This window comes from Micromys minutus, assembly GCF_963924665.1.
Source record: "Micromys minutus genome assembly, chromosome: X".
Lineage (NCBI taxonomy): Eukaryota > Metazoa > Chordata > Mammalia > Rodentia > Muridae > Micromys > Micromys minutus.
The window spans coordinates 100,546,007-100,674,128 of NC_137970.1; the positions used below are offsets into that span (position 1 = coordinate 100,546,007).

The 128,122-nt window shown below is 37.2% G+C and overlaps 1 protein-coding gene and 2 pseudogenes across 4 annotated transcripts; 1 reads left to right on the plus strand and 2 right to left on the minus strand.

Moving 5' to 3' along the window:
• Nucleotides 1-32,407: 32,407 nt before the first annotated feature.
• On the minus strand, nt 32,408-35,993 carry LOC308415156 (large ribosomal subunit protein eL39-like; annotated as a pseudogene). Its single transcript has 2 exons — nt 35,989-35,993; nt 32,408-32,582 (listed from the first exon to the last, which is right to left on the minus strand). The product of its transcript is annotated as a large ribosomal subunit protein eL39-like (transcript).
• An 865-nt stretch (nt 35,994-36,858) lies between these two features.
• Nucleotides 36,859-111,572, minus strand: SMARCA1 (SNF2 related chromatin remodeling ATPase 1; the record flags this gene model as incomplete). Of its 2 annotated transcripts, none has more annotated exons than XM_080909673.1 (24): nt 36,859-36,930; nt 37,971-38,081; nt 50,261-50,473; nt 50,586-50,704; nt 53,335-53,467; nt 55,755-55,877; nt 65,323-65,436; nt 65,694-65,804; nt 75,809-75,928; nt 78,011-78,159; nt 80,008-80,140; nt 81,876-82,028; nt 85,853-85,974; nt 88,860-89,086; nt 89,709-89,818; nt 93,374-93,442; nt 94,402-94,533; nt 95,665-95,820; nt 99,647-99,826; nt 102,979-103,079; nt 103,189-103,289; nt 103,628-103,794; nt 106,480-106,566; nt 111,402-111,572. In XM_080909673.1, 24 exons carry the CDS (start codon nt 111,570-111,572, stop codon nt 36,859-36,861), a joined length of 3,174 nt encoding a protein of 1,057 aa, XP_080765799.1. The 2 variants fall into 2 exon arrangements, with proteins under 2 accessions (XP_080765799.1, XP_080765798.1); XM_080909672.1 differs by having other exon boundaries at nt 106,465-106,566.
• On the plus strand, nt 96,414-99,424 carry LOC308415806 (uncharacterized protein C3orf38 homolog; annotated as a pseudogene). The gene is made up of 2 exons: nt 96,414-96,467; nt 98,294-99,424. The product of its transcript is annotated as an uncharacterized protein C3orf38 homolog (transcript).
• Nucleotides 111,573-128,122: the final 16,550 nt, after the last annotated feature.

A 128,122-nucleotide genomic window follows, 5' to 3' on the forward strand; every position in this document is an offset into this window, starting at 1 on the left:
AATTTGCTCTATTCCAACCTGACCTTGAACTCAGGAATCTGCCTATCTTTGTATTTGCTTGCCTTTGTACCTTTCTGACAAGCTGGCTCATAGTGTAGTTGCCTCTGTTCTTTTAGATCTGTGAAGCCCCTCATATAATTCATATTGCATCCTTATATTTTATATAGTTGAGAAATTATATATTTTTGAACTCATGTTTTCAGAGTCCTTTCACACAGTTTTAAGGGCTGTCCTGAAAGTCACAGTGTGTACAGTTTTTTTGCTAAGAACATAGACACATCTGATTATCATGGGGTTGTCTCTGATTATCATGGAGTCATTAACATTGGCAGAAAGGACATTCCCTGATAATCTTCGAAGGGAGAATATTTCCTAATAACCTTGGCAGGGAGACTATTTGCTGAAGGAGAAACATGGAGTTTTATATATATTATATAAACAGGCCTCATGCCCAGCGACTATCAACACTTATGGAGGCGTACACCCTGATGGTTCTGCTGTGGGACAGAAAACAATGTCACACTGGCACTTCCATGACTATGCAGGACTTGGAACTGTGGTTCTGAGATAGGTTATAAATGAATACAAGAAACATAAAGTAAACTACAATGTGAACATAATGTAATATAAAGCAAAGTTACAACAAGACCACCTAAAACCTGCTGGGATCAACATGGCTAGCAAGATGACTGATAGCTGCCCTTTCCTTCCTTGTAATGTCATTTTCATATCCCTATTCTTACATATCACATTGTATATATGATCTCATAATACATCTGAAATCATATCACATCTAAAAACACATATGAAGAAAGAAAAGTGGTTCCTATTCTGGAAAAACTACATCATCCTTAAGATGAACTCTCTCCCTTTTCTCATCTTAACTGATGAGTAACTTTCCATTCAATTTTGATATGAGAGCTGTCAAAACTACCTCAGTGTGACACTATCTTGCAAAGCATAACCTCATTCTGTAAGTATATACCTTTGACCTATAATAAACTTGTTCCCATTTCTTTACTTAGGCTCATCCCTGAATGCTTTCTTAAATTGGGACAAGATCCTTAAAACAATAGGTAGATGAATAGTGCACTGTACTGATCCTTGAGACTTCCCAAACCTTCACCTATGGGTAGCCAATTCTACCCATTTGTAACACACCCTATATTAATTTTAGTTTCACAATATCCTTTCCAAACAATTTCTTATATGTATATTCAAACATGTTGTCAACTTCTTACTACTTTACTTTCTGTGGGAAAAAGTAGGTGTGTAGAGGTATGTGTTCATATGTTTACATGTTTCTTTAGGTTCACATATGTGTGTATATATTTACAGGTGTACATACATATCTGTGGAGAAAGAGAGGTCAACCATAAGTGTCATTCCTCAGGAACTAGATATCTTGATTTTTGAGACAGGGTCGATCATTGGCCTGAATCTTGATGAGTAGGTCAAGTTGTGTGGCTAGTGAACCCTAGAGCTGCATTTGTCTCTGCCTCCCTAGGATGAGTTTATAAACCTGTGCCACCACACCTATCTTTTAAAATAATGTCATTAATTCTTTGGGAGTTTCTTGCAATGTATTTTCATTATATTCATGTCCCACTCACCCCTTAACTCTTCCCAGATCAACCTCCACCTTCCTACAGAGTCCAATTTGTATTTCCCCCATGGGTTCAGGTACTTACACTATAGTATCGTCATTCTATCATTGACCATAACTTTAAAGAAAATTGACTTTTCATACCCCCCCCAAAAAATCAGTTGTCAACATTTTTTATTTATGGTTAGAGGTTTTTCTTCTCCTTGCTAGAATGTTGACTGGCTTGACGTTGTGCATGCCTTGTGTGGACAACCAAAGCTATTGTGGTTTTATGAGTGCCGGAGTATTATGATCATGTCTGACTTTTTAAACTGAGTGTTCTGAAGATGAAATCTGTGTTTTGGTACATGTATGGACAAACACTTAAATGGCTAAGCTGTACTCCCCACTCCTAATCTCCTGTTACTTTCTGAATATCCCTTACACTGCTCTTTCCATTAAAATATTTCCAAGTCAACTGTGAGATATCATCTTCTTTCAAAACTCATTCTGACCCTGTGTTTCTATGGCTCATTTTAGCAAATATCCATCAGCTATAATTTAATACTACCTATGAGGTACATTGCTTTTAGTGCCCTGCTAAAACTACAAAGTCCCCTAAAGCAGTAATCATGTATTGACTTACCTATCTCCCTGTTCCTGGAACAGGCTTTCTGCTCAGCAAAAAGCATAATAAAGTCTACTTAGAATACAGAATGCCTCTTGAGCTGTTAAGGCAGAAAAAACCAAGACCTATAGTCTGTTATCTGCAGCATGTGCTTTGCAAAGGATTTACCTTATGTGACATTTGCTATGGTTAGTGGAGTAGAGCAGGAAGATTCCATATTTTAGTTGCAGGACAGCACCAAAAACAAGCAAATGCCACAGAAAGCAAAGCAACATTAGGCACTGTGCTCAATAATCTGGGACTTTTGTTACAAACCCTCAAAACCACAGCATGGTCCTGGCCTTGAAAATGACCATTTCACACTGAGAGGCACTCATTTTTAAAGAAGGTCAGGTTGAGGTTATATCTACTGAACTACATTGCTTTAATGGGGACAATATAAAAATCATACATTTTCTAAACAAGGGTTATGGGAATGACTTTGCCTTGACTTGTGGTACATTTAGCCAGGAAGGAAAGCAGGTAAACATGGCTGAGAGTTTCATTAAGCTGTAAAAATTGATGGAGCCAATTATCTCCCTCCTGAAACTCAGCCAATACATGAAGAAAAAGAGGAATAATTGGGGGGATTGCAAAGAGATGGGGCCTGATTGAGAACTATTATGGGATCCAGGTAGTCCCTGATGTTCACAGAAGTTCACAGAGAAGAGAAGATCTTTCTAGAAGAAGAAATTCAGATAAAGTCAGTTGTATATCATTAAGTAATTTTGCTTCTGTACAGCTTTATACGTTGAGCTCTGTGGGAGATTAATTCGAATATGATCTTCCTAGTTCTTCCTCCAAAGAAACTTAGCCTGTAGTTATTGGAACCAAGACAAATACAAATGAAATAACAAAAAATATTTAGGAGCTGAAATGACCTAGTACAAGCCAAGGTAAAATGTTAATTTTAAGTATGCATGGAATAAGTAGGTAAAAAATAACTTTCTGTTGAGTATGTGTATCCAGAAATGTAGATGTCCACTGTGTATGCTGAGAAGGTAATGATGCAGTCATCTAGGAAATAGAGTTTTACCCTAAGGAAGTATGTAAGCTAAATTTCCTGTGGAAAGTGGCCATTCACCTAGGTTTAAAATCAGTGAGTACAGACACAACAGGACATGTGGTAAGAAGGGAAAGTCAGGTCAGTCAGGCCACTGAACTTCTGTAAGCAAATCTGGGTGAAGTTGGGCAACGAGCACACAGAGGTTATCTGTAGGAAGGGAGATGGAGAAAACCATTCAAAGTAAATAAAAGAGAGCTTCAAAGTTCGCAGTTAACATCATCCTTCCAGGAACAGACAGAAAACTTTCCCTCTCCAGAAAAGAAGAGACAAGGATGATTCAACACTGCAGCTCTACCTGAGACAACTAAGCAAGGAAAAGAAGGCATCTGGGTTAGAAAGAGGAGAACAATTTTTATTTCCAAAGGATTCTTAGACAAAAGTGCAGAAAAAGATAAATAAATAATTTGGACTTTTAAAATCAATTTTTTTCCTTACAACATTATTTTTTTAAAAACAGAGATACATGTACAGATTATTAAAAGCATTTTAACATAAAAATATATGAATATATTTTTGTCAGTACTTGACTTTTTTAAAGGTTTGAAAGTATGCATTGAAATCCTACTATTTACAATGATCATAAAGTATATGTAAATCAAAATGTAACATGGAACTAGTCAAAGTTTTCTTGGTGTGCAAAGATTAAACATAATGATTTTAAAATACCAAAAATTGCCACAAGGCTATCTTCTTAGCTCTTGAGATATTAATGAAAATCAAAATTTTAAAATGTTGTAATTTAAAAGGCATACAAAGGTAAAAAAATGGATAATCTCAAATATTAAAAGCACTGAAGAATATACCTAACACATGTTAGAACTAATCAAGAAAATCACTAAATTTGCAGAATAAAATATTCATATGTAAAACTATCCTGATTTTCATATAATTGCAACAAAGAGCCCAAACACATTGTATCAGCAATAGCATCAGAAAAAAAACACAAAGTACTTATGAGTAAATTTCATAAGAAAGGCAAAATTTTACTCTAAAACCTCAACCATTATTGACATAACCTAAAATTCTAAGTGAGTGGGGAGAAAAAACATCATGTTTAGGGCTTAGAACGCCTGGAGTTTTTAAGATGAATTGCACATTGATGCATTAGGGATTATCATCATCCCTGTCAGAATCTAACTTCTTTGTAGAAACTGACAAAAAATGATTTTAAAATTCAAAAGGAATTACAAGGTTCCACAAATAGAAAAAAAGAGTATAGTAGGTTGACTTGTGATTCCTTATTTCAAGTTATACTGAAAGGTGATGACAGCTGGCATAGTTGATTGCTATCAAAGAAAGGGCAGACATACTGCTCAATAAAGCTGAGTCCTGAGCCCAAAGATAAAGCTATGTGCCTATAAGCAACTGATTTTCAAGAAGAGTGGTAGTGTTATTTAATGGAGAGACAAAGCAGTTGAACCTTTACCTTTACCTGATGCCCAACACACTAACACTAACTCAATATAGATCCAATTCCCAAATTTAAAACAATGATACTATGACATTCTTCAAAGAAAGCAAAAAGATAAAGCATGCACTGAGTGAGAAGTTTGAAGTTTTTTTAAAGCACAGAAATATTATAAGAATATGTTTTTATTTAAATCCTAGGTGTGGGATATGGGGCTGCTTCAGATTGTCCAAAGCAACTCCATGATTTTCCTCATGTTCTAGAAAGGGCATGATTTTGCTTGCTGCAGTAGTTTCTGCAATTGTGTGCTCTTTGGAACCCTGGAGGCTTTTCAGAAGGTATGTAAATACTAGGGCCTAGAAAAGCAGGGTTAGTTGTTTTGGGAATTGGTTGGCTATTGATTAGTTGTTGGTTGAGGTTTGTTAAATAGTCAAATGCAAAAAGGAAACAAGAAGAAAGTAGGTATCCTGACAGTGAAGATGAAACTTGCCCCAAAAGGCTCAAGGTCCCTAATCCATTTCCCCTCTATCCTTCTTTCTCTCCTATCTGGTGTTATGGAATTGAAAGGGTGTGAGAAAAGTGGTGGGAAAGTATAGAAGATAAAAGAACCTAAAAAGTAGCAAGAGAAAGGCTACAGTTTGCAAACTTAGATTGGGGGAGGGGTTGCAGAAGAATATGAGGAAAAACATCCAGAAAATTTGATCTTCATCAAAATTTAAAACTATTGCTATTCAAAAGACAAGTAAGGTCAGGAATAGTGTCAAACGCCTATGCCTATAGCACTCAGGATCAGAGGTGGATCTCTGTAAGTTTGAGGCCACCTTCATTTATATAAGTTCCATATCATTCAGAGATTTGCAATAAAAACTTGACCTTTTTAAAAAATACTTTGGTGTGACTCTAACTAAGCAAGTGAAGGACCTGTATGACAAGAACTTCAAACCCCTAAAGAAGGAAATCGAAGAAGATTTCAGAAAATGGAAAGATCTCCCATGCTTATGGATTGGAAGGACCAACATTTTTAAAATGGCCATCTTACCAAAAACAATCTACAGATTCAATGCAATCCCCATCAAAATTCCAACCCAGTTCTTCATTGAGTTGTAAAAAGCAATGTGCAATTTCATCTAGAATAACAAAAGACCTAGAGTAGCGAAATCCATACTCAACAACAAGTAAACATCTGCAGGAATCACTATCCCTGACCTCAAGCTATATTACAAGGCAATCGTGCTGAAAACTGCATGGTACTGGTACAGAAATAGGCACATGGATCAAGGGAATAGAATAGAAGATCCAGAAATGAGCCCTCACGTATATAGTCACCTGATTTTGACAAAGGAGCCGTAAACATTCAGTGGAAAAAAGACAGCCTATTCAACAAATGGTGCTGGTCCAACTGGCACTCAGCATGCAAAAGAATGAAAATAGACCCTTTCTTATCTCTTTGTACAAAGCTCAAGTGTAAGTGGATCAAAGATCTCCACATTAAACCAGGTACACTGAAACTATTAGATGAGAAAGTAGGGAAAACCTTAGAACTCATAGGCACAGGAGAAAATTTCCTGAACAGAACACCAATGGCTCGAGCTCTAAGGTCAAAGATTGACAAATGGGACTTAATGAGATTGCAAAGTTTCTGTAAGACTAAAGACACTGTCAAGAAAACGAAACGGCAGCCAACAGAATGGGAAAAGATATTTACCAACCCCACATCAGATAGAGGCCTAATATCCAAGGTATACAAAGAACTCAAAAAGCTAGACACCAGAGAATTAAACAACCCTATTACCAAATGGGGTATAGACTTAAACAAAAAGTTCTCAATCAAGGAATATCGAATGGCTGAAAAACATCTAAGGAAGTGCTCAACATCCTTAGCCATCAGGGAAATGCAAATCAAAACAACCCTGAGATTCCACCTCACACCAGTCAGATTGGCCAAGATCCAAAACTCAGATGACAACAGATGCTGGTGAGGATGTGGAGAAAGGGGAACACTTCTCCACTGTTGGTGGGGTTGTAAACTGATACAACCACTCTGGAAATCAGTCTGACAGTTCCTTAGAAAAATGGACATAGTACTACCTGAAGATTCAGCTATTCCACTCTGGGCATTTACCCCAGAGACACTCAAACATACAACAAAGATACATGCACCACAATGTTCATAGCAGCTCTATTTATAATAGCCAGAAGCTGGAAAGAACCCAGATGTCCTTCAGTAGATGAATGGATACAAAAATTGTAGTACATTTGAGTACTCAGCTATCAGAAACAATGGCTTAACGAAATTCTAAGAAAATGGATGCATCTAGAGAATATCATCCTGAGTGAGATAACCCAGTCACAAAAGAACAGAAATTATATGCAGTCACTGATAGTGGGATACTAACCCCAGAAAACTCTGAACACCCCAGAAACAACTCACAGACTGTGTGAAGTTCAAGAAAAAAAAGCATATAATATTTTAATTAAAATAGAACTGTATCACATCCCCCTTTCCTTCCTACAACCCCTCCCAGTTTCACTCCTATCCCCACAAATTAATACCCTCTTTTCCTATATTATTGTTACATATGTACATATGTGATTGTATATGTACCCACAAATACTTAATTACAACCTTAAAAATGTATTCATATACTTCTATGCAAAAATGTACATTTGTCTTTGTTTTTTAAAATAGTTTTTCAATAAAAAAATTATGAAAATAGAATCAATAGAATAGGAGAAAATATTTGCAAAGCATGAATCTGATCAAAGATGTACCCAGATTTTGTTTATAAAAATCAAGCATCTCAATTAAAAGTATGTTTGAATGACCTGAAAAGACATTTCCCCAAATATTTGATAATGACCAAAAGCACATAAAAATAAGCTCTCCACCACTAGTTATTAGTGAAATGCAAATCAAAATCGGGATGTAATAATACTTCATGCTAACTATGAGGACTATAATAAAGATAAAGAATAACAGATATCCAAATGATGTATAGAAATTTAAACTCCCCACTCATACCCAATAGTAATGTAATCAGTAGTCACTATGAAGAATTATATGGAAGTTCTTTAAAAGCTTAAATACATACATATCACAACACCTAGAAATTTCATTCCTAGTTATGCACAAAAGAGAAATGAAATTATATGTTCATGTGAAAGTTTTCAGAAAAATAATCTTAGTAGCAGTATTCATAATCAACGCCTCAAATGTCCATTAACAAATGAGTGTATGAACAAAATACAATACCGTTCTTATACTTAAATATTATTTAGCTCTGCAAATAAAATTTATTTTATATGCTATAATATTTATTAAACACAAAACAATTTTCTAAGTGAAAAAATTATTGAAATGGATTATATACTGCATGATTATATTTTATTGCATATTTTATTTATTTGCATTTCAAATAATATCTCCCTTCCCATTTTCCCCTCCTCAAACCCCCTATCCCATCCCCTCTCCCCCTATTTTTATGAGGGTGCTCCCCTACACAACCACTCCCACCTCACCACCCTGGCATTCCTCTACTCTCCGGTTTCACAGGACTAAGGGCCTCTCCTTCCATTGATGTCAGATAAGGCCATCCTCTGCTACATATGCAGCTGAGGCCATGGGTCTCTCCATGTGTACTCATTGGTTGGTGGTTTAGTCCCTGGGAACTGTAGGGGGGTCTGGTTGGTTGATATTGTTGTTCTTCCTATAAGATTGCAATCCCCTTCAGCTCTTTCAATTCTTTCCCTAACACCTCCATTGGAGTCCCTGTACTCAGATTATAAGCATCCACATCTGTATTGGTCAGGCTCTGGTAGAGTCTCTCAGAAAACAGCTGTATCAGGTTCCTGCCAGTAAGTACTTCTTGGTATCTGTAATAGTGTCTGGGTTTGGTGTTTGTATATGGGATGGATCCTCAGGTGGGACAGTATCTGGATGGCCTTTCCTGCAGTCTCTGCTCCACACTTTGTCCTCATATTTCCTTAAGACAAAAGTAATGTTGGGTTAAAAATTTGAAGATGAGTGGGTGGCCCCATCCCTTAACAAGAGGCCTTGACTAACCTCTGGATATGCTGGATATGGTCTCTACAGGCTCTCCCTCCCCTATGTGGGGAATTTCAGTTAATTTCATCCCCTTTGAGTCCTGGTAGGCTCTTGCTTTCCTGGTATCTGGGACTTTCTGGTGGCTACTCACAGTTCTCCGTCCCCCATTGCTACACACCTCTACTTAATTTTCTGACCCTCTGTATATCATCCCTGTCTCCTCCATTACCTGATCCTGGCCCCCTTTTGCTCTACCCCTCCTCTCTTCCTCCCAAGTCCCTCCCACCCTTTACTTCCTGTAAGTATTTTGTTCTAAGAAGGACTGAAGCATCCATATTTTGGTCTTACTTCTTGAGTGTTATGTGGTCTGTGAATTGTTTCTTGGGTATTCAGAGCCTAATAGGATATTTTGCCTAATATCCACTTATCAGTGAGTACATCCTTGCTTTGTGACTGGGTTTCCTTGCTCGGGATGATGTTTTCTAGTTCGATCCATTTGCCTAAGAATTTCATAAAGTCATTGTTGTTAATAACTGAGTAGGACTCCATTGTGTAAATGTACCACAATTTTTGTATCCATTGCTATGCTGAAGGACATCTGGGTTCTTTCCAGCTTCTGGCTATTATAAATAAGGCTGCTATGAACATTGTGGTGCATGTGTCTTTATTGTATGTTAAGCATCTTTTGGGTATATGCCCAGGAGTGGTATAGCTAGGTCCTCAAATAGTACTATGTCCAATTTTCTGAGAAACTGCCAGACTGATTTCCAGAGTGGTTGTACCAAATTACAGTCCCGCAACAGAGAAGTGTTCCTCTTTCTCCACATCCTCGCCAGTATCTGCTGTCATCTGAGGTTTTGATCTTAGTCATTCTGACTGGTGTGAGGTGGAATCTCAGGGTTGTTTTGATTTGCATTTTCCTGATGGCTAAGGATGGTGAACATTTATTTAGGTGCTTCTCAGCCATTAGATACTCCTCAGTTGAGAATTTTTTGTATGCCTCTGTACCCCCTTTTTAATAGGGTTATTAAATAGGGTTATTGCTTCTCTGGAGTCAAACTTTTTGAGTTCTTTTTATATATTGGCTATTAGTCCTCTAATAGGATTGGTAAAGATTTGTTAGTTGCCATTTTGTTCTAATGACAGTCTCTTTTGCCTTACAGAAGCTTTGCAATTTGATATATAGTGTCCATGCCAAGCATATTTGTAGAGCATAAGCTAGATTCATAGTTGCTTAGGGTTGTTTTGGGAAGAAGGAAAATTGGGAAGAAGTACTAATTGTATGGGGGTTCTATCAAGAATGAAAATTCTGAAACTATATTTTTTATATAATACTGTGACTATACTAAAACCCATAGACAGATCTGTCATTTTAATATGTGAATTATTATAAGTGTTAGTTACATTTCAACAAAGCCATTGCTATGGATTGAACTATATCTCTCCCCAAAAAGTATGTTAATTTGTAAATAAGTTATTTAAAGTCATACTCATGTTATGAGAAACCATTGGCATGTTTTCTATTCAAATATGTCTGGGTCCCTATAGAAAGAAAGCAATTTGAACAATGACATTCAAGAAAAGTGTCATTTGACAAGAGAAGATGGAGTGCTGCAGTGCCAACTAGGGACTATTAGGGTCTAGAAAGACTGAAGAAAGGGTTGTCCCCATAGTGAAAAGTGTAGCTATGCTAACACCTTGATTTTAGACTTATAACTTCCAAAATCAGAGGCAATCTATTATTTTAAGACACACAGTTCATGGTATTATGATAAAGTACCCCCTAAGAGACAGCTACATTTTCTTTTTACATGTGGTGCTAGGATCAGAATCAAGAAGTTGTATATACTAGCTTGAGGCAGGAAACACAGACAGACACTCCTTGCTGGCTCACCTACTCACAGGCTTCTGCTCATCCAGCTTTTTTGTTAAACCATCTCCACCTGCTGACGATTGTGCTCCCCACAATATACTAGGCCAGTATCCCACCATCAAATTATACCCTCAGCCCTAAAATTACCACCTTAGAACAATAAAGTCAAACAACACAGTAAGTTTTAATTTGAATGAACTGTCAGAAATGACATTGATCTAAAAGTTAAGATTCTGTCCCAACTCTGTTCTGACAAAACACAAGACTTCAGTTCTCTGACCCTAAATTTTCCCTTTCATGTAATACATGGATGACTTTGAATGATCTCTAACTCCCTTAAATATGATATTCTCCCCCAAAACTAGGCTCATTTAAAATTCTGAAAATGTAGTATGAGACCCCAAAAGTGAAATAGCTCATCAATGAGCTCCTTCATTCTGGATATTCTTTTTCTTTTGGTTCATCTTGAATTTTCACTGGAATTAAAGATAGCTTCTTTCTTCTTAGCCCTGTGATAACATGATGTCACAATTTAAGGGAATATAACACTTGCTCAGATACTTGACAATTGTGAGTTAAGTGTCATTGTCCTTCCATTTCTACTTTACAATGTATTTTTATGGATATGAAACCTATAGGAAGGTAACAACTATGCTTAATCCAAGGGAGGAAAACAACATTGTCACAGTTCTTGCTTTTACCTTCAAAGAAGCTTTGTGCAGTTTGTAAACTACTGGGTTTGATTTCAATAAAAGAAATCCCATGCTGATATCTTTTGTTATTAAAAATGTACTGAATGTTACTGCATGATACAGCAAGTGTTCCTAAAGTCATCCCTTCCCTGCTTTGTAAGATCTGGTACATAATACTACACTTTTTTCCCTTTGTGTTTCATTTCTTTTTAATCTTCCTTTTATTCTCCTGCAGTCTTGTGTTTGCAAGAAAAGTCACTTGACCCTATTGACACTGCATTGTAGCTGAAGAAATGGAGTATATACATCAGTTCTGCAGATGCTATAAAAATGTCTTTTCTTTAACACAGTGCCATGTGAAGTTTAAATTAACTTCCCAAATCACCACAAACCAGCTGAGTGTTTTTTGCACTGACTGAATATTCAGGAAGCAGTTTTATATTTAGCTTCAAAGTAATGAACTCTTCTATCCTAAGTGCCAATCATTGGCTTTTTGGCAACTCATTATGCAGAATGCCAAAGATAAAACAACAAAGCACAATAGTCCTACAAAGAAATGACTATTAGATTGACAATGGAAACTCAAATGAAATGAAATGATCACTTCAAAGAGATGAGGAAAAAATACTGCTACTCCTGAAGCTTGTTCCTGGCTAAACAATCATTAAGAAATGAGAACAAACAAAAGGCAGTTTCTGATAAACAAGACTGAAGAGCATTTTCTATTCACAGACCTTTGCTGAAAGATACTGAAAATATATATCTTTGTTTCTTATATACCTTTGTAAGAAACAAATCATGATTCCAGAAGGAACACTCAGAGCAAGAGAAACACTGGTAAACAGAGAAATTGAGGGAGATTGTTTCAAATAGAAAAGGCACAGAGTTTTAAAATAAGTACAGTTAGGAAAAGCTTGATGGTAAAATTAGTATACTAGGAAGTAACATGGTAAAGGTAATAGGATTTTTTTTTTTTTGCATTATTCAGAGAAAACAGATTTTATGCGGGGCATGATGGCACTTTCAGCATTTTGAAGACTTAAACAGGAGAAGCTAGTTGATCATGAGTTTGAGGCCAGTCTTATCTCCTTAACAAGACACTGTCTCAAAATTATCTACCGGATTTCTTTAAGTTGTTATTTCTATAGTTTACAAGTAAGAAGAAACTACTTGAAGAGAAGACATGAAATATCTGACTTCCAGACAAGTAGACCATGGAAACAAAAACAAAGAAATCCTGAACAATAACAGGAACCATCACTGATAATTGCTCAAAAAGCCTATGAGTTACTATGTGACCCAGCAATTGCAGGCCCAGACACATACCCAGGAGAACTGAAAGTACAGGCTTACAAAAATGTACATGCTAATGTTCATAGCGGCATTAGCCACAGCAACTGAAGGGGACAAACAACTGAAAATCAATCAATTGGTGAACAGGTAATCAAACCATGGCTTAACCATGGTACAATTTATCCACAAGACATATGAATATCTCCCATGCCATGTGAGTGAGTCATGAAAACCTGATGATAGCAAAAGTAAACCAGACAGAAAAAGGCACATATGTGGGATTGCATTTTTAAAGAAAAAAAATCTGTTTCTTATAACCCCCCCAAACAAAGCTCAGAACACAGTGGACAGTATTGGTGGCAGATTAACATCTCTCTCTCTCTCTCTCTCTCTCTCTCTCTCTCTCTCTCTCTCTCTCTCTCTCTCTCTCTCTCTCTCTCTCTCTCCCTCTCCCTCTCTCTCTCTCATTCTCTCTCTCTCTCTCTCTCTCTCTCTCTCTCTCTCTCTCTCTCTCTCCCTCTCCCTCTCTCTCTCTCATTCTCTCTCTCTCTCTCTCTCTCTCTCTCTCTCTCTCTCTCTCTCTCTCATTCTCTCTCTCTCTCTCTCTCTCTCCCTCCCTCCCTCCCTCCCTCCCTCCCTCCTTCCCTCTCTCCCTCCCCTTCTTTTTTCCCATTTTTTCTCTCCTTCCCTCATCTCTTCCTTTCTCCCCCTCCTCCTCTTCCTTCCTTTCTCCCTGTCTCCCCAATGTCTGTCTCCAACTCTCTCCTGCTGTGAGCTGAACAGTTTTTCTCCACCGTGCCCCCCTTGCTATGATGTTCCATCCAACTGCAGGCCCAAAACCAATAGAGAATAGTAACCAGGGTCTGGAGCATCTAAGACTGGAAGCCAAAAGCAATCTTTCCTCCTGCAGTTTTACTCTCTCAGATCAGCAAAAATCTACTTAACTAACATACCATTTGTGCAGCAAATGACACAAGTAACCATTTTTAGCAATGTGTCTGGATAGTAAATCAACACACACAGACAGTTTCATCGATTATCTTTAAAGCAATATAACTTTGAAACAATATAAGTTAACAGATATTTTTTTCCTACAGAGCATTAGATAGTAAAACCTTTAGGTTATATGTTTCAAGGAGCAAAACTGAGAACTAATGGTATGGTGTGAAACTTCCATAAGAAGCTCCTGTCCTTCCCCACCCTTTGTTCCTGGAGTGCATGGTCTCAGGCTCTGCATCCTTTGTTAGAGACATTCTCCAGATAAAACAATAGTGTCTAAAGGGTAAAATTACAATGACCAACTGTTCTGGTTCACCTGGTGCTGCCTTATGTTTCATTTCTAGGAATTATCTATTTCCAGAAAATGGTCATGTTGGTCGAGAACAGTTTGGTTTTGAGTTTAGTCATGACCTGACCTTATCACTAAGATAGTACATAGCTCACTGACATCTTGTAAAATGGATCAAGGCTTCAGAAGAGAGCCTAGAAGCAAAGCTGCATATATATGGAAACTGGTTATGTAACAAATGGGCTTTTTTGTTGTTGTTCTATTTGCAATAGTAAGGAAAGGGAATCAACCCAGATGTCTATCTACTAATGAAACATGCTCCATATACACGGTGGAGTTTTATTTAGCCATAACAGTAAAATTATGAAATCTGCATAAAAGGAGATGGAACTGGAAAATACAGTATCAAAGTTGCTGAGACACAAAAGGATTTTCTTATATGCAGATCATATCCTGCCCTCTAATCTGAGTGCATGTGAGTGTGTGTGTGAGTGTGTGTGTGGGGGGGAACCATAACATTCACACAAGAATATGGGACTATAAGAGAAGGCTTTGGCAGAGTGGAAGCAGGAAAAATGGTGGAATAATAGTTATATTGAAGTGAAAAGAGACATAATACTGGTGGGGGACAGGTTTAGTGGGATAGGGATAATGACTAGATAGAAATGGGAAGGAAGAAGGAATAGGGGAGGGTCGATCCAAACCAAGGCTTAAGGAATAGGTCATAAGCAAACCTCATGCTTTGTAAACTAATTTTAACAAATTAAAAGAATTTGAACAGAGTACCGTGTAAGTAAATAAAGCTACCTCCAGAAGCCATAGATTATTAAATAAAAAGCCCAGTGCTGGGTGTGGGATATCTTTTTGAGCTGTTGTTTCAGGGATTTAGAGACTCTTAAAACAATGCAGGCCATTGCCATTTCTGTTGGTTGCCCACTAGAACAAGACATATCAATCTTGTTGCTGAATACAGTACATGCTTTGCTCACAAGACATACAGAAATCAAGTTGAAACTGAACTACAAACTTCCTCCCCTCATGAATTAGCCCCCATATTACCAGAAAGTAGTATGTAGGCTGCCGGAAGAGAACTGTCATGAATAGTCTTACTCAGTTATGACCCTGTGCTACTTCAACTGGCCCGACAAGATGTACCCACTCATGCAATAATGGTTAAGTCCAACTGCATTCTGATTGGACATGAGTCCTGCTCCACAGAAGGGAATTTATAACTCATCATGTCAACCTAATCAAAGTCTGTGGCTGGGGAAGCCATAGGCACTAGTGGGTAAGCTACTGATGTTCCTATCAAGTAAATTTCTTAATATTTGGATTAAGACCATAAATCAGTACAGCTGTTATCTTTGGTCAGGCCTGTTTTTGCAGTACATGGTAGTTATCCCAGAAATGCATAGCTGGTTAAAGTTCTAAGAATAACTGGTGTCTTAAAACTAAGCCCTAAATAGGGCATTTATATCTCTTCCTGTCAAGCAGAGACAATTGTATAAGAGTATGCGGACTGAATGTAGCAGACAAAGGAAAGAGTAGAGTTGTTGTCGGATGTTTTTTCTAGGCATGGCATGGTCATTCCCCACCTTTACTCTCAGTGCATGTGGTTATCAACATACGACCAGCATAGAATTGCAGACTCTGTCATGGAGGGGAGAGGCACCACGAGGTCCCATGTCTTTGTAAGTATGTAAATGTAGTTAATTAATGGTTCCTCAAGGAAAGAAAGAGTATTTGCATTATATAAAGGCTTTTAAAAAGAATCACAAGCTTCAGAATGGAGGTGTTTACAATTCCTATAACTAAAAATGGGTTGATATTATTTATTACCTTACTTATCCAAATAAAAACAAACTACTAAATGAAGTAGAAAATAAACATTGCTTGCATAAGATTTCAGTAAAAATGTCCAAAGAACTAACACAGAAAATACAATAAATTTATAAGGATGCTACATGAATCAGAGTAAGTTGGACTTCCAATGACTTAATACACGAAAGTTCCACATTCATAAAATTTGACATCAACTAGATTTCCATGCAGTTCCCCATTATGTGACCAGAATAAAAGCTGGAATGATCATAGGGCTCCATTATCTCTATAATCAGTCTCCATGTCCATGAACTAAACTAATTGAGAAAAGCAAGAAAGACAGATATAGAATCAAAGAGGGTAACAGAAGGAGAGAAAGAATTAATAAATGAATGAATTACTGTGATTGACAGAGAATTTTTCTCCCACAGCCAAGAAGTGGCTTATATCATCTATGTTCAAAATTTAATCTGCAAAAAAACAGTGACATAGTGCTGGGAAGTGGGAATACAGTTACCTGATGTTTAAAACAAGAATAGGGGTTATCCATAGAATTAACAATACAGGAATTAGTAGTTGAAAAATGAACAATACATTTCATATCCAATTTCTTATGCACAGAAATATTAGTAAGTAGATTTCTATTCCAGATGGGCAATGTTTTTTTTTCCCTCTGGAAAAATTAAACTGTCCTAGAACAAAGTCTCCAACCTTCTGACTTCTGCTCTCTGCCAAATTACCCTAAAAATGAAATAGAGTTGAAATGCTTTATATAAGCACAGGTCTCCCAGGTAGCTGCATATTCTTATATAAGATGACATTCAAGTATGATCTGACATTTGAAAAAAAAAAGAAGTAATAGAAAACTATTGTTTCTTGATAATAAGCATGAAAATAGCTCCAAGAAGCTGAAGGGGTTTGCAACCTCATAGGAAGAAATACAATATCAACCAACCAGACCCCCTAGAGATCCCAGGGACTAAATCACCAACCACAGAGTACTCATGGAGGGACCCATGGCTCCAGCTGGACATATAGAAGATGATGGCCTTGTTAGCCATCATTGGAAGGGGAGCCCTCTGGTCGTGTGGAGGCTCCATGACCCAGCATAGGGGAATAATAGGGTGCTGAGGCAGAAGTAGGTGGGCAGGTGGGGGAGCATCTTCATAGGGGAAGGGAATGGTAGGTTTGTGGACAGACAACTGGAAAAAAAGATAACATTTGACATGCAAATAAAAATAAACAATAGAAAAGAAAATAGCTCCAAGAGAAGCAGTAATAACACCAGAAATAAAGAGAACATCACTACTATTAAGAACAAAATAGGCATTGTAGAACCAGACACAAACAATACATATTGTACCTAAATCCCAAAGGCTCAGGGACCCACAGCAGAATCAAGGACAGAAAATTTGTAAGAGCAAATACTTGAAGTGAAACATGATTTTCTGAACATGATAGGACCAACAGCTAGCTGCACTTATGAGTTCAGAGCAGCTGGGGTTGCCTGCAAAAGCCATGCACAAGATGAAGACTGCTAACATCCTAGCACAGAGTGGGAAGGGCTTCAGGAGTCACTGTCACTAACAGAGAAGCTAAGGACAGCTGATGATCCCTGAGGGGGTTTACCTCAAGAGCCCCATACCCAGAAACAGCACACACTGGATGAGATGGATTATATTTAAAAGTCAGGGACACAAAGTTGGGAAGGTAGGGAGGTGGAGTGGATCTGAAAGGAGTTAAAGGAAATGAATGGGGTAAGTATGACTTTTAGGAAATCATTGTATGAAGATTTCTTTTTTTTTTTAGTTTTCTGCAGTTTATTCATCTTCTCAAACCTCATCATACATTCTTTTATCCTTATATAAGTATCACAAGAATTAAATAAGCACTGGTTCTCACTAAATCAGAGAAGTATACTTTCTGAAATTTAAACACAATAACCTAAGTTTTCAAAAATTACCCATTTTGAATGATACCAAATTTCATAAAATGTATAATTAAATGCTTATGCACATATATGTAAAAATGAAATTATAGGAAAAATGTACCAAACTGTTTGGTCTTATATGAATCAATAATTTCTGTGTATATGCATACATATTGTTGGCATTCTCTACTATCTGTAACAAATAACATATTCATTAAAGGTATACATCACAATATTGTAAATTATCTAATCGTGAAATACAAAATGTTGTAAAAGATAATTTAAATTATCTCTGAATAGAAAAATGAATCAATTTCAATGTTCAAATTTTTTAACTTTATTTTAAAAAACAAAGATAAAAGAACAAATTGTAAGCATTTTTGCATAAATGTATATGAATACATTTTTGTTTTTTTTTTTTTTTTAAGGTTTGATACTCTGCATTAAGATCTTACTAGTTACAATGAGCAAAAAGTACATGTAAAACAGGATGTAACCCGGAATTAGTCAAAGTTTTCTTGGTGTGTAAGGATTGAGCATAATGTTTTTTTGGGGTTTTTTTTCTTGAACTTCACACAGTCTGTGAGTTGTTTCTGGGGCAGTCCGAGCCCTCTGGGGTTAGCACCCCACTATGTATGAAGATTTCAAATTAACAAAAATATTTTAATAAAAGGTACTGCAGCTCCAAACTATGAACACAATGTGATATCTATAAGCCAATCAGAAGACAAGAAAGAGCTTGTGCAAATTTAAAAGTTTGTTTCCAAAAGGTTACAATGTTAACCATAAAATTAAGAAATTCCAAAGAAAATAGGACAAAATAGCAAATAAATTGACAATCCATTTTAAAACATTAAAAATATAAAGAACAAACAGTAAGCGCCGACATTATAGGCAAAGAGAAGAAATTAGCAAAACAAATAAAATCAGAGAATTTCATGGAACTTTGTGAATAATAGTTTCTGTATCAGATGAGATCCTTTAGTACCCAGTACAAAATTACCCCACAGCAAGCTGCAGCACCCTGGATTTTAGAACATAAAAAAAACAAAGGGAAGTGCTGAAAGCTTTTGAAAAAAAAAGAAAAGAAAACTGATGGCCTATAGCAACACAAGCATTGTACCAACAATACTACGCCTCATCAGTTACACTGGATCCTAAGAGACAACTGAGCCCTGCCTTCAAGTTCTGAACAAAACTGACTTCTGGCTGAGAATTCTACAGTACAAACCAATCAATCAAAAAGTGACAAGAGAATCAAAACATCTTCCCTCCGAAAGTTTCTATCTCACACATTATTTATTAGGAAGTTACTGGAGTCATGGCTCCAGCTAAATAGAGCAAAATAGAGCCGTAAGCCAAGGAAAAGAAGTCACTGAGATCTAATAACCAGTGGATCCAGCTAAGACTGCAGTGAAAAGAACCCACAGGATGACTGAAGTACATTAGTACCACAAAGCAATCATGTCAGACTGAAAAAAGAGGAAAAAGGACTCTAGGAGGGAGCTATCAGTTAAAAACAACAGGAATTAAGAAACTGTACGCCATACTTGAGATGACACATAAAACAGCCTAAACCCTACAATTAAGAGACATCATGCAATCAGAAACTTAGGTATATCGTTCCAATAAAATCTTTTTGGCAATAATTCCTTTAATAATGACATTTACTCAAAAAAGAGGTCATAAAAATTAAAATTTTAAAGAGATCCTTTAGTGAAATCCATTCATTTTCCAAAGTCTTAAATCAATGTAAATATAAATCTAAAAACAAGAATTGTGGAAATGGGAAAATGCAATTTTCAATCTCCCTCAAATAAACCTAAGCAGTACAACAGAGAAGGCATTTGGAACTGCTGAAATTGCTTTGTTTTTACCATCTTCATCTTTGCTTCTTCTTTGTACCACAGACATAAGTGGAACTTCAACAGTAATAGTAACCTTCACAATGGAAGTCACATTCTAGTGATGGTCAAACAGGAAACAATGAGTATCTGGATGTCTAATGAGTCACAGAGCCTTGTCTATGAACTCTGAACTTGCTTCACATGAAAAATAATACCTTTTGTTTGTCTTTGATTTGTATGACATGGTCTTCTGTGTAGCTCATTGGAGATCTGACTAGCCTCAGACACAAAATCATTGTGCCACTATTCCACAAGTGCTGGCAACTGAAGAAGTCAATCACTAAGGCTTGACCAAAACTAAATCTGTAAATGTTTAGTTTCTATAATTTTGCCTTTACTAACTGGCAAACACAATCTATAAGTGATCCCTTTAACATAAAGCAAATGTTACAGTCCTGACAACATAATACATCATTTTAAAAATGAAATAACATTAAAAAGGGGAAATACATGGAATTTTTTCATTTGCCAAAATAGGGAATCAATCAATAATATTTAAAATTGAAAAAAGTTTTGAAAAAAATAAGGACACCAACTTTTGAGTGTTTTCATCACTTTTTCCTCAACTTTAAAGGGATCTGTTAGAAACTGATATATCTAGCAGGAAATGAATGCTTGTCTCTGCTTTATATTATTTTATATATTCCACTAAATCCTAGCAAAATTACATTTTTATTAAAATATGTATAGTATGATCCAAATTTCATAAAAAGAGTTCCTTTTACTTATTACTTGTCTTTAGGTACACAATGATATATAAGTAATCTGGCTACCCTTGTGTTACTAGCAGTCACTGCAGGATGGCAAGATTTAGGGGAGTTTTAGATCTCAACGTTTTATTTTGAATGGCTAGAATTTTTATAATGAACATGTACCATTTTTAGAAGAACAATAAAATCATTTTCGAAATGAGATTAGAGCCAATGGTCTCCAAAGATCTCAAAGCTCTGAAAGTTTGATTTAATGTTCTACAGAGGAAACACAGATCCATAATTCAGTGGCAAGATGTTCAATAATCTTTTTTAATAAGCGCAATTTCACTGAATCATTTATTCTCTGTTGATCACTGGCCTTTGTCTGAGCCCGAGGCATGTAAAAAATACACTAGATGACCTCAAATAACCTTAAAGAACAGTGTATTCTCATCAACTGAAAGCAAAACTTTTAATACAGATGAAAATTTTAAAAATCACATAGCTCATAGTATTTTGCATTTTTCTAGAAAGATGAAGAAATATCAAATTACAAATAGTATAAACATAGTATTTAATGGAATTGTCATCTCCTTGTTGAAAACAAGAGTCCAAATATATTATCTGACGATTAAAACATCTCTAAGTCCCCTGATCTCACAGCTCTTTCTTACTTCTCCTTTTGCACAAATTCTTATATCCTTTCCTGCATCTATCTTTGGCCAAATGCCAGTTTCTGCAAAACTCAAGAATTTTCCTACTACAAGCATATGGGAAATAACTCTGTCATAACAGTTCTCAGAACCAGTACATATAACCATCAAGAAGTTGAAACCCAGCCTGCTGTCAGCTTTCAAGCCAAGCCAGGTTTTACCTACCTAAATAAGGTCTTTCTTTATATTACATTTGTATAGGAGTATCTTATAATTTTATGTCGATTCTTCCAGCTGTTTTGATTAAAATCAGAGACAGACCATGTAGATACCTCAATAGGGAAGATCACTTGCTAGATAAGCATGAGAATCTGATTTCAAATACTCAAGTCCTTAACACCAACAGAAAAGAAGCCAAGTATGGTTGTATGTACCTATAAATACAGCAACATTGGACTGGATACAGAGGATAAGAGGACTGCTGAGCCATCATTCTTGTTCAGGTCCAGAGACAGCCCATTTTAAAGAAATACCTTGCAGAATGACAGAAGTGCACACCCAACATCCTTCTCTGACTTCTGTACAAATGACTAAACACACACACACACACACACACACACACACACACACACACTTACAATAACCATACCCATGCAGAGAGAGAGAGAGAGAGAGAGAGAGAGAGAGAGAGAGAGAGAGAGAGAGAGAGAGAGAGAGAGAGAGAGAGAGAGAGAGAATGCATTTCTCTGGAGTCTGTGATCTCAAAACTATGCAGTGTTCATAGTTTTAGTCCTAGCATGCTTTCAGTTCCTGGAATTTAGTAAGAACTTCATGTTTGTTTAATGGGTGCTGAGTAAATATAATGTGTAACAAAGGTTGCCCAACCCACACCCTCAGAGCCACACCAATGACAGCTATGAATTCAGCACAACTTGTTTGCAAATCATGAAGTCACAAGGTCAAATGGTTAGACAATCCCAACCATTTCCTTAACCTATTAAAAACAGTTGCTAATGCCAAAAAGTACTTGCTGACATGAGCTTGACATGGATATCTCCTGAGAAGCTCTACTAGAGCCTTACTCATATATGTGAGGATGCTTGCAGCTAACCATTGGACTGGGCAGGGAAATCCAATTGAGGAGTTAGAGAAAGGACTGAAGGAGCTGAAAAGGTTTGCAACCCCATAGGAAAAACAACAATATCAACCAACCAGACCCCCCAGAGCTCCCAGGGACTAAACCACCAACCAAGGAGTACACAAGGAGGGACCCATGGCTCCAGCTGCATATGTAGCAGAGGATATCATCATCTGGTATCAATAAGAGAAGCCCTTGATCCCGTGAAAGCTTGTTTCCCCAGTGTAAGGAAATGCCAGGAGGGTGAGGTGGGAGTGGGTGTGAGAGGGAGCATCCTCATAGAAGCAGAGGTGGGGTGGTGAAGGGAGTGGGAGTGGTGAACAGGAAAAGAGGATAACATTTGAAATGTAAATACACAAAATATCCAATAAAAATCCAAAAAGAATAAGAGTTGGTAGAAATTTTTCTCTCTCTTTATTGAAGTTGAAAAAGATGTTTTCAGTTCTTTGAGGGGAGAATAAAAAGGAATATTTATTGAGTAGTAGCTATGTATCAGGAATCTCACTTATGCACTCATTTCATGTTCTTAATAACCTTACTTATCAAGTCTTCTTAATTGCAACAGTCAAACTATTTAATTAATAGTATATGATGGACACCCATCAATCAGAGTAGACACTGTTCCAGGAAGAACTGAGCTCAGCTGTGAACAAGTGTTCTATCTATGCTGAAAATATGAACTGAAAGTCAATCCTAAGCATATCACAGATTGGCATATGAATGTTCACCAGTAAGCATCATGCCCACATGGCAACAAAGTGAAAAAGTACATTTAAGCCTCATAGTCACTGTTCCAAAAAGCTGTGTTGTAATGATCCTTACGTCACACATCACATACAAGTACACATGCTGCTTTATAACATTGCTTTGTTATTTTAATAAATAGAAGCTGTATGTTTTTATTACTTTCAACACAAAATGGTTCAGCAAAAGATACAATTATTAAATAATGCTCTTTGCTCCATTTGTATTTCCTAAAGTCTGTGTTTTTAAATGAGATCTGCAAAATATAGCGCTTTTTGACAGACATATTTCAACTGCTGGAAAGTATACCCACCATGATGATATTCTGTGGAAATTCTGAGCAATAGTTTATATCCTATATACTTCACTGTTGGCTGATGAATTCTACAATTTTTCAAAAATTGTTTGTCCAAGGAACCATTATATATCCATCTGGGGACATGGTTATTTACTGAATCCTTCAATCAGCCATTGCACACCACTGTGGCCAGACATTGAACATCATGCTGAATCCCTAGTAGGAATAAAAACATTCAACAATGTTTGGTTTGCTCTGATGTTGTTTTCTATTACAGCCCTGTAGAACATTCTAATAGATTTGCTTCTGCTACAAAATCTGCTCTTCTCTGCAAAGAACAGAGGGATGTTTACTTTCACTCAGTTTTGCTGGTGTGTCATATTGATCTACAGGCAATCTAATCAGTCCTATTTAAGACTAAATTTATTTTTCAGGCAAAAGACAGTGATTATCACAAAACAATTTTAACACATGATCTCTCTCTCTCTCTCTCGATCTCTCTCTCTCTCTCTCTCTCTCTCTCTCTTCTCTCTCTCTCTCTCTCTCTCTCTCTCTCTCTCTCTCTCTCTCTCTCTCTCTGTGTTTGTGTGTGTGTGTGTGTGTGTGTGTGTGTGAGAGAGAGAGAGAGTGTATGTATGTATGTGTGTAACAATACTATTGGTAAGTATTTAATTCAGAGTAGGAAATGCTAAAACTTACTTTATCTAAAAATCAACTAAACCACTAAATACATAGTTTGCAACAAATATACACATAGAACATATTATACAAGTATGAGTATTTTTCTCTGTAATATAACTTTTAGATCTTCTGTCTATGAGAGTGGCATCCAAAACAGTAATTGGTATGACATAGACATCAGCAAACCAAAATGCAAGCTAACATTAGTCCCAAAGCCAAAGTCTAGAGCACAAACAAATCTATAGTTGATGGCCAGTCAGAAGTTACTGTGAGTTGCAAGAATAGATCAGGTCACTTTAGTTATTTATTAAATAATTGTTAGTATTATATTTTAATTTGAGTTATATTCAATAATACATAATATATTAATATTACTAAAACCATCAGTATGTTGGTAAGAAGTTAACCCTCTCAGTCAATTCACCATACTCAAAATGGCCATTACTACTTTCCAAACACCAAGCCCTCAGTCCAAACACCTACTGCCTAGTGAGCTATGATATTTATCCTGTGACTCTGGTCTCCACTAGCTATAGCCATTACAACTCAGGATGAATTCACAATAAGAATCAGTCATTAAGTGTGTGGTACATAAAGATAACATGGTCAGCTGACCATATTCCCAGTCTTCGGAATTTTGATGTACATGAAGGTTAATTTTTTCCTGGCAGGAAATGAATTTGGAAGACGGACTGACAATAGTATCACTGAAGACACAGTGGATGACAAGAGCTGGAGATTCATTCACCCAAGTGGCAACAGTTCATCATGAAAATAGCTACAAGGATGGCAATCAGCAGCACACAGGGAAGAGTGTCAAACCTGCTACCTGGAGGGACAGAACCCAAGGAGACATGTTTGTGGTTTACAAAATGAAAGGCTCAGAAAAATGCAACTGACAGCCTTGAGAATTTTTTTCTCTGAGTGGAACTTACCAACAATAAAGCAAAACCCACTCCTACTGAGCCACCAAAAGTCTGACTCAAGCAAACATCCAAGAATGATGGGTCTCAAAATGTAGCTCCCCAGCAACATGAACACCTCTTGAAAACCTAGAAGGAATACAAATCCCCACTGACTTGGAAACGCAGGGGGTACACTATAGCAGTCACCAGCTATCCAAGTGATTCTGATCAAAAATCAAAATTGAGACCCAGATCTGTAAGCTGGTTTTACCCAGCCTACAGCATCCCCTAGAAGATTGCTTCTGCCCTTCAGGCATCTCAAAGATAAACATCTCCTTGATGCAGATTCTCCAGTTTTTCAGAAATGCTGGTGAAAGAACTCACTTCTCTACGATACATTTGTGCTTATTGCATCCAGTTAATAATTAACCATCTCCAAGTAGCTACACAGTGCAATGTGTACTTTAGGAAATGGCAAGCCAAGGAAATTGAAGTATGAAGATGTCCCCGAAAAGATTACAGACACTATATCTGACAGGCAGTTTAATGTTCCTTTGGATTTGCTTCCAAATGAAATTGGCTTGTCTTCCTCCTGGAAAAGTTTTGTGGTTAAGGTGTAAGAGTTGAAAGAGGCTAGGCAAAAAAAAAAAAAAAAAAAAAAAAAAAAAAAAAAAAAAAAAAAAAAAAAAAACTTTGTCATTGCTTTGGGGTGAATATTAGTGCACTAATTGGCAAGAAACAGACTTTAGGGAGGTGTCATTTGTGGCCTGATAATACACTATTTTCCTACATGCTGTTGCTTATAATGACCAATTTCGTATTATATAGCTTCACCCTTCAGCTATAGAACATGACCCATGTCCCACCTATAGCCAAGTCAGCAAAGACATTTATCAGTAAGTGACCTTACATAGGAGACAATCTACTACCTATATGAACCTCCCACTAAGAATTTGAAAACACTTAACAGTGAGAAATAAGGGCAAAGGTTTACAAAAATGTGTCCTGAGGTCAGAAGAAACATGGTAAATCATAATAAGATGAAAGCAAATATATTACACAACATAGAATTCCAAGAAACAAAATTATTAGGTCATCCCTTAAGGCAAGGAAAAAGATGGGTAATGCTTTGTCAAAAGCCAAACTCGGAAAATGGACTAGGGAAGGAAGACAGACATTTTAAATGCCCACTCCACTAAAAACTGAGTCACAATCTTTTGCCTGGCATGTTTCTGTGTAAAGCGTACTCTCCTCAATCCATTACTACCACCCTTATTAGGATTGCCACACTACTAACCTGATATTTAACTCAGACATTACTACTTCCACAAAGCATTCCCTTGATCTTCCTAAGGTAGATTCAGTACACGTGTAGCTAGAATGAGAATTTATCCATAGACCCATAGTTTGAATGTTTGGTTCTCAATTAGTGAGAGGTTTCCCCTGTTTGAGATGGATTTGGAGGTCTGGCTTTTTTTGAGGAGGTGTGTCATTGGAGGTGGACTCTGAGGTTATAAAAGCCTACCACATTATCCTCCCATCTCTGTCTGGATGTGCCTCTGCCTCTCTCTATCCCTCTGTCTCTCCTTCCTTCCCCCCTCTCTGTTGGTATGGATTTTTTGAGGAAGTGTTTTATTAGGGGTGGGTTCTGAGGTTATAAAAGCCTACTATATTCCAAATTACCCGCCCCCTCTGTCTGGTTATCTCAACATGTAAGCTTTCTCGGGTACTGCTTCAGCATCATGCCTGCCTGCTTGTCACCATGCTTTCTACCATGATGGTCATAAACTTACCCGATAGACCCATGAACCCTCAAATTAAATAAAGAAGGTTGAATATCAGATATCCTGCATATTTTTATTCATAAAAGTAGAAAATTATGAAGTAGCAACAAAATAAATTTATGGCAGGGGTCAGCACAATATGAGGAACTGGATTAAAGGTCCCAGTGTTTTGGGGGTTGAGAATGACTGCCTTATGCTAATGGATACATATAGATAGAAGCAGAACCACAAGGAGACAAAGACAGTGACAGAGACAAGATATGTATCCTGCTACCTGGAAAGTAACAGAAAGCATAAGTGTCAACATTCCTAATGCCTGAGGACCTTCCAACAGCCCTTCTATTGTGTTTTATGAAATCCAAGTGAGTTACTAGAATATCTGGAGAGGGTACCATTTACTTTAACCATCTGCTTTAAGGATGTGGTAACAGAGACATGTGATAAGAGACAGGGACCAATGGGAAAACAAAACTGAGCCAAACAGTTCATCCCTGTGGCTTCAAAGCTTGAAAGGCATTCAGTGGGGAAAGTGATCATAGACAAAACCCTTTCTCTCAAAGGGTTTGATCTAAGGTCTAGTTGGAAATTAATGCATGAAAGAATAAATGGATGCACGAATGACAGATGGGTAAGTACATTTGAATGAGTAACTAAAGTAGCAACAGTCATTGGGGTATAGAGAGGCATCTCTGGACAGAGCATACAGCACAGAAAAGCTTTTGCTTATCAAATGTCAGTAAGAATAAAGGAATAGAAGCACTGAGCCAGTCTTTGCCCCAGCCCCTGCAGTCCGACAGACACAGGACTAGATCTACGAGGTGGGAGAATTAACGAGAACAGTGTTTCTTTTTTACACACACACACACACACACACACACACACACACACGCACATACACATGCACACACACACACACATTTTTCATCTTTATTTTTAAAAACAAAGATAAATGTACAGATTTTTAAACATTTTTGCATAAAAGTATACAAATACATTTTATAAGGTTGTAATTATCTGTGGGTACATATACATACACATATGTATATATGTAACAATAATATAGGAAAAGAGGTTATTAATTTGAAGGGATAGGATAGAAACTGGGAGGGGCTGTGGGAAGGAAAGGGGGATGTGATACAGTTCTATTTTAATTAAAATATATTCTTTTTTTTCTTTTTTTTCTTTTTTTTTCTTGATCTTCACACAGTCTGTGGGTTATTTCTGGGGTGTTCAGAGGTTCCTGGGGTTAGTATCCCATTGTCAGTGACTGCATATTATGTCTGTTCTTTTGTGACTAGGTTATTTCACTCAGGATGATATTCTCTAGATGCATTCATTTTCTTGAGAATTTTGTTAGGCCATTGTTTGTGATAGCTGAGAAGTACTCCATTGTGTAAATGTACCACAATTTTTGTATCCATTCATCTCCTGAAGGACATCTGGGTTCTTTCCAGCTTCTGGCTATTATAAATAGAGCTGCAATGAACATTGTGTTGCATGTATCTTTGTTGTATATTGGAGTGTCTCTGGGGTATATGCCCAGAAGCGGAATAGCTGGATCGTCAGGTAGTACTATGTTCATTTTTCTGAGGAACCGCCAGACTGATTTCCAGAGTGGTTGTATCAGTTTACAACCCCACCAGCAGTGAAGAAGTGTTCCTCTTTCTCCACATCCTCGCCAGCATCTATTGTCATCTGAGTTTTGGATCTTGGCCAATCTGACTGGTGTGAGGTGGAATCTCAGGGTTGTTTTGATTTGCATTTCCCTGATGGCTAAGGATGTTGAGCACTTCCTTAGATGTTTCTCATTCTAAAGAGCGGAAGCGTTTAACTTCTAGAATAGGTTTTACCACAGCACCTGTACTTAATGGTGGCCTCAGTAAGGATCTCACTTGGGGGCCGGTGAGATGAGAGGGATGTTTTGCCCCTGGACTCATCGATTTAGTCATAACAGGTGACACTAAAGCCACAGCAGTAACAACAATGAAATGGCAATCAAGGGATCACAGACCTTGAAGGCTTGGATAGCAGACAGAGGGAGGTAGGAAAGCTTATTCTGAAGCAGACACCTTGGATACCAGTTGAAGCTGCATGCATCAGAACGGATTACCAGAAGGCTAGCCTGAACCCTGGGGCCTTCTCAGACAAAATAAGATAAATTAGTTTGACCCTGCCATTAGGCTACAGAAGCATTTTGGTTTTACATTTTACACTTTCTTCCACTCAGAATACACTTGCGTTATAACAATTCAACTTTCCTCAGAGTTGCATTTAATACCCCCTTTCAACCCATAAGTATTTCTTTGGATGTATTATTAAAAAGTTAGGTAACTGAATGCAGGACATACTGTGTTTAACCCAACCTGCCAGCTTAACAAAATTACAAGTTAAATATTGTTTTGAGGCACTACATTTTAGGATGATCTGCTATGCAACAAAATCTGATACTCTAACTAAAGTAAAGCCAAAGCAAACACAGTTATCAAAGGCTCAGGTTAACAATTCCGAATACGGCTCACGATGTTTGCCTTCAGTATAGTGAATCCAAATCTCCTGCAACAACCCCAGGTGACAGCTCCATGAGGCATACACAGTCCGGCTTGTCATGTCACAGAACTTACCTAGCACTGTGGAAGATGACCACAGGGGAAATTAGGTCATGCAAATTACATGTATATAATTTAGATTGATTTTTGGAAAATAAAAACAACAGAAGAATCTATTTCAAAGCCCAGGCATATTCTGATTGCAGCAGGTGTGTGTTTGTTGTAGCTTATAAAATAAATGAGTTTTCTGCTGCTATAGTGAGTAGCAGCAGTTACCATCTCTCAAAATGCTCAAAATACTGGAATTGGTATTCAGTAAAACATTATTTTCAAGGACTTGGGCTCAATGAAAGGCTCATCAATACATAACACACATACACACACACACACACACACACACATGTAGTAAGAAATCTCATGTAGAGAATAAGGTTCTCATCACAAATTGAGGGTTTTGAGGCTGGAGGTGTAATTCAGCGGTAGAGCCCTTACTGAACATGTGCAAAGCCCTGGCTCCTTATGTATGAACATGCTTCCTGTGATACTTTCTATTTTACTCAATGCTCCAGCCACACAAGAGTGTATAATCAACCATGAGCTGTAGAAACTGACCCCGCTACAGAATCTGAGCAGTCTAAGCTTGCTGACCAGATTGATTTGCAAAGGAAGAAGATCATCTCTGGTCCACTCTCCAGCTACCTTCTAAGGAGCATAAGAGTACTGAAATGACTGGCAATATCCTTGGCCACTAAAAAACAATTTCTAGTGTGTGGAGCACTGAAAATATATAAGCAATACCACATAGATACAAAGTCTCCATTCTGGTCTGGTAGCTATGATTATTTTTCTTGCTGTAACAGCAAATTTAGAGAGCTGCTTTTTGTCTTAAGGGAATACTCACCTTTTTATCAGTTTTGAGTTTCAAGCTATCATCCTAAGCCCCTTAATGATCAAAACTAGATCAGTAGAGTGCTGAACTAAAGTTTGGGGCTAAGATACTACTTAATAAAATATATGTGCTTCATATGTCACCCTTTGGGCACATGTATCCTTTGTGGAATAAAAATGAATGTTAGGGATAATGCAGGACTCAAATATTCTCTGGGCTGGTTATCACCATGATTTATCCCTTAATAGCATCTGGAGCTCATCTCCATTTCTAACACATACTTGGTCTAAGAATGCAAGAGCAACAATTTGCCCTTGGCGTTGATTTTGGAAAATAAGGTTACAAAGACTAGACAGCCCTCATACTTAAATCACTGTTGGTGGAAAACTGGGATGTAATCCTGTGTGTACCTGACAGGTGTCGGTTTTTGTGAAAACATGACAGTTGAGAAGCTAAGATTGGCTTGACCATGATTTGAACCTGCAAGAGCAACAAGGTTCCACATGAGCTAAGCCTCTTTCATATAAATAAAATAACAGCATCTCATACATGTGATCCACACATGGACTCTGGTAGTCAACCACATGGCCAAATCAGATTGCTCTTTGAAATTACACTCATAGATATGAAAAAACTGACAGTGCAATAAAATCATATGGAGTCACAGTTAGTCTCCTAAGTCCTTTCCCCAGAAAATATTATCATATTGGTTTTAAGTTGGATGTTGTTTAAACCTTAACCTACATATATCTTAAGAGCAGATAAAGAAAGAACTACTAAAGAACGGCAAGGGCTAACCATTGACAACAGACTCCTTATAACTGCTTTTTAGCCAAGAATCTCAGCCAAGTGTCCAGTTATGCTTGTAAATTTCAGAGTCTAAGTGCAACCACTGAATACAGCAACAGAGAGTTCACTAACAAAATAGACTGAGCACTTTTCATGGATTGAGATGGAGAATGAAACTTAATGAAAGAATAAACAAGAGCAAAAGCAAGAAAGATAGTAAATGATGGCTAGCAACCAGAATGCCTATTCTCTAAGAACTGGGTTGTCTAGACACACTTAAAGACCCTTGATTACCAAGTATTAGCTACAAGATATATTAAATGAACAAATATGCTTGTCTAGAGGATGTTTTAGCTTTATAAGTTATAAGAGACAAAAAAGGAAAGAATTAGGAAATGGAGAAAAAGAAGAAAGGTTGGGATCTTAGAAACCACAAATGACTTGATATACCCACAATGACATATTCAAATCTCAAACTTAATTGGAATTAATGGAAGCCATCTACTTAATTATAAACAATGCAGATAATGCATGCTGGGAAGCAGTGGGTAGAATACTGTGGAAATCTTAGTAAAAGAAAGACCAGTGGTTATATTCTGGCAAGTCTGATTGCCAACACAAAACTAAACAGTCAGCACGTTAAAACAGCACTTGGGAAATTTCAGTTTATTTTGTAAGAGGGCAAACCAGGGTACCAGTGTCATTGATGGTGATTAATAAGATACCAAATAATCTAGTCAAGCTGGGCCTTATAGAAAGGCATTGTTCTGTTTTGGATATGTCAAACAGGCTTTGTCTCCTGAAGAAACATTAACTCAAAACTGTATTTATGATGTGAGTTAAAGAGCTAGATATGATTAGTGCTTACTATTAACATAGTAGAGCTGTGCAGAGACCCTTAAAAGTAGCCCACACTATTCACTAGTCTAGCATATTATTAAATTCTAACATTTATATAACAGTGGAAATATCAAAGGTGCATAAGGCCGCCAGTCTTACAGGAAATATGGAAAGCAAGGTTTAAGGCTAATTTAAAAGTTTAGGTTGGATCTGACTAAAGTAGCCTAGATAATTTTCCCAACAAAAAGGCAAATGATTGATTCACTAGACCAATGACTGAAAATAAATCAAGTGTCCCAATTATTCTATAGAGCTTATACACCATGCCACAATAAAATAAATAAATAAATACACTTTTAAAAAGGCAAGCGCCAACACAAGTACACTGGACTCCAACATAAACCCCATATGGACAGAGACATTAAAATACAAATCATAGTTCGTAACAAATTATAAATAAACTAGCAAAAATACAGACCATGCAAAGAATATTGGAAATAATAAAAAAGATGCTAATTTAGGCAAATCCTTCAGAATAACATTGATTTCTAGGCATAAAATTTAAAGTTCAGGAGAGCATGGAAATAAAAAAAAAAAAAAAGAAGGCCAAGTCCAACCAATAACCAGCCCAATTTGAGACCCACCCCATGGGCAAGCACCAATCTCTGACACTATTACTGATACGCTGTTATTCTTTTGGGGTTTGGGGGAGGGTTGGTTTGTTTTTTGTTTGTTTGTTTGTTTTTTGAAATCTTCTAAATCATATTACTATACAAACAAATCTCCACGTTAAAAATGTTGAAATCCATCTGGTAGGACTAACCGATGGCCACAATTCAGTATAAACCCTCAGTCTTGTCATTATGTGAATCCTCACAGACCCAGCTTCGTTTTTCTCCAGTGTCTTCTCTTAGAGTTGTACCTGATTGTGTTACCAGTTTTCATCTGAATCCACTGAAGAATAGGGCGAATTTGCTTTTGTTTCTTGGCCAGGAATCACTTGGTTCTGAAAGTCTTGTGAGACGACAGGGCGAGAAGCCGAATCAGGCTTAGTGTGCGTGAGGGCGGAGCAAAGGAGAAGAACAATACTCTGTTATGTTTGCAGACAGGGGCCTAGTGTAAGTGTCCTCTGAGATACTCCACCCAGCAGCTGACTTGGACAGATGCAGATACCCACAGCTGGATGTCAGACGGAGCTTGGGATCTCTTATGGAAGAGTTGGGGGAAAGATTGAAGGCCCTGACGGGGATGGGAACTGCACAGGGAGACCAACAGAGTCAACTAACCTGGAGCCTTTGGGCTTTCAGAGACTGAGCCACCACCAACAAAAGGGCATTCATAGGCTACACAGAGGACCCCGGCACATATGTAGCAGACGTGTAGCTCAGTCTCCATGTAGTCCCCAAACAACTGGAATGGGGCTATCCATAAAGTTTATCTGTGGAATTAATTCCCCAACAGGGCTGATACACCTAACCCTGCAGAGACTTGATGCATCAGAGTAGTGGGATACTCAGGGTGCCCCCCCTCTCAGAGAAGGGGAGGGGCAATGGAAGAAGAAACTCTGTGAGGGAGGGACAGGGGTCCAGCAACTGGGGTGTAAAATATTAAAATAAATGGGGTGTAAAATATTAAAATACATAAATAAATAAAATAAACATAATATCAATGATTATTAATAATTAGACCAGACATGTTGTTCATAAGAACTAGATGTGAACCATTCGCAATTGATCGTCTCACCAAATTTCTGTTCTGTGGACTACAAGGACACAAGCGGAGTTCAAGATAGGAAATTATCTACTGTTTCTTCTATAAAAATTGTCAAAAAATTAATAATAAATAAAGTGTTTTTGCTCAAAATTACCTCAAAAATAGTCTAAGTCCTGGTCCAACAAGCCACTGGTATTGGAAGTGGGTGCCAGCTAGCCAGCACAAAGAACACTTTGGGACAGTAGCCTGGACACCAGCTTTGGCCTTACCAAACCCTTTGGGTATCTTGTAATCTGTACTGAATAATTTCCAATATTACAGCCATTGATGATATGAGCTATGAGAAAGTACCTGTCCCAATGCTGCACTGTCTATGAACTCTTCTCGGAGTGCAGTGATTATAAGGACAGATCTGTGATTCATTATCTGGTCATTACTTTACTTATCCTTACACATCTTCCAGCTTTTCATGAATTCACTAAAGAGCAAGGAAGTGCTCTCTTTGCAAGATATCTTATTATGACTTTCCTCAGAAGCAGAACCTAAGAACAATTCAGATCCCAGTGCATGTATTAAGAACTGAGCCCAGATCCAACTCTCCAGAATAAGTAGAGCCATACGTTGCAGGCAAGCCTGAGCTACGTAAGTAACCCCAGTAAAAATCGAGGGGAATCGAATGAGCAAAACAGAAGGCTGACCTGAGGAAACACTGTGAAGAATAGCAAAGTGATAAATGATACAAGAAAACAGTAATCTGGTAGCAGATTTGAGGTTCTCAGGAGCTGGTAAAAAACACCTGGAGAGAAAGTAATGTAGACTTCGGTATTAATCATAGGCCTGGAAGCCAGGCAGAGAAGCCTAAGTACTGCTAATAGGAGTAACAAGCCACAAGGACAAACCTTTGACAAAACTTGGGGAAATGCCATTTTATTTCAGCAATAGTGGGTAAATCTACCAGTTAAGTGGAGCGTTTTGTTAATTTTTTTTTCAAACCAAAAGATCATAGCAAGCAATGTAGCAGCCAATATTTTATCCAATAAACTGTCAAACACAAAGGGCCTCAAAGTGTAAACATTGTGAACATGTTTTTCATAGGGAAAAAAAAAAAAAACTATAGAGTCAGACTGTGCACCAAGGAGATCCAAAGAGTGATGATGAGAAATCAAGGTCTGAGCACCATCGTGTGTGTGTGTGTGTGTGTGTGTGTGTGTGTGTGTGTGTGTGTGTGTGTGTGTAAGGCAATTAGAGGCAGAGTTTAAGATGACTACTTTACAAGGGACCCTACAGGAACCTTGCTAGGGACCTCATCAGCCCTTGTCTTCGGGATAGATTCTTTGAGTAGAGGATACTCCTAGGGGCCCATGTTTCTCAACCCCCCTTACCCCCTGCACACTTTCCAAACAAAGAATTGTGCTGGCAATCAATCAGAGTCTGTTGCTAGAGAACCGAGTGCAGGGGCATTGTGCTCTTAGAAAATTCCATGCCTATATGTGGCTTTCTGTTCTGCTTCTCATGCCCTTCAAGCAGCTGATATGCAAACTGTCTCTGCATCTCTCGCTGGAACATGGAAGCCACCTCTAGGAATATGTTTTCATAAGTCTAGACCTCTAGTTTGAAATGTTTTTTTTTTTTCCTGCTGGAATTTTAAAATCTTCGATGCCAGTTTAATTTCTCTGTAAATTTAACAACTAAAAGGGGTCTCAGTGCCCTCAGCGTGACATTATTTAGATTGTGCTAACATCTGATGATCCTGTATAGGTGGTCTTCTTAAAAGGTTTGGTTCAGTGACGCAGTAGCCTATCTTTAAATACAAAGGGCATGCTTTCTTGTGTACGGTGTGTGGTTTGTGACTCTTGCATAAAACCATTTCGAAAGTTTCTAAGGGTGACGTCTCAAGAATTCATTGACAATCTTTGAGAGCTGGATGGCACAACTCATGCTCTGTACCAAGAAAATAGCCTCGTGATAAAGCTTGAAGAACTTACCTGCTCACGCTCTTCCTTACGGAAGACACACACAGCTTATACACTAACCACTTTGGGTTAAGAGAGAAAGAATAAGAGAGAAAGACATTTCCAACGGCCCATGTTCCCACCCTTCATCTTCACCCTCCAAGAAAACAAACAAACAAACAAAGGTTTCTCTAATACAAAGAACTTGGAGGCATCACTTCCAGATATCATTTTTCCCAGCTCCGATGACTGAGGGGAGTTCCTCAACTCATTTGAGTGAAAAAATCCCAAAATGTGATGTGAAGCTTAATTGCTCTGGATTGCAGTTTGTGGGTCATAGCACAAGTTAGTGAAAGAGTAATGTGGCCGTTTCCATTTGTTCCTCTACATTTGCTTTTTCTCATGGAAATACACAGGGTCACGTGGCTAGCTGAGGACAATGTAATCTAAGCAGGTGTGACCATGTGTCACTTCTGGGCTGAAGCAGTAAAGAGCCCATATGAAACTCTCCAGTCTCTTATCCTTCTCCTACAGGGACAGATGAAAAGGCTTTGTGCCCAGGCAGATAAACTATAAGACAGCAGAACTTCAGTTCAGCGTAGACACTTGAGTGACTGTGTGGCGCACATTCCTTCCCATCCGATTCTTCTGATCTGAGTGAGATTTTTAGTGTGAGCAAGAAACAAATTTTCGCTGTTCAAAACCACTGATGCTCTGAGCTTGCTACATGAACATGAATGTATCCCTAATGAAAACAGCTCCCCATCTTCTGCAGTGCACAGCACTTACGTCATCACCTTATAATTTAGTTGTAACTAGATCTGTATGTTGCACCTAGAATCCTCTGTATTGGCTCTATGGGACAAACAATCATGCACCAATCAGCAAGCAAAGTTTTACCTCTAACCCAAAATACACAACAGTGGGCAATACAATTCAATAAACACAATTGCTTTGTACTGTACAAAAAAACAGGAAATAATTACATTTCTTATAGACAGTTCTTTATTATATTTTCCCACTTGAATAGTTAGAGAATAATTTAAATGTAACTCATACTGACAGCAAGCACAGTATCAAATATTAAGGTATTTTTTTAATATTTTTCTTTCCTCACCCTTTATTTCTTTAGGAAAAAGTATTCAGGTGACCTCAAAGAAATAATTATTATGCTAATCACAGTAGGCAGTAACACACACAAGCCCAGACACAATAGGAAAGAAAGCAACAAAGAAGTGAAAAAGTCTTTCTCCTCAAATCATTTTAATTCATTTTTCCACAGCCATATAAATTTAAAGTCTGAAACAACAATAATACAGCTATAGAATCTAGGTTCTCTTTCAAAGCAGCGGCATATAAAACATAGAAAAGCTAAAACCTCAGCACAAGCTTCAAAAAAACAAGGACTGAGAGGAATTTGATGAAGACATGAAATGCACAAAATACAGTACACAAAATACTAGAATGCATAAAATAGAAAGCTACACATTTCAAGTAGAAAGCATTGTAAAATATATAAAATATGCAAGAAATCAAAACCAAAGAGTATTTCTTTTTTTTTTCCTTAGAGTACCATCAATACACTGGAACTGGTAATTAGCATTTGAAGATGGGAACAAGAAAATAGCAGTTTCCCATTTAAAACTTTATTTCTAGGCTTTAGGATTTCACCTTCTTGACATCCTTCTTTCCAGAGCTCTCAGTAGCTGACTCTGCTTTTCTTTTCTGTGACTAAAATGGAAACAGATTTAATGTTCTGCTCCAATATGCACACTTTTAAATGGCCCAACAATGTTAAATCTAGGATGTAAATGCATTAAAAAATTTAACATGAATATTCACTTCAATGTGAGACTCACAGTTAATGCTCTATATACCCGACAAACTATATAACCCAATGTAAAATAACTTTTAAAGGTGTTTCTTTTATGAAAAGACATAAAATATCCATCAAAAATAGTCATCAAGTATCTACTTACACATGGCTTATAAATGTACTTTTATCTTAAAGAACTACTTAATATTTAAAGTTTCTGGGATTTTTTTTATTTATGAGTGTTATTTGATAACGTTAAGATAAATGTTAACACACCATATTTCATATCTTCTATGATGCATATTTCTTTTCCCCATTAGCATCTCTGACATCAGGATGTATCTTACAACTGATAACAGATGATACTTGGCACCATATCTCTTAGTGGCACAAAAAATATTGTGTCTTACAGCACAAAGCATCTTAGATTTGATGAAATATGGTGGACAACAACACACTCAAAACAGAATATTTTGAATCATAGATATACACAGCAACCCAACAGAATTAAAATCACATGTTCATCCAGCAGTTAACTTATTGCCAAAACAGGCTATCTTGTCTGCTCAGGGTTCCCATTTGTATACACAGTACCACAAAGATCAAACAACTTATTTGATCAACTCAGAACTCTAGGTTTCAGTCTTCACACCATTCCATCCCTACTCTAACCTTCTGCTGCCCCCGCGGCGACCTAGTCTCAATTCAGAGGATCTCATTATGCCTCTGTTCAAATTTGTAAGGAATTTATTAAATACTGAGTATTGTAACAGGGAAATTTCTAAACACATGTTCTTCAAACAAAAAAGAAGTACACTTATGTTGTGATTATTCTTCTTCCTAAAACAAATTAGCACTTCATAAAACCCAGCATTAAACATAGTATAAACATTTGTAATTATGTAAAAAAAAAATGAGATCTACCTAAAAGTTAGGAAAATGCTGAAAATTTTACCATTGGAGTTTTAGTTGCCCGTTTCTTCTTTTCTGCTCTCTCTCTTTCCTCAATTTCCATATTTTCTTTTTCAATCAGTGAAATCAAAGTATTACAACGTCTCTGAAATTCCTAAAGGAAATAATAAAGAACTTAATTTCTAAAGCATATCCTTTTAAGATAAGATACTTCTTTAACTGTATCATTTCTTTAGAAGAGACTCTCCAAAGTTTGTATTTTTTCTCCAGCCCCCCCCCCCATCAAACCACTATTCTTTAGAAACCATTCATATAGGGTAATAATAGGTTCCAGTATTGCAGAGGTGGGCTAAAGGTCATTTGATGGATAACAAGTTAAACAAGCTGGTATGTTTTGCCATGGGACACTACCCAACAATAAAATGAAAGGGACAAATCCAGTCACAAAGATTATGTCTGGTATGCTTTCATTTATATAAAATGATTTGAGGCATGGTGTCATTCTCTAGTCCATGCTAAACTAGAACTCACTATGTGGTCAGGCTGGCTTTAAATGTACAGCAATCCTCCTGCTTCAGCCTCCCAGATGCAATGATAACAGGTATGGTCCACTATGCCTGGCTATATAACACCATTAAAGGATAGAATTAGAGAACAGAACAGAACAATGGTTGTGGGATGCTAAGGAGAGTAGAAGAATGTATGTAGCCAGAGGTAGTACAACTTGTGGAAATAATGGTTTCCATATGTCTAATGAAAATACACACACAGTGCCTATACAAATGAGATCTCAACAAGTTCTGTTGACTATACTAATATGAATTTTCACACTGCAATATTATTACATTGTAGCTACTCAAGTTTTTATCCATTGGGACTGAGCTCTGCAGCTCCACATTTTGATTGGTTGTGGTTTTCTAAAACAGATTTGTTTATTACAGGGCTTTATGGAGGCTTTTCGTCCCTGAGGATCACTATGAACCACTAAGAAGGGGATATAAGATACAGCTGTTCCCAAAGCTACTTAGCCAACAGAAGTTTCTGTATACCTCTTATTGGATTTAAGTTCTGGGAATTTGGAATGAACTTGCTAATTCAGAGTAAATAATATCTGAAAAGATTTTTGCATTAACCTTGCCACTACTATATTTTACTGCCAGCAATCAATGCATCCAAACTATAAACACACTTTATGAATGTATGGTGAGCATTAAAGATATGATTCATTAATATGGAAACTCATTTATTATTAACCCTGTACACTTTGCTGTGTCTAAATGTAAATAATGAATTAATACCAAAGGATAAATGATGTTTAAGTATATGATTCCTTTTCTGTATAAGAAGAAACGTCTGACAAAACACAAAACAGTTATACACTCAAATCAAAAATTATTTTTCTAGCAATTAAGAACAAACTCAAGAAAAAGGAAAATGACCAAAGTATAAGAACTCTGCAAAGTTTCAAAGAATTTTTAAGAATTTGTTTTTACTTTGTCCCTATGAGTTTTTTCCTGCATGCATGTCTGTGCACCGCATATAGAACTGCTCTAACACTGCGTCATCTCGCCACGGTACAAGAATTTTTTTTTCTAAGTTTCAAGAGCTGAGGATGTAGTTCAGTGGGAGAGCGCTTGTGTAACTTGTCTAGCAATATACATGTGCACACAAACACACACATACAAACACAATTTGTTTTCTGAAACCAAGGCTCAAAGAAATGGGAAACAAAACAAAGTAATTTCTATCACATTAGTAGTGATGTGTACATGCTTTGAACACATGTGAGTTCAGTGTGTGTACTTGGTTACAGTAAGATGTAAATGAGAACTTTCATTCCTTGATGTTGAATAACAATGTCACTTGTTGTCAACTGAACATTCTCCCCAAAATTAAACAGTTAAAGTGCTAACCACCATATTTAGAAGATCCAGTGCCACCTTCTGACTATATTTAGAGAAGCATAATTTACAGAATTACTTAAGGTTAAATGACTCACGGTAGGTTACTAACGTTCCCATCACCTTCTTGTCATGTGCAAAGGTGGCCATCTACCCAATAGATTACCCATGTTGGCACATTAATCTTGGAGTCCAATATCCAGAACAAGACAACAAAAAAGTGTTACCTACCACATTAAGTCTGTGGTCATTTGTTACAGCATTGAGCAGCAAACTAATACACTGCCCTTCAAGGAATTTAATTAGAAATAACAAATATTTCTAAAAATTTATATCCTGTGACTTAACAATCCCGTTCTTAGACACTTAGTGTAATAAGGAGATACAAGAAATATTTCAAAAAAAAGTACTTAGAATACTGAAAGCAGGGAAAACTACTGAAATAGCTCTTGAAGCAAATTTTTGATACTTGGTAATAAAGATGCAGACCCTGAAAGTAGCTGAACAAACACTAACTAGTAGCTAGCTCTGAAAGTAGGACCAGTGGTGCTTTTTCTTTAACAATTGTGTCTGTCTGTTCTGTAGAGGATGCATTTACACCAAAGTTCTAAAGACCCTTTTGCCAGAGCAACTCATTTCTATACTCCAAACTTTTCTAAAATGATCATTTAGGTCTTGACAAAATTTATAAATTTGTAAGAAATAGCAAAAAAACACTTCTAAAACAGTTTTGTCTTTCTAAGTAAGACCTAGGAAACTGCCGCACAACGTAGGGAATGTTGAAATTGAATATATTATCAACTAACCAAAAATTTTTTTACTCTTTATTTCAAGTCCCCACCCCCCAAAAATACAAACAAGAGAGACTAGCCAGACAGATATTACACATTAACAAATTTGTGCTTTCCAGTTAAAAACAAAAACAATCTTATATAACACCAGAGTGTTCAAGTTTCTTGAACATTCATAATTACACAAGGTTAGATAAGCTAATAACAATAAGCCTGTAATTTTGATTACTTGCCAAAGTAATGGTAATAAGTTTAATATGCATACCAAATATTCATCATAGTTTCATTCAATAATATATACACATACAAATTAAACAGCATGTTATTCAATTTATCTATTATAAAAAGGGCTAAGTTGACCCTGATGAGATCTGATCCTTGGTTTCTAGGGAAACTACATAGATTCCTTATAAAAAGCTGATTCTTGAATCATTAAGCTATACCCTCTGGCTATTATTATTCTCAATAAGTAATAGTTGCCTGAGACTTCAGATATCTTTAGATACATATTCATGGTTCATATGAATGTTTCAGGGATAAATACTAATACTTTCAGTCTTATATGTAAAGAGATAGAATATTTCAAAATGATTCAAAATAGACTACAAAAGAAGTTCTCACCATGGTTCCTTTGAACCTGTCACTAACTGCTCCAAACAAAAAAAACCTTCTTCAGAAAGGCAAGAAAGAAAGGACAAGCATTTTGTTCTCTTCAGTTTCTCTGTTTATCTTCCTATTTTTCTGAGGTTAAGGGAATGGTTCATGGAATGTCAAACAACTTCTATAATTCTGTAGTCTAATTATCTCTTCCACCGATTCCCCACTCTTGATTTAGGAATGAATTTGGAAGAAGGAAAAATAACACAGGGGAGCCAGAAAAGAGATGCCAAAGCAATTAACGGCGACAGAAGACAATAAAAAACGACAAATTGAAAAACTGTTCTGCTGTGTTGGAAGCTGTGGGAAATGGTTTAAGAATTCTGTGTTCACACGTGTGGGAAACTCAAAGAGGCAAACAAACTTCTCAAAGCTGTTAGCATTCTAATGTAGATTGGAAGTCTCTATGGCAAGATTCAATGTCAGCATGCCCCAAATCTATTTTTCTGGCACAAAACATTTTTGTGGTTCTGAAATAATGTTTAGTAGAAGCCAACTTGGCAGATCATACTCAAAGTAATAGCAATGGCTAAGGCTAAGTTATATACAGCTCAGAAAAAAAAGAATTAAAGGTTTATACATAATTTCTGGCAAAGGGAGCTCTGTGACAAATTTTGAGCAGTATGGGAGACACAAGTTGTGTGCATTTTGTGTTGACAAACTCCTTATACAGATTAGCACTTCATAAAAATCTCAGAATTAAGAAATGTTAACATTAAAATTATTCAAGTTTATACAGGACTCCTCAATACTAGATCCTTGTTAATAAGTCATGCAACCTGACCATCTATCTGATTCCCTCCAATATCAGAGTACTTGGTACCCTCTAAGCCTGAATATTTCAATTCTGAACGACACCCTTCCTTCTGCAACACTGCTATTTGTTACCATATGATATCTAAAAACTGGTTCCATATCTAACCCGTATAGTCAAAGGGAACAAGCCAATTTCCTCTCTGCCTAAGAATCCTGTTTCAAGACAGCTCCCTCAAACAGAATCATCTATAGAACTACAAATACCCCATGTTTAGAGTAAATATCCTCTCTTTACCTGTCCTTCGTGTAAAATGTTTCTTGGAAGATACATAACACATAAATCTACATGTAATGGTTAATCTTGACTGTCAACTTGATGGAGCTGAGATGCTCACAAATTGGTAGAGGACAGCCTTCTGACTACCTTTGAAGATGTTTTCAGAGAGGATTAAACAGAAAAGCCTGACCTGAATGTGCATACAACTATCCCATATGCTGGGGGTCCAGATAAAATGAAACAGGGAGAGGGAGAAATCTGCAGGACGTTTTCTTGATTTATAATCAACACGAAAAAGCCCAGCACACTTAGAGGTCATGACCCGTTTGATGGTTGCATCTCAGATATCCACTAATGCAGGCATTACTTCTATCTCTGCTTCCTGACCATAATAAAGAAGAGACTCTGCTCCACCACACACTCCCTGCCTTTATGGGCTGAAACCCCTGAAAATGTTCACATCTGTATACCCTTCCGTCCTTATTTTTCTCATGAATTTATTATCACTATGAAAAGTATAACAGAAATATAGTCATGCTGTGATTACCTGGTGATGTGCCTCAGATACCTTTAGAGACCGCTTATTGGAAGAATTTGAAAACATTGAAAGAAGTTGGGTAGAGAAAAATGCTGTAAGGAGAGATTAATGAATGGTACTGCTGGGAGTCCCAAAGACCAGAATGCCAGTCAAAGCATAAGAAGAATAAAGACCCTGCTCATGGGTTTCAGATGTGAATAAGGATTCTATTAAAACTTGGAATATATGTCATGTATTATACATGACAAAGACCTTGCATACACTTTGTTCTTTCCCCACAAATGTTCAGTAAAGGTTACTTAATATGTTAATTTATCTGTCGAGAATATTTCATGGCAGCATTATATGTTATTACTGTCTGTTTTTGGCAAAACTTACATTGAGAATTGGGAACAAAAAGAAAAGTGGTATCCTGGTAATTTTTTGTCAATTTGACACAAACTGTAGTTATATGGAAAGAGGACCCTCAATTAAGAAAATGCCTTCATCAGGTTGTCTGTAGGCATGTCTGCAGGATATTCTCTTAATTAATAATTGGCATGGCGTGATCCAGTACACGGTAGGGCAGCAGTTTTCAACTTGAGAGTCATGACCCATTTGGTGGTTGTGTATCAAATATCCTATGTGCCAGATATTTACATTAGAATTTATAACAGTAGCAAAATTAACTATAAAAATAGCAACAAAATTTTATGGTTGGAGGTCACCATAACATGAGGATTTGTATTAAACTGCTTTAGGAAGGTTGAGGGCCACTGCTGTAAGTCAGGTGGTCTTAGGTTATTCTATAAAGCAGCTGAAAAACCCACACTGAGCAAGCCAATAAACGGGGTCCACCCATAGTCTGTGTTTCAGTTCCTGCCTCCAGGTTCATGCCTTGAGTGACTAGAATTGATGGCGAATATTTTCAGCTTTGTAAAACATACAATACAGTCTGTCACACTATTCATCTCTTCCATTGTAACATGTAACTAGTCACTGAAAATATCCAACTAAAATATACAAATAGTAATCCTTGAATTTTGTATTATAATTTTCACATGTCAAAACGTTGTTTTGCTCTTTATAAAGGTGCAAAAATAATTCTTAGCCTATATGCCATATGATACAAGTAGTCAGATTCCGTCTGTCTGCTAGGGTTGAGAGCCCAAAATGAATAATAAAGGAACCAAAAAGTTAGCTAAAGAAAACAACTACACTCCACATGTATGTCTCTGAATTTGTACATGAAATTCTGTATGGTCAGAGTTTTGTTCTAGGATTTTCAAATCCTAGAACAAAATAACAAAATGAGCATATTTTCTCCTTTGTTATTTTGTTCTTTTATGGACTCCCTATATATTACCCCCTAAAAATACTATTGATTTGAAATAAATATCTTCATCTGCAAATTCTGCAATACATTTCACAGATTTGAAAACACTTTTGAACCTCTATAATACTAACAAAAACAATAATAGTATATACTAGACATTCATAGCCCAACAATATCAGCAGCTAAATGGAAATTCATGTTTAGATAAATGTAGCCTACACTTTCCAAATGAGTTATGAATGGTGGGATGCTTTTATGTAGGTATTGTCACTTTTAAATTAGTTGCTTCTTCATGAAATGTTTTAGCATGTTCTGCCTAATGATGCACCAGTGTAAATACCCAAAAGGAACCCTGTTTAGTTCACTAACTGTATTTCTACTTGTCCAAATAGTTTAGGATTACAAATCCTGTACGCTGTAGCTACATGTGTAGACACAAATGTTGTTTGCAAGCGATACACAAACATACCAATAAATAAAGGCTACAGAACTTACAGTCAAAAATCTAGCAGGACACAGGGTCAGAAATAAACTGTAACATACTGATGCAACTCCTCAGAAAATGTTTTCAATTGCAGGGGTTGAGACAAACTGAAGCCCAACTAATCTGTGTTGGTTTATTGACCTAATAATGCCTACTCTAGGTAAGAAGAGCCTATGCTGATCTCCTTGAATAAAATCAGTGGCACTTCAAGATTAAAGCTGGTAGTAAAGATGACTCAAGGACAGACAGTGGCACATAGGTCAAAGGGAGCAAAGCAAGATAGGAAACATGGTAGAAATCAATTTGAGAATTTGTACAAGTGGTAAGTGAAGTAAACACCTACAGAGCAGTGTTTACAGTACATAAATCTGACTGCCCGGCTACAGTCTGTCATTAACTCCCCTGCTTCCTATACACTAATGACCCAAATCTAGTCTCCAGTGCAGCAGCTTTCTCCATCCCTTGGCTGCTACTTACATCTTCTGACACTTCCCCATATATATATTACTACTTTTAGAATATATTGCGCTTATGTATCCCATTTGCATAATCCTGCTTCCACAAATTGAAATGTACCTCTTCTATAAAGCTAATTCCCTGATTTCTTTGCTACAAAACAAAATTAATCACTACCTTCTCTATTCTAAGACATTTTCAAAATTAAGGCAGAGAGGGAACATTTTAGCCTTTCAAGCACAGGGAAACAGGCTCCTGTGAGTTAAAATGTACTTGACTTTCCAAAGAAGTGTGGCTGTGTTTTTCTAAGCAAAATTTGTTTTTGTTGTTTCTCTCCGCCTCCACTTCTTCCCCATCTGCTCATCCTTTGTCTGCCCTCCTACTCCGAATAGCTTTCTTTCCACTTTTAGGTCACATATAATGTCATACTCAAGAAGAGCCCATCAGAACATTTATAAGTTAACAATTTTGCCAGTGTATTGTTAATCTTTCTTATATTTCATTAAGAATGCTGTCTCCTAAAATATCAACACTAGATGTTAAATGCAGCTAAGTAATAACATAATATATTAAAGTCATAAGCAACAATGCACCACTGTGATTATAGAACAACCAGGAAATTTCTATTTCGCTTTTATTTCTCTAAAATATCTAAAACAAAACATCCTTTCTGACTAGATTGAATATTTAGGAAAGTAGTCTGTGCAGAACCAGTAACCTAATTAACATTTACTAGCCACTGTGATAACCATATAAACTGGGAAGCAAGTTCATAAAAAGCTATAGCAATAATTTCTAGAAAGTAGTTTTTTTCTCCTACACTTCTAATGAGAAATGTCACTTTATTACTTTTAAATAAGGCACAATTTCATTAATAATAAAATTGTGATTTGAAAACAAACTAATAACATGAAATTTTTATTATCTAGTATTCAACAGTGTGTGATTCTCTAAGATGCTATCGCCAAAACTCATTTAAACTACTACAAAAGACAGGGTAATTGTAATGACTAATTACTAATACTCAGCTTCAATTGTAATGTTTTTGGCCACAGGCAAAGCAACACACAGAGCTGGCTGACGAGAAAAGAAAAGGTTCATCAGCTATTGAAAGGTAAAAAGAAAAAAAAAAAAGAACCAAAGCCATCCTATAGAGGAAACAATAAACATTTTGTCCATGAATGTTCATTTCTGAGAATTAAATTTTAGTTTTTCTTCTTTAACTACCTAGAAGGAAACTAAGAAGTATCAAGGGCCTAGTGATTGAAGGCTAGGTTCTCGTCCCATGTGTACTGTCCAATGAACTGACCAATGTCTCATGGCCTTTAGAAGTCTCATGTTCTCTTCAACATGCTATGTCCCATTAGTCACTAATAAATGAACAGAGATGGCAAGGAAATTAATGAGCTAATGTTGATAAGGGGATAGGTCCGCATCCTATAAAAGACACTTTACATAAATACAGCACATTACCATTTCCTTTCATGTTCATTTCATAAGGAGCCTTTTATTTAGGGTTGTTTTTGAACAACCAAATACTAAAGCCCTATTCTAGGATCCCCCAGTGCCAGGAGGAGAATGAAAGGCAATTCATATGCTCTGAGCTTAAAAATCCGAGTTCAGCATATGCTCCCTCCTTGTTTATGGAGTTCAATAGAGGCTGATTACTTACTTAAAGACCACACAATTCTCTGAGAAAAATTCACGATCTTTTTAGCACAGAAAGATGGAAATGACTCTTCTTTTCTTTTTTGTAGAGCCAGCAGTTTTAAATGAAGAAGAACTTCAAAATCTTCAACCTTTAGCCGAAGCCTTTCAAAGTGAGGCATATTTGAAACTGGGGATTCATTCCTTTAGGCACTTTGTGGGTGTTAAGTCAGATGTCATGAATTTAGTACTTTGAGATTAGCGCATAAAATATAACTATGAACATTCTTACATTTTTTTTTCTAAGACAGATTTCACACTGTTTGTTGACATGTCTGGGAAAGAAGACTCTTAGTAAGCTGAGTTCAATCATTACAAAAATTTTAATTTAAACACAACTATAGTCACAAAATGAATCAAATTGCATCCTGTATCTCAAAGATAAGATTTTTAAAGATTTTTCCAATGTGTTTTATTATAGAAATCACAGCTGCCTCTCTCAAGAGGGTAGATTCTCTCCCTAGACTGTGAAAATGACTCACTAAAAAAATATTTTTGAAATGATGGAAGATGATCTACACGTATTAATAATCCATTTTACAACTCTATAACTATTGCTATAACATACTGTAAAGAGATCACAGAAATATATGCATATTTTAGATATATAACTTATACTCTAATTCTAGAAATATAAGTGAAAGTTGTCCACTAACTAGAAAGGAAATCAAATTTTTAGCATAAAAGAAAATTTCATCTAAAAAGCCTTTAAATTAACACATTGAATTAAAAAATAAATGACTATATTTTTAAAGAGTCTGTAAGAATTAGAAATTCTACCTTCTATATGGTAATAAAGGACACAGACATTTCCAAGTTTAATAGACAAAATACAGGTTCACATTTGTAACCATTTATATAATTAATATCTGCCTTTTGGCAAATATGTTCTGAAAATTTAAATATCTAGAAAAAGGAAAAGCATGAAGGTAAATGTCTCAAAAAATAAAAAATAAAAAAAATAAGATGGAGGAAGACTAAAATTCTTTATAAAGGTGTTTAGAGACATCTAGTGGTTGTTAATATATTGGCTCTTTTTTCCCTTCTGTAACTGAGTATGAAGGCTACAAACAGCCTAAGTCTTTTCTCGCACTTGCACTCTCGTTCATCCTAATAGCTAAAGAAACTGGACCCAACATCAAGCTTTCAACCTTTTAAAAATTAGTAAAATATCACTGAAATATCACAGAACTCAATAAATGTTTCATCACATAAAAGGGCATGCATGTTTGAAAATGTGATTTCTTGGAAAAAGCAGTTAAGCATTTTTTCTTCTAGAAATTATTGATGCTGCCCTAAATTATGTCATTACATTTTTTAAAAACCCAAGTGGCTAGAAAGCTAAATGTGTGGCTTTGAAAGGACTTTTCTGTTATGCACATCCATGGACACCCTGAATGAGATGACTAAGTCACAGTCAAAACAAAATCACATTTCCAAAAAGAATTTTAAAAAATTCTACATGTGTTTCAATAATCTACTTCAATGATCCAAAGAACCTTGTCAAACAACTGTTCTGTTCCTAACGCCAATCATGGTCTTTTGTGCAGCAGATTAATTTCTATGTTTTTCATTCTTCCTTCAATCTTACTTATCATAGTAATGGACACACCTCTGCATGTCATTTTACATAAATACAACACTTAAATGCCATGCTGAAAATCTCATGTGAAACATTATCCCGACTAGCCTAAGTTGTCATCGATGTCTGATGGTAAAGATGTATTTATTAAAGGTTAAACAAATTATATTGCAAAGCCTTTTCCAAAATAATGTCTTCAACAGAACAACTCATATTTTCCTTTTTATTCATCAGTGTGAACTGAAGATATAAAATGAATCAGAAAAACATATGAAGCACTTTTCATACCCCAAAAATCTTTTAGAAAATAAAATATTTATGAGAACAACTTAAGAAATGGATACCATTTTACAACTAGTCACAAAACCTCTGCTGGGGTTGTTGGGTTTTGGCTCTTTCTAGTTTTAGGCTATATAACTCTAGTTTTGTTTTAATGACCTTGGCTTATGAAAGAACTTCAATGACAACCCTAAAAGTGTTTTCATGTATCTCTGAGTAGGGTGGGAATACTGGAATGTAATCCCAGGATTTGGGAGTATAACAAAGAAAGATTTTTTTAACTCAAGGACAGCCTGAGCTACATAGCAAATTCCAAGTCAGCCTGCGCTACATAGTGAGAACTTGTCAGTAAATGTGTTTGCGGGTTTTGTTTATAAGAGGCATACAGTTGAGTGTCATCACAAACACTGCTCCTTGGGAGCAGTAGAATTTAGAAAGAACAGAGTTCATGTTGGAAAGCTATAGAGGAAACTGCAGGGGCAAGAAATAAGGTAACTTTTACTTAACTATACTTTCTTATAATGTTCTTAGGGAGACCCAGCTTGGACTACAATCTCTTTTCACTGAAAACAAGTCCTCAAGTCACCTGTAGAGTCTCAAATGTCACCTGGTTAGTTACAAAAGGAAAATGTAGCATGAAAAGTGGTGGGTCTTGGGAATCATAGCATAAACCAAGTGACCAAATTTAGCATCACAAGTAGTGTGATAATCTGACCCAGTATTCCAGGTGATGTGCTGCAAAGGAGACATTTGGAGAAAGGCCAGAATCATCTGTTTATGTTTTTTTTTAATTGTTGGATGACTGTTAATATTTGCATGCAATTGTAGGTATTATATAGAAAGATAGACTTATGAAGTAGATATTCTTTTATTTTATGATTCACTTTAAAGGTTTTCAATTATCTGTACATATTTGTCTTTCTGTGCCACATGTGGATGAATGCATGTAGAGGTCAGAAGATGTCACTGGAAAGAAACCCTGTAACTGGCTTTACAGGTGGTTGTGAGCTAGTGGGAACTGAATTCAGGTCCTCTGGAAGAGCAGCAATTGTTCTTAACCAATGAATCACCTTTCCAGCCTTCCTCGTTTTGTTTTGGGGAGAGCATATGTGTCTGTGCCTGTGCAAGCATGTGCATGTATGTGTACACATGTGTGTGTGTGTGTGTGTATCTATTTTTAAGTAAAGGAGTGGACCAATTGTCTGTGCATGTGCAGTGGAGGCCTGAGGATGGTGTTAAGAATCATTTTATGTACTAAAATATCTACATTGTAGATTCTACAATAAACAATTTGTTGTTTGCAACTTACTTTAAAATAGTTCATAAATGTATATACATACATAAATACATCACATAAACAAATATTTATCAATATAAAATGCAGGTGTGTTTCTGAATATAGATGCTTTTGATATTTCTGAAAGTAGGCACATTACATGTACATTGTGCATATGTGTATATAGCTATATATTGAAGGAGATGGGAGCGAAAGCTAATGGAATGAACTGTTAACAACTGGAGGAACAAAGTAAAAAAGAAAGTTTAAAATGTGTACTTTTCCAAAATAAGTAAGCAAGAAGGAATACATACCATGGCAGTTCTCGACTTGATAAACCAGTCAAATCTAAACTGGGGAGCATTGCGTACACACTGTCTTAATTCTTCATATACATTCTCTCTGTCAAAGCCCATCTTGTGTAACATACAGATCAGGAATCTGTCTTCTTCCTCAGTATAGTTCTTTCCCTTACTGGTTCCGTACTGAATACGCAATTGATGAAAGGGAGCCTTGTATCTTGCAATCTATAAGTTTCAACAAAAATTTCACTTTTAATAGAATGTACAATAACAAGACAAAGCTCATCACTACAGTGAATATAATAATCTACTAATAAACTGAAATAGAATATACTACTTTGGCATCCAGTGCTTTCTTAATACTGATCCTTCGCTGAATTCTTGCTTCTCCGCGTTCAATTTGAGCCATAATTTTCTCAATGTCCTGTAATTCGTTGCAGCGCTCCCAAAATACAGCTGAAAAGAAAGCGGTTACTTTAAATTACTCCCATTTAAGAAAGTGAATTTGAGGAATTACAGAATATGGAATTAGCTAGCAGATATGGTGTCATCTGTGGGTATATAGCATATTCAGTTGCTAAATGCTCTTGTTACCATTTTAACTACATATGATACAAAAGAAACCAAAAGCATAAAGTGAAACAGAAGTGAGATACATGTGAATGAAAATATAGCTTTCTAGTATGCAAAAATGAAAATAAACTTATTACCTTTCTCCTACGAAATAACAATTTCTACAGAAACTGCTGGTCATATCTAAAATCATTCACTAATCTTATATTTCTAGTCGCCTACAGTTTCTTAGAAGATGATTTTAACTGGACATATACAGAAAGATATTCAAATCCCAGAGTTACATTAATATGTGACATCTTTTGACTTCAATTAAAGGTCTTCTAATGATATTATCTCCATTATAAAATGCTTCCATTTTAGAGCATATCAAGAAAGGTATGTTAGCATTTGATGTCTTGGATAAGTACACACATTCACTTATGCATTCTCCCATACACATACACCACACACACACACACACACACACACACACACACACACACACACACACACACTCATGTATGTAACTTTTTACATTAAAATACAATATACTCATGAACATCCAATTTTGTACAATTCTTCTCCTGCCAATCAATCAAATAAACCCACTTAATTCTTCCCAGCCTCTGACATGGCCTCCAAACAATATACAATCCTGCCATCTCCCTGGAGTCTGAAAAAAAATGCTTCAGAATGGCTGGGAGTGTGCGCAGAACCAGCATAGAAGACTTCCCTGGACCTAAAAGGCCCTGGGTTTGCTCCATAGAACTTGAGGATAGAAGAAAGTTTTTCTGAAAAGTCTCACTGCACACTCACTTTCACACTCATTTCCTGGTGCTTGGTTTAGTGACAATTTTAAGAGAACACCTACCATTGCACTAAAACCCCAGCTAGGTGTATCTTTATGTTCAATCCCACTTCCTTCCTCTCACTCCTCCCTTCTTTAATTCAGAGCAGTAAGTGGAACTTCGGATCCCTTGCCATGACACCTTAGTCCGTATATTTTAAAACAGGATCTCACTATACACAGGCTGGCCACAAACATGCCAAACAGACTAGACTGACAGCAGCCTCACGATTCTCCTGCCTCAGACTCCGTATGCTGTGATGTCTTCTAGAAACACTGTTCTAACTTCAGCTTGACCCACACCCATGCCATGTCCCTTTACATTCTTTTCATTCACCTTTCTTGAAAATTTCTCTCTCCCGTCTATTGTTCCCCAAAAGCTCCCATTGTTTGCAACCAGACGGTTTACAGTAGAGTCAGTAAAAAAGAGGTCCATGAATTCAATGCTATTTGAAATAATGTCCTGACAGAATTAACTTCCAAATTCCCTTTTAGGTTTCCATGAGGGAAAATACAGTAGGTGTTCTCTAATGATAACTGATTTTCTTTAGTGATAACTACTACTCAAAATAAACTAAAAGCTGTATCTAGAAATGATTAAACTTTTATTTATTTAGGAGTTTTTAATGTTTTCTTTTGGGTTTTTGTTGTTTTGTTTCTTTGTTTGTTTTGTTTTGTTTGTTTGCTGATAAACACAGAATTTCAGTAGTTATCTCAAATATATGGCCGGGAGTGGGCAAAGAAACCACACAACTACTTTTTAACATTGCTTCCTTTTTATGCAAAATTCTCTCAATTATAAATATCTAATATTCAGACTAAATTTGAAAGGTTGGCCTATTTGAAATTTAACTACACATAGAAAACAGATGGAGTAACCTATTTTAATAAGATTTATTTCCAGAAGCTTCACAATTTAGATACGCGCTGACACAGGAATTAATATTAACTCCACATGCTTCTCTGCCACTATTCTGATTCTGATTGAGGCTAAAGACACAGCTGAATAGCAGAGGGAAATGATTCAAGGGCCACTGAACAGATTTAGCCAAGAAATCTTTTTAGATCTGTTCTAAATTGCCTTAAGTTAATAGGGCCTGCCACCACCTGATTGAATTCCTTTAGGGTAGTTGGGTCTCTAAATGGGCCTGATAAGGATTCTCTACTTCAAAGATGACCTACAGTGACTATTTCAAACTGCTAATTCAGAAGCCTCAGGAAGAGGCTTTAAAAAGACCAGCTCAGAGAAATTCGAGAATAGAAAACCCATGAAGCACCCACTTTCCTTTGTGCTTTACTTAGCAACGTTTGTCGCCTCCTAGCCAGTCCTATCATATCTTTACTTCCATCTCATTCACCCAAAAGTTCTAGCATCTCTGAACAAAGACACAACTAAATGAATGACAAAGAAACAGAGGTTGGAGGGATGGCTCAGTGGTTAAGAGCACTTGCTGCTCTTCTACAGGACCAAAAACTTGGTTCTTTGAACCCACATAAGACAGCTCCCAACCTGTAACTCTAGCTTTAGAGCATCAGATGCCTTCTTCTGTTCTCCACAGGCACTTGTTCATACCTAGGCTACATCCACATGGACACAAATGCACACAGAAAAATAAAGAAATTTATTTCAAAAGATATGCACACGTTTCAAATAAAAGTATCCCGTTGGAAGTGACATACAAACCTGAGTATTCCATGACCTCCTCGGGGGACTTGCCCTCTACCTCTCGAGCTACATTATCAATGTCATCCCTCCCGTACTTCTCATTAGCTTTAATAAACTGGTTGAAATCTCGCTTAGTCCAGTTTGTGAAACCCTATGGATAAAAATTTGAACAGCATCAGTAGATGGCAAATTAATAAATTCACTTGCTATCCTACTTACATCTGTACAATGACACATGAAAAGCAGTTTAAAATATTTAACATGTGCCCTTTTAGAAAGTTCATTTCTTTAATGTGGAATCAAAACCTGAGTTTGAGCTGTTAAAGGAGTAACTGCTTTTTTATTTGAAAGAAAATGTACTTTTCAAGTACTTTAACTTGATTCATAATCCTGACACTGCATAGTCTTAATTCCATATTCCCTGATGCCCTCAACATTAAAATACAATTCTAATATAAATTCTAATGAAAGTGCTTAAATTCTGATACCCCAGAGTTTCAATAACTTTTCCCACAAATATGTTCTCTTGTAAATTAAGAGAGTGAGATGGGGATGTATTGAATTGAAAGAACACTGAAAGAAACTCCAAAAAGGACACAAGACATTCTTTTGACTATTCCTGACTAAAATGAATAAATAATCTCTGTTCAAAATTGTATTCGCAAGGTCCAGCAAGATGGAACAGCAATTGAAAGAGTTTCCTATATCAGCCTGAAAACCTGAGTTCAAGGCCCAGATCCTACTGTGGAAGCAAAGAACTGATTCTCAAAAGTTGTCTTATGACCTTTTTGCATATGTTAAACATGTACATGCCTCTTTTAGCCATAATGAATAACATGATTTTTAAAGACTGTATTCATAAATAGAACCTCTGTAAATACAATACTCAGGCCTCGGAACTTTTTTTTTACTAAAATATGTAACAACCAGTGTTTTAGGTCACTTTGCAATTATTATTCCATTGATGGTATTGTGGGTCACTTGGCAGGAACCTTGCCTAACATGGATGAAGCCCAGAGTGAATTCAGAGCAGCACATAAAACAAACATGGTGGCACATGCCCATAATTCTAACAGGCAGGATATGAAATCAGGAGGATCAGAAGTTCAAAGTCATCCTCAACTACTGAGTGAATTCAAGGCTATCGTGGGAAACATGGAACTCTAAAAAAATTTAAAAAAAAAAAAGAAAAAACTTAAACATTAAATTTGTAACGTCAGAAAAATATGGCTTAAATTCTACTCAGAAGGACAAAAAACTTGATTATGCTGCTAATTATAAACTCAATTATCTCAGTTAAGATTACATATTCACATTATACTGTATATTCAGAATATATTATAAGCAGTGTAGCATTCAAAGGGCACAACTTTATTTTTGTGCTCAGGAAATAAGTTTTGAAATTAAACTAAAAGTAAATATTAAAATTACTTTATTTTGCAGTTGTTCTTAAAACTCTGCCACTTGCAATTATATTTCATGCTAAGTTTTGTTGACTTACAGGCATTTGTTCAAAAACTTATGAAAGTATTTTGTCAAAATTCATTTAATAAAGTTATATAATATTAAAAGAAAAAGGCCCGTATCAAGATGTAACTATAAAAACTCGTATTTTACTTTTAATTAACTCATATTCCTGAGATACAGTGTGCTACTATAAAGCACATTATACAACTTGCATTTATATATATATATATATATATATATATATATATATATCCCCTCAAGCATTAATCCTTCCTTCCTGTGAAAAACATTTCAAACTATCAGCTGACAATTACAGCAGAGAATTTCCTACTACTGTGCCTTGCACATTGTTCTGAAAATTGTTCAAGAAATAAATTTGGCCAGCAAAGGCAATGTCATACTCAAAGAACTCATTTCAGAACTGTGATATAAAATTTTTAAAGCAACAATTACTTGAAAGTTTTAAGGTAAAAATATTTCCTGTTTAATATTAGCTTTTCATTACATAATGATCACATTTAAATGCTTCAGGAGTTTCTCATTATTGTATTCACATTCTTTCTTGAGAACTCTTTAACTTCTTTCAAAAGGAATTTTTCATAAACAAAGAAAAGATTTGTATAGTAGTTTCAGGGATCAAGTCAATCAAAGAAACTTAATTTTCAGATATACATTGTAAATTATTATTTAATAAAATTCAAATATGGATTCACTGACATTATTATAATTGGTAAAATCATGTCTTATCTTTAATAATTGACACTTTTGTTTTCTGTGTATATATTCGCCCAATATTTACAAGAGAGCATGTTCTACTAAGGGAATTTTCTAAAAAATAAATATATGTGGTCAAAATGTGTGTTTATGGGTATGTCAGATCAGACAACTGTATACACTAAAAGGCGGGTATTTTTATCATCTTTTTTTCTATTGATTGACTGAAAGTAGTTCAGCCACTTGAAATAGTTTACTTGTGTGAGAAGTTTATCCTTCTCTTCGGTCTCTTGTGGTGTAAGAGGTTCTGCCCCATCAATCTTTTTTTGCTCTTCTCTTTGAGCTATAGCTGGGTTGGGGATCTCAGGATTCCTTGGGACCTAAGATCGAGAGAGAGAAAGATAAATAAGCCCACGAGAAAATTTAATCAGAAAGAGTATACATACATATATTAAGCTGGAAAGTAAACAGTAAACAGTGGAACCTCGGAAGCAGATGGCACACAGTCTCCTCTATATTTCTACCACTACGGTTTTATTCTAATTAAAACCATTCTTATACTGCATGGTAGAATCTTTGAGTATTACAGCCCATTGATAAATGAATGCCACACTGTAGTCTATGTCTCACTATACTGTGTAACGAAACACACCCTTGTCATATGGCACTGTGTAGAATGAGCACACATTTTGGTATTTAGTGTTTAAAGCCTCCTGGTAGTATAGAGCAGGGTACACAGCAGCACTTCACCAGCCAATGTTCTGGTCATCTTAAGTCATGAAAACAATAGAGTGCCTTTATTCCCTGATAGAGGTTGTAAAGACAGTGTGTTTGATGTAAGAAAGGTAGTCCAGAGAGAGTGGCAACATAAAGAAGGATATGAAGCAATGAAGAATTTAAGAAGTGTGTGTAGAGGGAGTATATGGTAGAGCACACCAACAGCTGTGATAGAGCCATCATTCATGGGAGAAAACTTGTGCACTGGCAGTAACCAATAAAGATAATAATAGTGTTCTTTAAAGTACAGAACTGCAAAACCACTGACAACTGAGAAGAAAGAATGAACCAGAACCACTGGGGTCAGAAGCTGAGATTCCTGAGGAATCCAGCAGACATCTGCATCTCAGAATGGTAGCTCAGAAGGCCTCAGCGCATCAGGGTGTGCATGTGGTCCACTGGAGTTGAGCAGCATTTGGACAACACTCGTTGTATGGAAAAACAAATCTGGTTTCCAGCCTTGAAGCCTCTTATCATTACTACAAACATCTGGAGAACCACACAGCTCAATGATTTAAGACAGCAGGTACAGAACATGTGTAGTATATTTTATAGCGTTCCATTAAAGATGAAAAATGAAAAGCTTGGCAGTAAGTCTTCCACTGTTTGGAATGTACACATAATATAAATAACTCATTCCCTAGAAATGTCAAATAGACATACCTCAATAAAATTATAGAATATATTACAGGACATTTTTCTCATCATTGGACGTATTTTATAGCATTTAAAACATTATCATTATAACTTAAAGGTAAGCATTTTTAAAGTGTTTTACCCAATATTTCTTTTGATTAAAAATTTACCAACTAGATATTTAAAAAGAAATACTGAATATTAAAAAGCCAGTACATTTGTAACCATCAGTACCAGATAATCAAATCAGTATGTGTTGACTGTCTACTATATGCTTAGTACTACAATAAGTATGGATTGATTTACTGGACACAACCCTTGCCCACAAGAAATTCCCAAACCACCTGTGGTTTTGACCTAGTTTCACCAGATGTGCTGACACTCAACTGTGATAGTAGCACTTGGAAACCAAAGAAAGAGGAGTGTAAGCTTGAGGCTAGCTTGGTCTACCTTGTGAGTTCAAGAATAGCTGGGTTACAGGACAAGAGCTTTCTCATTAAAAGAGAAAGGATGGTCTATGATGGTAAACATCCACTTACCTTACCATCTGGGAGGCTGAGGCAAAAGGTTAGCTCAAGAGTAAGACAGAGGGATAGAGAGGAAAGAAGAGGAAGAAGAAGAGGACATAAAAGATATTAAAGGACAAGACAGTGATCAAAACCCTAAAGTTCTGGGGAGATGGGAAGCAAAGACTTCTAGACTGGCAAAGCATGAAAGCAGAAATGCACAGGGATAAATAGGAGTTATATTAGGCATATTAAGTTATGCTGAGGATTGGGAAACTGGGTTCTATTACAAGCACTGGAAAACGTGTTAGGACTAATATTGAGAGGGAAAGAAAGCTAGGTACACAGAGTCAGAGGATCCCAAACACCACAAGGAGCTTCTAATCATGGTAGTAAAGTATCAAAATGAATTATTTTCACTATAGTCCTTCCAGTAGGTGGAGCAAAGTAGAGAAGCTTCCTAAAGGGCTCTCTAACAGGCCCAGCACATGGCAAAGATAGTGCAGACAGATCTTGCCCTGCCCCTCCCTTCTCTCTCCCTTACTAAACTATTTATTATTATTATTACTATTATTGTTGTTGTTGTTATTGTTATTAATTAGATAGTTTATGTATTTACAGTTCAAATGCTATCCCCGTTCCTGCTTCCCCCTTCTCCTATTCCCTCACCCCTGCTTCTATGAGGATGCTCCCCCTCCCAACCACCCTCTCCCACCTCCCCACCCTGGCATTCCCTTACACTGGGGAAATGAGCCTTCATGGGACCAAGGGCTTTTCCTCCTATTTATCTCATTTAGGCACTTCCATATTCCAGACCTAGCCACCCAGGTCCATCCTTTTCTCTGGCTACTTCCTTATGCCTTACTCATTCCTGAGGCTGATCGCCAACATCCAGGTATCAAAATGCAGTATTTAACCACACACACTGATTAATATGTCTAATCAGGACTTATGAACTCATCCTAGCTCAGACTTCCTCCTTTTCTCTTTAAAAACCACTCCGGAAGGCAGAGATACCTGCTGCTGTCTTTGCCAAATTGAGACGCAGCACCGCACACTAACTTGTCCCCTTGGAGGTAAACTAAATCTCTTTCGTGCTGAGATTTTGGTGTCTAGGTGTGCTCTGTGCTGACTCCGAGGCCCCTTCACTACCAGAGGCAAATAACCACTGAGACATTATAACTTGGAAATGAAGTACGGTGACAAAAGAAATAGACAAAGTATAAACCAAACATGATATGGAGAGGCAGATGAGAGGGCAGTGTCATTCTGAATAGCTCAGCAGATAAAGGCAATCCCTGTAATCCAGATGGCCGGAGAAGGAAAGACCTGACTCCCACAAGTTGTCCTTTGACCTCCAGGGCCACACAGTGGTATAAACTCTCTCTCCTCTCAAAGTAAATACATGAATGAAAAGAAGCTAGATTCCACGAGAGAGTAAAGGAAAAAAAACGTATTGCAGAGTTCAGCAAGAGTTTATAGAAATATGGATTGCTAAATTAAACGTGGCAGCACAGAAAATGAGAGAAGTCGCCTGAAATCAGCTCCCCAGAGTTTAACAGGCAGCCCACAATGACACATTACCAAAGCTCACAAAGTGTATGGAACCTCATCCATTTGTCAAATGTTTATATCTGTCCCTAAAGAAATCTTTTGGATAAAGATGCAGGAATGTCCTGAAGCTTTGTGCAGCTGTAAATACAGCAAAACACTTGCACTCCTGCTCTCAGATTGACTACAACTCCCAGGCAGCCTGGGCTTTTTCATTGTGCACTTAAAATGCCAAATGTCACCCTGTTCCGCTGATAAGACTTTAGTGAACAAGTAAGTGTATTAAATATCAACTTCTTTAATTGTAGAGAGCAATAGAGCCTCAGAAGATGTCTAGTGTACAGCAAGGTCAAAGTTTGAATGGAGAAAAATTAACTCTGTCAGCCACACAGTGATTACAGTAAAGCAAACAACCACTTCTCCCAGCCCCCAACAAAACCTTCCAACTGAAAATCTTACTACAGCTGTGGCTTCAGTGTGCGGAATGTTGAAGGAGAGACAATAGAAAACAAAAGTGCTGTGTCTAATAAGCAGGCTCTGGCAAATGTGTATAAACTGTTTCAGAACTAGTGAGCTTGCACCAGCTGTAGGCCTTTAATTCCAGGACAAGAAGGCAGAGGCGGACAGAATTCTGTGAGTTTGCGGTTAGTGTGATTTACACAGAGTTCCAGGCCAGCCAGCATTCCATAGTAAGACCCTGTCTCAGAACAGAAACATAAGCAAGCCATTGAGCCCTTAACTTACTAGCTCTTTCTTCAGTCACTGTAGGGTAACACTTTGGAGACTCAAAATAGACAAATCATCACCATTAGCTACAGTGTACCCAGCTATGGACAATACCTATTTCTTCTTACCCCATAGTCTGACCTGCAGTGATGAACCATATGTGGCCAAGAGGAGCTATGAATGCAGTCCAACACAAAACCATAAACTTATTTTAAAAACAAGATTCTTTGTAATTCAATTGCATGGGTCCTGCAGATGAACTTTGTAGATGACAGGGTCATGCTTAAGTGACAAAAGACTGGACACCGCTGAATGATTATTACTACAAACATCAAAGGGGGAAGGAGCTCAAGTTTTTAAGAACCTGTGTATAGAAAACATCAAGTAACTCCACTACAGCAGCTTTGTTCATATAAAAATAAATGATTCATTTATTTTGTAACTTTGATGATTTTTCTAGATGCATAGGATAGAAATCAATTCCCAGGGACTAAAACACCAACCACTGAGTTTGCATGGAGAGACCCCTGGCCCCAGGTGCAAATGCAGCAAAGGATAACATTCTCTGGCATCAATGGGAGGAGAGGCCTTTGGTCCAGTGAAGGCTCATTTTCCCAGTGTAGGGGAATTACAAGGTGCTGAGGTGGGAGAGGGTGGTTGGGAGAGGGAGCACCTTCATGGAAGAAATGGGAGGGGGAGGAGGTTGGGGGAAAGGGGATAACATCTGAAATGTAATACAGAGAATATCAAATAAAAAGAAAGTAAAAAGGGAAAAAAAGGAAATCAATACTAAGTATTTATCTCTAAAGTTTTTGTTTACATTTATGTTGTGTGTTTATGTGCGGATGAGGACATGCACAGCATGTGTGTGGTTGTCAGAGGACAACTTGAGAGAGTCACTTCTCTCCTCCCACCTTGTGAGCTCCAGAAATTAATCTCAGGTCCTCAGGCTTGGCAACAAATGACCTTTACTGGCTGAGCCATCCCTCCAACCCAATCCTAGGTATTCCTTGAGAAGATACATATAATGTTGTCTTTGAAGCTCTGTAGATGATTAACATGCCATGCTGATCTGTCTGTACTAGGAACTCAAACATGATACCCTTCCAATTAGATAACCCACCCCAGCTCAGACCCATAGTTCTTGGGAAAAGAATGGAAGAGACAAAGTTCAGAAAGCGTAAGCATCTGCAATGTGGCATTTATCTTTGAAATCCTCACCTAGGTATTCTTAAATGAGACTTGCAGCAAGTCTTTACACATGCAGTGGCAGTCCAGGGTGGAACCAGAGAAAGCACAAAGCTAGGACAAGAGCAGGGCAATGGCTCTTCTGTCATCAGCACCACCGTGCCTGCCACACTTGCAGCCCAAGGTTGCACAGCCATCTCTCATTTTCATATTTCAACTGTCTTCTGGGTGGCTTTCCTAATAAAAGTACTATTCCTCATGTCACATCCAGGGTGACAATTTAAAAATTAAAAAAAAATAATAATAAAGTGTCAATTAGATGGCTTAACATGTAAGAGCTCTTGCCACAGAAGTCTGACAATGTGAGTTCAGTTCCTGGATCCCACATGATGAGAAGAGAGAACCAACTCCAGAATGTCACGCTATAACTTCCTGTGCACATGCACATGCTTGCACATACGACTCCCCACACACACACAAGTTAAATAATTCTGCAAAATGTAAATCTGATCAGCCTTTACCACTTATAAGTCCTACAACTCTGAGAAAATGTTTACTATTCCTCGGTTCCTCATTTGTAAAATAAAGATGTAGTTCCTAGAATGGGGATGCCAGGCTAATACTTATACAGAACTTGAAACTTTTTGAAACACAAGGAAAGCTTACATCAGTACCATTTTTGCAACCCACATCTCTGCTTTAAAGGCACCTGCATGCTTTTCTCTACTCTGAAGCTCACTTTCAGCCTCATTGTGACCTATACATATCTCTACCTCTGATCACACTGAATTCCATCATCTTATAACTTGGCTTAAGTGACTCTTCCCTCGGGAGCACTGCCCCCATCTTCTGCACCACTTTGTATGCCTATCAAACTGCTTGACCTCCACCCTTTGTCAGCACAGATAACACCACTGCATTGCAGTGTGTCTGTTAATGTCTGTCTCTGGCGTTATAATCGAAATTCTCAGAGTCTGTCATTTCTTTATTATCATTATCACTGCTATTATTACAACTGTAAGGACTTTATTGTTTGAGTACATAGGTGTGCTTATGCCACTGGAAGAGCCTGTGAATTATATTTCTGATAGATGATCTTGACAGTGTTGTTAATCAGAGGAATTTGCCTTTTAAAATCAGATGGAATTTGGTATGCCTGTCCTTCTAGTTCCCCTGAAGATGCCTACAAACAGCAACTATTTCCTTAATTAAATAGTAATGGTCTTCCGGGAGGCTGGGAGTAAGTCCTTTACACTTATGAATCCCCATGATTGTATTGCCCAGCACAACAGACACTAAGAAGCAGTTGGGTTGATAGAGTTTGGCCCTTCTCCGTCAGTTTGTAAATGTGCTGCCTCACACAGGCAGATGTCAACTTCATTCAAGTAGCAATACTGCAGCACAGGGATTGTCAACAAGAACAGGTCGTTTCCAGGAGCATGTCTGTGTCCCATCATGGCACTAATCCAGCAGCCAAGTGTGTTTATCATTTTCTCCCAAGTGCCTACTCCAGTACCTAACACAAAGCAGTGCTCAGTGAACGGGTATTAGAAGGAGCCAGCCCCCCTTTGACCCTTTGCCGTCCTCTACCATTCTCTGTGAGGAGAGGAAAATTAAACAGCTAAGTGCAAGAATGGGAACTGCAGAGCATCTTCCACCTCCCCACTCATGCTTTTCCTCTCTCCTTCTACCCCCCCTTCCTTTCTCTTAGCCTTGCAGCTGTCCGTTCATTGCCCCATCTTAAAAGGTTTCGTCCCTCCTCTGAGTTCTTCCAGCTGGCCACTACCCAAATAAACATTCCAAGACCTTGCTCCTAACCACAAACTGCCTTACTAAAAGGCACTTGTTTACATTCTAACTGAATCTGTGGCCGGAATGTAGTGGGCATTGGAATTCTCAAATCACACTATCTCCAAAGAAGGCACATTAAATAGTTCCATCATCTATGATGAAGCTTTTATTTATTGCTACTACTTGACTACCACTTGGCCCACCTCCCAAATGATATGCCACACCACTAATAAACACAATCCTTTTTTAGGACTACAGAAACGAATGGGGTTATATCACATACAGAAGTAGCCAAGAATATCTGGATAGAACGAACATAGTATTTAAAGTATAATAAGTGGGTTTGAGACAGCAGGACAACCTCATTAGCTCTGTGACCTTGTATAAAGGAACGGAACCTTGCTGAACTTCAGTTTCCTCACCAATTACAAGCAGACAATCAAACCCATAGAATGAGGCTGTTAGGATCAAATGAAATATATGTAAAAGCACTGGATAAATTATACAATGTTCTGCACAAATATTTCATTTAGTATTCCAGTTAATTCTCCTTTCAAGTCTTACTGATAACAGCTGATAAAAAAAACTGAAAATAATGTTTATACAGAGATTGACTGCAAACAGAGGTGAGCCTCTATATGCCTGTTTACACTGGGAAATTAACTATTTAATAACAGTTTGCTTTTTACATTTTGTCTCTACATTGTATTCACTTTCTTTGAAATTTGTCTTATGCATATGCATACTCTAAGCAGTCAAACATGGTTGCTTTATTCTGCTACACTCTCATACAAATGATTCTTTCCTAATTTAACCACATTTTTCTAACAATTTCATAACTAACCCATGTATATTCTCTTTAAGCTCATCAGCTTTCAGAAACAAGATCACATTGTCCTTGAAGTCACTGTGCTAGTTTGCCCAAGGAGTGGCACTATTAGGAGTTGGGGCCTTGTTGGAGTAGGTGTGGCCTTGTTGGAGGAAGTGTGTCACTGTGAGCATAGCTTCCTAGAAATCAATCTTCCCCTAGCAGCCTTCAGATCAAGATGTAGAAATCTCAGCTCCTCCTGTACCATGCTTGCCTGGACACTGCCATGTTCATGCTATGATGATAATGGACTGAACCTCTGAACCTGTGAGCCAGCCCCAATTAAATGCCGTCCTTATAAGAGTTGCCTTGGTCATGGTGTCTGTTTACAGAAATAAAACCATAAGACAATCACTATGCAGTCCAAACTGCCCTCACACTTGCAATCCTCCTGCCTCAACTTTCCAAGTGCTAGAATCACATAAAAACATATACCACTAGACTTGGGTGTTTATATACTTATAAAACCTTTACGCATACAGAGTGAGGAAGATTATTTTGCTCTGATACAAATACAGCACTTCCACTATAGAAAAATACTGTCAGCAGTCTAGAGGCCCACTCCAGTTCGGAAATACAAATTAATTTTCTAAATATATAGAGTTTCCCTAGGTACATTCCAGCTACTAATCAAAATAATTTATCATGGTTCCAATTCTAATAAATAATGCTATTTATTTATTAAAATTTATGTATATATTTCATTTATATATATTATATAACTATTTATCAATAATAAAGGTGGGACAAAATAAACTTTAAAACATATCTTCCAATTCATAAAATAAAAATTTTCTTTTTTTATTGAAGAGAAATTTTCTTAAGATTACAATTCTGCTACTACTTTAAATTTTTTCTTTCTATTAGTGATTCCCATACCTTTGATCAACCATCCCCACTGACTAAAAATTCAACTTTCACATACAAAAAAAACCCTTGTATTCTTAATCTTTCAAGGATATAGACATACTAATACAACCCCCACATTATATTTACTAAAATTTTCATCTGTATGTGCAAATAAAAATTTGGAATTCTAAAAATCATTTTGTTTTAAAATTATATGAATAATTCTCAGATATTTCTTATCTTTGGCATCTAAGTGACCACTAATTAGCAACAGAGCTTTTACTATTAACTTATGAGCAACAAACACAAAAATATTGTTTTTTAGTTCTATTAAAGAAATTATTTAAAATCATATCATATACCAAAATTCATTTCCAATCACATACTTATTCTTTCTATACATTCTTTGACAATCCAAACACTAAATCTATTAAAATAATATTACAGGTGTTTCCACTGAAATATTAGGTGTCCCTTTTGAGTGATTTGAAAGTTGAATCATTACTAGGAGTTCAAATCATTGTTATGTGCTCTTATATTCTTTAATAGCAAATAGCATTCATTGTCTATTTTAACCAGTGCTTGCTGTGTTGTTATATTTTATAAATAGGACCTATGATTTAGCAATAATATGAGAAAATCAAAACAACAAACCATGTTATAAAAGAATTCTACAACAGTACACAAAAAATTATTGAGCCTAGAAGAAATGATTTGACAGTTGAGAATATCTGATGCTTTTCCAGGTTCATTTCCCAGCACCCACTCAGTGGCTCACAGCCACCGGTAACTTGTTCTAGGGAATCTAATACTCTCTTCTGCTCTGTATGGACACCACACACAGGTATGATGCACAGACACACATGCAGGCAAAACACTCATAACAAATACAATAATTTTAAAATATTATAACACACTAATTTAAAAAATTACCTTGTAACCTATAGTCTTCCGATAATAAAGAATTTCCTTTTCCAGGAGCTCAAATAAGCGTGGCGGAAAAAACTGAAAATCTTGAACATTTGGCTGTTTTGGAGGCCGAGGAGCCTGTGAGAGAAAAATATATTACATACTATTACATACATACATATTGGTTTTTATGAAGCACAGCTAATATAAGCCACTCTCGTGGTTTTTGTACATTGGGAAAATTAAATAAATAGAACCCATGCATATAGCTGCTTCTCATCACATTTTTGCTACGTTGTTATATTTTAGGAAGTGATGAGAAAATCTGAATCACAAACCATGTTATAAGAAAATTCTACAGCATCACACAAGAAGTGGCCCTGTACTGTTTTTACCTTTGGGATCTTTGGCTCACTGACACGTAAAGCTTCTCTAAAGTAGGCATCCACTGCGTAGTTGGCTTTGCGTTCTCGTTTAGGGGGTTCAATCCATTCCACCGTACCAAGCTACACACAACAAGCAAGAACAAGAGGTTTAATTACTGCAAACTATTTCCTCAGCAGCACATGCAAAAAGGCAGTAATTAGAGCCAATTAACACCTGCTTCATAAATCCCACTTCTACCTGCAAAGTTCCATCACACTGCTACAAATCTAGTTAAAGAGCACAGACATTTCTGTTATTGTTGTTGTTTTGCACTTTTGAAAATAATTTTAAAATTAGTCCCTCCTTAATTGAGAATAATCCACACAATCTGCTTAGCATCTAATGCCAATTTAAGTAAATACATAGTAACTCTCGTTAAAAGAAAAGTAATATTGATTCTGGTAACTTTAAACATACAATAGGTCAGGCGAGAACATGACAAGAAGAAGCATGACAGCCACATCTTCAGATCAAGAAAAAAATGTTCAAAGGGGACTTTCAAGAGAGGTAAGCTGTAGTGGAGTGGGAAAAGGTCTGAATCCTAGCACTTCACTGGTCATATACCTTTGAGGATTATTTCTGCTTTTCATTGCATGAGAATACTTACTACTTACCTGTAGGATTAAATATGGTCACAAAGGATCTAGGAATCTAGTTCAGTAGTGCCATGTATGGTTAACTTGGTTAACTTGTGTAAGGCCCTGGGTTGGAGCCACAACATCAAACGCAGTAACTTCAACAGTAAAATATAAGGTATTGTTGCACATGGAAACTTGTATTACCATCAACTTCCAACATTATAAAACCTACCCCACTGTCAGCTAGAAAATGCATTTTACTAGTCGACAAACAAAACTGACAACACCAAAGTTCTGGAATCCAAGGGAAAATTTTCTCACTCCTGTTTTTCCTCAATTTCCTAGTGTTTAGCCTAGGGAATAAATAAAATGAGCCATGGGGCCTTTAAAAGACCATTCATGTATCAATAATTGTCCTACCTATTAACTTAAGGTAGATTTCAATATGGCATCATAGGCAAAAGGTGAATGGCAAAGCTGCCTGTGACTCAGTGGCAGAACAATTGCTTATCATGCACAAGGCCCTTGGTTCAATCCCCCAGAACACTTAAGAAACCTTTGGATAATATGGTTCCTCTAAACCTTAAATCACTAATAATTCAAGAGCAGCTAAAAATGCAGCCTTGTGGCAATTCTTGGTATTTAAAAAATCATTATGTTTAATGTATACACAGCAAGAAAACTTTGACTATTTCCATGTTACGTTTTGGTTTACATGTACTTTATCCTCACTGTAACTAGTAAGATTTCAATGCATATCATCAAACCTGTAAAAAAAAATCAAGTACTGACAAAAATATACTCATATAGCTTTATGCAAAAATGCTTTTAAAATATGTACATTTATATCTGTTTTTAAAATAAAGTTGTTTAATTAAAAAAAACATATTACCAAATAAATGAAAATCCTAAAAGCTAAAAAAAAAACCTAAGGATAATGAAAATAATAAAGGTGGTTATGGATCTATAAGTTTTCACATTGTCCAGAGAAGTAAATCCCAAAGTTAAGGTAGATAAGTCAAAGTCTGTGCAATAGCAAAGAATAGTTTTATTTATTGATTCTTAAGATTCAAACCAATGTGCAATCTTACAAGAACAACACCATTATGCAATATAATTTAACACAGCTAAGGGTGTAGCTCAGCGGTAGACTGTTTGCCTAGAATACACAAGGGCAGACACTGAAAGGAACTACCCTGAGAGTGGGAGGAATCCAAGCACAAGCTGTCATCTGTTGGACAAGCTGTAAATGAGATTTCTTTTTTAATCATATTTGTTTATTTATGTGTGTGTGCACATGTGTGTATGTGTGCATGCATGTCCATTCCGTGTCGCACCTGAGAAGATCAGAGAACAACTTTTAGGAGTTGGTTCTCTCCATCATACAGATTCCAAGGACTGAACTCAGGTTGTCATGCTTTCCCTGAGCCATCTTGCCCACCCTATAAAGTGAGATTTCTTAATTACAAGAAAAGTTAGAGTAAATGGCCTTTAACAACTTCTAACTCTAAAAGGTTATAAGAAATTATAATGTGGTGCCTAAATAAAATAATAGCCGCATCTTGAGCTAGAGATGTATGTCAATGATAGAGAACTTGCCTAGCATGTAAGAAGCCCAGGGTTCAACACCAAACAAAGGAAGAAAAGAACAGTGGGAAAGAAGGAGAGAGGGAAGGAATACAGTAAAGGAGATAAACTGGGGCTTTTGTACCAAATGAGTTCATGTATTGGGTGACAATAATGTAGGGAAAGAATTTTATAAATAGCACAGAAAATGGCAACAGAGGATTCCCCCAGAGGAAGCTGGCAATCAAGTGAGCCCAATCAGTGAGAAACCCTGCCTCAGTGTATAAGGCATCAGATATCAACCTCTGTCATCCATATACATGTGAACATACATGTACACCAACATTAATGTGAACACACATATACATACTTACAAAAAAGATTTTATAAATAACATATAAGTTAACCTTTCAAAAGTAAAACTTTATACTTGAAACTAACTTTTTAAAAGTAATGTATTTGGCCATCTAATCAGTGTTTGTTTGAAAGTCTGGATGCTGAAATTTGAAATAAATGTTAAAGGCCAGTTTTTGAACTTTTAAAAACAGAATAAATTATACTGAATTGGCTTGTTTTAGGTGAAAGTATATTATCACTAACATATTCAAGTCAATTTATAGAGGATTAATTTCAGCTACTATGATTTAATATACTAGGCATGCAAGTAAAATAATGTTACTGATTCAACAAATCATATATGGAAGTATACCTTAACTTAAATTTCTAAGATTTATAAACAATATACCTTTGGATTTCCAATTCTCTTCAGAAACAAGGTCAACTTAATTTATGATCCTATCTACAAAACATGAATGCACATAAATAAAATGTAATCTCAAATGAAAATATTCTAAAGAAACCCTTACTTTGTGGCTATTATTGTTAATGTTAGACATTAAATTATAAAAATCATCATAACCATTAAGATATCCTATCTGGGCTTGGAGAGATGGCTCAGCAGTTGAGAACACTGGCTGTTCTTCCAAGGGATCCGGGTTCAATTCCCAGGAACCACATGGCAGCTCACAATTGTCTGTGACTCCAATTCCATGGGATTTGACACCCTCACACAGACATACATGCTGGCAGAACACCAATGAACATAAAATAAAAATAAATAAATTGTATTTTTATCTGTAAATTATGATGTTTGCTAGAAATCAAAGCATGTAAAGACTGTTATACATACACAAGTATTTTACTAACACTAATTTTATTCTAAAACTGTGAATGAAGCTAAGGATATAATTCAGGAGTATAGGATGTGCTGAGCATAAAGGGGTCCCAGGAATGAGAAAAAGAAGTACCAATGATATTTAGGTTCTATTGATATTTTTTTCTACTTTATAAAACAATCTTAGTACCAGTAAGCCATAGGAATAATTGGAGAATAAATAAAAGGCATATCATATAATTAGATCTAAAAAACATATTAGGCAGGCAATTTCCACCCTGTGCAGAAAGGCCATCACCTCCATCTAAGTAGGATAAAGCACAAAGCAGTCTGAGTTAAATTGCAAATAAAACAGACATAAGTCAAAAACAAAAACCTATTGGAGGCAGACCACAGCAAGAAAGCTTTGTCAGTATAGTGGGTGCAATGCAATTTAAAATGGTTCAGCTCTCATTTTTCAGTAAAACCAAGATTTAAAATGGAGTTTTCTTTAATAAAGCATCATTTCTATCAGTTTGAAACTGTTTAATGGTCCAGTTTTAGCTACAACAACAAAAAAGACTATTTTACATCTAAACCAAACAGATATGAATCCACAGTGATATAAATAAACAAGAACAGAAATAATTGACAGAGAAAGGGGAGCTTCTTCTTACAGAAATTCCCAAGTAGGAAATATATGTGGAATAACAAAATTGCCCTCAGGCAAACACCAAGACAATAATTCCCCCAGCAGATGCTAAGATCATTGCATACAAGCTTGACAACTTCCTTAACAAGATAGTTATCAATTACAAAAGTAAAAATACTAAATTCATAGGAAAGAAACTCAGCAGATGCCTTCTGCATCCACTAAGTGAAGAAGGTTAACATTACACATAAAAATACTGGTTAATATTCACATATATTAATATCTGATAATATGTACAGAACACAACATCCCTTCTGGAATATTCTTGCTCAAAATACATAATCTCAGTAAAAGCACGAAAAACTATCCAAAAAAAACGCAAAGTGAGAGACAAACTACAAATAACTGATGAATGCTTCTCCAAAGCATCTAGGTCATGAAAGAGAAACAAAAGCTGGAGAGCTCTCACATAGTAGAAGAGACCAAGCACATACACAGGAAAAAAAAATGCAATGTGGGCTAAAAGAATAAAAAATAATCTAACATGGGAAGAAAATATTAGTGAAAGACAAATCTGGTTAAAAGTACTAACTGCTCTTCCAGAGGTCCTGAATTCAATTCCCAGCAACCACGTGGTGGCTCACAACCATCTGTAATGGGATAGGATGCCCTCTTCTGGTGTGTCTGAAGACAGCTGCAGTGTACTCACATATAATAAATAAGTAAATAAATGTTTAAAATAAATTCAGTATTCAAATATTGACAAGCTAAAAACAAAGAAAACAATTCCATTGAAAGAAAAATAAAAGATTTAAATCAAAGAAGCATGTGAAAATATGTTCAACGTCTCATCAAGAAATTTCAGATTAAAATGAGAAAACAATCTACACATCTTAGAAATAGAGAATGGGATATCAGGGTACAAGTCAGCTGAAGGAAGAAGTGGGGGAAATAGAGAGATCTCTAATTAGAGAAGGGGAGGCAGATAAATAGAGGAGAGAGAAGGATAAAATAACAGTAAGGGTATCTGAAAAAGTCACAAAGAATCATATAGTAACTACCTAAAAATACATATACATATATATATATTTATATACCTGTGTATAAATACACATAGATAGCTTAAATGAAATCATCTCATCCCAGCTGGCAATGTTCCAAGAGGCACAGACTTATCCAATAAAGCCCCAACATCAGGCATGAGAATTCCTTTTTTTTGTTTTTGTTTTGTTTTTGTTTCTTAGAGGAAAGTGTTTATTTGGCTTACACACTCTGATCATAGTCTATCCTAGAGGGAAGTCAATGTAAGAACTCAAAGCAGAGATCATGGATAAATGATGCTTACTCACTTGCTCCTCAGGCTCACATTAGCTACGTTTCTGTCTTTTCTTTTCGGTCTTATTTCTTTGTAGCCTTATTTGTCCTGGAACTCATTCTAAAGACTAGGCTGGCCTCAACTCAGAGATTCACTTGTCTTTGCCTTCTAAGCGCTGGGATTAAAGGTGTGCACCACTTACCACCCAGCTAGATAAAACTACCCTGATTCATGATCATTTCTCATACACTTATTCTTATACCTATCACACTCGTCAAAAAATCTTTTATAGTTATATGTGTAGAGGTGTGCCATGGTATGCATGTGGGGGTCAGAGGGCAACTACTCTTGGTAGTCATTTCTCTCTTCCTGCCTGGTGGAGCTTTGGGATTGAACTCAGGGCATCAGATTGGGCAGCACCTACCTTTACCCACTGAACTATTTGACAAGGTCTAACACACTACCAGTCTTTTGGGGGGCAGATATTACCATGTAGCCCAGGCTAGTATCGAATTCCTCTTTTGAGTTGTCGGTCAGAGGCTCCCAAAATATTTCAGGATATTGCTATTAACCTTGCTTACCCCCTAGAAGTAAAAGGAAAGTCCCCATTGCTGAAGATACCATGCATTTCAGGGACAGATCCCTGATCTGAAGCTGGCATGAATGCCTCCTCCTTGAGAGCTATGCCTCCTTGAGGACTAGCTTTTGTGGTACTAGAAGGAGCCATGCAAACTTCCAAAAGAGGGAGGCAACTAACAGTCCCGCATAGTGATGATACTTATAAACCACATTGATGACCAGCAGGGCACAATAGCCCTGAGGGTGTTGGAAGCAACCAACGGCTCTTTAATCGGACTTAAAACTTACTCAAGTGGAGGAAATCATGTCTAGTATTGGAAACCTAGCCAACTACCCACGGCTAGTGAGGCCATTGATATTTACAGAGAACCTACAACTACCACTTTACTAAACTAACGTAAGTCCTAGCTGCATTCTGAATATTAATCCTTATACCTACAGATACAATGTAGCTATCACCCTACAGTGAGTAAGTTTCTCTTTACAACAGAGATCATCATAAAAAACTATAACCCTTTAACCAATCAACCTGCAGAGTTGTGGATCGTGATCCCAACTGACACCAATAACTCAACTCCTGCACCTGAGGCTCAGGGATCATTTCAGAAGATGAAGTGTGGTAGTTTGAATATGCTTGGCCCATGGGATGTGGCACTATTAGGAGGTGTGGCCTGGTTGGAGAACGTGTGGCCCTGTTGGAGAAAGTGTGTCACCTGTAGAAGGGCTTTGAGGGATCCTAGTGTTGAAGCTCTGCCCACTGCTAAAGAGAGGGCCTGCTCCTGTCTGCCAGTAGTAAGAAGTCTCTTCCTGACTGCCTTGGGATCATGATGCTACACTTCCTGCCTTAATGATAATGAACTGAACCTCTGAACCCGTAAGCTAGCACCTTTATAAGAGTTGCCTTGCTCATGGTGTCTCTTCACAACAGTGGAAACCCCAAGCAGAAGGATAAAAATTTCTAAGAGTCAGAGAAAGAGAAAGTTTGCTGTGAGGTTATGTCTCCTAGAAACGTCTAAGAAGCTACACACCCATGAAGTTTCACTAACATGAATGCCTAAATACAAGCTGAACAAGAACACTGATAGGCATGCTAACATAGGCAGGAGGGAAGTTCTTATGTCCTAAACCCTACACAAAGAACTACAGGTAACAAAGGAATGCTAACAGCAGGAGAAATAGCCTTCCTATTCCAGGCAAGAGTATATGGGTTGGATTTATAGTACCAAATAGTCAGCCCTGAGAACATATTTAAAAGTAACATATTAGAGACTGAGCAGGTTGTATTTATATATTTAAGATGTCAATTTTTTTAAGGAGAACAAGGTAGGGTTTATTTGGAAGGTAAAGGGGAAGAGGAAATGATGTAATTATATTATAATCTCAAAAATTAAAATTGCATAATAAAATAAGGAAAAGCTACTATATATCTTTTAGTAGGGTGAAAAGCCAATACTTTGACAGCACCAAAATGCAGGCAAAGATGTGGGCTGAGTTTTCTTTTTTTCCTTTTTTTTAAAGAGAGAGATACATGTACAGATTTTTTGAAGTATTTTGACATAAAACTATATGAATATATTTTGGCAGTACTTGACTTTTTTAAAGGTTTGATAGTATGCATTGAAATCTTACTAGTTACAATGAGCATAAAGTATATGTAAAACAAAACGTAACATGGAAATAGTCAAAGTTTTCTTGGTGTGTAAAGATTAAACATAATGATTTTTAAATGCCAAGAATTGACACAAGGCTATATTCTTAGATCTTGAATTAATGATGATTTAATGTCTAGGTGTACTCTACTCTGAGAGGGTGCTATACACTTATTGTTTTTCTAAGAAGGGTTGAGGCTTCCACTTTTTGGCCTTTCTTGTTTTTAAGTTTCATATGGTCTGTGAGTAGTTTCTTGGTTCTTCAGAGCTTTCTAGGGCTAGTATCCAATTATCAGTGACTGCATATTATATCTGTTCTTTTGTGACTGGGTTATCTCACTCAGGATGATATTCTCTAAATGCATCCATTTTCTTAAGAATTTCATAAAGTCATTGTTTCTGATAGCTGAGTAGTACTCCATTGTGTAAATGTACCACAATTTTTGTATCCATTCATCTACTGAAGGACATCTCAATTCTTTCTAGCTTCTGGCTATTACAAATAAGGCTGCTATAAACATTGTGGTGCATGTGTCCTTATTATATGTTGAAGCATCTTTGGGGTATATGTGGGCTGAGTTTTCATTTGCTGCTGGGAAAATGTGAAATGGCATAGCCATTTTGGCAGAATTATATTTAATTAGATTTATAAATCTAAACCTACTTTTGGCATAGGACTCAACAAGCATATTCTCTGGTATTCCCAAAAGAATCAAAATCTTGTGTTTTTAAGACATTCTCCATACAGCTCTGTACAGCAGATTTATTCATAATTACCAAAACTTGCAAAGAACCAAGATGTTCCTTAGTAGGTAGATGAATAAATAAACAGCAATGCATTCAGAATGTGGACTCTCTCTCAGTGCTAAAAAGAAATTGGGCAATTGACCCATGAAGAAAGACAAAGGAAACATATATCACTAAATGAAGGGAGTCAACCTAAAAGGCTTCATTCAATGGTATGACATTCTGAAGAATACAAAACTAAGGAAACAGTAATTTTTTTTAAAAAAAAAGAGCACTTGTCATGAGCCAAGAGAAAACAGGTAAGGACAAGTAAAGTTCAACGGATTTTAAATGTGGTGAAAATATTTGATGATATTATAATGGTAGATGCCTATGTATTTGTTAAAAGCCATAGAATAACACCTCCCTGAGAGAGAGAACCCTGTTGTAAATTATGGGTTTGGGGTGACAATGAGTTAATGTATGTTGATGATTGTAACACATGTACCACTTTGGCATAAGATGTTGATTGTAGAGTGGGTGGTGTATGTCAGAGACAGGGGTTATATGTTCTTTCCATTTGATTTTGTTGGGAAGTTAAAGTCTTGCTTGGTTTTGTTCTGTTTTGGTATGGTTTGGTTTGGGAGTTTGGGGACAGGGTCTCTCTTTTATGTAGCCTTAACTGCCTTAGAACTAAGTGTGTAGACCAGGCTAGCCTCACAGAAACTGCCTCTGTCTCTCTTCCTTCTGTCCCTCTGCCCCTCTGTCCCTCTGCCCTTCTGCCCCTGTCCCTCTGTCCCTCTTCAGCCCTGTCTCTGTCTCTGCCTCTGCATCATGCTGAAATTAAAGGAGAGTACCACTACACTTTGCAAGTTGTGCTTGTTTGTTTGTTAACATTTCAATAAGTAAAGTAATGCATATATTAACATTAAATGCTGTACTATCTTAGTAAGCTGACAAAAGCCTTTATTGTCATCTTCTTCCTGACAGTGGATGCAATATGATCAACTACTTCAAGTTCCTACTACCTTGATACCCCTGGCATGATGTACTTAGTACCTTGTACTGTACACCAAAATAAACAATTATCCCTTCTTTAACTTTCTTTTATGGACATTTTATTATTCAAATTAGGTGTGTGTGTGTGTGTGTGTATGTGTGTGTGTGTGTGTGTGTGTGTGTGTAGACAGGTACACAGATGACAGAGGTGACAGATCTAAGGAGCTAGAGTTCTAAGAGATTATGAGTCACCTGACATGGATGCTGGGAATTGAACTCAGGTTCTTTGAAAGAGGAGTGCATGCATGTTCTTAACTGTTGAACCATTTCTCCAGCCCCATGTAAGTTGCTTTTGATTTTTTCTTAATCACAGCAGCAAGAAAAGCAACTAAGACACTCACTTGTAGGCACAGTGCTAATTACTTTACAAAAATTAACTTCTGTCAATGAAAGTCACTCTGTATACCTACTAGAATCTATCTTTGGTACATGAAGAAGCTAAGTAGCCAACGGTATTACCTAGTGATAGAGATGATATTTCAGCTTGAGATCAGGGTCTAAAGTACATTCCTATACTCCATTTCACTAACAAAAGGAGTAAAACTTGAGCATCCCTATCTGAACAAAAAGATCTAAAATCCAAAATGCTCCCAAATTCCAATTTTTAAGGGAACTTTTGATATAGTTCAGACTTCAAATTGCCAGGCCAGTAATGTCTCTACAAACATTCCAAAAAACAAAACTAAACTAAAAAAACAGCAATGTCGATGACCACAACAACAAAAGAAATAAAATAAAATAAAATAAAATAAAAAAACAAGGGAAAATTAAAACTTGGCAGCCTAATAGCTGAAAGTGTTAAGTTACCTTCTGTTTTTCTCTATAATCTTCTCCTTCAAACTTGTACAAGCTTTGTTCAAGGTCCATTCTAAAATTTCTTAGAGACGCCTCTCCCATTTTCTGCATGCGTTCATTCATCTCTGCAGTCTAAAGTTGAATATATTGAAATGAGAAAATTATCGATATTATTGTATTGTACTGTGTTGTATATTGTACTGTATCAACTTACAAAATGTGAATGTTTTTATTTTTCTGGAAGCCATGTTTGACATGAAACATCTACCCTGCTAAGTTACAAGGGAAGAATGAAATGCTAGTGTTGGAGCAATGCCCCAGCAGTTTAAGCACTTGATGCTCCTGTAGACTCCCAGCACCTACATGGCGGCTCACTCATAACTCCAATCCAAGTTTATTTGACACCCTCTTGTGTCCTCCAGGAATATCAGGCACCCACATTTTATGCTGGCATACATGCAGAAAAATATCCATACATGTAAAATAAATAAAATAATAAAACAAAAATTCTAAAAGTAACACAATGCTGATAGAGAGAGGAGAAGGAAAGAATACAAGAGAGAGCATATTTTTCTTGACATAATGATAAAATCTGTGGTAGAGTACTTACATGCAACATGCAAGGCCCTACATTCTATCTCCAGTCACACACACACACACACACACACACACACACAAACACACACACACACATACACCTAAAATTTTAACTTCTCTCAACTTTTTCGATTTGAAAAAAATCGAAACCAAATATTTTCATTCAGGGCTTCTTTACAAGATATTTATCACAAAAGATGTAGTGATATTACAATTTCCGTTGTGTAATTTTAATGAGAGAAATTGCTAGTACTATCTTAAAGGAAAAGTTAAGCTAAAGCACTTTGTTGCACGTTGTGATAAAACATAGTAACACAAGATTGTTCTATGACCTTTAAAACAAAAGCATTTTGAGAATCGGATTGAACCTTTGCAGGATATATATTTACTATATTTTTGAAAGCTTGTTTTTTTTTTTTTTTCCCAAAGGTTATAAACTGCAAGTTTGGTCCCCACTGTAATGGTACTGAATCGGTAAAACATCAAAGATAGGTTGATTATGTCCTTAAGAGAGATTAAGGTTTTTCTCTCAGAGGTTAGTTATGTCTCAGAGGCCTGTTCTCTAGCTCTTGTAGGAATGCATTCATTACTATGACAATGGGTTGTTATAAAATCAGAAAATCTTCTCCTGCACTTCTCTTATTTCCTCTTCCATGTGCCCACAGGCTCCCACCACATAATGTTAGTCTCAACAAGGCCACCCCTGGAAGCCAAAGCTAGCACCAATGTCTTAAACTTCCAAACATCTTTTTTCCCTACAAAGTGGTCAGTCAGCCTCCAGTATTTTGGTATAGAAAGATCATAAGAACTGAGACAATCCGGAACATGTTTTAAAAAGCTGTAGATACGCAGTCCACAAAACCTACACAATGATTAAGTCAAAAGGCAAACAACCCAGTTTTTTTTTAACCAAGTGAATTGGGGGAAAATACACAGAGTGGGTGAGCTTATGGACAACCTGCCTGCACTTTTTAAAAATAGAAAATACTACTTTAAGTACAACTAACTAGCCATGAACCACTTAAAAGTTTGAGTAGTTACTGGATATTTAATATCTGACGTTATTAAAAATACTGAGAGTTTCAGGTGAGACAAAGCTGTGATGATTATTTTTTAAGTATAAAGTGTGATAAGTACATGGAAAATCATTAGAGCATTCTGTTTCCCTTCTCTTCTTTTTTGAAATTAAGCATCATTTGTGAAATGGCCACATTGGACATAAAATTGCAATACTGTAAAACCACTTAGGGTGATTTGATAAAGAATGATTTAATGTCTCACACCATTTACAAAACACTTTCAACTGGCTGTACTGTATGTTTATAGTGCAAAAAAAAAAAAAATCACACAATAAAGTCCATCCCTCCGTGATTAAGTAAGAGATACAAGGGTTATTTTCAAGAGGAAATAAAAAAATCACTTGATTTTTTAATGCTAGTGTTGCTGGCCTTAAAATAAGAAGAAAAAAAGTAAAGCAGGGCCCTATGCTGGCAAAGACAATGCTTCTTAGGAATTTGAATCTAAGTTAATTTGAAACATGCAGTTCAACCCAAACACAACATATATGTGGAAATGTAAATAACCCACTATGGAAATACGGTGCTATGTTCAACTAACCTTCTTTTCCCCTCTTTCCAGAATAGTTACAATGTCTTCATCTGTCAGCTCACTTTCTTTACAGGCAAAGACATGTGTGGCTCCATGACGGATCATTTGTAGCATTTCCTCTTTTGCCAGTTTGTTAGATTGTTGGTCAATGAGTCGTCCTAATAACAATCAAAATGAAATACATTCAATTATATTTCAAAGAAAGTACAGTATAGTGGTTCTAATCAGACACATCTGACTAAATCACACTTAACGCAGCTTTATAAGAAAATTGATAAGTTTAATTGTTATCTACTTAATAAGTAACTGGAAGTTTTTCTTCTACCACAGATCCTATTTCAATATTCTGTTAGTGCTTTTTTGTGTTTCTTCACTTTCAGATTACTTCTCTGCATGGAAAGATGCATCGATGTATATTTGTTTAAATTTTCCAATATTTTTCTGCTAAATAATAGTATAAAATACTATGAAAGTCATGTCATTGACATTCAAGTATAACACAATGAATTTATTTCATGTACTGAGGGCACAGAGTTAAGTTACAAAGATTACAAACGTCTTTTCAGATCTTTACCAACCCCACATCTGATAGAGGCCTAATATCTAAGGTATACAAAGAACTCAAGAAGCTAGACACCAGATAATCAAACAACCCTATTAAAAAATGGGGTACAGAGGTAAACAAAAAGTTCTCAATTGAGGAATATCAAATGGTGGAGAAGCATCTAAGGAAGTGCTTGACATCTCTAGTCATCAGGGAAATGCAAATCAAAACAACCCTGAGATTCCACCTCACACCATTCAGAATGACTAAGATCAAAAATTCACATGACAGCAGATGCTGGTGAGGATGTGGAGAAAGAGGAACACTTCTCCACTGTTGGTGGGGTTGTAAACTGGTACAACCACTCTGGAAATCAGTCTGGCAATTCCTCAGAAAATTGGACATACTACTACCTGAAGATCCAGTTATTCCACTTCTGGGCATATACCCCAGAGAAGTTCCAACATACAACAAATACACATGCACCACAATGATCATAGCAGCCCTATTTATAATAGCCAGAAGCTGGAAAGAACCCAGATGTCCTTCAGTAGATGAATGGATACAAAAATTGTGGTATATACTACTCAGCTATTAGAAACAATGACTTTATGAAATTCTTAAGAAAGTGGATGCATCTAGAGAATATCATCCTAAGTGAGGTAACCCTCTCACAAAAGAACAGACATAATATGCAGTCACTGATAATTGGGTACTACCCCAGAAAGCTCTGAACATCCCAGAAACAACTTACAGACTATACGAAGTTCAAGAAAAACAAAGACCAAAAAAAAAAAAAAAAAAAAAAATCATTATGCTTAATCTTTACACACCAAGAAAACTTTGACTATTTCCAGGTTACATCTTGTTTTACATGTACTTTATGCTCATTGTAACTAGTAGGATTTTAAGGCATACTATCAAACCTTTAAAAAAATCAAGTACTAACAAAAATGTATTCATTTACTATTAGGCAAAAGTGCTTTTAAAATTTGTACATTTATCTTTGTTTTTTAAAATAAAGTTGTTCAATTAAAAAAACAAATGTCTTTTCAAAGATTGTTTACATATAGGTAACATTATATAGACTGAGCATGTTATATTTAGGAATATACATATGTATACATGCATGTAAAAATCAATTTAAAAGAGGCCATTAACTTGAAAGCGCAAGATGTACATGTGTGTGCATATATACACATACACATACCCATATACATGCATTTTAATATATATATATATATATATATATATATATATATATATATATATGAGTGTTTGGAGGAAGAAGGGGGAAGAAAGAAACAACTGAATTATAATGTGAGCTAAAAATGAAAGGAAAAAAGTTTATTTCACTAAGGTTGAGATTTTCAGTCAATCTTTATTGAAAAGCAGTATCCTTTGATGGAAATTAATGTATTTTACACCCCCTCAAACTAATGAAGTTTCTACATAGAAATACCTTGCTGTATAACAATTGAATCAAGTCTCAGTTTTATCTCAGCTCTCTCTACAATCCTCTCTTCCACTGTGTTGTCCGTGATGAGACGGAAGACTCGTACTGGCTTCTTCTGACCAATGCGATGTGCACGATCCTAACAGAGAAAAATCCAACTGTAAGGTGCTGGAGATGGTAGAAAAGACTTAGGTATATAACCACAATGCTATAAATATCTGAAAATAAAATTTAGACTTCAATCTCTCTAAACCTGTCACTTTTGAAAGGAGGATGATGGATGTTAAGGATATCCAAAGACTTCTGGGAACAAAGAAATTTCAAAGTGTGCTGTGCTGCTACTGGGAAACTTCCAGAATGTCATAAGGCAAATCCTCTTTAAGATGAGAACAAACAGCAGCTCGGGCTTCTGCGTTGAGTTACTAGGTAACGTTAACTCACTAAATGCAAACATCTCCAAGAGGAGCAAGGATAGTTTTTTAAAGCAAAGCAGTTAGCAAGGGCTGCTATGTTAACAAAAGTCTGCTTTATCTCATCATCAAGCGGTTCTGTCTGCTTACCAAGGCAATTCTCAGATTCATAGTAAAGGCTCATAAATATTAATGAGATCTTTATAATTTTAAGATTCTAGAATTGCTCCAATGGTTTCTAATTAGCAAAGGTGGCAGGTGGCAACTTCTGGCAAAATATAAGCATGTGGAGAGTGTGTTTAAAATGCAGAGCCTAAGAGAGCAAATGAGAACAGAGAGGAGGGGGAGAGACTCAAAGAAACAAAACAGTCCCTGTAGGAAATGTAAAAACAACCCAATCCAATGACCAAATGTTTCAATAAGGCACTTTCAAAGAGGATTCAGTATGCTACAAATATCTAAAACATTAAACTCCAGCCAGTAATCTCTGATTGACAAGATTGTAGTAAAAGGTAAGATAAAAACATGCTTTTAAACACACACACACACACACACACACACACAGAGAGAGAGAGAGAGAGAGAGAGAGAGAAAGAAAACCCAATGCCTCAGTGGGTAAAGTACTTAACTGTTCAAGTATAAGGACCTAAGTTAGGATCTACAACACCCACATAAAAGCCAGGCAAGGTGGCGCTCACTGACAACTCTAGCACTGGGGCTGAGACTTGGAGCAGAGCTGGGGCACTGATCAACCTGTCAAACCAAAGCTGCAAACTCCAGGTTCAATAGAACCTGTTCCAAACATAAGATAGAGATACAACTGAAGAACACACCCTCATGTCAGTCTCAAACTTCCTCTTGTGCTGTGTCAGGAATGCACACCCACACAACTGTACACAACACATGCATGCACACGCACACGCTTTCCAGTGATATCTTCAAGCAGCGCATTTCCCTTTCTTACATTTTTCACTTATTCATCCCAATTATTTTATTACAGATGCTAAAATCTAACATTTTCAAGTTTCAGTACTAAAGACTTTTTTAACAGAGTCTAGCCATGCAGCCCCAGTTGGCCTGGAACTTGTTATAATATATAAGCAAAATAATGAGATTAATTTTTAATCCTTCTCATTAAAATAAACTCAGAAAGCCTTGGCAATACTCAAGAATAGGGAAAAGTTGACATACATAGATATGGATATAAATTAGATATAGATACATAGATAAAGATTGAATATAGATATATACATAGATATGTAAGTTTTACATTTTTATTTGAAGCATATCTGTTATCTTTCATTTCTTTTATTTGTTTTCACAATTAACTCAGCAACTTTAATTCTACCCTCTACAAAAATCACTCCACAGCTGTTACCCCGTAATCATTCATTACCTTCGTTCTATGTAAACCGTAGCACTCTGAGGTTCAAAGATTTCCTGGTATCATTAAATGTTACTAACCATAGCTTGTAAATCAACCTGTGGATTCCAGTCTGAATCGTACAGGATAACCACATCAGCACTTGCCAAGTTAATTCCGAGTCCTCCGGCCCTAGTACTCAGCATAAAGATGAATTTGCTGCTATTCGGAGCATTGAAGGCTTCTATCGCTTCCTTTTTTAATTAACAAAGAAAATTAAAAAGAGAAAAACTGAATTACATTCCAATTTTTAAGAAAGAGAAAATTTAGCATGCTCACTGAAAATACTTTTTATACTTTGTATATAATATTCTCTATAACCTAATACTTTATAACATTCTTCCATCTTTAAGCTATTTCTCTATACACTGCACTGTATAAGTTGCTAGAGAAATTGCGTCTTTAAAGGTGAAATTTGCAAATGTTAACCAATAGAGACAAACATAGAACAATCATACAAATAATTTTTACTAAACAAATCATTCATTTGCATTGTTTGAAAATAATAGTGAAACTATTCTAAATGATTAAAGGCTGAACTATATCTTTGGGTAACATGGCAGAAATGTCAATATCATTCTGAGGACTGATAAACAAGATGTGGCTAAGATCAATCAGGAGAGAAAAGTTGAGAAATGCAAATGAGAGTAAGATGACCCATGTCAGTAAGATGACAAAGGGAAAATAATCAAGAAAATTTGGACAACATGTCCAGGAATATCTAGTAAAGGACTCTTAAAATTAATATGTTAATATCTTCTATACAAATTTCCTATAGAAATTAATTAGAAAAACACTATATCCAATAAAAGTGAACCTGAAAGAACTTCTACTTCCAGAATAAATGCAAATATACAAGAATGTTAGTTTCTCACTAGTAATTAAATAGATGAAAACGAACAATATAATTATATTTTAAGGATAAGTAAAAATAATAATATGCAAAGCTGATGAGGAAACAGGGGGATATTGCTTCTTGGAGTGTAAATTGGAACAACCTTTCTAGAAAGCAAGTTGACAACATGCACCAAGAGCCTTTAACCCAGTAATTCCACTTCCAGGAACTTACCCTAAAGAAATAATCAGAGATGTGTACAGATTTATGTATAATGACTTTTACTGTAGCATTATTTACAACAGTGAAAAATTGGAAACAATCTAAATCATCAGCAATAAAGGGACATATTGTGTATAGTACATTGTTAAAATTAAATATTTTCCTAAAACTATATATAGTTATTATTTTTACTGAAAAAGCACAATATAATCCTGATTAAAAGTACTAATATACTGAACTTTGTATTCAGCACCTATATAGTATGGTACCAATTTCTTACATATTATTTCTCATAAAGATTTCCCAGAGATAATTGATTTTGTAAATCTCTCAGTACTCGTATATTACTTATATAGCCACAAAATGCACGGTTATGTTTAATGCAATAGAGAAAATGGTCTACACTCTTGTCAGACAAGGTGCCCAGCATGACTACCATCAGTAGAGCACGAAACTGTGGGGTACAGAATGCAAAAAAGTGCAGTGATAGGCACCCTGGTATAAAGAAAATTGCAAAAACCTGGAAGTGAAGCACAACTCGGCCGTATATACACATCTGAAACACAAGCCTTTAACTCTTCTGAGACACAATTTAATGTGGCACAGGTTTATCAGTACCTTACCCAGATTATTGAGAGAATCATTGGGAACCACCAGGTGCCTAGCTTATAGTAGCTTCTTGCTAAATGTTAAGTCCTTTCCCTACAAAAGTAAAACCAATTCAGTCAGATGCCTAGCTATCTGAGTTTACCCACAGAGAAAGGGCAAATGTCAGAACTATTGAGGAGACAAAAATTTCCACTGCTGATTCACAGAGCAAGGAATCAAATATAAAAATACATGAAATGATTGTATAAATAGCAACACAAACAGGACATCTCCCAGAGGAAAGAATAAATGGCTCTGAGGTCTCTGTATTCAAATGTGGTGCCTGTAAGTCAAAAATCTCTGAACAAAGAATAGCACTTGGAGTTTAAAAAAGAGAGAAAGGCAAAGAGAAGGGGAAAGTCAAGAACTCTGAGAAGGAGGATGGGGCATTTGGGATGTAAATAAATAAAATAATTAATTAATAAAAGAAAGAAACAGAACAGGAAAAAATGAAACAAAACAAAAAAAAGGGGGATTTCCATATAGCTAGGTAACGAGCAGGAAAATAGGTCAGAAGTGACAACTGGCATTTTGAGTCCCAGTAATTCTTACTAAATACTGTCTTGGTGTCCTTTTCATTCTAGCAAGAAATGGCATTCATCTTGAACAGTACTAAAGATGTTATGCTTAATGAAGAAATGAGTTCTCAGGACTAAGTCAACAAAAGTTTCAAGTAACTGTCTCAGAGAACTTCCAACTATAAGGTGGGAAATAATTGAAGTTTTTAAGTATCCTTTTTATGTGTAAAAGTTACCATAACTGTTTCTTTTTAATTGGTAGCAGAGAAACCTTAGCATAAAAGTTTGTATGCTGTTGGTAAAATGCCCAATCTTCAATAAGGGTGTACATAGAGCCAGAAAGCCTTGTCAATGGGAGGAATTGTGAAAGTAGAGGAACCTGGGCTGAGACTCCAGTGGCCTGAGAAAGTGCCCTAAATAGATAGGAAGACCTGTGTGCAATTTCCGGTCACACAGAATATAGTGCACTATGTGGTTTTAAACTGTTTGTACGTATTATACCCACCAATCTTCACTATATCATCAGGAAGAAGCATTAGTATCGATTTTACCCTTATGATACTATTGAAGATACTGAAGCTCATAGAATTAAATGGCCACTAGAAAGTGGTGGTGTTATTGCTAAAAATCTGGTCTTCAATACCAAGTTCTGGGCATTTCCACTATACCATAAAATCTTGTTCATTTGCCCCAAACAACAGGTATTTTTGACAGAGAGAGAGAGAGAGAGAGAGAGAGAGAGAGAGAGAGAGAGAGAGAGAGAGAGAGAGAGAGAGAGTTGGGAGGGAGGGGGAGGAGAGGGGAGAGGAGGGGGAAGAGAAGGAGGAGGGAGGGGGAGGAGGAGGAGAGGGAGGGGAAGGAGGAGGAGAGGGAGGGGGAGAGAGAGACCTAAAGGATCATAGAAAAGAGAGAAAGAAACAGCAAAGCCAGCCATCCACAAAGTGATTTAACGGGTTTTAAAAGCCTTTCAGTCATGATTTTTGTGATGGATAACCTAAAAACTTGCAAGAATTTCCAAATATAAAAAAGACACTTATAAGTACCTACTCCTATTTTGTCATACTTCACTTTTTCAAAAGACCTCCACAGCCAAGACTGATCCTTGAGTACTAGACTTGGTTGGTCATAAATCAGCCAAATGACTGCCATTAGACTCCACAAATGGTGAGAGTCCACCATGGGATACCAATTCAGAATAGGAAAGAAACACATAATCAGAAGCCGGCGAGTCAGTCTGAGAAACGGTAATCAGTGGGGCAGTGGATAAAAGAGATTGTGTTCTTAGAAAAGCATATCACTGAAGAGCCTGGGATGGTTTAGAAAAAACAGTGGAATGGAAACTAAGTGTGGAAGAGTGATGATAGAAGAAAGAATATGGTGGCAGTGAGAAAGTCAGTATCACTAGTCAATAGAACACGCCAAAGCTTAAAACAACAGTAAAGAGGCATATGGTGTTTTAGTCCCTGGGAACTCCAATGAGCACACTTGAGAGACCCATGGCTCCAGGTGCATATGCAGCAGAGAGTAGCACTGTCTAGCATCAATGGGAGAAGAGGCCGTTGGTCCAGTGAAGGGTCATTTTCCCAGTGTAGGGGAATGCCAAGGCACTGAGGTGAAATAGGGTGGTTGGGAGAGGGAGCATCTTCAAGGAGGCAAGGGAAGGGGAGATGGGAGCAGCAGGAGGAAAGGAATAACATCTGAAATGTAAATACAGAGAATATCCAGTAAAAAAAGAAACATATTGTGCAGCTGAGTGCTGATTTATTGATGTCTTGCTTCCCTTTCTTATCCTCACCTCTCTTTCTTCATGTGGGGTTTGTCCATCCAGTCGACAATACTCATAACCACGCCACATACAATAATCCTCCAAAATGTCTAGCAGTCGAGTCATCTGGCTAAAGATGAGAACTCTCGATCCTAAAGAGTTTCATGAGAAAATAGAACCACACATGTGTAAAGTATGAAAATTACATAATGAAACACATTATCTTTGTGCAGTCCATATAAGCAAATAATTCCATCTACCTCAAAAGTCAAAAAGAAAATAAGGCATCACAAACAATCTAAATAATATGGCATATGAACACGCCAACACCAAAAACAAAGAATGCTGTTTTCTCAGGCAAATGGATAGAAAATATTATCCTGAGTGAGGTAACCCAGACCCAGAAAGAGATGCATGGTATGTATTCACTTCTAAGTAGACATTAGCTATAAAGTACAAGATGTCCACAATTCACCCCACAGACCCAAAGAAACTAAATAAGAAGACCCAAGTGAGGAAGCTTGGATCACACTTAGAAGGAAAAACAAAATAGTCTTAGGAGAGAGAGGGAGGAAGGGAACTGGGTGGGAGAATGGAAAGTTTGGGGGAATGGGACCTCGTGGTTAGGTGTGGGAAGAGAGTCCCAGAGGTCCAGGAGAATGAATGGAAATCTACAGCTGACTTGGGTGGGTGTAAATGGAGAATCTCTAAGAAGTCCCAGAGGCCTGGTATGAGGGAGGCTTCCAAGAGTCAGTGCTGGTGACCTTAGCTGAGATGCCTAACACAACCTGTAGAGCTTACCTTCTGTAGCCAGGCAGGACCCCCAGCAGAAGAATAGGGACCCCAACCCACTCACTAAACTTTTGATCCAAAATTTGTCCCATTTAAAAGAAATGAAGGAGTGGAACAGAGACTAAAGGAAAGGCCAATCAATATCCAGCCCAACTCAGAATTCATCCCATGGGCAAGCACCAAACCCTGACACTATTAATGATACTCTGTCATGCTTGCAGACAGGATGCTAGCATAACTGTCCTCTGAGAGGTTCTATCCAGCAACTGATTGAAAGAGATACAGAGACCCACAGCCAAACATCATTACACAGAGATCAGGGACACCTATGGAAGAGTTAGAGGAAGAATTGAAGGCCCTGAAGTACAGGGCAACTCCATAGGAAAGCCAACAAAGTTAACAAATCTGAACCTCTGGGAGCCCTCAGAATCTGAACTATGTTAGTAGAGCATACACAGGCTAGGATGAGACACCCTGGCACATATGCAACAGATGTGCAACTCAGTCTTCACAGCTGCCCTGTATAGCAGGGACTTGATGTGCCAGTGTGGGGGAATAGCCATGGGGGGGCCCCACCCACTCAGAGGAGAAGGGAGGGGGTACCAGGGGAAGGGACTTGGTGAGGGAGGGACCAGGAGCAGAAACAGTATTTGGGATGTAAACAAATAAATAAACCTGGGGATCCATCCCATATGCAGTCACCAAACCCAGTCACTATTGCTGATGGCAAGAAGTGCTTACTGACAGGAACCTGATATGAATGTCTCCTGAGAGGCCTTGCCAGAGCCTTGCTGATACAGATTAAGATGCTTGCAGCTACCCATCAGACTGAGCATGAGGACCCCAATGGAGGAGTTAGAGAAAGGACTGAAGGAGCTGAAAGGGTTTGCAACCCCATGGGAAGAACAACAATATCCATCAACCATACCCCCCAGAGCTCCCAGGGACTGAAACACCAACCAAACAATACACATGGAGAAACCCATGGCTCCAGTTGCATATGTTAGCAAAGGATTGCCTTGTCTGGCATCAATCGGAGAAGCCTTTGGTCCTGTGAAGGCTTGTTTCCGCAGTGTAGGGGAATGGCCATGGGGAGGAGGTAGGAGTGGGTGGATAGAAGAAGGAGCATCTTCATAAGAGCATGGGAAGGAGGGATGGGAGAGAGGGAACAGGGAAAGGGGATAACATTTAAAATGTAAATACATAACCTAATAAAAAATGTAAAAAGAAGTGTCTCTGCAAACCTAGTACCAAGCATGAAGCTTATGGAGATAGCAGTTACTCCATGCAATTTGCAAAAAAGAAGGGAAATTTGGGTTAAATTCCTGTGTGTTACTGTTCACTTCTACATTCTTTATAAACAGTGTATACTTAAGCCACACACAATTTATACAAAGATATTTTGTTTCCTTAATAGTTAATTAAGTATAGGTTAATGCAGCTTTTTACTTTACAAAATTTTAATGTATATTTTAAACTTTCTACTCTTTCAATAATATTTAGCTTAAAAGATTAACAAAATAAACCTTTCTATCTTTATACTTAAAAAACCTTGCACACACACTACCATGACTTAGATTCTGCCTTGTCTATGTCCCAAGGATCTACAACGGTCCATATAATCTCTCACTGGATTATTACTGCAACTGTGTCTTCTGGTTTTAACTCCCATTCCCAGGTTTTCCCACATAGTGCTTCCAGAATCTTCCCCCTGGCACACAATTCTGATCATGTTACTTCCTGTCATCAAGTCTTCTTTAACTTCTCTACATCCAACATAAAAGTCCTTGAAGTAGGGTTTTAAAGACCCTCCATAATTTGGTGAAATTCATGAAATGACACAGTGCATTACATACCATAAACACCTATGCTGTGGTCACTGTTCTACTGCCCTATACAAGCACACTCATCCCATTATCAATGGCTCGCTCCTGCATACAATCCCAGTCTTCACTTCAAATTTCATCACTGTGAAGACATTCCCAATCCCCACTTTCTTAACAGCACGATGAAGTGCACTTAGCGAAATGAACTACAACTCTTCTTCCTCACTACACTGTGAGCTTCTCCAAGACAAAACCATCGTTGTAGTCATTTTTGCATTCCTAGACTTCAAGAGAATTCCTGACAAAGAGTAAGTACTCAACAATGCCAATTTTGAGTCAATGGATTGAAGACATTTTATTCACATACAAATCATTATCATGAGTTTATTCCATGCTAATTAAAAAAATTCCTCACTCACCCTGTTCTTTAATTCTTGCCAATAGCTTATCCAGAGCTACCATTTTACCACTATTGCTGACAATGTGCTCATCTGTCGTATAAGGTGGACCAGGCTCTGCTCCATCAAACAGATAAGGGTGGTTACAACACTTTCGGAGCTGCATCAGAATATTCAAGAGTCGCATCTTGTCCATCTTGCCAGAAGAGTTTAAAACATCAATATCTTTCATCAGAATTTTTGTATACCTAAAATGTTAAACTATAATTAATCAATTTTAAAAAGACAATGCCACAGAGAAAAAAATGTCCCACTAGCAATACGGCTGGATTCCTACTAAGTGGGAATAAAGTAGATAAAGGCAGATTTGAATTGAGTGCTGGAGGAATCAGTCAGTGGTTGAATGCATGCCTAATATGCACGGTGCCCTAGGTTCAATCACAAAAATTTTTAAAAAAATCTTTTTAATTTGAAAGAAAATATGATCTGAAAAAACAAGAAACTAAAGATTTGAACATTCTGTTTTTTATGTTACTTCTACACTGCTTATGGACCTGTGACCTTATACTATTTCCATTACTAGAAACTGTCATCAGGTAACAATTGTTCCAGCAGCTACATCTGATAATTATCCACTAACTACAACACTGGCTGAAGGTTTACAGCCAACCTTTACTTGTTTGAGCTATATTCACATTTGAGCTAATGGCAATCTCATTTTCCTTTTTAAATGGAACACATTACTTTTCTAACAGAATAGTTGAACAACTTAACTCACCATTTAAATCAATTATCATAACTGATCAACGAATGTGATTTCTAATAAATTCTTACATATAAATAAATGTTACCAGATGGAAAATTGCTCACCATTCTCGTTGCATTTTACTCAGTCCCAAGTAAATCTTTATTTCCTTCTTAGGAGGCAGACTCTTCTCTACATCAGTTTTTATACGGCGTAACAAAAATGGTTTTAAAACCTATGTTTTTAAAAAGCAATGTTTATTATAAAAGCATATAAAGCATTTATGATTTCAAATGGTATGTTTCACTAATATTACAGCTTTAACAGTTAAAACTTTCATCCTGATGCATAACAAACACCGACAATAACAAAAAGCAACAGCTACCTAATTTCTCAGTAAATAAGCACCAAATCGTGACCCCTTAAAGAGGCTGGGGCGATGTTCATAAAAGAGAGTGAATGTTCATCATTCACAAGGCTCTAGATTCAATTCCCAGATCCTCTAGAAATGAGGAAGGGAAATTAAACAGCCATGACTTGGCAGGAGAAAATACAGTCAAACTTAAGACGAGACTATTGGCTACTGAATAATCATGAAAGAAGTCTTCTTTTACATACTGCTTTTAATACAAGGGGGGTTTTCCTCTTTCTTTTTTTACTGGATATTCTCTGTATTTATATTTCAGATGTCATCCTCTTTCCCCACTCCCATCCCCCTCCCCCTCCCATATCCTCCATGAAAGAGCTCCCTCTTCCAACCACCCTCTCTCACCTCAGATTCCTTCAAATAAACTTAAAATTCAGTCATTTAAAATAACTAAATAAATGAGTGAAGAGAAAAATTCAATGTTTAAAAAAAGTTTAAAAGTTGCTTTTCAAAAAAAAAAAACAATGAACATGGATAAAAGGTTATTGTTGTACACCTGAAAGAGAGATTTTATGTTCCTCATGGAAAACCTACTAGCAATGTGCCAAATACTGCACCATTAATATTATAGGTAGTGGTTAATCCTTACAATACATCATTGAAAAATAGAATTATTTCTTTTTTCTGGTGTGTCTGAAGACAGTTACAGTGTACTCATATAAATAAATAAATAAACTTTAAAAAAAGATTGATTCCATTGGAAACAAAGTCCAAGATGCTCAAAATAGCAAGAATATACAATCCTACATATAATATGATGCCTCATAGTATATATATTTGTGTGTGTGCGATAAATTTAATTTATAAATCCAGCACAGAAATATGGTTAATGAGAAAAATAAAATAGAACACATATAAAATATTAGAATACAACATAAATATAAATTATATGAATGTATTTTCTTTCAGCAGCAGGAAGTATTTTGTACTAAGCAAGGATAATGATTAATATGGAAATTGATGGTATTTAATGAATAGAGATTAATCATTGTTTTTATTTCTATGATTTTCTATATTTTGAGGCTATGATTAATCATGGGTAACTGGAATGATAGAAAGCAAAACTATAGAAAAATCATAGTACTATATAGATTTTACAAGATGCTTATGAAAAGTGAACTTGAGTTAGAAATTATATAGGCTAAGGTAGGAGAAACCATGACAGTGGATCTCCAGATAAACCAAGAAATAGTTTCTAATAATGATTAACACATGCATTACTGCTAGTATACCCTGAATTAAGCAACTAGAAAGTCATTGAAAACTATGTGAATAGGTTTCACTTATATGAAATGGAGAGCTATCAGTGACTAGAGAGTAACTAGGAGGTTAGATAGTGAAGATGTAAAGTAAACTACTCTTTCAAGAAGGCTGGTTGTCACGAAAAGAAAATCACAGTGGAGGCCCCAAAGTTGAGGAAGCAATGATAGATAGACAGGTAGATGGATGGATGGATGGATGGATGGATGGATGGATGGATGGATGGATGGATGGATGGATGGATGGGTGGATGGGTGGGTGGATGAATGAGTGGATGGATGGATGGATGGATGGATGGATGGATGGATGGATAGATCAATCGATCGATTTATCAACAGGAAGAAAGTGCTGTGCATACAGTTAAGCACTGGGGAACCCGGGAAAATTAAATTCACAGGTTTTCTTCACAGGAAAAGGTTGTTTAGCATACCATCTACTCGGAATGCTGGGAATGGAGATAGTTTACAACCTGCTAATCCTTTGCTGTCTGATAAGCCAGGATCTGCCCATATCTTGCAGAATTTATGTTTCACTATCCTAATCCCTTTCCCCCTAAAACACTGAGCTTACTTCTAGGCCATAAAATGCATCCTTGTGAGAGATGTCATTTGTAGTTTGTAACAGCCTATGTGACTTCTGTTTTATCTTAGGGGCAGGCCATATCCTGATTCCCACGGGATTATGTTTACCTCAGTCATTCCCCACAGACCCTCATCTTAAGCATAATTTCTAAGTCTAAAGAACCCATCTTAGACATGAAGCCACATGGACTTTGTAAAGAGCTTCAATGTAAACATGTCTTAAGTTTTGTTATATCTATGAGACTAAGTGAATCGTTAGCAGAAAAACTGTTTTTCCAAAAATTGTGCTATGCTTAAATATAGAAAAAAATAAAGTAAACAAGCTAATGCCAGAGCCCAAGCTGTAACTCAGAAACTCCTTCTCAGGGACCTCAGGGAAGCTATCTGACTATGCTTATGTACTGAGGGAAAAGAGACAATATAGAGGGATGAGTAAAACTTGCACTTAGTTATAGGACTAAACCATGGGATAAAGTCCATAAGTAAACAAGAAATGATGAGATTCAGAGCTTGTGTAGAAGAATTTGCCATTGAGCATCAAAAAAATAATTCTTCTACTCAGACAGTACCACATGAGTAAATTTCTATCTAATGACCTCTATTTTGTCATTCACAAATAAAGAGAATAGTGTGGAGGACAGGATATACCCGTCAGAAAAGTCTTAAGATTGGACAATATCTAAATCAGCTGTTAGAATAAAAAAGGGGAAAAAAACTATAGAAGATCACGTTGAATGAGTCGATACCATGAAATTCCCACTTATCCTAGAGAACGTGAAACCAGTGGTTCCCACACAGAGGGTTGTAGACTTGTATTGGTATCGAGCAGTCTCAGTCCAGAAAGATCTCTATACTCATACAGCAAAACAGCATTACATTATTCCAGTTTGGAGTCATCAGGGCAGGTGTAGAAGAAGAACGAGGGTAAAAAAAGGCTTGACAGAAGGGGCAAAGGAGTGGTCCAAGTACAGAAAATATTGTTTCAGATTGAAGCAGGGCTCTGGGGACTGGGGGTCTCTGCCATGTTACAAAAGAAATAGAATGAGTAAGTGTAGACATAACTATTTATCAAAGGATGAAAAATGTTGACCAATAAATATGAGGGTATCACCTGTTGGTGACTAGATGATGGAGAAGACAGTGGATGGAAGATGGAATCAAGAGAGGGCTCTGGCCTCTAAAACAGATTAAACACATGGTGGAGGAGCAGTAGCTCATAAAAGGTTACTTAGCAACAAGGAGAATACTGATATTATCTGGAGAACTTGTAGGGTATGAGGGTGAAGAGCCTCCACAAGGAAGGTCAACAAGATTATCGAGACCAAAAGAAAAAGTTGTTCTGGAGAGGTCAGGGATAGAATGGCTTTGTTCAACATGGGGTTATTGCAAAGGCTATGAGGGAGAAGCAACAAGACTGGGGCAAGCAGGAAGCCCAGAATTTCAGATTCTATGCATGTTTGTTTTCTTGCTCAGTTATACTCCATTAAATTGATCATAGATACTTATGACCGCTATTACTTACTGCATGGAGTCTTTCCACAAGCTTTTGATCACCAAGGCAATTTTTGGTGTCAAACCAAGAATCAAAGTCCTGTGAAGGGGTGAAAATTCTACAGTAAGTTCACAAGATTATTTTATATAAAACTTGATATTCCATACATTCATATACAACCAGCATATGAATAATCTACCTTAAAAGTACTTTTTAGACACTTTATTGTGATAGTCACAATGTTTTACTTTTCTAATAGGTGGAAATACTGCAACCATTGACAAAAATTTAATGGCAATGTAAAGTAACACCTTCACCTTAGAAAACACTAGATTTTACTATATAGTACATAGTGTTATATCTAGTTAAAAGGAATAGGATATAAAAATCAAGCCTTAAGATCCCTAAATCATTCCATTTAATTTGCTGATCTCAAAAAAAAACTGTGCTGATAATAAAGAAAAATATAAGTCCCTCAAACTGAATGAAAGTGTCTCTCTTATTAGTCTCTCTTATTAGTGTGGTAACAATGAGATATGCACAAAATAACAGACAGAATAACCAGAAGAATAGAAACATACTGTTTCCCAAAATGTGCTTGAGAAAACTAAAATACACAAATGAAGAATCACAAATGGAAAGTATAAAATTTAACCTATTTTCTATACTTTGAAAACATGTCTCAGGCCAGCAAGATGGCTCTCAGGGTCAGCATAATAACATGAGTTCTAGTCCCCAGGATACACATAAAGATGCAAGGAGGGAACCAACTAGATTGAGTCTTCCTCTGATCTACACACACATGTAAAAACAATAATAACAATAAAGGAGAAGGGGAAAAGACGGATGAATGGAGGGAAGGAGGGAGGGAGAGAGGGAAAGAGGGAGGGGGCAGGCAGGCAGGGAGGGAGGGAGGGAAGGAAAGACACAGTATAGATGATTCTGAACATTAGGAATATATATTAAGATGTATGGCTTTGAGCTGGAATTGGAGATCAATAGTAAAGCATTAGCTAAGCACCACCACCCCTCACCCAAATTCTTTGTTTTAAACTTACATCTGCAGAATTAAAGACATCTGGCAATAAAAAGTTTAGTAATGCCCAGAGCTCATGTAAGTTATTCTGCAAAGGAGTCCCAGTTAGAAGTAAGCGGTTCGTTGACTTGAACTCACGAACAATCTCTGAAAGCTAAAATAAAAATAGAAGTTATGAAAGCATTGTTCTGGTTCATGGACTACTCAACATTCAGTTACATATTTCATTCAAATTCATTTTCCATGGGAAAATATCCCACTTCAGTTGGCACTGCCATAACACAGCGCAGCCAAACACTAGTACCCTCGGTATGGCTACTTCTGGAAGAATACAAGTCAGATCTGAGATCCTGCCCCCTCCCCATTATGAAAATGTTTAGTTTCTCCATCTGGGGTTTCAGAAAATCAGGTTTCTTCCATTGGATCCAAGCTTTCATTTATATGAGAACATCTTCTTCCCGCCAACCGTCTTCATCTACATGCATAGCTAACCTCCAGCGCTGACCTTTCCCCAGGTACTGAGCATCAAAATTGAGCTTATTTTCCCTGATACTATGTACTAAGATTTCAAGTTTTAAGATCACACCAAAAAAAAAAAAAAAAAAAAAAAAAAAAACTGACAAAAACCGGAAAAAAATCAGTAATTTTAGAAAAAAAAAATCCTGTTTTCATAATGTTCTTAATGAAGAGATGATTCTTTAACATGTGTCCTCTGAACACATATTAGTTCCCATGTGAAATTAGTATGCTCCACCTGGTGGCTTTGCTCTAGTTCTGTCCCTGTTTCTACCAAAGTAGCCCAGTGATCCAAAGAGAGGCTCATCATTACAAGTGAACTCTTCCTACTCTTGATGAAGTTGAATGGCAACAAATAATTTATATTTTTCAATATTAATTCCAGACTCTAATTCACATAACTCAAAAAAAAACTCCCTTTTCTAATCCATGGGAATACATACTCATAAGTAACTCCTCAATAAAAAAAAGAAGTCAATGCAAATGATATTTGCATGTCACATATTCTTAGCAATATTAAAATAATGTAGCATGACAGAGTTAGGCTGAAACAAGAGAGACTGCAAATAAATACCTAATTTGCATTAAAGCCAGTGCTCAACTTTTATTGGTTCTGTATTGAGTAATTTAGCCTTTATGGTTACTTTAAAAACTAATTGTCATTTGCATCCTGTAAATAAAAGCACAGTCTTATGTTACTTTTTGTTTTTTTAACACAGAACAGTGAACAAACAAGCCTACTACTTGGATAATGTTGCTGAGAACTTACCTTAGATTTTTCATTTTTTATTCTGTGAGCTTCATCAATGACTAAGTATCTCCAGTGAAACTTTTTAAACACAGATTTTTCTTTAATTACCATCTCATAAGAAGTCACACAAACATCCCACTCTCCAGGCATCATTTCATCGCGAATAAAAGCTGCCTAATGCAAAATAAAGTTTGTATATTAGATTATGTTGACAAGGTAATTACTGGAAGAAACTGTCAGGAGAATATTAAGAGCTATATGGGACATCATAGAATACTTTGTCTAGTTCACTTGAGAGATAGAAGAATCTCTCATGAAAAGGCTCAAAGATAACTTCGTAGCCAACAGTCTGGCTGTGTTGATAATATATTTATTAACAAAACAAAATCTCACCTTAAATGAACCAGAACACTTCATGTCATAAGAGGCCCAAAAGGACATGGGACAACATAGCTGAATACCTTAGTGTCACACAGATCCAAGCACTAATATAATCTCATTTAACAAGCATAAAATATTTAACACATAGTAACATTTCCTGCCTTTGTAGACTTCTTATATATTCCTTCATTTCCCAACATAGAATAATTATGTATTTTGGTAAGGAGTCCCAGAAGCTCCTTATTATTTTTGTGAAGTTCTTAATGTTATTATAAGGCTACAGATGTGGTTTCACAAAGAGAATCTGCTCTGTGTAGTAAAGGGAGCTATTAAAAACAGAGAGACTATTTACAACTATTTTTAAATCTTCACAGGCCGTAGCCAACATGGTAGCCAGTTTGACTGAAAACATCTTAACTGGTATGAACTTCATTCCAGATGTTATGGGCCAAAGTAAAACCACAAAATTTTAAAGGAAGCAGAAAAATCCATGTGAAAAGGAACTACTTGTTACTACAATTTCAGAGTTGAGGCGCATAAACAAAACCAATTGAATATTACAAAGACTCTACTTCATAATTCATAAACATGCACAAAATGAATTGTTGATTCATTCAGCAATATTTATAAGTATTCAGCATATATTAAAAGATTTCCTAGACTAATACAGTGGACAGAAAAATACCTCTTTATCCACCTCAGTTATATGCTGTGTTGTCACATTTTAAAAGGCAATTAAAATTTTAGAGGACTGTCACAGGGTTGGGGAGGACTGAGTAGCATATCTCCTTGACTCCTTGTTTCACTGAGTGACAGGTCCAGCCTCGTGCTTCCTCAGGGATTTCATGGAATTGAGACGTGTTTTTTTTTTTTTTAATTTAACTCCTTTAGAATTTATTAAACTATTGAGCAGATTTCAGGCTAAGTATCTTGATAAAATATTGAAGACCTCATGACCCAAAGGCTCTTAAAATTGTGCACCTTGAAATTGACTCATAACTACAGTCAGGAGTGATGCGGACTAAGTGATTAAGACTATGTCTGTTTCCATGTCCACTAGATATAAATTTCCCTGTGATAAATAAAAACAATACTGCAACAGATTGCACGATGACTTTATACCAGCTAAGATCACGAGGATCTCTTTTTATATAGACAGGATCAAGAATATCTCTAACAATGTCACAACTAAAATGTCTTTTTATAGTCATTTTTCCTTGTTAACTAGTAGTCTCCTAATGTGTTTATTAAAAGCCAGAAAAAAAGTAAGGGTCAACATATCTACCCCAAATGATACCAAAATTCAAAAGGGTCTACTAATGATCATCTATAATTTTAGATACATCAACTTCAATCTCTAAGAAGTGAATTGTACCATATCAAATAGTAGTAATGACCAGAACAGAATTCTAAGTGACCAATTTCCTATGGAAAAATAGTAGGCTTCAGGGGGAATTAACCTTGTGATTCTAAATTTATGAACTCAGTGGCTCAATATTTAAATTATTTATAAGTTAAATTTAAATAAATTTAAGTAATTTTTCTTCAAGCAAAATGATAATGATAAAATTACATAATTCATTATGGGACTATATTACTGAAGGTATCTCTTGACAATTCATCTATCTAAATATGTAAAATAGTATAACGTTTTATTTTAAATTCTGTTCTCTGGAGGCAAGATAAAGACAAATTTCAATAATACTCTTTATAAGCAAATTATTCTTTTGTGGTTTTGCATAATTTATTACTTTTTGATTGATTCTACAACCCTAAAAAATAATTATAGCCTACTAACTGGACAAATAGAAAATCTAAACACCTTCCTCCCTGGCAAAAATCCAAATTTCTAGTATTATCTGAGAACATATGCAGGCATTACAAGCCTTGCCTGAATACAAAGTGCTGAGGTTCTCTACAGTCACAGAATATGTCTATGTGTGGACAAGTGTGTAAAGCCAAAATGTTAAGTAGCAGAACTTAAGTCGTTCCAATTTCCACACTCTGTCTCCTAAGTAGCACAGATGATAAGGTGGCTAATAGTACATATTGAAAAGTAAATACAATTCATAAATGTGGTAAGTAAATGAGTTAGCATATGGACAATACAACAAAGCCTAGATGGGAGTCAGTCCATCTGAAGTGTCACTTAGTAGTAGTAATAGTTGTAGTAGAAGTTAGTCATAGCTTACTTAAATGTGTTTAATGGGAAACTTATGCAGCTGTAGTCTAGAAATAATAGTCTTTACAGTCTTTTTAAAAGTAGTTTCTCAGCCGGCCGGTCACAGGACATGAGAGTGACATTAGTAGCATCGTCCTCTGCCCCCTTTCCCAGGGACGAGATGTCAGGACTCAGCCACTTAGAGTCATAGAGTCAGAGGGCTGCCGAAACCTACTCACCATGCTGGACAATGACGAGATCTTGGCCCTTTGTGACACTGTCACCAACTGCCTGGTGTAGCCTATGGACCACCAAGATTCTATTTGTGCAATATTAGTGTATAGTCAAAATGTAGAAGAACTTCTGAGGCTCAGAAAAGTCCTCTGAGAAGTCATATTTAAGTATTTGTCAACACAGGGGGTGATTGTATGTACCTCCAGCTACTGAAAAACACAATCTTATTCAGAATGCAAAAGGTTACTGGGAAGAACAGTCACCAAAACTGAAGGAGACAACAAAGTCGGTTACAAAAATGTAGGACATCCAGCTCTTTGAGCAGCAGACAAAGGAAGATAAAGAAGCTGGAAAGGCTGATTTTCATCACTTAGGAGAAGTCTGTCACTGGTTCTTTGAACTTCTCAATTCTCAGAATCTCTTTCTGGGACCACCTCAAGATGAATGGGGCCCACAGCACTTCTGGCATGATGTCAAGCTTAGGTTTTATTATAACACCTCAGAACAGAACATGACGGACTACCATGGAGCAGAGATTGTGAGCCTTCGCTTACTGTCATTAGTGAAAGAGGAATTTCTTTTTTCTCAGTCCCAACCTTGATTCTCAAGGACTAAAATGTGTATCTTCTCCTCATGGATTAGTTATGGTTGGAGTTGCAGGGACTGTCCACCGCGGAAATTCTTGTTTGGGCATATTTGAACAAACTTTTTGGACTTATTTGTAGCCCTTTTGTGGAAAATCAGATTCATCAACAGAATCGTTGGAGGAAGTTCCCTTGTTCCGGGGTCATCACTGAAATCATCTGTAACATTTGAACAGATGATTTGAACAGTGATCTGGAGGCCTTTTATGACGTAATCCCTTTGTGGAATAGCCCTGAAGTAAGACTTACTGTAAGGCAGATATTGGGTAGTGGGACGGGAGTCCAGGCGTTATGTAGTGGAAATGAGGCATCACTGAGCAAAAGGGAAATGGATTTGCCTAACCCTCTCATGCACTGAGCGCTGTGCCTCAGCCTGGAGAAGCTGCAGCAACACAGCACTGACCATCTCTAAGTCACCGCAGAGATATGTGAGAATTGACATGTTTCAGCTGAAATACCTTTTCGGACTAAAGACTTGCTATTTCTATTTGAGTTACAGCGAATGTTCTGTGAACTTATTGCGGTCTACCAAATAAATCCCACTTTAGATGTTGTAAAAAAAATGTAATTTATCACTTACTCTCACATCTTTGTCTCCAACGAAACAAATAACACGGAGAGACGGGACCCATCGTTTAAACTCATTCATCCAGTTATGCAAAGTAGACTTTGGAACTAGAACCATGTGGGGTCCAGGAATGTTTCTGTAGTGCTTCAGGTAACCGAGCAAAGCAATGGTTTGTAAAGTCTTCCCAAGACCCTGTATTTATTATCACAAGGGGAAAATATGTAAAGATGCTTTTTTAATGAAACAATTTGTTAGAAATAAGATTACAAAAAAAAATTCTTACCAATTATCTCACATTAAGGATTGGGTTTCTAGCAATGAAAATGAGAAGGGACGTTTTTAAAAGAAGAAAGACATGATAGCATTTCAATTCACTATTTGTTGTGAGTGGAGAAGAAAGGAACCTAAACCCTGCAGTCAAAATATTGCTTAATAAATCACTTTTCCATTTAGGACATGCTGACTCTGTTGAGGAGCAAGTAAACTGATCCGTAATCTTTTCTAGTAGGAATTTTGAGGTGAATGTTTCACAAAAAAATAGACTTCTTTCCAGAGCCAGTTAGTTGAGTTAGTGAACTTTCTTTCCTATTGTCCCCAATATTATGCCAGCCCAGACATTCAATATTCAGACTGTGCAATTCAAGACGCTCATGGCTGTCTACTGGCACCCCATACTCTTAAAGACCTTGAGAATCAGAAAGTCACAGAGAGCAGCAGTGTGAATAAAACTTAGATGTCATTAGCCCAGTGTACTTTTATAAAAGTAATATATCAAACACCCATGAGCCTGGCGCCTAGCCTATGGGAACGGGAACTGTGCTGTTCAGCCTTTAAAAATAAGACTCATCACTTTAAAATAAGAGGTAGGGTGTGGTTCAGTGGAGAGCACATGTTTAGTATAAAGCCCTGGGTTTGATCCCAGCCTCCGGAGTAAAAGTAAACACTAAATAATTAAGCAGCTTTTGCCTAATCTCAGCAGAACATAAAACTTTACTCTGTGAAGCTAAGTGCCACTTTTATGGGCTATATCTTATCTGATAAGTCATGTAAGATGGATTGGTATGGACAAGATCCACCAAAACCTTAAAATGTTTAAGAATATGATTATACTTCCAGGAATTCTATGATAACGACGTGAGAGGCACAGAGAGACTAACAATAAAATTGTCATAGTGGCACTATTTATACTCACAATCCAGCAACAGGGGAGGCATAGAAGGAATCAATGGGACCTCCTTAGATGGTAAAAACTTACTTTGACAAAATGTTATAGAGATATGAACAATACGTATGAATGTGAAAAGGTCAGAATGCCAAATTATGCATACCACATGATCTCAATTATACATCTTAAAAAAAAACAGTTAAAAAAGAAACAGCAAAATGTCAACTATGGCTATTTCTCAATGGCAGAATTGCTATATAACTACTATTACTTAACATCTATTTTGTTTTCTAAATTTCATATATTTTCTAAAATGCCTCAATCTCTTTTAGTACTTAAAACAAGTTAAACATGATGGTATACGTCTGTAATCTCAGCTTGAAGGGAGGCTGAAGCAAGAGAATCACAAGTTTAAAACTTGAACATAATGGGACCTTATCTCAAAACAAAACATATAAAAGGGACTGGTGTGTGGCATGGTGATCGAGCACTTGCCGAGCACACTCACAAGGTCTTAGTTTTAAGCTCCAGTACTGGAAAGGAAAAGGAAGTGGGGAGAGACAATAAAAAATAAGATAGAATTAAAACTTATATGGCATCAGCAGAATGTTGAAGGGTCTTTAGATCATTTGTCTTAGACAAGTTGTAGGCTAGAAGTTCTTAGGGTGAATAATCCTTGTCCTGTTGACAGATAAACCAAGGCCCTCCTGCTATGAGCAGAATATGGCCCTCAACAGATAATGAAAATATAAGGAGCTACAAATCCTTGCTTTAAAAAAAAATGTCCAGCCATAAACCTAACAGCTGATCAGCCAAAGATGAGTCCCTATGGGATAGATGTCATAAGATGCATTTCATCATTTGGCCTTCTGGATAATAGTGATTAAAAATGTGGCTCCCAAGTCTCATGGATATTATATTATTGGGTTAAATAGATATATAAGTCCCTCTGTCCTTTCTTAAGTCTAATTTTATGAATTTTGTTTTAGCATACAAACCTGGGCTTCCATACAATCCCCTCATCTACTCAATTAGCATCTTAAATGATCTTACTTTTTCTTTGGTTATTTTAGATGTGTGTCCAAGCTTATCAAAAGACTTCGACTTGGCACTCTACTGTTACAGAGGCTCAACATTAAGGCCGAACATTGTGGCTATGCCTATAATCTAAACACTCAGAAGGTTAAGGCAAGAGGATTGAATCCCATTAGTTAGTCTGTGGCCATGTAATAATGGCAAGTTATATAAAAACTGGGTCTATATTCCCTTATGTATGAATTTGTTCATTCATTCATATATATATTGTTTGGCTTATATATCCCACCCCATTCTCAAGAAGATGCCGGCTTGCCCGTTGTAAAAACATAGAAGATAAATTAATGGTAAAACGGGAATTAAAAGTTATCAAGAAAAATTAGACTAGAAGATAAAGCATAAGGAAAGGGAAGGAAAGGGAAGGGGAGGGGAGGGGAGGGAGGAGGGGAGGGCAGGGGAGGGGGGAGGGGAGGGCAGGGGAGGGGAGGGCAGGGGAGGGGAGGGGAGGGGAGAAAAGGGAAGGGGAGGGGAGGGGAGGGGAGGGGAGGGGAGGGAAGGGAAGGGGAGGGGAGGGGAGAAAAGGGAAGGGGAGGGGAGGGAAGGGGAGGGGAGGGAAGGGAAGGGAAGGGAAGCATCAAGGGCAGACCTTAAAGGATGAAGAGATGTTCCCTTTTGGCACTGCACTTTTCTCTGGGCTTCTTGGAAGCCAAGGTTCAAACAAAAACAAGAGCAAAAAGAGGTGTTGTACCACTTCAGGAAATCTCCATATAATCTTGGAGCCATGCAAATGTATTCTACAAGTTATTTGAACCGTTGTACACATTCTTTTGCAGGCTGGAGACATAATTCAGATGTTAAGAGCACTTGTTGCTCTGACAGAGAACCTGAGTTCTATTTCTAGCAGCCATGTGGCAGCTGACAGCCATCATAACTCCAGGTCTGGGGAATCCTGTGCCCTCTTCTCTCCTCCCTAAGCACTGCAAACACATGATATGCGTATAGGCAGGCAAGTCACTCACACACATAAAGTAAAATAAATAAATCTAAAAAGTAAATTATTTTGCCACTAAATAAAGCTTTTGGACATAGGGCTTGAGGAAAGTTCAACACCATTAAGAACATCCTTTGAACACAAGTGCCTTACCATTTCATCAGCTAAAATACCATTGACTCCATTTTCATACAAAGAGATCAACCAGTTTAGTCCTCGGATCTGATAATCTCTCAGGGGTCCTCCTTTCACATCTGAAAACAAAAATGAAGAACCTCTCAGAGTTTTACTAATATACTCAAGGAAATTTGGTTTCTCTCCCACTTAACTGCAAACCAACCATGAGCGTGATAAAGTACTCACAAGAAGGTGAGACCTCAAATCTAATGCACACATTCGATGTTTTTCTACTCTCTGACAGAAGCTGCTCATCTTCCTCTTGTTCTGTGCGCCTGTGGCGATAGCTAGGTAAAAAGACAAAAACAAAAACTGTCACATTCACAGCCAATGCTGAAACACCAATTGAGATTTGCAAACGTCTTTTATTTAAAAAGGAATGTATTATCTAGTGTCTGGCATAGAATGTCGTAGAGCAGTCTACGATTTTGTTTTGTTTTGTTTTGCTTGGGGGGGGGGTAACTAATTACATTCTGTTAAGGAAAAAGAACAGAAATCATTGTCTCCAAAATATATTTACATTGCCGATAAACTTATTATTCATAGAAAGTTGTGCTAAGCAAATGAAATGATAAAGGGGGAGGTTACAAGGGAAAGGGAAGAACATAGAAAGAAGACTGCATACTCTCCAGCAGAACCCAAGCTCTGCTTTTCATCTTTCTTTACTCGAGGGCGAGCCAGTTTCATGTTAAGAGGAGATGTTGGAGACTTCTGTGCTGAAGGTTGAATGAAATGTGCAAAAAGTTCCGTCTGCTTCAGTAAAAACTCAAATCTCTTCGCTCGGTCTGCTTTCTAATTTACAAACGAGAAGGAAAGGTAAAGATTCTCTTTTTGTGTTCATGCAAGGTTATTTATCAAACATTTATATTCTGCTTCAGTTATGCAAATATACTCAGCGCTTTTAACATATTCGTCTACTAAATTCCCTTTGAAATCCATGAGGTGGTTGCTAGGGTTGTACCCATTTTACAGATAATAAAATGGAGGCACAGAATGGGCAAGGAATGTTCCCAAGCTCCCCCAGATTCTAAGTAACCAAATTTTAAAACAGTATTTCAAGTAGTTTGAACAAAAGAAAAATAACCTGACAGATTTAGTAAATGCTCCCAAAAGAAGTATACCCTTGGGCTTGGAAGCTTAGTGCAGCAGTACAGTACTGCCAAGGCTCAGAGTTCAATTTCCAAGTGCCCAATATGACAAAACGATCAGAAAGCCAAAATTAGAAAATGAATCCTCTTTCTAAACATGATCCTCTTGTTCTTTAATTTAAAATTGCATCAATTATGTGTGTCCTAAACATAGAAATACATATATATTGGAACCAGGCATGGTGGCACACAATTTCAATCCTGGCATTTGGAAGGCAGAGGCAGGACCATCTCTGTGAGTTCAAAGTCAGCCTGGTTCACAGAGCAAATTTCAGTACGACCAGAACTACAAAAACAGACCTTATCTAAAAAGACATTAATAAATGAATAAAATACATATACGTTATAATACATACATACTATAAAGTTTGAGAATTATCAAGCTGCATTTAGAAATAACTGGAATCTACACGTAGAATATCAGCTGCTCTCAACAATATTTTCAGTGTCATGGTACAATAATGTAATGACATTTCTTTCTGTAAATTATGTCATTCTGGAAATTTATATTTTATGCTACTAGTATGTAAGGAAACAGAACCTAGATAAAAATATAGGCATGCATATATGTGGAGTAGTTCATATATATTAAGTATTTCCATACATAACGTTGATGTGTAGTCTAAAATTTCAATATTACATCATCAAAATAAATGGGTTGTTTTATTTTATTTTTATTTTTAGATGCCTATTTGTGTTCTGATAAAAGAAAGAAAGGGTGTGGATTTAGATGGGAGGCGGGGTATGGAGAACCTGAGTGTTAGAGGGAGGAAAAACATAATTATAATATAGTTAAAAACTATTTTCTAAAATAGAAAATAGAAAAAAATAAAAATAAGCTGGTTCCCATCAAAACCTTAAAAGATCAAGAGATTACTTTGTCCTAAATAAAGGAAGAAATATTGATTTTATTCATAGTCACTCTCTGACCGTTCAGCAGAGAATACTTGATTACTGGTAAAAATTAATAACAGAGAAAACTTATAGGAGAATTTATTAACATAGATACAAGACTTAGAAAAGTACATCCAGATTACAAGCTGGAAGGAGGCCAAAACTTCCCCAATTCATGTTATCCTCTCTGGAATGTTGTTTTTAAAACTGTTAAAACATTAACTGTCTCCTTAGATGTAGTCTTAAGCATTAAGGCACAGACTCCTGTAAAAATAGCTATCAGCAGCTAAACCACATTTTTTTCTCTCTATTTAGTTTCAAAACTGCAAAAATAGACGTTTGAGGGGGAAATTGGTTTCAACTACCTATTCAGTCCTCGGTGTCTGAAAATTAAACAAGTCACAAAAGCAATATATGGGACTCAACTAAGATTACACTACTTGACTATATAGTACTTTCATGCACTGGGTTAATAAGCCTGAATATGCCTCTAACAGTGGATTAACATACTGCACATTCTGTTAATGTATAGCATCCATTTATATATAATTTAAGAAAGAGAAATGTTGATGTGGCATTGTGACTGCATTCTCCTCAGGGTACAAAGCCACACTGATACTGCCACCCACCAATCCCTTCACCACTGAGTACACAAAATGTCTTTGTTTTACAGCACCTTAGTATTGGGTAAAGAACATGGAGAAAAAGTGAGACATGAATTCTCATCCCAACTATTCTACATAGTTTCTGTGATCTTTAATTACTTTATTCAATAAAATGCAATTGTTGGCTGGGGAGAAGTTTCCATGGGTAAATTGCTTATCACAAAGGTATAATGTCCTGAGTTCAAATCCCTAACACCCACATAAAAAGTAGGTACAGAGGCATGCACCTATATTCCCAGCATTGACAAAGAAGAAATGTGTGCGTCTCTAGAGTTTACTGGTCATCCAGCCTCATCAAATCTGTGAACTCGTGGTTAAGTCAGTAAAAAAAAAAAAAAAATTAAGCAGAGAGTGATTAAGGAAGACCTTATCCAAACCCTTCTTTAGGGTAAGTCAGAGGGAGCCAAGATCAAAACTAAGGTGAGCAGTGACTGAGAAAGACACCTGACAGACGATTCTGGCCTACACTCACACACACACACACACACACACACACACACACACACACATGAATAAATAAACACAGACACACACATACACGGAGAAAATGGTTTTGACAATTAAATAATTAAATTACATTTATACTCTGAAATCATATTATGCATTATAAACAGACAAGTCTTTCTTATCTTTGATCCATAAAAATTAGCTATAAATCATGTATGGTAGGGTACATCAATAATCACAGAAAGCAGGTCTATCTCACAAACAAACAAACAAACAAACAAAAAGAAACATGCTGCTTACTACCTTACCAAGGGTATATTTACCATTTTCTCTTCATATTCTGGGTCCATTTCTTTTTCAGAGTCGGAAGCTTTAGCATCAAATTTGAGTTGAAATGGAGAAGTGATTTTCTAGAATTTCAAAGGAAATAAATATCAGACAATTGCAAAGCAAGGTCTTTAAGCTGGTAGATGTTCTCCCTTGAAGGAAGACAAAATAATTAATTAAGTTGATAAACAAACCACTGAGGGATTCATATTGTAGCAATGATGAAAGTTATGAAGCAGTCCTTATTATTAATCCAGTTCTGTGCACCTGAGGTCCAATAAAAAACTATAATATCAGAGAGATGGTATTAATCAGAATAAAAACCAAAAATAAAACACTGGGCCTTTTCATCTATTTTTTAATTAAAGTAGAAGAAATGTATAGCCATAAGAGACTTAGGAATCCCGAACAGGCTAATGTTCAACCACAAACCAAAGAATTCAAGAAATGTAAATAACTCTCCCAAACAGTTCTTTATGTACTGGAAACAAGCCAGACTTTCAGAATAAAAGACTCTGGCTTCTGTTCCTGAAATGACACTTTTAAAATTTGTTTTCCTAGACTAATTAAAGCATGCATATTTTTATACAGTGTGACACGATCTCATACACTTAAAATAACCCACTAATACAGCTTCAAACTGGTCACTTTATCTCCCCTGTAAAGAAAACCATTCTGACTATTGGTGTTACAAGACTATTTTATAGGAGGAATCCATCAGAGCTAGTCTCTGTTAACTGCTGAGACTTTTAAACTTGTAATTTAGCGAACACTAGCATCAATTCATAGCTTAAGAATAAAACCACCTGTAAGTACAAGGTTAACATCTTATGTATCTCACATTTTGTAAGAACAAGCCTATTGATTTGAATATCAGGGAAGATATAAAGTAAATAGCCTTCTCTAGGAGAAATCAAAAGACAAAATAGCAAAAGCAAGAACCTATCCATCCAGATCAATACCAGGAATATTTGAGTTTAAACAGAGACTGACGAAATTAAAGCAAAAACAAGAAATGAGGTTGCATTAGCCACAACTTCTGTCAATGAGTCATTAAAATCTTCCAGAATAATTCAGCATCAGAATAGAACCTTAAGCAAGAAAAAGAATGATTCCAACAATTAATGACTTTCTTCCAACATTTGCTAAAAGTTTTATTTTGAGGAAATTCAAACAAAAAGTATGCGGCTTGACTCCGGTCAGAGTCCTACTTTGGAGCACTAATCACATAACAACTATGTTGATTTATAGCATCTCATGTGTCATGATCAACTCCATGAAATGTCTCGAAAGTAATTCTGGGTGTGCTGGAATAGAAACTGAGAAAGATGCTTTCAAGCTCATACTTTCAACATGTCATATATGCTGTGAATCATGGTGCATGCCTTTAATACTAGCACTTTTGAGGCAGAGGCAAGTGAATCTATGTGAATTCGAAGACAGCCTGGTCTACATAGAGAGTTTCAGAACAACAAAGCAATTGAATCTTAGATAGCAAAATTCACATCTTTATCTTAAAAGATCAATGAGGTGTAGTTTTCAAGTTTTAAAACAGTAACAGTTATTTCACCATGAGGCGCATGCTCGTGTGCATGTGCGTATGTGCGTGGGTGCGTGCGTGCGTGGGTGCGTGTGTGTGTGTGTGTGTGTGTGTGTGTGTGTGTGTGTGTGTGTGTGAAGAAAACTTCACTTTCAGAGAATTACATCTCAGGAAAATGTATTCATTACATCTGTGCTTAAAATTCTAGTCATACACTGGCTGAATTCCTCATCTTGAGAAGTACTATTAAAAGCAATGGGTAACCACTTCATTGACACAACTCTCCACAACAAAGTCCTTTTTTTAAAACCTACTGAACCTTCTCATTTCTATTTAAGTGTGAGTCCCAAAATATGTTTCTCATACAAGAAAGGATAAAGGATAAATAAGGTTTGTCTAGTGGAATACTTGTGGATTTTACTATCTTGCAGTCTTTAATGTATTTAATGTTTTGACCATTCTATAAATGTGTATAATATATTTGGTCACTTTCACACTTCTTCTTTGATTCCCCTCCCACTTCTGGTGAGCTCTTCTTTATCCCACCCAATGCACCCCTACTTTCCTGTCCTTTTTTATGTGCACATCTTATATAGTATTGATGCCAGGAGAGTGTGGCACAAGATAACCAAAAACTTTTGCCTCTAAGACCATGACTTTGGTGTTTTAACTCTTTCAAAATATTATTTCTACATTCCTAAGTAGTCCAACTGTCACTTAACCAAGTAAATTCAAGAACTAGGAGGTAAGAAAAAAATAACCCTGTGTGGGCTAAACGTCACAGTCCTTTTGATCCACTTGATTCAGCATGAATGCATTCTTCATTCAGAAGTGTCTTTACCTTCATTTCTATCCAGTTCTACCTCATTTGATAGTCTAGCTTTGCACACCCCAAGAAATGAAAGCAGTGGCAAATGGCTTAGTAAAGACCACCAGATAATGTTTATCATAGACATCAGGAATAGATGACAGAACTCCAAAACTAAAATGCTTCTTCTTGTATAGTAGCATCCTTTATCCTCAGGGTCGGGCGTCCCGGTATTTTCATTATTTTATGGTAGATAAATTTCTTCTGATGAAAGTAGATGAGGTCTTTAAAAAGTTGTAAGTGAATAGCTGGCTAGCAAGGAGACAGAAAGAATTATTAGAAACAAATAATTAGAAGTTATTATTACTAAAAAGAGTCTGAGAAATGGTTATTTTGTTGTGAGAAAATAGCATGCTTAATGTCAGCTGGTTTGTAGCTGGTTTGTAGCCCTGTCAAAGTACACAAAGCTACGACTATGAGGAAAGGACAAATGGGAACCCCTTACAGATTCAAGTGAGTACAAAATATACTTCATATTTTAAAGGAGTCATTTATGTACATTTTTATACATCTGTGTGGTTGTATGCACATGTGGGTGTGATGATCCCATGCACCAAGTGTGGAGGGACAGAAGAGAGCACCAAGTGTCTTTTATGATTTCCACTTATTCCTTGAGGCAGAGTCTCTCCCTCAACCAAGAGCTGCCTTTTCTTCACTAGGCCATCGAGCACCAGCAATTGTCCTTTCCTATCTCTGTCACCCTCAAAGATGAGCTTCAGGTGTGTGCTGCTGCACTATGGGGTTGGTAGAACCCAAATTCTAGTTTTCATGATTATATATAAAGTGCTCTTAACCCTTTCTCCCATCTGATCCCAAAGTTGGCTTTTAAGGACAAATGAAAATTACATTTTAAAAAAGATTGACAAAAATAAGAATCTTTAGAGATCCAGGAAATGCAAATGAAGTCCATTCATAATAGCATACAGAGTTCATGAACATACAGCAATACACTTCATGCTTATTACATATGTTTTTATTGATCCCACTCTTTTCAAAATTGAAATACAAAACTTAGATGATTTCAAAATTCAACACCGACTATCAGAAGAAGAAATAATAATTAACACTTACATTTGCCTAGTCCAGAGAATAAAAGGCACTAGGTGCATTTTTTAATTTCTTAACCAAATACTTGGAATTTTGGCCCAGCTTTAATGACCAGTGCTTTCTTAATGATCTAAGTACTACACACGTCTTACACCCAGTGTTTTCCATGGTTGTCACTTCGCACTTTCTGTTGAATCAACCTTGCAACAGTAAACTACATGACTTAACTAACTAATGGATTTAGCATCGTTCTTCTAATTCTAGGTAAATGGTGTTAATTTCCCCAAAAAGCTATTCATTTGGTCATATACGATTGTATAATGATTTATACAAAGCCACTTGAGATTTCTAAAGCATAATTATAATTACCCACCATTTTTAAATCATCGTGTATCTTGTAAAATGGGAAAAAATCCACCTATAAACAATCTGTTGATGATACATCAAAACTTCTGATGTTCCACCCTATTCTTTGACATAAATTTTTCAAAGCACTGTATGGTTTTACTTATATATTCCTGGATTTGTCTTTAATAGGTGTAACAGTGGCCATCTCTCATGTGTTCATCCTACAGAGTAGGACTTTACAACGTTTAAAATAAAATGTGTTCAGGGGTGAACGGTGCCCCACTAGGCAAGGGATGTGAAAAGCTGGAAGGCCAAAGGCCAGATAAGGGGATCATCTGTGTGTCCTGGAGTGAAACACTAAACCATCAGGGGCGGGGCAGGAGAGGGAGAGGGTGCAAAGGTTGGACATTTTCCTAAGACAGCAGGGTTCCTCAGTGTGAGGGTTGTAAATAAAGCTCAGAGAGGATGTTTTCTTGACACAGCACCCCCTCCTCGCCATGAGGCAGGGATCAAAGGAGCATGAGAGATTATTATTTTTATTTCTGTAATCCCAAAGACAGACACTGCCAAGCACAGCAAGCAGTATCTTCCAATCATTCTCCCTCTTCCCCTCCTGTTCACCACTGCCACCACCAACACCTTGAAATTTAAATTACAAAAATAAGCCACAGACAAATCCCCTTCAGCTCGATGGTGGGACTGAAGGGCCCAGATTCCCCAGGCAGAGGCCGACGGGAAGAGGGGGGTAGAAGAGCGAGCAAGGAGAGGGAGAGGTGGAGGCATTTTCCTGCACAGCCCCAACCCCCACAAGGTTCCCCCAGTTCCGGGAAGGTAGACAGGGACCCGGGGCTAGGAGAGACTCGGGGCTCAGGATCGGGACACCCCGCCACCCGGCCGCGCCCCCGCCCTGCCCCGCCCCCGCTCAGCAGGCGGCCAGCAGGAAAGGGGGAGGGGAGGGAAAGCTAGATGGTTCTGCCGCCCTGCTACCCCCATCCCTGCGGTGATCTTGGTACCTGTCGGCGCCAAAAGGTCAGGGTTTGGGCCCCTGCGAGGGGCCAGGCACAGGACGTGTCCAGCACACACAGAGCGCGCGCACACACCCCTTTCCTATTTACCTCCTTCTTCTCGCCCTTCTCAGTGGCCGTGGTGGCTTCAGTGGCGGCAGCAGCCGCTCCCTCCTCTTTAAAGGTGGACGGCCCGGGCAGTTCATCCTCTAGGACCACGATTGTGGCTCTGGCATCCGAGACTGCCACGGTGGCTGCCTCTGTGGCCGTGTCCGGCTCCATGGCGTTGGAGCGGGAAAGACGAGGTGGGACAAGGAAGGGGAGAAGGGAGGTTCCTGGGAGACAGCGGTGGCTGCGCTGGAAAGAGCTTGCTAGAGCAGGGGTAGGGAATACTAGCTTCCAACCCCTTCGCTCGCCCCCCACCTTCTTTAAATAACCCTCAACCCTGCCCCACTTCCGTCCACCCACCCTACGTCATGGCCTCCCCCCATCGCCCTCCCCCCTCCGCCCCCCCTCACCAATCGCGAGACTCCCCCTCCCCATCCAGAGCCCAGGCTGGTCCCACACGACCAACTGTTGCCTGACTGTGGGGTGCACCGAGGGGGGGTGGAGAACGAAACCCACAGCTCATGAACCCTTAAAAATTCTACTTCTCCATATGCCCCCAACAGCGAGCCTGAGTTCCCCTGACAGATGTGTGCAGAAGAAATTCCCTTTCCCTTCAATCCATTCTACCTATCCTGTACCTCTGTACCTTGGGGTGCACTCCCCTCTTGCACAAAGAACTCCTCTGCTTATGAGTGCACTGTAGGTCTTTCTCCGAATAGTGTTTCTTTGGAAAGCCCACAGTCCCTCTAAGGACTGCCCTTTCCCGGGTTTCTGAAAAGATTGGATTGATGGTTAACAGACACCTTCAGAGACTCTGCTAAAAAAGAACTTGAATCACTTGTTGGCAAATAGTCTGGTAGAAGGCAAAACCTGACTCACATTTTATGAGTAAGTGTTTTGCTTTCCCTTCTGATTTTCTCAGATGACCAATATGCAGGAGTCCCCTCTTTTGACTGCAGCCCTGAATTTTAAAAATCAGGGGGTTGTGAGAGGTTACCTAGTATTAGTCATTGAATTAAACAGCTAGGATTTTTTTTTTTCGCTTCTGTTCTGTTCACATCTTTCTACTAATCAATGATCGCTGAATGTATTTTGTAAAAGGTACAAGTGTGTATAGACACATTTATTAATAATTGCTTCTATGTCGCATCATTTATCAGCAATAGAAAGGTTGACATCCTAGCCTTTAAAATCCAGTCATTAGAGATGACAGACAGCATAATATGTAAGAAATAGTATACCAAACAATCACAATTATACTGTTTCCAATGAAGCAATCGAAACAAACCCAAAGTTTGGTTTAACTTCCATCGACACACCTTCCCAAACAACACAACTAAAATAAGGTGTGGTTTATTCAAATGGTACCATAGCAGTCGGATGACCCCAAATATTTATCTATTACTGGTCTCCCATACCTTAGTGTGAATGGCTGAAAGATTCTGCCTCTGCTTTTCAAGCATCAGATTCCATGAGAAAAAGAGGAGGGGGACAGAACTAAATCAACTAGCTGACTATTTTCTATGAAATATGCAAATATATTAAGGATTGCAAATTCTTGCCTCTTGCCCACTGCCTGTACAATCTACTCAAATATTAAGATCCTTTAGTAAACAAGTTACAGAAAACCTGAAGGGACACAGTGAAATACACATATCTACCAAACAGGAAGTAGAGGGTCTTTCTTTCTTTCTTTCTTTCTTTCTTTCTTTCTTTCTTTCTTCTGTTTTTCATCCATATTTCAACTGAGAGAAACTAGAATCCCCTCTTTATCACTTGCAGCTTGTAGAAGAGGCATAAAAGCAGAAAAACTATTTGTTACCTGTTGCTGTGTCCCTGCTAACAAGGTACTGGGTGACACTAAATTACTCATTACTACTATACATGTTTATGGTATACCATGGATTAAATGCACTCTTGTCAGGAAAACTTTTATTGTATGAGCCTGTGTTCCACATTCCATTAGAAGAATGTGGAAATTGATTTAGGGGCTGGGAATAGACCGTATTTGTTCTTTAGCAATTTCCCACATATGTGTAATGTGGCTCTTCCTTTTTGAGACAGTGCTGAAAGTGCATTCAAGTAAACACATTTGGCTGTAAAGGTTGATACTTAGTCAATAGACTTTGCCACAGGATTCATGTAAATATTAGCTTTTGGCTTAGAGCAACAGCTGCTATGTACCCTCCTATTGTGAATCTGCCTAGAATTCATAATTTGTAGACCTTGTTCAACTCAGCTTGTTTATGATGCTCAACACTTGCTCTATATGAACTTGTGTTTTGAAATTGTCTTTAATTTTACTATTCCACTGGGTTTGGAGAACAAGGCAAGTGTTTATAAAGAACCAGACCCATGTGAATCTCATAGGAATCTCAAAATTAATCTTGCCTCCAATACTAGATGTCTATTTTAACAGATGTGAACAACATAGAACTTGCACAAGGGTTTTGTCGATAGAGTGGGGTCCAGTAGCTACCAGAATTCATGTTCATTCATGGTATCATGTATTTCACAAAATTCATAAAGGCCACTTCAAGGGCTGGGTGTTCCTTCTCTTAGCCTATATCTGAAATTTCTCGTGGGAACCACATGATGGCTTCAAGCCACATCATTATCTTTCAAGGCTAGAACACAGGGTTCTGCTCAAAGTATCTTAGTTGTGGCTATGATACCAGTCTGCTCGAGCTAACAATCTTTCTCAGTTTTTCTTTTGTTTTATTTTAATTTATGGTAGTGGTGTTTTTTAAAGCCATATGTTCTTGATAGTGATTGTGTTAAGGAAAAGCTAATGGTCATATTGAATAGACACATTTTAACTACCTATTCCTGTAACAAATAGTGTATTATATTCTTTCCTCATATTATTTAAGCTCTCGGTAGTAAATTTATTTTTTAAGCATTTGATAATTTCACACATTCACATAAATAAATCGATCCCCTGTCGTATACCCCTCCTTACCCTGCTGGAACATGTCTTTCTAGCAAGTCACATGTTATTTTCTTATCTCCCCTTTGTGTGTGACCCACTGAATTGAATTAGAAACTTGGCCCACAAATGGGTAGAAAATTATTTACTGAAGCAAGAGTGTGACTTACCAGTGGCTACCCCTACCAAAGAAAATGACACTTCTCCTCCAACAACATTTAGCAGCCAATAGTCCCTCATAGAGAGATGGGACCTTAGACTCATCTTTCATCTATAATGAAAAGATAATGGGCCCATTCTTGTGCTGGTCTCGTGCACGTAGCCACACCTTCAGTGCAATGGCTACATCATGTACTGAAGACATCTTTCTGCTGCACACCCCCACAGCCTTTGGCTCTTCCAGCCTTTCCCCCCTCTTCTGTAATGTTCCTTGACCCATGGTATACTACATTCTTACTATCTGATATTTCTAATCTTCCCAATACTTTCATCAAATAAAATTAAGCATATTTGTTTTGCACATGAGAAAATGGAAATTTAAGGTTAAATTCTAAAGTCCATAGCTAGTAAGTGTTATAAACCAGATTCAAATCTCAAACGCATGCAAGCTCTCATTCTGACTTTCATTTCATCTTCCTCAAGTTCCCTGTTCTTTGTGGGGCTTCCTCCTTAATCATGGAAATCATATTGAGAAAATTACTGAAAAACATTTGTCACCTATCTCCCTGGTGTTTCCTATAAATTAACCAAACAGTAATGATTCTTAGGACAGTTACTACTAAGGGGAAACCCTACTGAAAACAACTTAAATATTTAAGATTGAAAAACAAAGTATAAAGCACTTTCATAAATGGAATACTACACAGACATTAAGAATGATTATCTGAGGTGTCAGAGAGGGGGTTCACCCGTTAAAAGGCTGTTCTTCCAGAGGACACAGTTCAACTCCCAGCATCCACAGGGTGGCTCACAACCATAAGATGATCTGGTTCTAAGAGATCTGATGCCCTCTCCTGGCTTCATTGGGCACTGCATGCATACAGTGCACAGTGCAGGCAAAATAAATAAATAAAAATGAATGAATCAAGAACAATTTTTAAAGAATGATTATATAAGTAGATTTTTATTAACACATAAATATGCTCTTAATAAAGAGTTTATTTAAAAAGTAAAGTCAAGAATAGAATGCTCTCAATTTAGATAAAAAGGAAAGAAAAATTATGTAAATAGTGAAAATTCCTGCTCCAAATGTTACAGCAATGTGGTAGGACTATAAAAGACATTTTTTTTTTCTTTTCTATTGTACCTAGTTGCCTATGATATAGCTGCTTTTTATGTAGAGAATAAAGAAAATGGTAAAGGATGAAAATTAAAACGTTGCTTAAAGCAAGAAGTATGAGCTAGTAGAATCAGTCAAACACTGGAAAGGAAAACATGAGTGTGGTAGCATACATCAATAATCACAAGGGAGTAAGGCTATAAGTTCAAGAGATTAGGGCCAGACTGGGCTACATAGTGAGAAACACAACTCCATTTTATCCTAAAGAAGCAATGTGGCGGCGGTGATTATAAAGTAGTAGAAGCAATGTGGATTAATTTACTGAGCACCGTAATGTGAGCTTGGATAAGGAACTTATTTTAACTATAACCATTTTAAACTGTATGTATTTAAAGGTTTTTCTACATTTCGAAATTATCACGTAAAACCTATGTGAGAAAAAAGATACATAAAATTTTCATTTGCTTTCCAATCCTGAAATTCGATCCATGTATAATGCCCTAAGATATAAAACATGATAAATTATATGAATTGTGTTTGTTAAATGCATCATAACACTCATGGTAAAAAATTATTCCTGGCACAGTAGCAGACCCAAAAGCTTGGAGTTCAAATTCTACTTAGTTATTTAACCTCTCTGGCCTCAGACTTGCATATGTAAAACAGATATGATAATATGTAATTTAATGTGGTTAATAAAGATACAACATAAAATGGATGAAAAAATTTAAGGGAATGAAAAACATTTTGGAAGGTGTTAGTGTGTAAAACTCAAACAGTGAATGTTAATTAACAAAAGGATGAAACTCTAGGTGACATTTCAAGTTTCAGACTGAGCCAAGGGTATTTAAAAAAAACTGGCTGGAAGTCAGCCATAAACAGTTGCCAAGTTAGCCGGGTCTATTATTATTTGGAAGGGTCAGCAATGAAGAACAACAGTATGTTTCTAAAGGCAACTTCTGTAGAAGGGCAGTAAATTAGGCGAAAGAGAATCAAGAAGACACTTCTCAACTTAAACTGACATCTACCTGAAGACAAGGAACATACCTAATTCATCTTTTTAAAAATGCTTTGTGTATGATAGTACAGTTTATATATCAGATGCTATTTTAGAGTGATTCACTTTTTGAAAATAATGTAGGAGTGTTCAGTCTAAGAACTAACAAGCGTGGCTACATTTGGCCCTTCACCGTCCATACAATACCTTTGGACAAAAGCTTCTATATCAGCTTTTCATGTTTCTTCCATTTCCCTTCTTTTATCTTGTCCTAGGTTCCCAGTTAAACAGATGTCACACATATAACAATACATGGTTCAGTTATTCAGGCATCATCCCTAGTTTCTACTACTTATAACTCACTGAAATACAGTGTGAGTTCAAATTATATCTTTTTTATTGGATATTCTCTGTATTTACATTTCAGATGTTATCCCTTTTTCCCCAATCCCATCCCCCTCACCCTCTCATTGCCTCCATAAAGGTGCTCCCTCTCCCAACCTACCTCTCCTCTCTCAACGCCTTGGCATTCCTCTTCACTGGGAAAATGAGTCTTTGCTGGAACAAAAGTCTCTTTTCTCACTGAGGCCAGACAATGTTATCCTCTGCTGCATATGCACCTGGGGCCATGGGTCTCTCCATGTGCACTCATTGGTTGGTGTTTTAGCCCCTGGGAGCTGTGGTGGCTTTGGTTAGTTGATAATTTTGTTCTTCCCATAGGTTTGCAGACCCTTTCAGCTCCTTCAGTCCTTTCTCTAGCTGCTTCATTGGGGTCCCCATGTTCAGTTCAATGGTTAGCTGCAAGCATCCTCCTCTGTACCAATATGGCTCTGGCAGAGCCTCTGAGAGGCATCCATATCAGGTTCCTGCCAAGAAGCACGAGCTGGCATCAGCAATAGTGCTTGGGTTTAGTGGCTGCATATGTGGTGAATCCCCAGGTGAGGACTGGGGATTGAGGACTGAGGACCAGGTGAAGACAGGATGACCTTTCTTCCAGTCCTTGCTCCTCTGTTTGTCCCATTATTTCCTCCCATGTATGTTTTGTTCTCCCTTCTGAGAAGGACTGAGGCATCCACCTCTGGCCTTCCTTCCCTTTGAGCTTCATAAGTTCTATGGATTGTTTCTTGGTTATTTCGAGTTTTGGGGGCTAGTATCCGCTTATCAGTGAGTACATACCATGAGTGTCAGGATGACAGATAGCTTCAAGTTCCATCTATTTGCCTAAGAATTTCATGAAGTCATTGTTTTTAATACCTGAGTAGTACTCCATTGTGTAAATATACCACAATTTCTGTATCGATTCCTCTGTTGAAGGACATCTGAGCTCTTTCAAGCTTCTGGCTATTATAAATAAGGCCACTATGGACATGGTGGAACATGTGTCCTTGTTAGATGTTGGAACTTCTTTTGGGTGTATGCCCAGGAGTGGTATAGCTGGGTCCTCAGGTAGTACTATGTCCATCAAATTATATCTTTACCTTGAATGAATGCTTTGTGTGGTGGATATGTTGTTGTCTGTAATGACAAGTTACCACAACTATTTGTCTCAAGTTTTATGGTACCCTTTAATGTGGGCCATTCATTTTCTACACAGCTAGGACACTGTGGTTTGGAATATCTTCAATCATCTATCAATATGACTCTTGCTCATTTGAAGATCACTTCAGATCTGGTCCTGCATCCCCTAAATACCATATGCCATAGATTTCTCTCTGGCATCATGTCCCTGTACAGAGTCTGAGTATTATCCAAGCCATGCCATTAGTTACTTTATTTATTTACCATCCAGCTGTTGATCCCCCATCTACCCCCCAAGTTTCTCACTTTATTCCCCTCCCTCTTGCCTCTGAGAGGGTGCTCCCTTCCCCATCCCCTTTCCCTGGAGCCTCAAGTCTCTTCAGTATTAGGTGCCCATTTCCCCCAGACTAGGCAATCCTCTGCTGTATATACGCTAGGGATCTCAGACAAGCCTGTATATGCTGCCTGGTTTGTGGTTCCATCTCTCAGATCCAAGAGGGGAGGTCCAGGTTAGTTGAAATTGCAGATCTTCCTATGGGGTCACCCTTCCCTTCAGATTCTTCAATCCTTCCCCTAATTCAGTTATAGGGGTCCCCGACTTCAGTTCAATGGTTGGGTGTAAGAATCTATATCTGTCTCAGTCAGCTGCTGGTAGGGCCTTTCAGAAGGAAAAGTTTAATTTGGCTTACAAAGGTGACAAAAGTTCATCCTAGTGGGAGGCATGGCAGCAAGAGTCAGACTTGATAACTGGAAAGGAAGCTGAGAGCTCACATCTTCAAACACAAGCATAAAGCACAGGAAGTAAATTGGAAGTGCTATGAGAATGTAAACACCCAAAGGCTCCCCCACACACCCCATGACATACTTTCTCCAGCAAAGCCAAATCTCCTAAACTATCCCAAGCAATTCCTCAAACTGGAAACCAAAATTTTCAAATACCTGAGCCTATGTGGGAAATTTCTCATCCAAACCACCACATTCCACTCCCCAGCTCCCACGGACTCATGGCTGTATCATAATGTAAAATGTACATAACCCAGCTTCAAAAGTACCCATAGGCTTTCTCAGTCTAAAAACTGTTTAAAGCCCAAACTCCCTTCTGAGACTCAAAGTAATCTCTTAATTGTAATACACTGTAAAAATTCCCAAAAGCAAATTACATCCCTCCAACATGTCTTAACCATTGTTCTATTACTGTGAAGAGATACTATGACCATGGCAACTCCTGTAAAGGAAAATCTTTAACTGGGGCCAGCTTAGAGTTCAGAGGTCTAGTCCATTGTTATCACAGCAGGAAGCATGGTGGCATGCAGGCAGACATGGCACTGGATAGGGGCTGAGAGTTCTACATCTGGATTATTAAATAAAAAGAGAGAGACTGGGCCTGGTTTGAACATTAGAAATCCCAAAATGCACCCCTGATGACACAGTTCTGCCTACAAGCTCACATGTACTCCTACAAGACCACATCTCCTAATAATGCCACTCTTTGAAGAGCAACCATTCAAATCTACTATCCTATAGGGGCCATTTCTATTCAAACCACTATACAACATATGAATGCACAGAATATATGTTAGTATTCCAAAGGGGAAGAAGAGGAGCATAGTGAAGAAAGTCTAGACCAAAGCAAGACCAGAGAGGGCAAACAGCAATACCTGTACACTCATCATATCCATTGTCTATGGGCTTGGATGATACCACACATCCTACATCTCTCTCTTGCAATTTTTTCATTCCCTATACTCATGACTCTGACATTATGCGGGTAGTTTAGAAACCAATCTGGCATTACATTACTAGAATTGAAAACATATATTGTGGTAGAGACAGAGATGTACCACCTAGATACTACTTCAAGAAAGTGCATTCTGTTCGTATTTGGAGACCAAAGTAAAGAGATAGCCTTCAACTGTTAGCTTCCAGAGTCTGCCCCAGCAGCAGAGAGACCCTTGAGCCAACATCCTGAGTGAATAACTCAGGCAGGGATGAAAGGGACCATTTTAGCCACACAGTAAACTCACCAGTGGGCGTTACTTGTTCCAAGGATCCAATGAAAATGTACTGCATCTATATACAAGCACTTTTGTGAGAAACCATTAGGTGAAATTAACAAAATATCAAGTATATACTATATATCTTCAAACATATAAATATATGTATATTATATGTTTATATGTTATAACATAAAAATAAGAACAAGAAGGAAATAATTATCACAAAAGTCAAGATTGTGGTCTATGGTCAAAGATGATAGTAAAGTTTCTGTGGTTCTGGGTGTCAAATCTACAGCCCTGACTCTGCTAAGGAGACTTGTTACCACTAAGCTGCTCCCATAGCCCAATCTTCGTTGTTTTTTTTTTTTTTTTTAAACAGACAGTATGGCACAGAACTTGACAAATGAAAATAAACAATAATTTCTATACTTCAGAGGATTCTGGCTCAGCAACTGGTCCAGGGTTGTGGGAGGAATGATGAGAGGGGTATTATGATTGACTTCCTGTTTCTATTCGGACAGAATTTACATGAGCATTTGCTTTATAATTACTGTTAAAGTGTGCATATCTGTTTTATGCACATTAAAGGAAGAGGAAAAAGCAGACACACCACATGAAATATAAACATACTTTTAATGAGCGTTTTCTTGAAACGGGAGTGACTGTAAATTACTGAGAAAATGGTGGAGGGTAGAGATAAGAATGAGAAGAGGCCATCATGTGTACCTTCATTCTGCAACAATATGATAGAGACAGACCTTGAAGAGTTCCAAGAAGTTCTCTAAAAGGTACAAAGAGGCACTGTTGCACACAAGCAGGAGCATTCCTTTCCAGCCGAACAGTAATAGGAGAAGATCTTCAAAGCAGACAGCCCTATTAAGGTGAGTTCTGAAGAACTGGGGGTTCCATCAGGTAAAATAATAGAGGAGATGGGAGATAGAGCTAAATTAATACCGACATTGAAGTAAGAAGTATGTGTTCAAGAAATGAGACTGCATTTCTAGGTCGGTTTTGCTCTTTAATACCCTGCAGAAAAATTCTAGGCCTTTCATCTTCTTTTGGAAGGGATGTTTAACAGATCCCTATGAAAATGCTACAGGTTTCACAGATACCTATGGAAATACTACTGTGTGTGGTACTTAGTGTTGAGCATACTTCCATAAGCAATAGAGACTAAATTCTAGACTTCACACAGCCTCTATCTGGGCATTACTTCTTTCCAGAGAACAGTAATGAGGTTATGCACATAAAACTCCGTCAATTCTTTATCTGGGAATTCTTTCAGTCACTCCCTATTTAGACTCAGGAAAACTTAAATTCTATCTTCTCCCTCCTTCGGGGTTGCCATACTGATTTTGAACTCGAGTTTTGTTTTGGTTTGTTTTTTAAACTAAAATATCAGTTGGAGGGGAGGGGACAAGCCCATTCCTTGACTTCTGGCTGTAGTTTTCACGGACAGTTATCCACACATACTGCCATCCACTAAGGGAGTCATCTATATGCCTGGCCTCTAAGGTCCAGGCCCCTACTGCTCCCCAACACAGTGTCATCTCATCATTCCAACTTCTCTTTCTACTTGTGCTCTTATCGCTTCTTTGGCTTTTGTTTTTGTTGAAGCTAGAGAGCTAGAGGTAGCATGCATCAACAGAAACTCTTACCACATATGTTTCTTATACTCTGCACTGAGACTTAAAATGAAAACCAAGACGAGGTTCTTCTCTTCCTCTATGACCCCTGCATCAGAGGTAAGATCGGTCTGGGGCCACACTGTCTTCATCACTAAGTGTCACAAGGTAGAGAAACTCAGGTGATCTTCACAGATCATCTCACTGTTTCTAGAGCAAGGTTGACTAAATAGTCCTTGACCTTGCAGCATTCACAAGCAGAAGCTGTTTTCAAAGTCTGATGTTTTGTAATAACAAAATGGAAGGGAGGCGTGGCCTGGGAAAGGAAGAGAATTAGCTAGTGAGGACACGAGAGAGGGTGGGAAGAGAGGAGAACAAATGAGAACAAGTATAATAATGGCACATCTGTATGAAAATGCCACCGTGAAACCCATTACCTGGTATGCTAACTTTAAAAACTAATAATAAAACCTCTGATGTTTCTAATTTATAATGAATGCCCCCTAGTGGTGACCTCGGCTTTGCAAGTACACACCCAGTCAGTGGGTTAAATTCCTGGCTCAAGCACCCGATGTACCATTGCTAAAGGATAAAAATTATTATGTGGATAATGAAAGTCTGTCTTCTCCTCTTGAATTTTATGGTTGAAAAATATTGTCTTGCTCACTGTACTAATTTCTATTTTGTTTAAACGTGAAATTAGAGACCTTTACTTAAATTTGCAAACATGGCTGATTTTATTCCCAATAAATGTCACTGATTTGAAATGGAGGCATAATTCTGTTCTTTTCCTTAGGCTTTCTAAAGTTTCAATTCAAGAAAATTTTGTATTACATCCCAGATTTTTGATCAGCTTATGGATTTGATGAATATCATCTAGACCATTTATAGACGTTTTATCAGTTTTATGCTCGGTATTTCATCATCCCCATCTCTCTGATTCTTTGGAAAGATATTGAATATTTTATGAGGGTTTTTTTGGTCATTTTACATACTGTAAGGGTCAAAACCAAGATGGCAAGCTAGCATTATCTGCGTGGATAAAACCAATCGTGTTGCCTCTAACTACTGCAGATGTTCAATTCCAAAGACATGATGGCTAAATTGAATTAAATTCAAGTCTGCAAAGACTAGTCATGCACAATATCTCAGAAAAGACATATTCAAGGACTTGTGGGTGAAGCTCAGTGGTGAAATGCTGGTCTGGAACATGCAAGTCCCAAGGATCTTCCTTATATAATTGAAGAAAACTACATTCAAAACCAGGTGTGGTAATTCACATCTGTAATCTCAGCAGGTGTTGTTGTTGTTGTGAGATTGAGGCAGGAGAATCGCTGTGATTTTTGAGAGCTGCCTGCTCTATCTAGCGAGTTCCAAGACAGCCTGAGCTGGAGAATGAGAGATTCTGTCTCAAAAATAGAACAGAACAAAACAAAAGTCAGAGGACCTGATGTGTAAAGGCATCTGCTGTCAGACTTGACAGCCTAAATTCAATCCCTGGGGCACATGTGCTGGAAGGAAATAACTGACTCCTGCAAATTGTCCTTTGTGCATCACACATGTCAGTCACACACACACACACACACACACACACACACACAAATACAATTGAAAAATTAAAAGAAAAAATTCAACCAACCAACAAACAAAAAATGCACCAAAGACAGATCCTTGGATCTGAGAAAGACAGATTGATTCTATATTGTTTCAGTTGTATCTCTTTAGCTTCTGAGATGTGAAGGCAAGTAGGTCTGGGTAATGCCTGGCTGTGGAATTCAATATGTGGAAAAACAAGCCAAAAACATGGTCCAAAGAAAAGAACAGTGTATGCAGGATATAGGAAGAAAAAGTAGCCAGGAAAAGGGGAAATACCAAATGAGAGGCAAGGCTTAGGGGAAAAGGAGGGTCCAGAGAGCATCATTTGCTAGTTGCTCCTGTTTTCTGGGCCTGTCAGCATTTCTCCAGGGTATGCATGGCCCCCGGTAATAAACCTTTCTTAGTGCTAACTCTACACAGAAGAAAAAATGTATGTAAACAAAATAAAAATGCCTAACTAGAAATATATCACAGAAATGTAAAAAAGAAATATGTAAATAAGAATGAGCTTTTCATGCAGTTCTGTATGAAAAGCAATTCCAATAGTTGGATCTCTGTGTGGGAAAAGCAAAGCTTTTTAACTAGTGGTAATTTAAAACTCAATGAATCATTTATGTCTCATTCTGCCTGCCTTCCAGCCTCTGGCTGCTGATTCACCTCCATGTAGTCTTTCCCACTGGCTTCATCTGTGCCAGGCAGGCCTGTTTTTGCCTTTACAGACCCTAAGCACTATCACTTGTGGAAGCTCCAGCCAGCAACAAATTAAACATATTAAAATGCATCCCTTCCTGCATTAAACATTTATATTTTGCTATAAATTTTTGAAAGGGCTTTTGTAATTTTGCTTTTGAAATTGTCTGTGCATAGCTAATTTAATTTATGACAGCTGTGATTTCTCCCATAATAATTATGCAGACTTGGGAAGTCAGGAGATCCAACCTCAAAACAATTTTCAGATATCATGCCTAGGCTTTAGGGATACTAGGCACGGTTGAACACTCTGTGGTAGAGCATTAAACTAGCATGAGCAAACCCAAAACACTGCTAAAACAAAATAGAAAATTTTTTGGATAAAATTAACGGTTGATATACTTCATAGAACTATTTTCTAGCTACTTGACTACAAATTATTTTAATTTTGTTTACCTGGGTTTTTTTTTAATCCAACGAAGAGTCACCTCAAAAAAACACTATCTGTTAGGCACTCTTTTAAGGTACAGAAGTTACTATAAACTGGGAAGAAAGAGAATCTTGCCTGTTCTCCAAAGTTGATTCTGCTGTAGCCAGTTTGGACCCTTAGCCTTCTCAGTTACTGAGGGGATTTGCTTGGGATGCAGCCTATTTAATCTAACACAGGCTGGCTCCTTTCCTTTGGCTTTAAAGTGCCTTTGGGGTCTGTCAAAATCTGGTTTTACACTTCTAGCTGAGTTAATTACTTTTCTCATTTTTCTTTTCAAAGCTCTTCAATATTGTGGTCTCTTGTCTCCACTTTTTCAGGAGAGAGCTCCCTCTCGCGTGTTGTTTCCATCCACACCTCTAATTGAAACCACACATTTAGTGTTTGCTAGTGGACTCCTTGCAACAGCCAAAGAAACTCTCTTGGCTTTCATCTTCCTTGGCCTGGTTTTGGCATCTGACATTGCTCACCCTCCCCTACATTATTCCCCTTTAGCTTCCCTTGATTAAAAAATGATTGCTAATGCCGAGAAACGTGAACAACAAAACAAATGTACAAACCCATCGCCCAGTTCTTGTTAACCTTGCAACAACTTTCCTTTTGTGTCTTAAGAAATACATATGACAGGGACACACCTTGAGAACACAGTCCACAGAATCAACTGACTGGGACTCATGGGGATTGGCAGATATTGGGGAGCCTGTAGGTGGGGGTCTGACCTAGTCATTCGGAACATATGTCACAATTGTGTAGCTTGATCTTCCTGTGGGACTCCTAACAGCAGGAGCAGGGGCTGTCTCTGACTCTTTTGCCTGCCTTTGGGACCCTTTTTCTCCTACTGGCTTGCCTTAATATGAGAGTTTGTGCCTGGTTTCATTATACTTGGTTAGGCTGGGTTTGGTTGAAATCCCTGAGAAGCCTGCTCTTTTCTGAGGAAGGGGGTGTATCTAGGGGAAAGGGGAGGAGAGATAAGTTGGGGGAGGTGAGGCAGAGGAAATTGTGGTCAGGAAGCAATATATAAGAGAATATTTTTTAAAAGGGAAAAATAAAAAAGGAATATTAAAAACCAGGTATGGAGGCATACACCTGTGAGTCTAGCACTTGAGTGAATACAGCAAGAAGAGCATCAGAAGTTCAAGAACAGCCTGGTTTACGTAGTCCTTTCCGAACCAGGCAGAGCTACGGAGACACTGTCTTGGCGGGGGGGGGGGGGGGGGGAGAAAGAAAAAGAAAGAGAAAATATAATGACATTTCTGACACCTGCTTATGTCAGTCCTCTTGTGATCATGCCATTTTGTGACTTCTATATTAAACTTCTTCTATATAAGGCATCTATACACTCACGAGCAACAATTTCCAGTCTGCATAAATATATGATACATGTTTTTCAGTTTGCCTTTTGCACAACTCCATAGCTCTGACATTTAATTCTGTTACTAATTAAAACTCAAAATCATTCATTTCGATTTCTAGAAATCACAATTTAACCATTTACCTTCCAACAGGCATTTGATTTGCTTTCATCCGTTACAAAGAATGCAGAAATTTTAGTTTTGCCAGGATCTCTACCTAGAAATGAATTTCTGAGTTTGAGGATGTGTTCTTACCTTTATTAGACATTGTCAACTGTTCTTTACCAACTTAGAATTGTAGTAGATGGGGCTGGAGAAGTAGCTCAGAGATTAAGAGCACTGACTGCTCTTCCAGAGGTCCTGAGTTCAAATCCCAGCAACAACGTCGTGGCTCATAACCATCTGTAATGAGATCTGATGCCCTCTTCTGTTGTGTCTGAAGACAGTGACAGTGTACTACTTACATATATAAAATAAAGAAATCTTTTTTTAAAAAAAGTTTAAAAAAAGAATTGTAGTACAAATTCTACCCAAGTTGTCTATGTTTCATATCCTCACAGAACTGGTGTTGTATGTGAAAGAGATGAAGTAAAGAAACTGCCAACATGACAGCTCCACTAGGGGGAAAGTTTTCATTGTGGATAAGAAAGAGAGAATATCCAGAGGGATCTAGAAGAGTCCAGAGAAAAGAGACTGGTGGGAAGGGCATAGTAGGAGATGGAGCACAGTGTGCGTAAGAGGGAGCAGAAACGAGAGAGGAGCAACAGAGCACGGGGTGGACAAGCCATAGGATTACAGGAGGGACAAGTAGCTGGGGGGAGGGATTCATTTTGGGGGTGGGAAATGTATTTTCCAAGTTCCTGAGGAACTTTCGTAGTCCATCTTGAACTGGTTTCTAGATATATGGCAGGCTTGAGACCTAACAAATGATACCCAACTTTTCAATTTTTTGCCAAACAAGTGATTGTGAAATAGTAAGTCATGGGGTTTTATTATTTCCCCAAATAGAATAAAATAAAATAAAATAAAATAAAATAAAAATAAAACTGGGCATCCTTTTAGATGTTATCAGTTAAGAAGCTTCTTAGACAATTATTTATTTATGTATTTTGTCAAGAATTATAGTAGATTGTGTGTGTGTGTGTGTGTGTGTGTGTGTGTGTGTGTGTTGCTAGTTATTAAAGCCAGAGCCTAGCACATGGTAGACAAGCACACTAAAATGAGCTCTATCTCCTTGTTTCCCGTGGAATAAACTCTCATTATATAAATTCAACTAGTCTTGAACTTTCCGCTTCACCTAGGCTACCCTCAAACTCACAATTTATCTACTTCCGCTACTGAGTACTGGATTTAAGGCATATGCCATCATGCCTCAGTATATTGTCTTAAAGTATATAAATTGTGAAAATGGTGTAACTAAAGTTATTCCCGTTCTATTTGAGGATATTTTTGTTGCTAGGGGTTGCAGTGACTTACGCATGCTAAATGCATGTGCTATCACTGACCCATATAGCATCCCTCCCCTATTCTCCCATTTTCTTCTGAAACTTGCAACCTTTTGCTTTTCACCCTCTGATTTTTTTTCATCTACCTTTCCTAGTTTGTTCTCTGTTGCTGTGATAAGACACCGACCAAAGCCAACTTGGAGAGGAAAGGGGCTTATGTATCTTGCAGATTAGAATCCATCATGAACAGAAGCCAAGGCAGGAACTGAAGCAGGAAGAAGGAAGTAATACTGCCTACTGGGTCACTGTCCTTTGACTTGCTTAGCTGTCTTTCAGTGTAGACCTACCTGCTCAGTGGGCTGGGCTCTCCCACATCAATCAGTAGTCAGAAAACTGCTGCCACAGGCCAATCCGATGGAGGCACTTTCCCAGATGGAATTCCTTCCAGTCTTTGTCAATTTTGACACACAAACACACCATCTTAAACCTTCCCTTTTTCATGGATTTTTTCCTGGGGTATCACTTTAATATTAATACAACTTTGAAATGTTTCAGTGCTTTAAAGAAATCAATAATTTTAAAGTCTAAGTTCTCTTTAAAAATCCAAAAATCTCTTAACTACGGGTTCTTGTAAAATCCAAAATAAGTTACATACCTTCTTATTCCAGAGAGAAGAACCAGAACATGGCTATAATCAGGTCAAGGCAAAGCAAACAAGCAATCAAAATCTAACACTATAAAAAACTTGCTGTAGGGTATCTAGTACTCATTTGTGATCTTCTGGGCTCTAACGTGCTTGGTTAACCTTA